Below are 141,465 nucleotides of genomic sequence, written 5' to 3'. Positions count from 1 at the left end.
CTGCAGCACTGATGGGTTCTCATTTGCACATCCCACAGTAAGTGAAAATTAAGTAAAAATTTCCTCTTCCCCATCGAAGTGCTTCAGCCCTGGCCCAGGCTGAGCTGCTCCATATGTGAGAGCACACTACAGTCCCTGCGGTGTGTTTGTCCCCAGCTCTGCCGCAGGATGGCAGGAGAAGGGACATTGCGTCAGGGAGATGCCTTTTCTACCAGAGCCGGGAATGAACTGCAAGAACATTATTTGCCAGTGCTGCCGTGTACACATCAGCATATGATAACTTTGGTCACCATCTTCGTTACCTGCTGAGCTGCTCATGTGAAAGGGGCTGTACAGGTGTCAATGGCCGTCTTCATGGATACGTGGAGCGGCAAGAATGAGTGAGAATGAAATTTCTGCAATCGTGAATTCATTTTTGCATGACCATAGCAAAAGGCAGGGCCATTTCAACAGCTTATGGGGTCTGTTTGGAGGGCCACATCCCAAAACACAGTTTGACAGTCTTTGTGCAGGCACAGTTTTGACTGCACGTTGGGGATGTTAACTCCATATTGGGGAAGATCTGGGAAGATTCCATTTACAGCTCTGGTATTTCATTTGCCAGGACCTTGCAAAAATGTTTCCTGGTTTTTATGTGTGAGAGAGGGTCTACTCTGGTTATCACTCAGCTGCAGAGTACAACGAGGCCCAAATCCAGAAGTTAAGCTTAGCTTAAACTGTCGTAATCAACTCATTTGTGTGTCTAAACCATCTGTTCCTGTCTCTGCTCAGTTTTCAGGGCAACACAAGAATGGGTCACAGGTACACGAATCTTTCAGCAGGGAGGTACTTGGTTTGGAGGCTATGACAGAGTGTGAAACCAGATTAGTTTCAAGTAATATCAAGTTTTCCTACTGGCATTTTCTATGAGTGTGTTTATCAGGGAAGCTGTGAAAAGCTGGAAAGCTGCTTGACAGGAACTTTGAAGCAGAGCTGAGGTCCAAGGTATTCCTCAATGCCATAGCTGGTACAAGAAATGGATGCCTGTTTGCCTCTGTATTTCACATGTATCTCTACATTCTCTCATGTGCAAGACCCAGTTATAATGTAACTTAGAGAAAAGTGTCAGGGATACTATATACTGTCTAGTAATATCTACATGCACTTCCATTGAAATCATTAAGGTATGCACAAAACTTGTTTATATTACATTTCACAAAATATGTTGAAATTGTTAATTCAAGCACTCAAAAACTAGGATAGTCAAGAATTAATGTTGTTACTTTAATGCAGCCTTTTTTTTTTTCCTATGCTTGATTCAGTTAAATCCTAATTGCATTATCCTGTACTGCTTCATCCACTGGATGCTCACTGGCTATTCAGGATTTTTATATCCTCTTTTAATATGTGGTCCCAGATGTTTTGTACTGCACATTATTCAAATGCTGCCGGAATATGAAAGTTAATTTACTTGTGTACATTTCCGTGGTGGTATCACCATCATATCTGAATGCTTCTCAGAATCAATTACTTCACCTTTGCATCAATGCTGCAATAGTCAATCATATTACTAGCCCCCTTTTACAACTAAGTAGAGAAGATAGCTGCTCAGCTTCCATGAGACTCCAATGAGTATTTGCAGACTAGCGTTTCTGAACTGCGTGAATTAGTCAGACACAGGCAAAGGTGTAGTCACACTAGGGACAGCAAAAGGTCCAGACACCATGCTGATTCTCACAACACCAAATGTCAAGCCCTTACTAAAAAGAAGGGAGGAGGCAAGAACTTCTCAGTGAAATGTGTGTGAGATATTGTTATTTTTACAGTATTTCTAAGTTTCAGAGACATCACCCAGGTGGGTCAGAATGTCAGGATCTAAATAGCAACACTTTGAGCTGCCTAATGTGATGAAAACCTTACACAGACCCTCTGCTTCTCCTCCTGTTTTGCCTCCTTGTATAGCGGGCTTGTGACCAGAAGAGCCTTAATTAGCTCTTGAACATGTCCTGAAACAGCAGGTGGAATTTATTCCCATCATTCTTTTGTGTATTCCTTTTTCCCTAAGCACAAAAGGAAACGTAGTGCTGTCTCGGAGGACTCCCCAGCTGGTGTTACTTGTGGATGATGCCCCATCTATTTTTGTTGCTGATGAAAACATGCAGGTCAGTGCTGACAAACACAGCTCGTACTCTGCTTTCTGCAATCCTAGGGAGGAGCTAGTCTGACTTTCTGGGTGAGATCTCTTTGCACTGCTCTGACTGGAGTATATTGCCGCTTGGGTGGCAGCCAGTTACACAGCACATCTGTGAAATCTGGGGGCTGCCTGGTTTGAAGCAGTGTCGCTATTATATCATGTCCAAACTATTTGTGAATGGGAACTGATGGCGATGCTTTCAGCAAAGAAATACCTTTTCTGAAGCTACATGCAATAGCTAGACTTGTAAATGTCTGGAGGCTATTTAAGAATTTCAGTACATATGTGACTTTATACGTGTGCATGAGTCTCTTAAGAGAGATTTCTGACTTTTCAAATAATGTTACCACTATACTATAGCATGCAAGTTGCACATAAATCAGCTACAATAAATCATAAAAATGAACATGTTAAGAGGCCTGTTAGATCATCTTCTCCTGCCAGTCTCTAAATGTTTCGTATAACGCTTTCTCCTATGTGATGGCTTACTACCATTCATGAGAGTATTAATACACTAGCTTACTACCATTCATGAGAGCATTAATACACTAATCAAGCATTAGCATTAATCAAAGAGATATTCAATCCTACTCTAAACATGTCTAGATGACAGAGGAGCCAAGATGCTGGCACATATATATGCTTTACTTGTAAAAGCATCATTACTTGTAGATCTTACACAGCAGTGGGGGAGGAATTATAAGAAAATAATTTTAAAACATATGAAGTTTAATAGAGCTGAGCAAAATGGACTGATAGCTGTCAAACTGAGCTACATGCCTCCCTTAAGCAAAGGAGCTTCTGCTTTCTGGCAACTCAGATCACTGTTTTTTTAAAAGATCATTTTATATATCTATTTTCCCCTCTTTTGCCTTTGTGACCTCTCATGGATGATACAGATTTTGAGAGAGATTTGAGACTTGCTGACATTGTGATGCTGGAAATGGAGGCAGTATTTTATCAGAGTTCCCTGCAAGCCCCAGACTTACCCTCCTAACTTAGACGTTTCTCAGGCACCTACAACTTGGCCGATAGAAAAGGGACTGTATTATTTTTAACTGAACTGCTATGGATATAATAATGTCTGCAGTAAATTAAATGAGAAGGAAGGACACCTGTGTTACCCCCTTGCTCGCTACAGGGCAGCGTTCGGAGGTGAGCACAGGCACGGGGAAACATTTACGGTGCTGGAACAAAGGCACGGTTGACCCCTGACATCATTTAAAGCTACTTGATGCCAAGGACTTCCTCACTTTTTACGGATATTGAAACAAATAAGTCATGGAAATGATGACTGACCCCAGCCATATGGGAGCGGAGAGATTAGCTGCTAATATGGAAAGTTACCTGGCCAGTGTTGAGATCAGTCACGAGGGAAGGGGAAGATCAGAGGGAGGGCTGCCGAAATCGTGAGGTAATGTGGCTGCTGGTGAAGAGGAGCTGGAGCTCGGGACAACTGGAGGAGAAGAGGAAAAGGTTTTTTCTCTGCTGAAGCCAAAAGTGTACGTCATAATGTGGCTGACTGACAGAGCCGCATTTTCTAAGATGTGCTTGATATTATGGGAATAACAAGCACGAGGAAGTTACTGTGAGGTGCATGGGAGGAAAGGCAGTAAATCAAGGACCAGCACAAGGCTGGAAAGCCTCTGCCCAGTCCTTAGCAAAATATAAGCAAGAACAAGGAGTTGGGGAACATGAAAAAGTCCACAGGGGCTCACTTGCAGGAGAGTTAGAGTTAGAGAGAAAAAACACAGAGCAGCACGGTGCAGGGATGCCTCTGCTGACAGGAGTACTGCTCAGATGCTTTTCTGGGAGAGACCGAGTTAAGGAACAACATCAAGCCGATCAAAAATGGAGAATATATAAATAAAAAAAAATCTTTGTAGCAACTTGATTGCATGGGTTAATTAGGTGATACCAGTCTTTATTTAGTCTTTATTTAGATACACATCCCACTGAAACCCAACAGGAAAACTTCACAGTGTGCTCTTGCAGCACACAGGGAGATGATACAGTCTCACTAAAGATTATTTTGGTCTGGAATTTCCACTTTCCCTGAGCATAAGATTTAAACCCTCACTAAAACTGCTTAAATCGATTACAAAGATGAGGTGTGTAGAACTTACTTACTTAATAAACAACAAAAAGAGGACAGGTTTTAAACCAAATTATGGATGTTTTATTGTAAAGAGAGTTAGCCAGTCCATATCTGAAACACGTAGACTTTAAATTTAGCAAATGACCATTGATATGAATTGCCTTGGAAAAGACTGAAATACAGTTGCTAGGAGGATCAAGGCTTGAGAGATCTATAGAACTGGAAAGGCAATAAAAATTGAGAGAAAGAAAACAAGAAGTCAGGCTGAAGTCAATTTTTTACCTTTCACACTTGGGATAATCATGATGTAATCCTGCTGAACCTGACCTGAGAAGAATATTCAACATGAGAAGATGTTTCTTGCTGAAAGGGAGCGAAGGAAACGTGCACATACTGGTGCACCAGTTGGGTTGTGGCACGCAGACTCAAATCCAGGAAATGAGGAACTAGCATGGAGCCATTCACATAAAAGATCAGAAAACATACTGTGTGGGATAATATACTGCGAGAGGTCATTCCTACACTTGTTATGAATTATTTTAAGACATAAAGAGACCATGTCTACATTTCTGTCTGTCTGTCTACCCATAGTGGAACTTCTGGTGAAATCAGATACCAGGTTTTTTATAGTCAGATTAAATGGAAGTTGAATTTCCTCTCCAAAAGATCATGAAAATTATTATTTTTGTTAGAATGAATCTGTACCTTAGGATTGCTTGAAAAACACTGTGTGGATCACTGTGCAGCGAACTATTTAGGTCCCATAAATTAGATCCATGGAGGAAATTTATAAAGGACAGAAGTGGAACTAAGACATTAAAGCTTTACCTCTCATTTTTTTCTTGTTTGTTTGCTATTCAGTCCTGATAATTCGTGGGGTTTTGGATAATTTTCTTTCTGAACACTGACTTACACAATTAGTATATCATGTATGCATTATGTTAGCTTATATTTTTGGTAATTACAGAAATCTGTTACCCTTAGAGCTGCCTTCTGCTTCCATTCTTGTCTCTGACTTCGGTGGCTGAAATTTCTTTCAGTGTCATAAAATTTAGGGTTGTAAAATTCATATTGTAACTTTAACAGCCACATCTGTTTTAAACATTTTTGTTTTAAGAACTCAATGTGAATTTAATGACAAGGCAATAAAAGTAAAAGTTGAAGGAAATTATCACAGATTTGTAAAGCCATAAGATATGCTTCTGCACTTCTGTGGGCCATCAAATTACAAAGAAACAACCCAAATGCTTTTATTGTAGCAATTCTGCTCCTAAAGCATTTCATAGTTTAATCTATTAGCAAGAATTAGCATTTCATTTACATCAGTATTAGTATTGACAATTATACCCAGGTGTAGGATATTGTCATTAGCATGCAGACACCCACACCATGTTCAGAAAAAAAAAAATTCTCTACAGTGCTGCCGCTGTGTTTGACAGTAATAAATGATAAATTATCAACCTATTTTGTGTGCCACCAAATCAATCTACAAAATCACGAATGTAACAAAAATCACTTTTGCCTTCAGTAGCTTGCTACAGATCCAGCCTTTCGGATGGTGTAAGTCAAGATGATGTGGCTGTTCATCGCTACTCGGACCCCATCTGTACAGCAGAATCACAGAAGTGCTGAGGGTGGAAGGGATCTCTGGAGATCCTCTAGTCCAGCCCCCTGCTCAAAACAGGGTCAGCCAGAGAAGGTTGCTCAAGGCCATGTCCAGTCGGGTTTTGAGTACCTTCACAACCTCTCTGGGCAACCTGGTCCAGTGTCTGACCACTCTCACCATAAAAAAGGTTTTTCATGTATTTAAATGGAATTTTTTGTGCTTGATTTTGTGCCCATTGCCTCTTGTCCTGCCACTGGATACCACTGAGCCATCTTCTCATCTGCCTCCTATCAGATATTTGTACACATTAATAAGGTCCCTCAGGAGGCTTCTCTTCTCCAGGCTGAACAGTCCCAGCTCTAAGCATCTCTTCATATGTTGGATGCTCCAGTCCCTTAATCATCTTTCTTGCCCTTTGCAGGACCCGCTCCAGTATGTCCATGTCTCTGTTGTACTGGGGAGCCCAGAAACCTTTAATAACAGCCCGTCAGAAATGATAAACTTAATCTGATGTTTGGTACCTCTGACACTAGATCTCCTGGTCCTTCTCTGCCTCTCCTTCTGGCCCTTTTCTGTCTGATCTCTGTCTCTGCTGATAAATGGAGACCAAATGGAAAGCTGTAAAATTCAGTCCTACAAATCCCTTAACGTTGCATGTAATGTTTATCAAATCAGAGTCACATAAACATTTATGTAAATCAATTAGGAGCGAGCAGCCAGGATTCAGGATTGCTTTCAGTATCACTTTCATACCTAAAACCCTTCTAGGCAGACCTGGTTAACCCAGTCAATATGTTACAAGCTGTCTCAGTGCCATCTTTTATATATGTTTGCAAAACTCATTACAGTAGGGGAAAGGAAGGGGTTTTAAAGACGAAATTCAATGACTAGAAGCATTTCAGCAACCTATCCTGCCAAATATAATTGCTACCGTGGCCTGACTTTTGGCATCTGGTTGTGGCTCAGTTGTTATGGCTGTGAGTTTGGAGAACTGTCAGTCTTCTACAGTATTTAATAAAGCCATTATAAAGAACTCTTTCTTCTATAAGATTTTGCAAAGAAACACAGGCTCTGTCTCACTGACAACTATTTCAGATAAAGTGATTTACTAAGTATTTACAAGTGAGTTGCTGCTCCTGGCATTCAGAGCTCACCACCGGTGCAATAGTTAAAAAGTTTGTTGAAAACAGGTCCACTCAGGACAGATTTAAAATTGCTTCATACAGTAGATCAAAGATAAGAAAAATGGTAGCACTGCAGGTTTAAAACGTAATTTGATTCTTGGAGGGGCAACACTGAGCTCAAAGGAGTTTCTGTTACACCAGTAAGTGATGCAGTAAGTTACCAAAATACAGGTTTAGCAAGCTCAGAGCTGTGGTGTTTTCTTGCTCTATCATTTTGAGATTATCATCATCTTCAATTCATAGACATGCCACAGAGCAAATGCCTAAGGAACGCATATTTCACCAGTTCTTTTTAATTGCTCAACATAACTTATGTATAGACAGGATATGGCTTTCCATTGGCAAACTGACATACGTTTGTGCAATTTGTCTGTTTTGTCTGCAAAATTCCATGGATTAAGTTAAAAGCATCTGCTGCAAATTTGATCCTAGTAGCCCTGCTTGGATAGAAAGGTGCTAATAACTTGCCAAAATTTATGGAGCCTAACACTGTACTCTCTGACAGACTCTGAAGTCTTGAGCTGATAAAAGCTTTCAAAATTGATTTTTTTATATTATAGACTTGATTTCTGTGTGATAATTTGTCTCATCTGTGTAAGTTCACTGATGGCACACAAAACAGATAATTACTTTTAATGCAAGAGTGCACCCAATTTGTCTGCTGTGTGCACAGGTTCCTATTTTGCTTGTGTGATAATAATTAAGCACATCTCACACAGGAACTTCACGTACTCATAATTTACTTTCTCTGTTATTTTTGGAAGATTTGGACTGGTAGACACTAAAAGAGCACAACTTATAATAGAAAATATTATCCCAATCCAACAACAACCTTAGTCTTTATTTTCTATGAAATCACAGGTCAAAATTTGCACAATTGCAGGTCAGCTGAATTGCAGGAGGAAAATTTAGGACAATGAGCTAAGTTTGTGCAAGATACTGGATCTACTCCATTTCTCAAGAAAAGTGTCCTGAGATCACAGTGGAGACAGTAATTTAGTTATATGACTTGTAGATACATAATTTTGTCATTCATAATGCAGCCATATCATATTTAGTAAAACTGAGAGTGCATTAAGTACTTTTGCCTGATTAGTACGTTATTTTTCAGCGTTTGCCATGAACAAAATAAAAGATGTACAGAAAACTTTCCTTTTTTCAATTATTTTTAGTGCTATTTTCTATCCTCAGAAAGCTTGGGATGATACGTGCTGCATTTTAGGGTTGAGAAAGTGAAAATGTGAATGCTGCTCTTTGATTTTAATGAAGCCTGGGGCATTCAAAATCATTATTTTTGATTTATTTGGTTGTAAAAGAAATACCCCAAAGGCCGTTCTTTCCTTCACTGGCACTCATATTTACCTCATGACTTCAATAGGTTTTATTACAGTTTGAACCTGAGATTGAATTTTTTTAATTTAAAACAAAAAAATCAGTCAGAATATTGCAGAAAGAAAAGAAAAACTTTGACATTTGTTCCATTTTTACCAGTGGCAGTAGGTTTCATGCAGTATTAATGAGAGAAGGATTTAGATCTAAAAATGTAATTTGGTTTCTTATTTCTCTTTTCTGTCACTTCCACTGAAGAAACAGACTTACAATACGTCTTTGCTTGCTTAATGCTATTGCTAATTGCCCAGATGGGACTCTGAGAGACCATTAAGTGTCTATTGATTGTAATCAGCTTGCCTATGACAGATGAAGTTGGCTCTGGTAAGTTTTTTCTTTTTTTTTTACCCTGTCTGGTGCTGTAAACTGAGGTCTTTATGCTCTTGCTGACCGTGACTTTCCTGCAGTGACTCTCATACCTTTTTCCAACTTTCCAGGTTACTTTTTGTTATTCAGACAGCCCAGCCTGTCGGATGGCAACGGTGCACCTAACCCTGTGACTATTTAACTCCTGAGCATCCGTGCTGTATGCTTGCTAGTATTTGCTGTTGCTGGGGTTCAACTGTTGAGAAATTGGATGTGTTGAAAATACAGTTTTGTAGGAGTGATGCCTGCCTGGGGCTCTGCACCTGTGCGTACCCACACCACCGTAACGGGATCCGGGGTCGGCTCCGATGGTCACTTTTTTCCTAGGTAAAATATGGCATATAAGGTTTTCCTCGAGAGTCATTACTGCTTTTGTGGATGAAGGTGTGCCAGTCCAGTTTGGTTGTTAGCTAACATGAATTTGAAGCTGCTTAGTGAGTCATCCATGTTTTGCTTGAAAAGTGTGTTGCATTATCACTACCCCCGAGGAAGGGTAAAAGGTCTGCTCAGCCTCCCTCTAGTTGGAAACCTAAATCTCTGGGCAGTGTTTAGTACCTCGTCCAACAGCTAATGAAATTGCTGTGTTAAAAATAAAAGCTGTCTGCAAATAAAAAGGAAGAAGGAGCTGGGGAAATGTATGGTTTCAAGAGCATAGGAGGTGGTAGGACTGAGTGGAAAAGAAAAACGAGAAACACTGTGTAGGAAGAACAGATGCTGGGGAAAAGATGAAGAGAAGATTATCCTGCGGAAATGAAAACAAAGGTAGTAACAAAATTGTCAGAAATAGAAAAGAAAGTCTAGAGTTATAAAATGAGTAAAAATAGGTATGATAATGGAGGTGGGGAAAAAGGTACCAGTTCCCAGTAGCCCTTGTGCCTCCTTTGGGCCGGCTGTACAGGCTTCCTGCAGCTGTCACTGGTTGGGATGGGACTTTGTGCAAGTGAAGGGAAGGAGTGGAGCCCAGTAGTACATGTGAAAACAAGGCTCCCTGGTTTGCAATGTGATAATTGTGGCATCTGCAGGAAATGCTGCTCTGTAATGACAGGTCAATGATATCGCCATAACTGCGCTGATCACTCATGCTCTGACCGTGGTCAGTTAACTGACTGGCATCAGGTTTTGTTGCTTCCCCCTATTCACAACTGTTACTTTTTGTTTTGGCCTGTTCAAATCCTCGTTTGGTGATCCTGAACGTGCCTCGTGTAGACCTCATCCTTTTCTGGCTATTTCCTCAAGAGAGACAACTGCTTGCCCCATAGCCCCCTTGTTTTCAAGGCTGTTGAAAAATTGTTGTAACACATTGAGCTGCGAGATCAGGTTTCATCCCAGTTCGGGGGCCTGCACGGGCTCTTGTGAGATGCCTCATTGATTCAAAGCACTTACAGTGACCTACTGGACTCTGTGTAATATAAGGTCTGTCTGTGTTGAGGAAATGTTCCATCTGTGTGCGCCATCCTGCAAACAGCTCGCCCGCACCAAGGTCAATGCCGGCAGCTCAGCCTGCAAAGCTGTTGCTCATGGGTCTCGTTGTACGATGCTGTCTCTGCAGTTGTACATGAAGTGGGCACAAATAGACACGCGTGGGTCTATGCAGAGAGCCTGAAGCACGTGTTAATCTCTAGCAGCCAAAGGGCAGGGAGAACTGGAGGCAGGCCTGCATTTTTACAGCTGAGTGATTCAAATTCTGCTCTTAACTCAAGGCCCATCCTTATCTTCACAGTGGCATGAACTTAGGGCTAAGTTTGGCCTCAGATGCTTGGTAAAGGGGAGTCCAGGATCTTTCGTCAAGTGTTGGGTTGGAAATATGTTATGCAAAAATAATGTCCGATTTCAGCAAGAATCCGGCGTGGCTGGGTGAGCCCCACTTTACGCATCAGTCAAGTCTGAGCCACGGACCTGCTGATTCCTGACAGAAGACACATTTCCCAGTGTCAGACACAAGTAGTTCCCTTAGGCTGCTCAGGGACCCAGTGCAAGGCGTGGGCTCTGCCTCCTGCAGCGAGCCAGCCCCGCTGACCCCTCTCCTAAATGCAGCTGCTGGGATACCCAGGTTTAGATGCAAACAGAAACTTTGTGCACTCCTCCTCTGCAATCCCCCAAAGGGCAGGAGCACATTTACCATCTGCGCAGCACAGGTGTGGGTCCCCGTGCAAACGCCCCGCACAACCTGGCAGAGCTCGCACACTGCCTCGATTGTTCTGCTGGGCTGCCCCGCTCCGGTGCACAGCTGCGGGGAGACGGCCATCTGCACGAGCAGAGCCGCTGCGGCGGGGTACGGGCAGACCTAAGGCTTAAGTAGCAGCCATTCAAGAGCTGACATGAACTAATTTATGAGAAATTGCTTTTAGCAGGTGCTAACCTGTCTTGACCACGGATAATGGGATAGCTGCTATTGGGAATCAAACCAAAGAGCCATAAAACCTGAATATCATTACGCAGTTTGCTAGAGAGCACAGCTGTTGCACTGTCATCATTTCTCTCTGTTGAAGGCGCACCAATTCCTGCTGAATTCTGGCCAACTAAATGCCAGGAATGAGAGCCACGCGATCACAGAGTAGCAATTGCCACTTCAATATTATTCAATTCTATCTGTGTGTGCGCGCATTTGTCTGGCTGCCACGTTGCCACATGCTCTTGACACCTACTGCAAATCTCTGTTCTTTGCTTACCCCCTCCCTTCTATTTCTCTGCTAGAGTTAAAACAAGAAGTGAGTATTTTTTCCCCGTCAGTCTCACCGTATACGTCACTAATAGGACTTTTCAAAACTTTGTCAGTCACCTTCCGTAACAGCCTGAGGAATACTGTAGGGACATCTCTAGTAGCTGGATACAGGATATTGTACTTCTTAGTTTGTCCAGCTGAGTAATTGCTTGGAGTAGCTTTGTGGACTTGCACAACTGTTACTTGGAAGGAAGAGAAAAGCCAGTTGGGGAATCAAAATATTTCTAGGGTGACTTACAGAAGAATCAGGTTAAAATCAACAGGTCAGGGTTTGATGTGAGATCATAAATTAGGTGCCTGGAGAGAATTTGCTGGGAGGAACAGTGTTCAGCATACTGAAATAATTTGAAAAAACACTCACTGTTTATTGATGCACCATTTTTCACCATTAAAATAAAATGTCGCTCCTGCTTTTTGCATTTAATGTATTTTAGCTGCAAGATACTGTTGAAGAAAAGGGTAAGAATCAAAACTATTAAACTCTCCCCCTGTTGTCTCTCTTATTCTGGAGAACGCATTCCTGGAGGTGATACTCTTTGATAGTACTATAGGGCTGGATCAGCGAGCTCCGTTCTCACCCTGGAAATCATCTGTCTGCATCAGGTAGCAGCAGGCAGCCGAGCCTGGAGAGGAGCTCATTTGGGCAGCAGCTTGCACGGTGAGCAGTGAACTCTGCTCGTCAGTCTGGCATCTTTAACTAACACCAAATTTGCTTTAAGGATAAAAAAATGAAGCCAGAATGTGGTTGAGAGTGAACATATGTTGGAAGTTCAGCTTAGGTAATACAATAAGATCTTCAAGAGTGGATTCTCTTTCTTCTCAATGTAAATAAATACTCATGATAGCCCCAGACATATTCATTTTCTTGCGATTCTCCCCCTTCCTTATCGGAGGTGGTGTCCTGTGCGTTATTGACGTGGGCTCATTTGCGAGACTGTGTCCATATACACAAGTCATTTAATAAGATGAGAAGCAATGTGTAAAATAACAAGAGTGTTGATGTAAAGTTCTCAGATGGCCAGCACTGGGATTAATAGTTAATGGCCTATTGACACAGAATATTTATTGATGAGCAACACAGGGTTCCAGTGACACCAATACAGCGTTGTTTTGGAAGGCTACATCCTTTTTAAAAAAAAAAAAAGATCATCATTTAATTAGTAAAATGCGTTTTATTGGTGCCTGTTACAGATTCTCTTATTCTGGTTGTGGGGAAGTGTTCACTTTGAAAGAAACAATTTGAGGTAAAGAAAGACCCTCTAAAATCACAGTAGATTTTTTGAAAGGCCTGATGATATTGTTAAAGCTAACAACTCTTTTAGAAATGCTTGATAAGATAATCAAGAGGAAAATCAAATTTTGTGCTTTGGGGTATAAATTGATCAAAAAACTCTTTCCCATACACAGCTGTCTAGTTAAGTATTCAAAATGCAAATGCATGTACATGTGAGTGAGTGTGATTTTCCCATCCTTGGAAACATTGGTAAGTGGGAGCCGCAGAGTGGGCCAACCCCATCCCCACCCCGTGTCACCAGGGGTGGGAGCAGCCCTGATCTAACGGAGGCAGTGGTCAGATGGAGCATCACCAGGCTGTGCTAAGGCTGTGCTGGTTGTTCAGAGGAGGAGAAGGGATTACCTCTGTCCTAGGTTCCTCCTGGTCTGTTGGAGTCTGGTCATTGGGAACATGAGGTGACCCAGTGCATGGGCTGTGGATCTCTGTTTCTCTCTTGGAATAGCTGGGAAGGGGTAAAAAGTCAGAATTTGACTCTAGTGAAAGGAAGCCAGCACCATGGCTGCTCTGCGCTTCTTTTCAAACTGGCTACTGTAAAGAGCGTAATTTTGAAACTGAAAAAGCAGACCTGCTGCAGTTGGAGAATCCCTACCCAAAGTTGCAGGAGACCTTAAAACATTGTGATAAATCAGTGGTGCTTCAGTGTGCCCAAATTCGAGTATGGACTAAGCGTGGCTTTGCTCAGGAAAAGAAACCAAAGAACTCTTTACCTCTACAGAACAGTGTCAGTTCAACATCAGATCTGCTCTTCTACTGGCAGTGGCACTGGCCTGTGCTCCCAATGCAGGCCTGTGGAGCCAGGGGCTTCACCTGCTCCAGACCTCTCAGCTCTCCTGAGCACCAGCACACCGGGATTACCGAGGACACTGTGTGCATTAGAAACAACTGAGCTTGACTCTCCACTCCCAAACTATGTTTTTGTGGTAACTGAGCAAATTTGACCCAGAAACAAGCTGGAGCAAATGGGTGATGTTTTATAATAACTCTTCCAAGGCCAACAATTCTTTCAGGAAACTGTTCCCCTAGACTAGTTTTTAATAGCAGTGCACTTTACACACCTCTTCACAGTAAAAATGCACCCAGGATAAATAGGCAGTGGAGTTACTGACTCCAGAACTCCCTCTGTGTAGCTAAGGGAGCTTGGGCTATATAAAGGCTTAGTGCTCTACAGACTGCAGAGGGCTGATGGAGAATGAGATGGGAAACCTCAGAGAAAAGTGAGCTCCCCTTCCCTGAATTACCCTGTGGGCGACGGTCAGGACTGCAGCAATGCGTACTTCATAGTCCCTTCCTGATCACTTCAGTAGATACAAACTCATTATCTTTACAGCTCATGTATCATATTTCCTGACTGATTCCTACAGGTTATGTGTGCTATTGTTTTAAGGAGAACAAAAATGAAAAAGATAGTGGAATAAGACAAACTCATTCACTGCAGTTAGAAGAGTGTGCTGGCATGCTCACATGGGCAGGAATGCCAGTATTGATATATACCTGCATGGATATATAAGCAAATATAACCTTATAGGTGTAGCTGCGCAAGTGCTAACATAAACACACCTACACATACACAGATTTTATAAATCAACAAACATGTATACATATACGTATGTGACGATCTGTATAAATCTGTGATAAATGCACACTCTTGCTCACAGGCAGAAAGGCAGGTACCCATGCTTTGGTACATGTGTGCACAGACATATACACAGATGCCACCCGTAATTTTAGACCAGCTAATGTGCACACGCACATCTGTTGGTGAGTGCTGGGCAATATATATATCAATGAACTGACCTCTAAGTCTGGGCAAGTGAATTGAAACCTAGAAGGAGCAAGGCTGGGGCTTTTAATGAAGTGAATGAGAAATGAAAAAAGAGAGATTGAAAGTGCCTGGTGCTGCGATACATAATTGATGAGACTCCAAGCAGGGCTTCAGTGTCTAATAAATTATTAAACACTGACTCATTAGGGAAAGATTTCATTATAGAATAATTTAATTAAACGACAGGCAAAAAGAAGAAAGAGCTTTAAGGGACTGAGTCCTTCTGGTTTTTCCACTGTGACACTGATGATTTAAAGAGAGAGGAGCCAAGAAATGATCCTGGGGACGGGGAAGTTGTCTACTGTGCATGAGAGGACCGATCCTCAGTTTCCTCGACGCTTAGATTTTCATTTACCTGTTGCAAAGTGGATGTGGGCTCTTGTTGTTCTGCTTTAAAGGCATTTTGCAGACACTTTTCCCTGGTGTCAAAGACTACCCTCATTGCAGGGCAGCTGAGAACTGGCCCGGTGATGCTGTCCCAACTGGTGACAGAAATGAGATTATTGGTTGTGGTTCCTGGAGAGTGCTGGGCTGGAACTGTGGCCGAGGCCAGGCTTCGCTCCCAGGGGCTCTGGTGGGGCCAGGACTGGGGTGACCCTGGTCCATCACTCAGCAACCCCTGCCAGCCACCCTGCTCCAGGGGACAGGATGGCACAAGAGGGCGTCCAATCCCAGTTTTCAATCTTGATGAGGCCAGAAGCCTTGAGCTGAGCTAGATCTCCATCCTGAGCAGGGCAGAGGGTCCGGGTGCCTCTGCCTTTGGCTGACCTCTGTGATTGCCCAGGGCACCTACCCGTTGTCTTTCAGAGGAAGTAAAGTCCCTCTTAATATCACTGGCCAAGTAAATATGGAAGGCAGTGTACAAGACAAGGACCACTCGTGGTGTAGCTCACAGGTGGATGGTGTCACCAGCCTGGAGAACAAGAGCAGAAGGAAGAGCCAGGACAACACTCCTCAGCAGCTCAGTTGTCTCTGGATCCAAGGGGCTTTTTTTTGATCCCCGTTAAAGCGAATGAAGATACCATTTAGATCCCTGAAGGCAGGTTGAAGGGACACTGAGTCCTCTGGCGAATATTTGGCAGCAGCGAGAGTGCTCTCCGAGGCAGGGCCAGGGTGCGCAGCCACAGCTCCCTCGGGTTCCCATGTTGTCTGGCCCGTGCAGAGAGGAGAGTTCCCAAAAATCACCCTACAGGCACTGCAGAGAGCAGGGGCAGGGAAAAGGGACCGAGTGCTTGACAACTTCCCATGATTGGAGGGGAGATAATGTTTTCATTTGACATTTTCATTGTCAGGACAGAAATTCGTACAAAGAGTGACTTTTTTCTTCTCTTTTCCTACAGGGTGTTTTTTTACCCAGATGAGTTTATCGCTCCATCCTGGTTAGGTAAGGACATCGGAAGGGGCAGCTGGGAGGAAGGAGACAGGGTGGTCAGGTCAGGGAGAGCCACGGGACAGCTGCGATAGTGAGCTGAGCAACCCAGAGGGATTTCCTTCTGCATCTGTTCTGGTGAAGGTTGGTGAACCTCACTAAGTTCTTTTCCACCCTCTTTTTGCTTAAACAATGCCCGAAACAAACATATCTACAAACTCGTTGGGTTATTGGATTGCTTTGCTCGGGACTGTGAGCGGGACGGTTGCCCAGCTGCTGTCTCTGCACAAGGAGGTTTTCAAGATGGAACAGACAAGGTCAGGTGCATCCAAACTGATAAATAAAACGACAAGAACTTGCAAGATGACAAGCATAGCAGAAGCAGAAAATCCTCATTTCCAAGCAGCTACATTCAGTATCTGTTTTACTTTGGAAAGATGCATGCAGCTGTCTAACATTTGCTCAAGCCCTCAGTTTTGGGCCCCCTTTCAATTCCTTCAGGCTTTCCTAGAACCAAAGTATATCTGCAAAGTGGGCTAAATTAAGACTGAAGTTTTCCAAACACTGCGAGGTTACTGCAAAACCAATAACACCTCATTTTATTAATCTTTTTTTGCACAATGCAAAGATAAAGAACACATGAAAACTATCTTTGACTGAAGGAATCTGTTCATGTCCTCACAGGGAAAACAAGAAGAGGGAAGGAACAACGAATGTATAGGTGATGAAGGCACATGGGCCAGTATTAATAAAAGCACAGCCAGCAGGTTGGAGAAAATGGTGATTCCTCTCTTGTTCCACAGCTGTGTGACCCCTCCTGGAGTGAAATGCTGGTTCTGGGCTCCCCAGTTCAAGATACTAATGAACTGGAGGGAGTCCAGTGAAGGGCCACTAAGATGGTCAGGAGGCTGGAGCAAGCAGCTGGGTGGGAGCTATGAAAGGCTAACAGGGATCTTAATTGCTTCTAATTGCCAGGCTCTTCATAGGGATTGTAACAGGTAATTTTATCCCTCCAAGGATATTTCTGGCTATCAGATTGTAATAAAATGCTCAGCTAGATGTCATTCTTAAATGTATAGTAAGTAGGAAAAATACCTCTGTCTTTTATCATGAGAAGAGAGTTCTTCATAAATATAAAATTGTACTTAACTGCAGTCATTTGCCAGCAGACTACCCACAGCTCCTCCCTATAAATGCTGATCTTTTGGGGTGCTTGTTTACTAGTTGTGACAGAAAAACAGGAAATGGCTGGGATTTTATGCTGGAATGCAACCCTGTGGTGAGTGTGGTCAGAAATTTGGGAAGTGCCCCAGAAACGCCAACTTTTTTATTATTATTCAGAAAAGAGAGAGCCAAGAAAAAAAAAAGCCTGTCAGACAAAGGAGGAATCTGACAACATCTGTCTCTTTAAGATCACCTATAAGTGCCTGAGAGAAAGGAAACCAGTCCAAAAAGTACTTATGTGCACTACGAGAAGAGATTATTCTGTCTGAGACTGACTGTGTCAGCTTTGGTTCAGAGTCTCATTAGATCCTGGCACAAAGCTGTGAATACGCATGAAAGAAAAAGACTTAGGAAAGGTCTTTTCTGCAGAGAAAGCCAAAACCAGGCTATTTCTTCTAAAAAAATTGCAAGAGATGATAGAAAGTATGAGTTCTTGGCTGTCTGGCTGAGCCTTTTCAGGTTAGCATGGAAGCTGCTGCTCTGCTAAGACAGGGAGGCTCTAGAAGACTTGTGGCAGCCATAAAGTCCATCAGATGTAATTGCTGGCTGGGCAGGATAAATGGAGTTCTGCAATCGTACCTGGACCTGTCTCACTGGTCAAAATTAAGGAACCTACGCTGGTAAGTCCCTTTAACTGATGACCTGGGAAATGGAGCTGGGATGCTTAAATTCAACAGATAAGCAAGTAAAAAACAATTAAGCAAAACCACAGTGGAACAGATAAAGCAGATCACAAAATTAACAGCAATTAACATATTCCAAGTCGTACTCTTGAACTATCTTGCAGCAGCCTGATGCATGCTCATTGCTTCCATTAGGGGCGGGTGTAGTTCTTTTGTGAACTTGCGGAGTTTGGTCCTAGGTGGTTGACACAGGACCAGTCTCCTTAGTCTCTGAAGAGCTCAATCTTTAGCGATATATTTTCTTCTTAAGTTCTCCCTAAATGAATTCAAAATTCCCCTTCTGCAAATATTCTTTGACAGATCTTAGTGTGTGAAGTAGAGAAGTCTCTTCCCCTTCCCTTATAAAAACCTTCACTTTGAGCATTTCTTGCTACTGTGCACAAAATGTCTGTGATAAGAATGTAGATAGATGCTGTGGTCACATCTTCCTTCCCCTGGCTGACAGTGAGCATCAACTATTTCATTTCAGAAAGGATGGCACATGCTCACATTCCTATCGATGTCAGAAGGATTACTTTCCTGATTACTCCTACTTATTCTCAAGGACAATTTTGGAAAGAAGACAGTCAATGAAGCTGAAGAAAACTGTCTTAATAATGCAAATTAATATTTTTGCATGACTGCCCAAATGCAGTGCTTGCTCTGTTCTAAGAATTCAGTAACAGCTATGAAGAACTCCTGAAATCTCCCAGTTTTATGCTGTGAGTTTTGAACTGCCAAAGATTTAGAAGTTTGGCTTGGTTTGCATAGATGCTCAGAAGATGATGCTCTCTTTGGTCTGCAGAGGGAGCAGATAATTTTGTAAGGAAAAGCGTTTCTGAGGAGAGTTTCAAGAAAATTTGAAATCATATGTGGATTTTCTGTCATCTGATGGATCAGGCTTTTCCTCTGGGATGAGGAAGAAAAGACGTATGAAATGGTTAAAGGGGGAAAGAGGTAAGGAGAAATACTTCCCCCATGTTACTCAGGTTTTGCATACATTCACTTCTGGCTGTACATGCACAAGACCAAGATTTTTCTCTCATTTATCCCAGAATAAGTCTGGAGTGACTACCAGTGTTCACAGGTACCTTCTTGCCTCCAAACCAGTCCCTCCTTGCTTTTTCGACCTTCTCCTCAGCTGAGGCTATCCTTGCAAGGCTTTGCACCACAGCTCAGTTAGGTCTTTAGCTACCGCTTCTGCAACTTCTAGTTACAGAAGAGCTAACATTCGTTCTGGCACTCCTTCCTAGGGCTCATCACTCCAGTGATGTTAGCATCACAGCTTGCAGACTACATTTTTCCTGGCCGTGCTGATGATAGGGGATTACTGCAGCAGAGCTGGACTTGGCACAAGCCTCCAGAGCCAGGCTGGCAGGAGCATTGCGGTCGCAGGCGGTCCTGGCAAGGGAGGTGTCACAGCTTCCAGGTCCACTAACCCCTCCTACCCTGTCACTGAACCGGGACTTGCATGAAGAAGGTTGTTTGGGAACCCTGTTCCCTGATGAAACTTGTTTCAGGTATAAATGTCCTTCTCTACTTTCTGTTAGCTGGAGTATTAGGATATTTCTTGATCCTTAATGGAGAAGGAGTAGAGAAGAGATTTCTCTAATGGAACAGGTAATTTGAAGAGCTTTAGTTATCTATGCCTAGTTCCTGGCACTCCTACAGTTTAGTTTGGTGATCTTTAGAAACCATGTAACCTCCTGCCTCAGTTTCTCCAAATATAAAATGTAGAGGTCTCCCAGATGTGCTGTGAAACTTAATGGTTGTCTAAGACTTGCCTGGGAATGAAAAGACTATACTTTGCACCCATGGTGTCTTTTGAGTTAAAGATCTCAAACTGCTTTGCAGACATCACATAGCCCCAAAGCCTGGAAGTCAGGCAAACAGGATTGATTCAAACGGTGTGAGGGTGGGACAGACAGACATCCATTTCAGCAGTACCATCATCTGAACTAGATGTTAAGTACTGGGGGCATGTTACTGGGATTAGCGTAGCCCTGGGGAGGGAGGGGTGGTGGGCTGCTAGGGCCTGTCCATGTGCTCTGAGAACAGCCCAGAGCCTCATCCTCCAGCTGGAGCCGTCTCACTGGCAAAGCTCTTCCAACTGCAGTGAGAAATGACCACACCAAGTTGTGGAGGTGCTTGTTGTTGATGTTCTTCCCCAGAGCCAGCTGCCCTGCACTGAGGTTCGATAAATAGATTCTGCAAAGCCTTCAGAAACTTTTTGGGTGGAAGTTGTGGCAGCAGAGTAGTCTTTAACATTATTATTCTTCTTTGTTATCATAATGATTGTTTTGAAAGATTTGACTTGCTGTTTTTCAAAGAGATTTTCTAGCTGATATGCAGAAAACCACCCCGAGGGGGAGGAAGAACCCTCTCCAGTGAAAGGCTCCCAGTTACAGCCCAGAGCAGAGACAAGCCCCTCTTTTATTTTGCCAGTCTACCCGCTTTACAGGCTGATGACTCAAAAGGATTTCAAACCTCTCTGTCTCTCTGTTTCAGAGGTGAAATATTGGGCTTGTTCTCTCGCTGTGACCTCCAGGAAGTTTGGCACATTCCTTAAGTAAGGTTGACCCCAGGTTCCTTTTTCTGATGTTTTTGGATTAAGGCAGACTTGGCATTCACGCGGGCTATGATACAGTCAGCATTCCCCGACTGTGATAGTTTGTCATGGGTCAGCACAAGTGAAAGTCTGTTCAGCAGAAGGTCGCAGTGCTGCAGCAGGGCTTCCTGCAGATTAGTACTGAAATGTGTTAAAGCAAGAGGAGGGGAGTGTGTCCGAGTAGGCTGAAACCCTGTGGGTGCCACAGATTAGCTCTGGTGTGCTGTGATACTCAAACATACTCAGAAATGTATTAAAAGCTGGTTTATAAACAGAGTATCTCTTTGGTATTTCAGGCTGCCTCACAGACTGCACAACTCCCCTGTTGTCCCACGCTGGATTGTGCAGAGTGTATTTCTGTGACACAGGCTGATGTTTCCAGAGGTGTTGCGGCCAGTTAGACACATCTTCCATTACTCATCTCAGTTCTCAAAATGCCAGCCATAGCTTCACTGGTAACTGAAACCAGACAGAGCTGGAAGTCTGGGAATAAATGCAGCCTGGAGTACAGCAGGAGGCACTGCTGTCTCATTGAGGGAAGATCTGAGGTTTGAGATCTCATCTCTTTATAGATGAACCAGATATATGGTCTGTGAGATCCCAAGGAATGCATTTGTGGCACTATATCAGGGTCAGATAGTAAGCTTAGATCCATGGCTCTTAAAGTTTCCTTGGAGAGTGCTTGATTCTGCTTAGACATGTATATATCTAATATAACATTGATAACTTCATAGCATCCTGCACTCCAGTTGACATTAAGTATGATTTGTACAGGTTATTGCTGAATGTGGTTGTATCTATGAGTACTTTTTTTTCTTTTCCCTTTTTACAGTTGATTAAGAAGGCTGCAAGAATATTCTGAGTTTAATTTATTTTCTGTCCATTGATATTTCTAAGTTAAGAAACACAAAACAATTGCAGGAACAGGCCTTTATAGCGTAATGGTTAGACTTGGGAATAGATTATTTTTTTAGAGCACTTGGAGTCCTTACATCTTATATGAGTGGTGAGGAGTGCTGGATCATTAATAAAGCAATTCTTTCTTCAGTCATCACTGGAATTACTGCTGTTTTGAAAATACAAAATTTAAAGTTTGGAAATTCTGAGTAGAAGTCTAATTTATGATATAGTTTCATGCCCCTTCAGTGTTGCCTCTTCTTCCTGAACCCTTCCAGCACCTCCCATCCCAAAAGCACCTCCAAAGTAGATATACTAGTGTTGGTGACTACTGAGTTATGTAGATCTGCTCTGGTCAGCACTGGATTGCAGAAGGTGAAGCACCCCAAGAGCTCATTTATTACAGTGTTTCAAGTGTGGTTACCACAAGTGGAAAATATTAAGTCTCTGGCATAGATACAGCAGCCTCATCTTGTCCCTGAGCAAAATCAAAAGCTCTGAACAGAGACTAAGGAGATGAGAACTGAGTTACCTTTCTTACAGGTTTGCTGAGGCTGTAGGCAGGTCTGACAGTAAGTAAAGCAGAAGCTCCGCATTGGATGGCTGGAAGGATTTGTGCATTTAAAGGCAGCATTAAGAGGAACCTTAAGCACCTACTTGCTGTGACCAAAATTAGAGTTAGCTCTCTCTGGGAGACTGTGCCCTTCCAGGAGCCCTTCCTTTACAGGCATCATCAGTAGCTTTCTTGCTGTGGCTCACTCTGTCTTAACCATTGCAAAGTGCCTTTTGTGAGTTTCTTTAGAGTTTTGATTTTTTAAAATAAATTTCCAGGATAGGCCATATTTCATACGAAAAAAACAGCAAAAAAAGGAGTGGAAGCAGTGGAGTGAGAAGAAAGCTCTAAAACTCCAGAGACTTTTCAGTTACTTTTAAGTGTCTTAAGAGGCATTATAAATAACTATCACAAGCCCAGTTTTTCACCCTTCATTAGGTATTCCAGTCCAGCTGTATTTATTGATGGTGAGTCCCCAGCTGAGCAAAACTTCACCATTTGTAGTACTTCAGAAAGTCAGTGAAAGACTAAATGCAGAGCTGAGGTTGGTAGACAGAGTACAGACCATAGCCAAGAAAGCTGCATTTCTGGCTCCAGATAATATTTTCCAACCCCCTCCATAGTCAGAGACTTGCCAGGTCGCCATTTAACTTCTTAAATTATTGTATGTAACACCTGAAATCAAATGTAGACATGACTTTGTCTTTAAGGAGGGAGTCAGGTTTAAAATTATGGCACCTAAGAGCCAAGGGAAATTTTCTAGGTGCTAAATTTGGCTCTGGAGCTGCCATTTCCCAGCACAGTAGAATAGTTCACCCCAATCCAAGAGGTCACAGCAAAGCATGACTGAAAGTGTTAATGTAAAACCCCAAATCCACAGACTTCTTGATTTATGGAGTTGACTTTGCTTTCTAGGAATGAAGAACAAGATTCATTAGAGATGAGGGTGGAAAAATAGCTTTCATGTTTTTCATGTCACAAGGCTTAGATTTGCCATTTGTTCCTGCCACTGATAGTTCAGGATGCCACAGAGAAGCTGTGTTTCGTGGTGGTTCGTGGAGCCTCCGTGGGTTGTGGCCCTGGCAGCACTGAAGGGGCTCTACCAGGCAGGGAGCAAGGAGAAAGAAGGACTAATGAGACTGTGAATATGTATATATGCTAATAGAGGCACATGGGCCTCTATGGAGCAAAAATAAATGGCATAAAATCCTGTTGTTGTTGACCTCCAGGACTAAACTGCTCCTGTTCTCAGCCTCCTCCTTTGCTGCAGAGGTGCAGGAGATATGTTTGTAGCTATGGCAGGGCAGGTGTACCTGCAGTTGTCGGGATCTCCAGCTTGTGAAAAACCTCAGGCGTGAATGTACTGAAAGGGAGGGTCAGTGCAGGGGGAAGGAGGGACAGTTAATGTCAGCTCCTCTTCTGCTTCCCACATTAGCATCACTCATGTGCTGGGTGCTTTATGTTACAGGATGGGAAGAAGTTGTACCACTCCAAGGTCTCTCCCCATCATCCCTGTTAAACCCATTGCAGTCTCCACCCCTGAAGGCCTTTACTTACTGAAAGGCTCTGCTGATCCTGAAATAAGACAGAGAAGTGGGAAAACACAGAGAAGAAAGCCTGCATTTGAATCATGGCGGAGTAGGTCAACGGGATATTTAAGCATGCCTGCTATTGCATAGGGATGAGTCCTCTGCATCACCCTGGATGGCACCATGATGCTGTGGAGCTGCTGTAACTGTGCGAACTCCTGAGGCTCTGACCTCAGCAACAATGAAATAAAAGCAATAGAAAGAGTTTTCCTCCAATAGATCCTCCTCTGCCCTTGGTATCCGTAAGCTACAGTGGGTGACCGCAGTGTGAAGGTAAACCTTGCATTGACATGGAGAGTGATGAATAGTTCTATCCTGAAATCCAATCTCTGAAATTGATTGCACCGTCACAGTAAATCCATTACTGGAGCAATCCATTTTGCCAATACCACATTTCAATAATTTATTTTAGAATAAAAGGCTTTTTAAAGTATCAGATGAAATTAAGACCAGTTCTTTGATATCTGTAAAAACTGGAAGCCCTGCTTCAGAGGGAAGTGTCATAGATACTTCCTGAAAGCAAAATTATATTTAATATAGATAACAGGCTAGAGAAGCAGGGAGGGCTAAGGGGAAGGGGAGGAATCTCATTAAATGTATGCGCTTCCCTGTTTGGGAATGGCCAGTTCTGTGGTCTTTATGTAGGCAGAATTGCTCAATGGCTTATATTTTGAAAATCTGCAGAACAGTAGTTAATAAATGCGGAGACCAACAGTTCTGTGAGTCATGTCTTTGCACCAATGTTCAGACAGGCCGGCGTGCTTTTATTCAGAACTAATTAGGTAGCAGATACAAACACCCAAAGCGGATCAGGCCATAAGTCCATCTAGCCTTGCACCCTGTCTTTACCAAGGGCTGGTAGTGGGTAAATGTCAGACAACAGGAGCAACCTCACATGTCCTGTCACAGCACCTGGCGAGCTATGCTGGAGGGACTTCCACTGAGGTGCGTGGTACCCCTTGGTAGACTTCTTTACTGCTTTTACATATAGTACTGTATGGAAATCAGAGCATTAAATAAGTGTTAAGTCACAAGAAAGACACATTGTTCGCAGTAGTTAGCAAGGACAACTAGCATTTTTTCCTAATTCTCCCCGTTAAGGTTTTGAGTTTGTAGTTATCTATAGACCTGGTTATGTAGCTCTAATGTTATCTGTGGGTAGCTCTTAGGAGTCTGGGTATTTCTCCTAAAGCGTCATCTACAGACCCACTAGATTTGCACAATCCAAAAGCCGCTTTCTGATACTATATGCATGTGTGTGTTTGTTGACTTGGATGGCGTAACTCATCCCACAACAGTGCTGAACAGCATCAAGTGATCTCAGACATCAGAGACAGAAGGGCTGGATAGTCCATTTTGGCTGTAAGTAAAGGCTGCCTCTGATGGTGTCTTTCAGGATTTTGTTCTTAGGTGGTACATCACTGAGTTACTGAGAACTGAAAAAGGTAAAAGTGAGACAGTATGCTTCATTACTGGGTCATTTTAATCTTCCTTTGGCCATTTTCAGAAGTAGTACTCTCTCTTAGTTGATGAAATGATGATTTGTAGAACTTTGTGAATTTTCCTGTGGGACTTATTTTACTTGAGATAACAAAACTGAAAGAAGCAGCAGCACCCATGCCCTGCCTGTGCACACACCTCCTGTCTATGGCTGCAAACACTACTACAAAATAAATCCACAGACTGCTCAAAATAGGCTCTTGCTTTTGATGAGACTGTCCTTTTTTAACCAATTGGTCTCTGATTATGACATGACACAATAATCAAATATTGTGTTTATAACCATGGCTATTCCCCCGCACTATGGCCGGACTCTGTATTGCATCCCTCCTCCAGGCAAAGCAGCCCTGACCTGTTGTAAAGCAGCCAGTGCCGGTTTTAAGGCAGTTGGAGGCTTCCGTGTTCACTGTGTGATGCTCTGCAGCTATCATCAGAGCACTGAGTAATGGGATCTGGGTTTAGGAAGCTGAAAGAAGGGAAAATGCAAAGCAGGGGTATATCCCCATATTTAATAAACATGTAACATTTTATCCTCCATCTTCTGCCTGTTTACAATACAAATAAAATGAGCTGCCCTTGGTGTGACATTCCTTGCATTTTTACATCAGCTTAACCCTGGAAAAGCTTAATCCTGGTTTAATGGTCTTTTAATAGAAGTGGTCAGTAGTTTGGTAAATGTTTAAGTGACAGGTTGACAGACGTGGAGTTAACACTTTAATCCTGGCTGCAGGCCAAATGGCTACCAAGCTGGTTTTCTTTAAACCTGAGAGTAGGGCATTTATTTCCGACTCAGCCTCAGGTTAGAAGTGGTGGCTTAGGCAGCAAAGTTTGCTCTGAATGTTTACAGGAGGAAAATGGCTGTTGCACTGGGTTATCAAGAGCTACCTTTGGGTGGTGTGAAGCATTTCTATCCTAAACCTTTGACAGACAATTTCCTTTTCCGCTGCAGCGTGCAATAACGTTATTACAGGTGGGTCTGAATGCTCTGTAGAAAGATTGTCTTTCTCTTAAATCCTATAGACTTTCTCTGTAAGTGATTCCTATAATACAGAATCATAGAATCATTTAGATTGGAAAAGACCCTTAAGATCATCGAGTCCAACCATAAACCTAACACTGCCAAGTCCACCACTAAACCATACTCCTAAGCACCACCTCTACACTATCAAGAATTCCAGAAGCAAAGTATTAGATGGAAATTTCTCAAAATAAGCAGGTACTTATAAATGTTGTAAATAACAGTATCTCTATGCACTGGGCATCTTGGATGAATTTCTCACAAAATCAAGCATGGGTTTAGAACTGAGCTTTTGTGGCAAATCTGGAGTACAGAGCTGATGCCCTTGTAATCCAGATGTGTTCAGCTCCCTGGATCATGTCGCCTCCTGAGCCAGCTCCTTCCCCAGCTCCGGCAGTGTACATCTGGTGCCTGTCCATATGCATCCCTCCCTGGTTGTGCCAGTGCAGGAAGAGCGCAGCACTGCTCAAGTAGCTAAGGACCAAAGTGAAACAAGAGTTAGAGAGACTGATGCCTCAGACCACCTTTGAATCCAGTGCAGTTCTCGGAAGAGCGTGCTGATGAGCTCAGGCTCCACAGAGACACAGAGCAGCCCTTTCCCTCTGCCGCGATGTCCAGACACCTATGAGAATGTGGCAGTAGCCCTGCAGTGACGCAGTTCCCAAAAGAAGAGGCAACTTCGGTTATGTTGGCACTGCCAAGGAAGGGCCACAGCACCGCCTGAGTGTAGCTGGGACAGGTTGCCTGCACAACTCTCCATGCCCTTCCCTCGCATGCACTGCTCCTCCTGCAACATGCTGGGGTCCTCTAAGCCTCAGATATGCCATCTTTTGATTTAATACATTTCTTATGTCAGTAGTTCTCTGAAAAGGACTGATATAATTTCTTTTATGTTCCAGACCATATTTTGCTTAGGTCAATCTGTTAAACAGTAAGTTTTAATTTTATGGGAATGGTCTTTCTTCCTTTACAGAGGAGGGGTGTAACAGATTCGTTACTTCCTACTAGCTTACATGGGAAGCAGCGAGTTAGTATGAACAGACAGCTTGAATATATTTCAACTAGTAAAAGAAACTTTATATTTTTTAAATTTACACACCATATTTTTAGCTATGCTTTATTTTCCCCTTCATTTTGGAATTTACTAAGATTTTTGTTATACGTTCAGCATGTGTGTGCATGTTTGAATATATGTCTGTATATAAAGTATATTCAGTTTGGAATGACCTATTCACAGAGGAATAGATTTGAAAAAAGTCTCTCCCAGTGATTGACAGTTGCACTCAGACCGTGGGGATTATGGGGGATCAATGAGGATTATCTCATTTACTTTCATTAACCCTTGAGTTTACTTTGCCAGTTTTCTTCCACATGCCACTCAACTGAATGTTAACAGTTTCTTTTAACAGTCAACTTTGCTGCCAAAGTCGAAGGCTGGTTTTTAAAGATATGTTTTAGTGCTCTAAAGTGGTTAGTGATAAAAAGAGATACTTAATGTTAAATGTCAGTAAGCATTGATGCTCTGTACTGGTATAAAAAACTTATGTCAGAATTTGTCCATTTTATCTAATTAACTCAGCTCAATGGAAACAGAAATTTAACTCCTATAGGCATTTTCTTTCTAACATCCCCTAATTTCTTTGTAGGAACTTTTGAGATAAAATTGAACAGAAAATTTAGTTCCCTTCCCCTATGGTGAGCAGTTCAATACCTGTCTACTTGAATTTGGTACTTTCACACATTACACGTTTTTAAAAATTCCTGTTGGTGTTGAAGCTACACATCTAATTCCTGCTGGTAAGAGATACCAGCCTGAGACCTTTGAGAAGCCAAAAGATAAAAACCAGGTAGAGGAGATGGTCCTTGGAGGACCCTGCTTTGTCCTCGGCCTTTTTGTAAGGTTGCTAACAGGTGCCACTTTGTACTGGCAAGGTGGTAGTTTTATTTATGTTGATACATATTCAGCATCTACAGGAGAGAAATCCTCCATTGTATCACCATTGCGAAAGCCAGGTCAACTTCTGGCAGTTTTAAAAGCATGGAAGGAGAAGGTTGGTGAAGGAGCTGGTTTTGCATTCAGAGTCCTGTTGGCAGGAAATAGTCCTTCACTCAGACTTGAAGGCGGAAGATTTATCAGATTTTTTCTGATTCCAAATGTATGGTACATGATAACCTCCCACTTCTGTTCCATCCATTCTCTCCCAAGGCCAAGAACAAAATAAAGACGATACATGAAATGTGAAACCTGGTATCTTGGAAGAAATTAGTTTCTTTGCTGACGATTGTGCAGCACAGTTGCTTATGTGACTGCATATTACATGTGTAATACTAATAACAAAACATGGAGAGAAAGCTACTTAATCCCACTTTTGCTCCCATGTGACTCTTCTAGGGGAACATGCAGTTTTCAAATATGTGGAACTAAATGCAGAATGGATATGTATATTCACGGAGGCTGAGCTCTGCCCAGAATCCCCTGGATTAAAGGCTGGATATAATTTTCATTGTTCATGCTTTGCACAACTGTCTACTGTATTTCAAATCCTGTGCTATTCACTTGCAGATCATGAGTGAAAGATATGGCTGGATGTGTCCAGACAGATGCTCCACTGAAAAAATGGCTTTGACACTTGAGGGTGAGGTTATAGGCTTGTTTTTTTTTTTTTTAACAAGCATGAAAAAAATCAGTTATGTATAAGTGAGCAGAAGCTCAACTTTAGATTTTGGTGTGCAAATTTACATAGTTCTAAAATGTTCTTATAAAGTACAAACAACATGTCAGTGATGCTAAGGGAAATGTGTATTAAAATTCACGTTAGTAAGTTATTTGATAAAATTAAAGATAAAGTTAATTAAAGATAAAACTAATATTACTGACTAATCTAAAATGATAAGGAATATGACCAGTAATTTTTTTTAACAGACTCTTATTAACTAACTTTCTAGGAAGGTCTTTCACAGAACCTCCTTCTATGTGGTCAGGATATGACTAGACCCCCAAGAATGAATTATGAATAGCAATTCTTAATGTCATGGAAGTTACTGAAGCCAATGAGATATCTTTGCTTGAAGTTAAACAAAGTAAGTAAATGTGTGCAGAATCATGGCACTGGGAATTATTCTGGTAAAACAGAGAAGATAATTCCAGGCACACACATTGTTTTGTAGTATTACACAGAATTGTTTCTAAAATGTGAATATATAATATGATCCTGTCAAATACACCTAAAAAAAATCATTGGAAAATCCTAGTTAGCCACTTCGTGTGTCCCCGCCAACACGGAGTCGTGCAGGCAGACGTGGAATTTCCAGGCTGTAGGAATTAGGGTGCACCAGACTAACCTTATTTTTAAAATCTACTTTCTATTTCCAAACTCATCTCCAGTCTTCTGATTTTTTTTTTTAATTATATTTGAAAGCAATTGCTTTCTTTGGTGTTTTCTTTGGTGTTTCAAACACTTCCAGCTGGAATTTGCAACTACCTTTATCTAAGAACTTAGCTGCAATCTGCTAGGGCATGTCCTTTGGTTAAACAAATAAACCCAGAAATGTTTGGGAATGAAGGAACGTCAGATGTCAAAGGCAGCTTCATGCTCTTGAGAAACTTTTTGCGAGGTGCCTTAAGAAGCTTAAAATAGTACTGTGTCCTGCCACTGGGAAGATGTTAGCAGAGGTCCTAATGAGCGCAGGTGCCTGCAACTCCCCTGTAGTTAGGAAATTAAGAAGCACAATAAAACCAAACCATTTTCTGCCTTAGCAACTCATCCCAAGTGCAAGAAGTAGAGATTTCCTTCAGGTTACACAGTTACTTACTCTCCAGTCAACCAATTAGTGCCAGACAAGGCAGTGACATCTGGATTTGGTTAGTAGAGCATTAGCTGTTCATTGGGATGTTTTGACTGGACTCTTCAATGGGATTTATTGTACTTTATAGTTGTTTATTTTCCAATCAGAGTCAGCCTTTAAGTCAAGATTGCTGCTTCAGCCCCTTCTGAGCAAAAGGAAACACAAAGAAAGAGTCTCCTCTGACTCTTAGGTAGAGAGGGTTTCTCAGCAATTATACATAGGCTTAAAACACTGCCAGGCAGACAAAGTCAACAGAGAGTGCTTACCGCATGCTGGTGAGCAGAGCGGAGGTGGCAAGAGGGTGAGGCATGGCGACAGCAAGGCAGGTATGTCTGAAAATACATCTGGCACTTCTTCTTGCTTTAAAAATAAAGGTTATTCATCTGAAGCTGGAAAAAAATGCAAGAATGGGATTTCCTGCATTTCAGTCTAGACTAGCAGAAGCAAGAGGAGCAAGTGCTTGCTGCCGTGCTTACATCTCGCTGACCTGCAGACCATGCACCTCTGAGAGCCGAACACAAGTATCTGCAAACCGCCTGTGTCTCATCTGCTGAGGTGGCTTCCAAGGAAGCATGCCTTGCTAGTGAGATGTTTTCATTGTGGGATTGGAATGAATTCTGAAAGGACGTTTTGCTTGCTAGGGCCAGTGACCGTCCAGGACCTGGAAACTGTGTGTAGTGATTACAAACACAGTCCAAATTCACTTGACCTGAAGGAAAAAGGCTCCCTCTAACTTTTCACCTCTGCCCAGCCACACGCTGGGGCATTTGTGGTAACAGCGTACAAAGCCATTGTGCGGAAATGCACCCAAATGTGACTGTGGAAGCACTTCTCAAAAGTACGTGTGTAGAGAGCAGCCTGATCATTCCTCATGTGTTGAAGCCTGAGTTTCACTGACAGTTTTAGGTGCCTAGCTTCAGAGCAGTTTGGGGAAAAAAGGTCATACACAGGCTCCGAGCCCAGTTAGAAGGTGGAAAGTGATGAAAATCTGCAGCTCCTGGCCCTGGGAGACAAATTCCATGCGGAGCTCTGCCCTCTTCCTCCTCCTCTGCGCTTGCTCCCTGCACCATCACACTGAAGCGTGTTGGTGGCATTTGGCTCAGCTGACCGGTCGGGCGAGCACTCCTGCTCTCCTGGGGACGCTGGTGGCAGGCGGAGGCCCACCCAGCCAGCCCGCCGGGCTGAGGGGCCTGAGCGCAGGAGGCTTTCCCGACTTGGAAATCGGTTTCTCCGACGCACACCTGGTATTCCTCAAAATCCCAGCCGTACCTCATTGCCTGGCCATAAAATAGCTATGTGCAACTGAGGAGGGATCGCACAGTGTCCTCCAGCCTACACAAACAGCCGTAACTCCGGTGCGCCCTGAGAAGATGTTGGTGCGCAGGTGAGGTGTCCCGTGCTGCTAATGGATCGAGCAGCAGGTCCTCCACAAAACTCCCACCGACTCGCCATGGCTGGCCTGCAGACCTCCACTGACGCTTCCCCTCTTTAAGCAAACCCCAGGAGCTGCGTCAGTCTCGTTCAGCGCCGTTTGGCAGACCTTCAGCCTCATTCATTAAACCTCCAGCCAAAAAACGTGCAGTTGCAGACTCACCACGGCTACCTCTTTTATTACCCAGCTCTACATAATCTGTAATTTTTTTTATATTATCTGGACTGAAGTCCAGCAAAAGTGCATGTTTCTATGCTGGCCGCATTTCAGTTCCTAATCCTCACTGTACAGAAAACTAGGATTGCTTTTTTCCCCCTCTTATTTTTCTTTATCAGTGTTTCCTTTGGGTCTGCGTTGAGCTGCTTCAGTGATATTCAGTCAAGATTAAATATTTTGCACTTAACATCATTTCTGCTACTTTTTTTCCTATTTATCCTAAGCAGAAGTGTAATTCACAGAGGCATACATCCTCAAATTATACTTCAGCAGCAGCCTAGCTGGCCTTTTTCTAAGTCTGTTCTGAAATGAAAATGACTTTGAGCTCACAAATGGAAAAACCCAACTCCATTTGAAAGCAGGTATTAAGACTTGACGCATTACCAAATATGTCAAAAAAATAACTGAGGACCGAGAGTCCTGGGGGCATCGCGTTGGCATTCGAAATTGGGTAATAGATAGGACGTTTGTTTTTCACTCGCCACTTCGCTGGTAATTGTTGGGTTTATACCACAAATTTGATCGTATGGAGCACACAGAATTTGACCTCTCCTTCCCTTACCTCCAACCACTTGCACATGCTGTTCCAGCGCGTTGGCATTTGGGACTGATTCTAAGAGAGACCACATGGAGTGTTTCAGATTATAGGCAAGGGAGGTGATCTTAATTTGTTCTGATGTGCTCGTGCTTTCTATGTGTGTCTGTAATGTCATCAAGAGCTTCTGAGGGAAACTGCTAACCTTGCAGCCTGTCGTTTTTAATGGAGGGAATAACAAGTAAAATCACCTAATTTGCTATGAACGTGAAGTGGCAAATTAAAAATGCCTGTGTCATCACATTTGTCTGGAGGTATTTCCTGACCAAACAAAGGCCCAACTAATAAAGCGTATTCCAGATTTTCACTAAATAATGTGGGTTGTTACATAATAAAGTCTCCATGCTCCTGGCCCCGCTAGAATCCGTGGGGAAACCTCTGTAGCTCAACTGTTTGGAGAGGCAGAAAGTATCTGGGCTTATTAGAGCTTCATGCATGGAGGGGGTGTACGTACAGTGCAAATTTTATAGATTTGTCTTGGCCAGACTTTTGCCGTTGCTGTGTCGTGCTCATGGCTGCCAAGGTTTGGAAATCAGCACAGTGCATGCTACAAGGAAAACTTTTGTCCCCTGGATTTCCACCCTCCCTGTATATAAGCCGAAAGTCTTTATATTTGAACTAAATATTTAAATGCTCTGTTATTCAGACAAATGAGAACATGATCTTGGGCCTGAGCTGTGGAATTAATGTCAATACACTGGAATATTTTAACTGACCTAATGTGTGTTCGTTGGGATTATGCCAATCCTCAGGTATGTTTGCACATATGAGAAAATTCTTTGCTTTCACCAGAGTGGCTTGGAAATCTGCTATTAAGACTACTAGAGGCTTTAACTGAGCCTCTGGTGGACTGTGGAGCTGACTTGGGGAGACCTGGTTCATTCTCAGTTGGACTTTGAAAAAGATGTGTGGGATTTCCTTTATCATGTCTTCCATGCTAATAATAATCAGACTAAATCCCACGAAGGTTATTGTGCTCATTGTATCATTCATTTTCATATTTTCTTCATAAAAGGCTCAGATTTTATAATTTATGTGAAACCATCCCACAGTTTTCTTCATGCCGTGTACCTGTGCTACCACATGGTGTGGACTTTGCCAAACGGAGAAGCAATTTACTGTAAGATAAAATAGATCTTTGCTCACAGCATGACCCCACCAGCAAAGGCTGCTTGTAAAGCCCCGATGCATGCTCAGCAGCGGCTTTTCAGCCAGCTCTGGCTGTCTGCAGACAGCAGCATGGTGCAGGAGGCAGAGCGAGATGACCTTTGAAGGCTGAAGGGAGCAATTGCAAAAGCATGTAAGTGAGGTAGGATTCTTCCTCAAAACTGACCTGAATCCACAGTGGAAAAAATTCCTTTTGAAAATAGGAGGTAGGCTCTGAAACCACAGAGGTGCCTTATAAAAATGCTACCCCAGAATGGTTTTTGCTTTTTGGTTATTTTTGCCTCTTATTTTCATTTCTGGAAAAGACTGTCAGCAGTCAATTTCTATTGATATATTTAAGGAAAAAGGTGTCAGAAAACACTAATGTGCCTGCATTTATTTTGGATGAAGTAACATACATGTCAGCTGCAGACTTCAGGCATCTGAACTCAGAGGTAACGTGAAGAATGAAGAGAGAAGCCAAACTGCCCCCACGGCAGAAAGGTGCCTGAATTATCTCCTGCACCCTTCTGCCGAGGTTCAGCATGGTTTGGTAACCCTGCAAAAATCCCAGGAGAAAAGGGTGTTAAGCAATTAGCATCTCAGTGCTTAGTGATGGGAACACGTGGAAAACATTGCAGCTCCCATGGCATTTTGAAGCCTTGATTCAGAAGGAGGCTTCCATGTAGACCCTGAAGGTGAAAGGCCTCCCTGCTTCGCCAAGGTACCACCATCAGTTTGGACAGTGATGGCTGCAGGAACAGCTGTGTGAAAATGGTGGATTTTAAGAGGAAGATCAGGAGGTTGGGAAAAAAAAGGCAAAACGAGATGGTGTCCTGGTTTCGGCTGGGACAGCGTTAATTTTCTTCTTAGTAGCTGGTACAGTGCTGTGTTTTGGATTTAGTGTGAGAATAATGTTGATAACATGCTGATGTTTTAGTTGTTGCTAAGTAGCGCTTATCCTAAGCTAAGGATTTTCAGTTTCCCATGCTCTGCCAGCAAGCAGGTGTGCAAGAAACTGGGAGGGAGCATGGTCAGGGCAGCTGACCTGAACTAGCCCAGGGGATATTCCATACCATAGAACATCATGCCCAGTATATAAACAGGGGGGAGTTGGCCAGGAGGGGCGGATCGCTGCTGGGGCATCGGTCAGCGGGTGGTGAGCAATTGCATTGTGCATCACCTGTCTTTTCTTGGGTTTTATTTCTCTCTTCCCCCCCCCCCCCGTTTTTTGTTATATTCCTTTTCATTATTATTATTATTATTATTATTATTATTATTATTGTTAGTATTATATTTTATTTTACTTTAGTTATTAAAGCATTCTTATCTCAACCCACGAGTTCCACTTTTTTTCGATTTTCCTGCCCATCCCACTGGGAGGGGGGAGGAGTGAGCGAGTGGCTGCGTGGTGCTTAGTTGTTGGCTGGGGTTAAACCACGACAGATGGTAAAATGGTAAAAGGCACAGAAGTTCTTACTAAAAGATGAGCTGCAGTATCTCTGTGCATCACTAGGGACTTTGGGCCACAGGGAAGTTCATTCGAGGGCACTCTGCACAGTGTGAGAGCTATTGCTAATGGCAGCTTCACAGTCGCTGGAGTTCATCCATTACCATCTGTCTTTATTTTGCACATCCTACTCAGGGAGACACCACAAATCAAAATGACTTGGTGCGTCATCCCCGCTCCTCCAGCCGGGCCGTGCGTTGTGTGTGGCTGGCAGAGCTGAGCAAACCGCTCGGAGACAGGCAGAGGGCAGGAGCGGGGGCTTCCCAAAGAGGATGGAGCCGTATTGTTTGCTCAGTATCAGCTCTACCGCTTTAAAGGTCACGGCGAATTGAGAATAGGAGCCCCAGTGAGTCAAGTTAGTTAGACAAAATATCTGGCTGTTCTTGCCCTTTTCTGTTTTTTTCTGTGGTCTGGCGCTGGGCTCCAAGTTGTGAACTTCAGAAAGCTGCTGCAGGTGCGGTGCCAGTGTCTCCTCCAAGCAGCTGATAAGGAGAGTCTTCCCCATCAGCTTGGCTGAAAAAATTCTCTTTCAAGTAAGTGATCTCTGATGGCCAAGGAAGTCTGGCATAAATTTTTCCCTTTGAAAAACAATTTTCATGCATAAAGTTGCCAGCATAAATCCTCTTAGTCAGCATTTCTCCCTCTATACATTAATTTTACTGTTCTGCAACATTGCTTTTCTTAAGATAACAAAATAAAAATGTTTAACAAGAGAAAGAAAAACGGTGTAAGGAAGGTAGTAGATGGTAAATAGGACAAGCAGATGTGATAGTACATAAAACAAATGCCATCTTCTCCGAATAGTTTGTTGATGCTTGATGGCTGTTTGCAGATTTAAGGCAAATGATTTTTGGGAGTTCTCACTCGTCTCTCTTCCCTGCAGCCACTTTTCAATAGTTGTATTAGGCTGATTTTATTATAGTTATAATTTCAATGTAGCTTTCCAATTTGTTGTAACATTTATCTGGGCAAGGGTCATAAAGATTCATGTTTTGATAGCCAGGAGGACTGACTGGTGGGGTTGAACTTGAATCTCTTGATGATGAAGGTGGGGAAATGCTGAGAATGAGGTTACTGATGGTGAAACCCTAGCTGTGAACCCAACTGATGCACACACATCTACGCAACCAGCAGCTCTACAGCCTCTTCAGGGTCTCAGTTCACTAACAGTGCTTTGTCTTTTCTCTAAAACCTTCATTTCATGAAACATAACTTGGGGAACAAGCCCAGCTGCTGCATGCCAGCCCTGGTCCCCTGTCGCAAAATAACAAAAAGACCCCCCCAAACTTAGAAGAATTCTTGTCCTGCTTCCTGGTTTCCTCTTTTATGGGCAGCAGGGTGGGAAAAAAGTGCTCTTTCTTGTGTTGAAAACAACACGGAAAGAATAATCTGCAGCCAGGTCCCAACAGGGAAGAGGGAACATGATGTTGAGCTCCTGGCTGCAGTGAAATGGCAAATTCCAGCCCAGAAGCTGGGGATGCCAGGCTGGACTGGGGAAAACGCCGAACCGTGAACAATCTGGGACCACAGACCCAGCGCGTACCTGGGGCCCCCATTACACAGGAATTTTCTGTTGGCAGAGGAAGCGTCCGCATGCTGCCGGGAACAGTGCTGGTGCGAGCTCCTGGGCCAGCCGTGTGGCATCGTGGGGAGCGGGCTGGTCCGTGGCCCACCCTGGACACCAGCAAATGGTGTCTTGAATGATGCCTGTGCTGTGCCACTGCTAACCCGTGGTCCTCAATGCGATAGGGTGCTCATGGGGAGCGTCTCCAGGCCTGTGTTTCAGTAACCATGTCTTAATACATAGGAAATTAAGAGATAAAGCAATTGTTCTAGCAAACCTGGAAATGTGAGTGGCTTAATAAATATCTGTTTTACTTCACTCCCAGATATCTACTAAGCCTTGTAAAATGGTTTCCTGAGTAGCCTGGATAATAACTATGGAATTTAGCTTTATCACAAATCTGACAATTGCTAGCTTGAGTTTCATTTTTTCTTTTTTTTCCTTGAGCCTTCTCACCTTCTTTCTTCCCGGGAGAGCTGAGTCTAGACGGTGAGCTGGGAACACCGGATAAAGCGAGGCAGAGAGAGTAGCTTCCTAGTACATCTGCTCCACCCTGTAGTCCAAGTTTTGCACATGTGCTTTATTCACAACTATTTCTAATTAGTTGTCACAATCTGAGGCCTCGTAGACTGAGAATCTAGGAGACTCTGTTGCCTGTATAGGAACAAAAATATCACATTTGTCTTTGCAATCAATGTTGCTTCATTTGAATGGTGCTATTGGCTGCTGCTCCTCTCCTGGGGTAGAAGAGTGGAGTCCCACGCAGAGCCAGGGGAACCTCCTGACCCTCACCTCTTCTCCTTACGTCCTCAAGCTCTTTTTTTCCTTTTACTCTTACATTTTACTAAAGTAGCAGGAGAGCACTTCTGGACAAGACTCCCAAATATTTGATTTACAAGAATTGAAAGACTCAGTAAACCACTTGGACCATCTCCTGAGGATGGAGCGGAGCTGTTCCTCAGGGCACGCTCCCTGGATCAGTCAATATGAGTACATACACGCATTGACATAAAGCAGAGAGAAAAATAAAAAGTATGTAATGACTGGGTCCCATTTTCTACTCTTGATGAAAACTGTGTTCAGCTGGCTGTCGTAGTTTAGACCCAGCCAGCAACAAAGCACCCCGCAGCCTCTTGTTCACTCCTCCCACCACCGGGATGGGGACGAGAAAATACAACAAAAAGGCTCATGAGTCGAGACAAGGACGGGGAGATCACTCACCAATTATGGTCACAGGCAAGACAGACTTGATTTGGGGAAAAAGAAATCAATTTAATTTGTTACCAATCAAATCAGAGTAGGATAATGAGAAATAGAACCATAGCTTAAAAGCACACCTTCCCCCCACCCCTCTCTTCTTCTTGGGCTTAACTTCACTCCTGATTTTCTCTACCTTCTCCCCCCAGTGGCACAGGGGGACGGGGAATGGGGGCTGCAGTCAGTTCATCACATGCTGTTTCTGCCGCTCCTTCCTCCTCGGGGGAGGACTCCTCACACTCTTCCCCTGCTCCAGTGTGGGGTCCCTCTCACAGGGGTCAGCCCTCCACAAGCCTCTCCAACTCAAGTCCTTTCCATCGGCTGCAGTCCTCCACGAACTGCTCCAGCGTGGGCTCTCCCATGGAGTCACGGCCTTCTCCGGGCCCAGCCACCCGCTCCGGCGTGGGGTCCTCCACGGGCTGCAGGGGAATCTCTGCTCCGCCGTTCACCTCCATGGGCTGCAGGGGGACAGCCTGCCCTCTCACCACGGGCTGCAGGGGAATCTCTGCTCCGGCCACCTCCTCCCTCTCCTTCTGCACTGACCTCGGTGTCTGCATGGCTGTTTCTCTCACGTCCCACTCCTCTCTTCGCTGTAGCTCCTCTTCTTCCCTTTTAGCAGTCTTTTCCCCTCCTTAAGTATGCTATCACAGAGGTGCTACCGCCGTCGCTGACGGGCTCGGCCTTGGCCAGAGGCAGGTCCGAGTTGGAGCTGGGGAAGCTTTGAGCAGCTTCGGGCAGCTTCTCACAGGAGCCACCCCTGTAGCTCCCACCCCTGCTACACAAACCCAGCACACTGGAGAAGAGCATCCAGCACTAATGTAAGTGTGTGAGTGTTACAGAATGGAGTAATTCTTCCCAAAAGAAAGTTTGCAAACTTGGAGAAGTCAGTACTGAAGTCAAAAGGCTTCTAAATGTGCCTAGGCAGGGAACAGTACCACAATGCCAGCAAAACAGCCTCCAGTTTGAAGTGATGCCATTCAAACATTGTGAAAGTAGAGCCAGCTCAAAATAATATTTTTAACCCAGATTAAATTGCACTGATCTCAGAAGCACATGGGGGGCTCCTGACACTGACGTCCCTGTGTGCTGAGGCTGTGTAGCACAAAGCAGGATCACATTGACCCATCTTCCTCTGGTTCTTATGCACAGCCTAAAGCAGCTTTGCTGGAGGGGGTTGTCCAGCTCTCTGACTGCATGAAGCTCTACAGCAATGGTATTTTTGTAGTAAGGACCAGTACAATTTGGGAAATCAAAAGAATCAGACAAAATGAACAGCAGCAATGGGCCAGGGGAATGCTTTCCTTTCCCTGTTTGAATTGCAAGGACCTTTTCCACCTGCATCAGTAACATGAAGGGACTTTGCAAAGGAGTTTATAAGGGTATTCTCTCTCCATCTCCAGTTTCAGCATCTTGGGGATATCGCTAGCCTCCAGCACTGGCCTCTCGTGGCAGAAACACGTGAACTCCGGAAGCTCTGCTCCAGGTCTCGGATAGGGAAGCTGAGTACTCGAGTCAACACTTCAAATTTATTGATGTCTTGCACAAATATTTATGGGCCCATTTCCTCCCCCAGTGGCAGGCAGAGAGCCAGCAAGCCCGCTAATTTATGGCATGGTATTTATTGACAGAAATGTATAAATGTTTTACATTTAAGGAGAAAACTGGGTGCAGCAGCATGGGGAGGGGATGTGTGAGCTGAGAGATCAGTGAGAGAGCGGGAGCCTGAGGGGCTTTTGCAGCAATATCCTAATACAGCAAATCAGGGGCACTGCACGATGTGCCAGCACTGGGACCCCTGGGAGCAGCCAGGTCCCCCGGCACTGGGCTCTGCTGTCATTCCTCTTCGTTGTCCTTCCTCCAGCAAACTTCACTGACTTTGAGAGGAGTTTGAGGAACAATTTCAGGATCCAGCTGGTAAGCCTGCAAAACTCCAACCGCATGGCATGGACACGTGCAGCGTCTCCCGGCCTTGCTGTCCAGGTTATTTGACAGAAATACCGATGTGTCCTGACAGTTGTGCCATACTGAATTTCTAAGATTTTGTATTCCCAGCCAAGGTCTCTCTACAATGAAAACTGATGGTGCTCAGCTCTGGAAATACATATTTAAAAAACAGAGGGACTGCATACTTGTAGGCTCCCAGCTCTGAAGCAGAGCCAGGGGGTTATCTCCCATTACAGCCTGTGCAGCTGCAACTGGGCTCCTTCCTGGCTCAATCCAGCACGACATCAAGCACAGGCTCAGTGTTAGCTGGAGTCTCACAGACCCAGTCCTCGGCCTCCCCATGGGGGCCACGAGGGAGTGAGCAAAAAAATATTGCTAGACCATTTCAAACTCAGTATGTGTAAACTAGAGGAAGCAAGAAGGCTTTGCCAGACAGACGACACAAGCACATTGAGGTTTCCTCCCGCCTTTGGCCCCAGGGTGAGAGGATGGGTTTTTTAAGCACAATGCGGCTGTGCTTTCTCCTTGGCAAAGCTTCCTCATGAGCCATATCACTGGCACAGGCTGGGAAGCGGAGCAGGGCAGTGGGCGAGTGAGGAACCTGGCTTGCTTTGCGGGGCTCCAGCAATGCAAATCCCAGCAGATTTCCACCAGGACGGTGCCAGCCCAGCATCCAGGAATGGATAGAAGGATGCAAAGGTGACCAAAAACCACGTTCATCCATCCTCCCCTTTCCCCTTCAATGACAGATCTCCCTGAAGCCTGGCATAGAGTCTAATCAAAGTGTTGCCCTTTCGTGTATGCCTAATCACACGGAAGAGAAAAGTCACTAAAACTGTATGTCCCATAATTCTATTATAAAAAATGCAATAAAGTAAAAGCATCCTTACAATGCCACAGTTGAAGTGGATTTTTAACTAGCTTTGTCACTGGCTTGTAAAAAATAAAATAAAAAAGCACAGGCATTAATTTAAAACAGAAACGATATTATGGTAACTCTGTGTATAGTGAGAGTTTCAATTTTAATTTTAGTTCATTATCTTTTTCCTTATTAAGAAAGGTAAATCTGTTTTGTGTTTTCATTATTTCATTAGCTCAAGAAACCTCATCAGTAACCATGAAAGCTGCCAGCATAAATAGCACAATTTTCATATGTGAGATGGAATAATTTGCTTAACCACCTATTCAGCAGAGGCTGGAGCTAACAATTAGAGAAAGCAGCGTGATTCAAAAATAAGTTACAATTGATTGTGTTTCAGTGGAAATGAAGTTTGGAATGTGCTAATTGGATTTCACATACACATCTGAGCCACAGTAAGTCGACATGAGACTTGGGACACCTCGTGAAAGAAGACTCTTCTTAGGAAATCTACAAAAAATTGTTTAATGTGATATTTAAAATACAATTAAAGCAACATGCTAATGACACCCTCACTTCTCAGAACTGACTGGTGACATCTTCTTCTGGAATTTACACCCAGATGGAAAATTTAAGGTGTGCTCTGCAGGCCGATGCATGAGACATCATGTGCCCTGGAAGTGTTTATGAACTGATTCACTTTGGAGCAAATGTTTTAGAACATTCATAATTTCAGTATTTTTTTGGCTAAAATGTCCCATTCCAACAATGATCCTTGTGGCCTAATTAACAATTAAAGCCAAGAGAGGTAGAGTAATCTTTGATAGTCTATACAGTGAACTAGAATCAGTTAATTTTTACCCAGTTAATTTTTACTCTTCAAAGAACTATGGAGGCAGGAAAGAAAGTTTCAAGAGGACAGTTGGTCATTCAGCTGAATTTTCGAAAGCCACGTGAAAGGCAACATTTCTTTGTGGAAACGCAGAACAACACTGCTTGGTGTATCTTTGCCCTGTCTTCTCATCACTGGTGATCCCTGTTCACATACAGAAAAGTCCGGGCTGTATCCAGGCGTGCGGTGGATTTGGGGGATGCTGTGGCCATTTGTTGGCCATGCAGCTGGGAGCACGTGTGGGTTAAAGCCTCCTCCCTGCCTCCCGGCTCTCCCTGGCAGGTGTGAGCCTTCATAGGCAGGCAGCTCCACTTCCTCCAGAAGCCTGTCATCTGCTTGATTTTTTAAGCTTTTGCAAAATATCTTTCATTATATTCTCTTTAATGTGTAATTATGGTCCGAAAAGTGATATGGCACAGCCAGCTCCTGGATCTGGAGATGATCGACTCTTTATGAGTTGGCCAGAGGTGATCTATTCAAGCCATCACACTATTAGGTAAGAGCTATAAAACAGCAGTGCTGTCTCAGGGGATTAGCAGAACTTCAGCACCAAACTCTTTGTTACCCTTTGCACTGTCTATTGATTTTTTTCTGGTGTAGATGTGTCCGTACAGCAGTAACAGCAGAGCTGGCAGCGTAATGTAGGCAGTTAACCATGCAGACGCTGGTAGCGGTCTAGCTAGCCCAACAGAGATCTCAGTGGAGGTTAATTTAGCCTGGGTTTCAGGTTATCTATCAGCCCATAGTGTGCACAGTGCTGGTGATGGCCACCCCGTTGCTGAAACCTGAGCTCGCTCGCTCAAAGGGAGCAGGTATCCCTGCACGATCCGGCCATCTGGTGCATAGACACCGCCTTCGCGTGCCTTAGACCACGTTAGCTAATCTCTCCTCAGAGTACACCTTTACATCTTAATTGCTCCCAACTCCTTCCCTGTTCCCAGGGTGTCTGCCAGAGGGATCAAGGGCAAAATAATTGATGGTAACGGATTACTGCGCTCCTGGTCGTGGTGCCAGCTGTGCATCTGCTCCTTCTGGCTGGGCTGCGTGCATCCCCTCAGCCTTTATTGCCTTAGCACTCTATTTTTCCCTTTTTGAAGGATGCAGTTTGGTTCTTCCCACTCACAGGGCAGGCTCTGGACTCAGGACCCCAAATTTTTACTTTCTTCTATGACTACCTTTGCTGCTGGTGGGTCTTCCCTCTCAGATCCTGGGACCAAGAGTCACAGTGGCTTCCTTAAAACTGATAGTCTCCCGTGGCTGCAGGTCTTTCCTCATCCTGACCCTGTCACTTAACAGCTCCCACATGTTTGCTGAAAAGTGACATATCCTGAGCCGTACTTTTGTTTAATTTTTAGTTTCTCCAAAAGTCCATATTAAACTTAATGTATGCATACATCACTCCTCATCCCAAAAGTCAATTAGTATATGGTGTTCTTAAATTACTGGGCTGCTCCTGACAGTCATAACACTTGTGAGAAGGCTTTGAGTTAACACTTTGATTAACAAGGTGGGGAAGGCAAACTTCAGATTCCCTACAGGTGTGGGAAGAAAAGGGTACATTGGGTACACACCTTCAGGGTGTGGTTCCACGATGCAATTTCTGCGGGTGCCGATCTGGTTTAAAAGGTTTCTGACCTTCCTGGCAGTGCTTTCCCTGTCTCAATTCTTTGTGCTTCTCTCCATCTCAGTGTACTTTATGTAACTGTTCCTTGGGCCACACTCCAAATCAGAAGAGCAACACTGTTCAGGTTAAGCTGAAACTGGGAAGTTTGAGGTGATATTTCATGGCCTTTTTGAAAGAAACCTTAGACTGAAGAGGCTCTGTGCTGCATCTGTGGTCAAAGCTGGTAAGTCAAGCAGGCAACATCCAACTGGCTGTATGGGTGTCTCCATGTATCTAAGGAAAAGGAGTTTTAACTACCTTTTCCACCCTACCTATTCTGATTTGGCTTCACCTGGAAGACATAATGTCATGTGAGAGCAGAGGGTGGGTCAGTTTTTGTTTGTTATTTTATGCTGATAAATGTCTACAAGTAGCTCCATTTTGAGTGAAAATGTTATTAGACCTATCAGACCTGCCTAGGTAGGATTGCACACTCTGTGCAGCAAAGATATATGAACTGCTAATCTGTAGGCAGTGAATCCTCTGTGCACTAACTCCTCTTCCTATGCAGAGACTACTGAGACAAAAACAAGGAGGTGTTTGTTACTAATAGCTATATGTGCACTGTAGAAACCCATCTGCTAACCAGAAGACCACCCACAGATCATTGTTTTGGACACTTAAACTGTAATTTTCTTTTATAGATGTCCTGCAGTACAGACTCCACCAGGATTCTGGTCTCTGGCACATACATATGTATTGAGCACACTGACAGAAACCTAATGACTTGCATGGCTCAACCATTAAGAAAATATTTCAGAGGTTTTTAAAGGAGAAATCCTGAATTGTTTATGGAAACCTCCTTGGATCTCCTTTTCCAGGAATTCATTATCTATTGTGCTGGTACCACAAAGGGGTAGAGAAGGCATATACCCTGAGGACGAGAGGCTAAGCTCCCTGTTGCCTCTACTGTCGTAACAAAGCGCAAGGGCCTGGTTCTGATCTTATTCATGTCGGTGTAAATCATGAGCAGTGTAGGCTGTGGACACGTGTTCTCTTCTTGCTTAAGTGGTGCCAGCGCAGAAGTTGGTTCTTTGCTGCTTTCTTGCTACAGGTTCCTACTTTGCCAGCCACAGGGCACTGTCCCAATGCCACGCTCCCGGCAATAAGGTGACCTGGCCAGGTGCTGTGAGCTACTCTTTCCTTCTGCACCCCCCCGGTGCCCACTTTCCCCAAGAGGTGCACAGAGAAGGAAGCCAGGAGCATGTACCTGTGAAACACATTCATTTTGCCAAGCCAGGTGTGGAGGTTCACTTTAAATAGGAGACTTGGGGCTCAAGCCTCCAAAACAGCTTTGAAAATCTGGCTGTACTCAAAAATATTCATAGGATAGGGATCCATTTGGCATGCCCATCAATGAATGATCCCATTGATGATCCCATCTGTGTGTACAACTGCTCCAGCCACCTTTCCCCTCTACTTGCTCTTTGCTGTCTTGTTGCCCCTGTCTGTTCTTGCTGGCAGACTAGTTCTTCCTCAAAAAGATGCAGGGAGCCTGACTTTTTGATAGCTGTCAGCAACATGGGCTGGCTGGGTGTATTCGCCTCCAGGGAGGCAGCTTGGCCTCGGGAAGGGCAAGTAGTTGTAGTAGGACTGACTTGAAGGAGGCAAGCCTTCTCTAGTCCATCCTTGACTTGCTGTGTTACCAGAGAAATGTCTCAGACTGGATTGCAAGATCTTTGTGTTGGGGTGGTCTGTGATTATGGATCTTTACTGCAAGCAGGGGTGTGTTTTAACACATTTATTATTGTTTATTCTTTCTAAGGTTTCTATGCAATGTATTTGAATGGCATCTAGCACGAAGTGGGGCATTTGTGGTCTGGATGTGAGGTGAGAATGCAGAGTAATAGAAATGTTCAATGGTAAATACATGAGAGAATGACAAATCTGTCCTTATTCTTTTCTGCCTGAAACAAGTAGGGTTGTTTCCTGTTGGTATTATGCCCAGTAAGACCAGGTGGGCATTTAATCCTTACTGGCAAGGGGTTCTTCAGGAAAGAGATGGCCATTTCAGTCATAAGCTCATTAGTATTACTGGTCTGTTAAAACGTAATATTGCAGAGCTCTTAAGCTGCACAGAGACATGGATGGGCATAGAGGGAAAATGGTGTCAAGTCGCGTGACAGGTGTGTCCCCAAACATGCTGAGTCCAGTGACAGGAGAGAGGGTGCTGAATTAAGTTGCTGCCTGGGACAGAAATTTTAGCAGTGTGGTACCCTGCTCTATGGCAGCTCTCCTGAGCACCTCCCTGCAACTGGTGCATGACCAGATGTGCTGTCACTGGTGTCCCAGCAAAAGAGACAGCAGTGGCAGCACACCATGAATATGCACAATGGGTTTGCTCAGGTGGATGAGGAGGAGGCCATGGCCAAGGGAAAGAGTTGCATGCTCAGAGTGTGAGCCTCAGCAGGTCTGCGTGCCGGGGGTGGGAGCGGTGCATAGCAGGAATGTGTGCAAGGTGGTATCGCTCTCCCAAAACCACCCTCTGGGGCCAGAAATTGTATTTCAGTCTCAGAAGCACTGCTGAGGCTATAAACTGGCCGCTTGCTTCATTTCACTGCTTTCTGGCTGCCTGGGTTATAAATTGCCATTATTTCTGCATTAGATTTATATTAAGGGACTGCAAGGAACTTCAGTCAAGGGGTCTAGCTCATTTCTTCTACATTTCTGATCCAGGGACAGGATTTTAGCAGGACAGACAGAAACATTAGCAATGCCTTGCAGTTTATGGGGTGAATTTGAGCTTGTAGGAAATCCTGTCATTCTTCCAGCATGTGCATTCATTAGAACTAAGGGCAACTATACAGATGTTGGGATGGAGGAGGTCACCTCATAATGTCTATCACAGGGCATCCTTTTTCAGTGGGTGTAGCTCTAACTCAGCAGAAGGCTGAGGGTTTAATTGGACTGTGACACTACAGAGTCATGGAGATTAAAGGGCGTTTGACTTCATTTTTTTTTTTGCATGGTATTTTGTTTTTAAAATGTCATTGCTAAGTACTTTAGGGCTCTGTTTCGTCACTACATTATTTCTATTCTATGCCAGTGTCACCTCATTGATTTCTGGATGTAAGGCTGGAGGGTTCAATGCACCATGGAATTTCTGAGGTTGGCTTTGAAATGAAATCTGGGATTCAGCTCATTTGTTGTCTTGGGGAGTTTCCAGGCTGTGGTCACACTGTGTGTGTTCGCATATGCAGAGAATGAAAATTCTGCCAGTTCGAGGTTTCTTCCTGGACTAATGACAAATATCACTGCTGAGCCAATGGTCCCGTGGCTCGTCTAATGTCAGGTGCCTTCAGGATTAGCCAGGCCAGATGTGGGTTGTTAGGAAAAATGACTACTTTCATTAATATTACTTTAAAAATTATGTTTTTCCCAATTGTTTTGTGAAAAAGAACCGTTTCTGGCATCTTCAGTAGAAAACACATAAAAATAAGAAAAATTATTTTGAAATTATGGTTTTGGTTCTGCTTTTGGTTGGTTTTGTCTCCTTTCTTTCCTGCTATCTTGTTCTTCTACTTCCTCATGGTTTTGCACTGAAGAGGTGAGGGAAGGCAGAGGAGAGGGTAGAGCATGCATCACACTTGGAGTGAAAACAATACATTTTAATTTTGAAATCTGAGATTTTTTTTAAAAAAATTAAGTTTCTCTAAAAAATGTTAGGAAAATGGCTTTCTCGGAAAGAAAAGTTTAGAAAACTTCTAGCCAGCTCAGCTGGAAATAAATGCTTGGAAAGTTCACAATACAACATCACTAGGTTATGCTGGATTGATATATCCAAATTATCATTAAGTGTTGTGTAGAGAACCATATATCATAGGAAGTGGAGATTCCTCCTGTGGAGAAGCTTGGAAAGGCAGGGACCATCCAGACATCACGAACACGGCTTGGGGCTGCTCTCTTTCCTTCGACTGCCTCCAGCCCAGGGACAGGGCACGTTCTGCATCCTGGGATGCACAGTGCTTTCCAGGCTGGCACAGTCTTACACTGCTCCCAGCTGCTCCAGCACTGCCTTGCCTTCCCTCCAGCAGTAGGGCAAGGGATTGCATTATTTTTATTCTTATGCACTGCAAAGAGTTCCCGCAACTGAAATGAGAGGCAGGAAAGCAAAGACAAACTTTATTACTATTATTACTGTCTGCTTTGTGATGTGCACAAGAGCAGACCATGAGGATATCTCATTTAAATCCAGATGGTGTTACTCAGTGGCCCAAATGTTTTACAGCTCGGAGTAAGGGACACTGCAACTGCTGCTGGGATGCCAGAAATTCCGAGGCCAGGACCAGTAAAGAGAAAAGGAAAATAAACCTGTTGGTTTCAAATACGTACTTTGTGGGTATGAACCACATGCATACCATATGTCCATGTGCTGTATCTGAGTGCATGTATTTATGTGTAACCCATGTGCTTGCATTTAGCATATCTCTGAGTGCTTGTGTGCAGGGTGTGAGTGTGCAGGTGTTGTACACGTACTTTTGTCCTGGGTTTGTGTGGGTGTTTATGAGGTTATGGCTGTGTGCACTCTAAGTACATAGTGCAAGTATATGGTTCTCTTTGCGGCTGCGGTGGACAGATGGGAATGTCCAATCTGTATGGCTGGGAGGACATAAAAAATACTTGCAAAGAATTCTGATAATTCCTCAGTTCAGCCTTCATTCTGGCTTCAATTTCTGAATTTGGTTTGGGAGATTATTCTTCATAGCATGTTAAGAAGGAAAAGATGTAGTAGCTAATCCATATATGCCTGCAGATCTTAAGCAAAGACAAAATATTCCTCCTCGTCAGTTCTCCCTGTTCTCGATTGGGTATCGTTTTAAAGAAGCAAAAGATTTGACATTTTTGTAAGCGATATTCTGACTTATCCCTGTGTTTTCTCTGGAGAGCCACTGAGAGGACCACCGCTACAGGGACACTAGCAATATAAAGTCTGATTTGTAGCTTCTACATGGTCAGACTGCTCTTCACATCTTTAAAGCACAGGAATAGTTTTACACACAACAGTCTTGTGAAAACTATGTCTTTTTGAAAAAAACACAAGCTGATGAACTGTGTGTTTTTCCCCCCCTAGATAACGTGAACCGCTGTCTGAAGCTATCTAATAAGAAGATTAAAGATAAAGGTTCTGAATTCAATTCAAAGTGTCAATATATAACTTTGTAACAAATGAAACATTTTTCAATTACTGGTAATATGAAACAAAATAGTGGGAAATAGAAATGGCGATCTTTTTAGGTAACCTGAAGGCCATTTCCAAGAGGCACTATGCATTAACTAAGCGGTGAAAATTTTTACATCACTATTTTCCCCTGTGCCCATAATAGCATAAAATAAAAAGATTTTAGATAAGATTTCATTCAGTGAATCAATTGCAAAACCACACAGAGCCTTAGTGGGCATTCAGTCCTCAATCTAATGGAAATTTTTACGAGGATGTCAATGCTAAGTTGATTCCTATAGTGGAAAGCACATACAAAGGATCCGATTACAGATGGAAACCTTTTGCTTTCTAAGAGACTTTATTAACCCCTAAAGCACTGAATATGCAAAGGGTTAGTGAAAAGTTTGCTGATTAACTGGATGATGGTTTATATCTGATTGCTTCCCCTCCCATCAGCTCCTCTTCTTTTTTTCCTTCTGTGAATAGAAAATAATACTCTGCACTTGTGCTAATTAACAGTTATACTGAAGCATGCAGTGAATGTATTGGATCCTAGAGGAAAGTCACAAGCTGGTTACATTAACTGTAGGAAGTAGCTACCTAACAGATTTTAACCTTAAAAAGATATCATGCCATAAAATGGTAAGCAAGGAATAAAGTCTTTGTTAGACCTTCTGCCAGGGAGTCTTCAATGGCTGGGAAATTTGTAATGCAGGAATAGGACCAGCAGCAGCAAAAAGTCAGGGGGAGAAAGAAGGGTCATAGCATCACCTCCTGAAACCGTTGCCAAAACACCATTGGGCTCTCTGGGCTCCCCATGGTTCAGGAGACAGTACGTTGGTATTCTGAGCTCAGCATTTCACAGTGGTTTAGTGGCAGATTGGGGAGCATCCTCCAGTTCAGGTTCTCCCCTCCATGGTGTCTGAGTAGCAGAAAAGCTTTACAGTAATTTTTAAAGCAATATGCTTGGAGCCAGGATGTGCAGGTTTGGAGTTCTACTATTACAAGCCCATAGGCAGCTTTTCTTAATTTATGTTAAAATGTTTATTACTTCATTGACAGCACAGAAGCACTTTGCCTGGTGAAATCTCAAATGTATGACTCCTGCCTACTCTGAGTGACAAGCAAAGCTCAGGAGCTGAATTTTCAGTGAGGAGCTCATGAGTGAGAACATTTCAAGGCGGATGGGTGTAGGCTTGTAAGAGGCAGTGGAGTCTGCAGTGTGTGCTTGCTGTGCTGGTGATGATCATTTAGCAGAAGAGGCAGATGAATTTTTACATCCACTTTTGAGCACTTTCTGTTTGTATGCTTCTGCTGAGTCCTTGTCCTGCTTAATTTTACCTCCTCCTACCATTGCACTGCCATGATTTATCCCAGGACTGTGTGCACCATGTACGTACGTATGAACCACTGTCCCTAACTGTGTATTTTACCCAGAAATGAAAAAGCAAAAAGGTATGGCTGGTTATATGAGTAAACTCTGTTCTATTCCCACTTGTGGTCAGGTCTAACTTAATTTCATAGCAGTAACTCCTGATTCATGGTGGAGTAAAGCAGAAAAAGGCCGTGGCAGAAGTGTTTATGAACCGAACTCCTAACTGAAACTCTAGAGATGGAAGTCCAACCACAAGCTTCAGATCTGGATCCAGATTTCAAATGCCCCAAAGTTTCAGCGGGTTGGGCTCCAGGCTTTTGTTCTGGGCCCGTAAGAACCCAGTGAAAAGTCAAGCGTGGTGTTTGTTCAACATTCCTGACAGTGGTTATTCACTGCTCTGCTGAGACTGCAGATATGAAAACAAGCACAATGTGCCCTGAGCAGCCTGGCCAGGCTCCAGGGTGGGAGTTTCTTCCCCCTGGAAGAGATGAAAAAAGGGCCTGAGCCAGGGTGCTGGGCGAGCGCGTGTGCCTGCGGGCGTGCATGGGGGAATTCTGGCAGCTTTTTTTGCAATGAAAGGCAAGAAGAATATAGGGTCAAAGTTCTTTTAATCTCCACTGATTTTGTTTGTGTTTAAGCTGTGGACATTTGAGACATGTGGGAATGTCAAAAATGTCTTGTGCAAGCCAAACTTTCTCACTTATCCCTTGCATATTTTGAAAGACTTTTATCTTTGTCCCCCAAGTCCAACCATGGTCTCAGATGATGGGTAGTGAAATAGCTTAGTGTTTATCCTTGCAGGGTGAGCTCTGTAGATAACTTGGTACTAAGGGATCCCTCTAGTTATTAGTGAAAGATAGGGATCCTCTAAGGACAGAAGCTTTATATATTTATGTTTGTGTAGCGGGAGAGAAAGGGAGGCTGCTGGGAAGGAACATGTTGCTCAGACCCTAGTTGCCCCAGGCTGTGGGATGCTGGCAAACACCACTGTTTTTTCCCTGAAGGAAGATGGATCAGTCTCCTGCTGTTGTGTTGTGACTTCCCAAACCAACAGATACCCCGAGAATTTCTTATGAATAACATTTGTGTCTAAAAATAGGACAAGTCAGAATGCAGCTCTAGGGTTGGCTTTGTCCCCACCACCCACTGCACTGGAGAGGAAGGGAGGCTCATAGGGGAGCTGATTTGCTTCCATGGGGACTTGCCTAGATCTTCTTTCCTAGCCCTGTATTTCTCTGCCTTGTCTATCCGAATCATGCATTTCAGGTCAGCTTGTGCTCTTGTGATTGAGATGAATGTAATACAATCTTAAGTGTAACATGTACCTGTGAACCTAATTTTTCTGTTCAAAATGACTTGATGAGATTTTATGTCGAGCCACTCATCCAGCTTTATTTGGGCCAACTTATATGGCCCAGCTTTGCTGTTTTAAGCTTAAACAGTTCAAACAGTGCTGTCTTTACTTGGGTGTACCAGCAGCATCAAAGTCTCTGTCAACACTCAATAAATAAGATAGCACACAGGCTGTAACTTTTAATGATAAATACTGCCAGTATCCTGTGATATGCTTTTTGGGGGGAGTGATGAAGCATATTGCCATTGTATACAAGGAGAGAATATCCTGCAACTAAAAGCAGCTATATTTAGAAGACTGACAACTGCAGCAGGCAATGGGGAGTGCTGAGGTGGCTGTAACTGATACCCCAAAATGGAGGTCAGTAATTTGACCTTTCTGCTTGGCAGCCAAGAAGCTGAGCCTTGTTCTTGTCTTTTTGGACAAATTACAAGAGCAGAAGAGCTGCTGCCTGTTCAGAAATGCTCTAATCAAATTGCTATAAATTACTAAAAAAAGTATTTACAACAAATTTGGTAAGTTCATCACATGCTAGGCAGACTTCAGAGTTTCTGCTGAAGGGGCAGGCACGGCTGTATTTCCCCACAACATGAAAATAAGCACAAACTTTGAAAATCTTTATTGTGGGAAAACACTAAAAATAGACATTTCCAAGCAAATCTTGTCTTTCAAATGTTCTTTGAATATTCTTTGTAATACCATGAAACAATCTATTTTAATCAAAACATATTTTATGAAGATAAACTGTTTTGATTTTTCTGCCCAGCTTTAAATTGAGAGATTGGACACATTTGTCAGAATTAGCTTTTCAAGCTAAACAACAGAAGTAGTTTTGGTGGTAATAATAATTAATAATAGGAAAACATCCTTCTAACATGGCCCAGTCCCAAAAGTTCTCCAAGTGATCGGAAGGGTCCTTGGGCCAACAACAGACATAAAGAGCAGTAAAATATCCTTAGCAAGCCTCTCGCTGAGGATGGCCTGCAGCTGCACAGCCCAGGGACTACCAGAGCCACAGCTCGTGCCGGCAAAGCCGAAATGGGAGAACAGTCACCCAGTGCTTGTGCCCAGTATGGTCCACTCATCACTGAGGTGGCATGGTTGTTCATTCAGTGTGCTTGCAACAGAAAGGCAGGGATATATCTGAAATAATATTATTTAGCTTTTGTACGCATCTGAATAACTCCATTGCTGCAGTTTTCATCATGTAACTTTGAGAGTATTGTAGAAGACCTGTTTTTGAGGACAAGGGGTCCTCATACTTAGCTGTTCCATCCTGCACCATTCCCAGCCTTTAACTAACATGATTCAGATACATGCAGATATTAAAGGAATCACCACTTAGTCAAACATTTAAAAAAATAAGGGTGACAGGTGTGCAAGGACCATGCATAGGTTCTCAGAAGATGTATCTTCTCCGCTTCCATTGCATGCCTAGCGTGTTGACTTTTCGCATATACACCGCTGCTGGATTTTTTTTACTGGCCTTGTCTCTCCTGTGCTTTGAATGAACTTCAGCTCTAATTTCTTACAGTGCTCCTTATGCTGCAGCTAATGCCACTTCCCTGTCATTAATTGCCTTGTTCATGAGCCCTACATGAGTGTCACTTTGTTGAGCTGCCAAGGTATGTAGGATATAACGCATCTAGCTTGTTTTCTTTTCCTACCCTCCTGGCACTGAGCCAAAGAAATGCCATCACCTCATCACCTGCAGCTCTCCCTTCTAATATCTCTCATTTTAAATTAAATCTCACGTTTTATTTCTCAGGCACGGTAAGAATTTTACAGCACTAGCGCTTTAAAGAGGTGACTTTGACCATGCTATGCAAGGACATGTCTCTCCAGACATCCATGGTCTCTTTGCTTCCTTTCTGCTGCATGTGCATAGGTGGACAAGCTGATTCCATGTGGATTTTGCAGGGGTAAATATTGGGATAGGAGAAACTGTATAGGGCAGTAGACTGAACTGGCTAACCTGACTGGTGTCTGGCTCCAGGGGGGACGAACAAGTCACACTTTCTGTACAATTTCAGCATGTCTTCAGTGTGATCTGACAAACGCTATTTAAGAGAACTTTAGGATATTTTTCTCTGATTCAAGGACTGCTGTGATCCTGGGGTGGGTAGAGTTGGTGGCACAGCTCAGCACTTCTCTTGCGTATGCACACTGGCTGCTCTCTGGACATTTTACCTTCCTACTTGATAATCCAAGGAAAAGACTTGCAGTGAACTGAAGAGTAGACTACTGGTGGCTGAGTTGCGTTGTTAAATTTTTAATGCAGAGATCCAGGACTGGGCTAGACTGAACTTGGGTTTGGAAAGTTTTTTCTGTACCATGCTGGGCAGATATATGTTTGGATTCTCTTCTTGTTTATGTATTTTTCTTGGCCCCTGCAACTGCGTCTGCGTTGTGATTAAAAAGTATTTAATTAACATACAAAAATAAAATTAAAAAGTGTAATAGTTTTTGTAAAAATAAAACTGTACCAAACCACTCAGGCAAACAGCACCCTGGGGAGTTGGTAAGCTTGGAAAAGCTGGAAAAATACAACTACAACTGTAACAACTTCTCCCGAGAGGGGTACAACAGGCTAGAAATATAAAACCCACCATCTACTGCAGCCAACAACCACCCTGAGGGCACCAAGGCAAGGAAAACAAAATGCACACCCAAAGCTAAAGCAAGAAAAGTGCCTTTCCCCATACTTGCTCCCAAGACTGGGAGTGTGACCAGCCAGCAAATCCAACCCAGCTTTTCCTGGGATTGCAGCGTTAGGAGATGCAGAGGTGGAGTTACGGCCCTTCGAGCTGCGAAGCACATGCCGCTTGAGAGCCAGCTGCTTCTGTCAATGTTGTGTTGTCCCTGGTTCAATGTCTTGGCATCAGCCAGTTTTTCTCAGTTCCTCTTGTCTTGAGGTATGGTGTAGCCAGCCCCTTTGCTGCAGCATTGAGGAGCACTGCTGTGGCGTGACAGCCCCTGCAAGCAGCAGAAATGTAGTGCCCCAAATTCTTGCAGTCTGCCAGCAAATCTTTGTCAGCAGGGAGCGGTGTCTGACAGTGTTGTAACAGATGTGTGACACTGGAAGGCAGCTTGAACAGTCGTGGTGTTGAACCCACACTGCAGAGAGGGGCAGCATCTCTCCCAGGTACATGAGGGCAACATGGGGAGTCCAGGTCAGGGGCCCTGAGACCCTCTAAAACCAGAGATCACAGCTCTTGCACACCAGCAGCTCTTCCCTCACTGCGTTCTTGTATTTTTACTAGCTTTATTTCCAAATAGTAAGAACTTACTTTTCTGTCCTGGTAGTAGGTGGGATTAAAATGCTTGAACAGAATTAGCAAGTGAATATGAGAAACAGAGAAGGGCTTAGAGTGGGAAACCCAGGTCAGGGAGATGGGCTTTGCAATTAGTCTTGCATGCTGTGAGGCTGGGGATTGTCATTATCTCTCAAAGACCCCGTCTTATCTTGAGCCCTTTGAAAGCGCTTTTCTTCCTGGGCCTCCCCCTCCTGGATGTTTCCGTTGGCCAAAGGCTCCTGGTCATCCCGGGGGACCACAACAGTGCTGGGCAAGGGACCTCCCTGGCGCTGAGAGAGGGTGGGTGATGCAAGGGGCTGCTCAAGGGGAGCTGGGGGATCTAAGCGTGGGTCGTGAGGGGCCCCAACCAGCCACATGTGGGGTGAAAGGGACATGGGGGGAGTTGGGAGGATGCTTTGAAAGTGGGGTGTGATAAGCTGGAGTCCACCACGCAGCTAAGTCAGGGACTCCTTTTGAGGGCAGAGCAAGCGTCAAAGTACACTCTGCCCAGAAATGCTTGTGTCGTATAATTTCTTCTGGCTCTTTGCGTTGCCTGAAAGCTCACTAATGCACCAATGCATCTTTCTTAACTGGCTGATTTAAACCTCTCTAAGGCCTGAATACATAAACTCTTCTAAATTGCTATAGCCACATTTTTACTCCCTTTAAAAAACAAGTGTAAATTCCTCATGGCCAGCCACTTTTTATGGATCCCTTCAGTGCTTTTGTGAATTGCAAGGTCCTTGGGCCCCAGCCATGAATATCAGGTTTGCAGCAACTGAATTATTTTCATGATTAAAGATAGTAAAGGGTTTACAGGCTTTTTTTCATAGAAATCTCTCTTGGTTGCAGTTGTCCTGAGCTCTGTTGTATTTCACAGAAAATGAGATGGGAATTCATGCCAAAGCAAAAGGTTCATTTCAAAACCACAGTAGAATTGTGAATATAATGGCATAAGATTAGGCTTTATTTTTCTGCTGGTAGCTCTGGAAGCGGAGTCCCTGTCTTCTGTGCTCAGAAACTCACCTTAAAATGAACAATGAGAAAACACCTCTCCTTCTTCTGCCAGGGGAATTAAAATTAATATGTCTTTCCCCTACAAAAAGGGACATCACCTGTCTATGCCCAACCATCTTTTCTCCACCACATGCACTGGAAATTATGTTATATTTTGCATGTTCTTTCCCTACAGCCTTTGGACAGACCTTGTGCTATTAGTTTATTTTACAAACTTTTCTGCAGGCTGGGATGGTATTATTGAAAGGCTCAAGGAGGCAGCTGCACGATGGCTGAGTACAGAACAAGTTGGGATGGGTGAATCAGCATTGATAAAATAAGAACCAGCCTGGACTGCTGACCAAAACAAATCAGTTGTTTGATGTGACAAAACCGTTTGGTGGTTAATGTTGTCCCTGTCAGCATTTATCCCTGCAGCCTTGGGCATTTCCTGGTGCTGGTCCAGGCTGGAAGGTGATGTACCAGGTGCTGCAAAGCTCATGTAGAAGTAGCCAAAGGCCTGTTGTCCCCTGGGGCTTGACATCACCCTGCGGGGATTGAGCTGGTTCTGGGAAGCTCTGGAAAAGCATCCTTCAGATGACATTGCATCCTTTCCAGACAGGTGCTAAATTTGGCCTTCCTACTATATGCTACTAGAAAGCAGAGATTTATGAGCCGACTCCATGATATATAGCATTTGATCCTAGTCCTGATGGCTTGCAAGATCTTGGACCTTGAATTGTTTCTGATCCCTTGGCCTAGCAATGCTGCGCTGGCACGGCTCCAGGGCAGAATTTAGCAAGTCCTGCAGCTCAGGCCAGTAAAACTTTTTAACTACTGACAAATGTGATCTTCCTTTGCTCCTTACCCTTGATTTGCCTCCATTTATATTCCTGTCACTGAAATACCTCATTACTCCCAGTTCAAGCTGTTCACGAACCTTGCTGAATTTCTGCAGCCATTTTTTTTTTTTTCTTCAGGCTGAAACTTTGGTCTGGCCTTATAATTACAGTATTATTAATGTATTTTTATCATTGTTAATTATTTTTACATGCTGAAATTGATTCAATATGCCTGGAGCTGCCATGCTGGAACATGTCTTGATTCTCTTCCAAGCTGGAGCCCTTGTGCACCAAACGTGGAGAGTTCCAATGACTTTAAATCACTATAAACCTCACTGAGTGATTTAAGTTATTGGAGTGTATTCAAGTTTTTATAAGCCCTCGAATGTGAACCCTGCTCGGATTCTGGGTATGTACAGTGCAGCAGGATCTAAAATTATTGGAGTGCTCGACATATTTTCTAAGCCCCCAGCCGACTGGGGAATAATCAGGCTTGTCGGGCAGTGCACTGTGCAGGGACTTTGTATGATGGGAACTGTCACATTTTAAAGATGCTTCTAATTCCTTTAAATTGAAACATTCCTACTTCGTTTAAGGGACTTTGGGTAGAGCTTTCTGTGTGGCTTGGAGGATCGGCGGTACGATGAAGTGCGTTTCATCCCAGGCTTGATGGATTGACTCCTGCACAAGGTCAGTCTCAAGGCAAGCCATCACCACCAGATCTCTGGTGACAGCCCAGTGGAGTTGTGATCTGTGCCAGAACCCCAGGTGTTGGGTGAGCAGAGGGCTGAACCCTCCTCTGATCTGCAGATCAGGTCCTAAGTCTGAGTTAGCTGGTGTCCATCCTGATCCTTGTTTAGCGATGTCCGTGCACCAGAACAAGCAGTCCCTCGGGAATATTTCTAATCAGGAAGGCAGCAGGGACATCAGAGGCTGACATGCTGAAAATTTTCAGCTCCTTCTTATTTTAAACGGTCCCAGGTCAGGCAAAAGTTGTAAGAATGTAAGTGAGAGGCCATGAAGTGGAGGGAGGAGGCCAACGTGGGTGTGAGAGGGAGCGTGGCAGAAGGGCTCCCTCTCACCCTGGCTCTCATCAATATTGCTCAGTGTATTGGGTTTGCGTGGCAAGGTTTTGGTAGCGAGGGGACTACAGGGGTGTCTTCTGTGAGAAGCTGCCAGAAGCTTCCCCTGTGTCCAACAGAGCCAATGCCAGCTGGCTCCAAGACGGACCCACCACTGGCCAAGGCCGAGCCCATCAGTGACAGTGGTAGCGCCTCTGGGATAACAGATTTAAGAAAGGGAAAAGAAGTTACTGAACAGTAGCAATTGCAGCCAGAGAGAGGAGTGAGAATATGCAAGAGAAACAGCTCTGCAGACACCAACGTCAGTGAAGAAGGAGGGGGAGGAGGTGCTCCAGGCACCAGAGCAGAGATTCCCCTGCAGCCCGTAGGGAAGACCATGGTGAGGCAGGCTGTCCCCCTGCAGCCCATGGAGGTCCACGAGGGAGCAGATATCCACCTGCAGCCCGTGGAGGACCCCACGCCAGAGCAGGGGGATGCCCGAAGGAGGCTGTGACCCCGTGGGAAGCCCGCGCTGGAGCAGGCTCCTGGCAGGAGCTGTGGCCCCGTGGAGAGAGGAGCCCACACTGGAGCAGGTTTGCTGGCAGGACTTGTGACCCCACGGGGGACCCACGCTGAAGCAGTCTGTTCCTGAAGGACTGCACCCCATGGGAGGGACCCACGCTGGAGCAGTTCATGGAGGACTGCAGCTTGTGGGAAGGTCTCACGTTGGAGAAGTTCGTGGAGGACTGTCTCCCGTGAGAGGGACCCCACGCTGGAGCAGGGGAAGAGCGTGAGGAGTCCTCCCCCCAAGGAGGAAGGAGCAGCAGAAACAACATGGGATGAACTGACCACAGCCCCCATTCCCTGTCCCCCTGCGCCACTGGGGGGGAGGAGGTAGAGAATTTGGGAGTAAAGTTAAGCCCGAGAAGAAGAGAGGGGTGGGGGGAAGGTGTTTTTAAGATTTGGTTTTATTTCTCATTATCCTGCTCTGATTTGACTAGTAATAAATTAAATTAATTTTTTCCCCAAGTCGAGTCTGTTTTGCCCATGACGGTAAATTGGTGAGTGATCTCCCTGTCCTTATCTCGACCCACAAGCCTTTCGTTATATTTTTTTCTCCCCTGTCCAGTTGAGGAGGGGGAGTGATAGAGTGGCTTTGTTGGGCACCTGGTGTCCAGCCAGGGTCAACCCACCACACTCAGCAGTACTTACCATATTAAACTTTCTTGGGACACTATCATTGGGGCCACCAAGTGCAGCATCCTGAGATACCTGAACTCTTTAAGCAGAAGCTGCAGCCTCAAACTGTGCCTGGCATGGTTTGTGATGCCGCCATCCACGGCAGGAGCATGGCCCAGGGAGAGCTGCAGGTTCAGGGACGCTCAGCTGCAGTTCCAGCAGGCACAAAACCAAGTGCAAATGCGAAAATCTTCTGAAAGCTAAAAAATGGTCTTGGAGTAGAGGTATCGCTGGAGAGCAATAGGAGTCACAGCTCTGAGATGCTGACTTCAAGGCCGGGTGGATTGGAGACAGCAGAGAATCCACAGTCCTGCAAAATATTTACTCGTTTCAGATTTCAGTTTTTATGGACAACTGCATAACATCTCCACTATAATTCCTTGACTTTGCAATCAAATAGCAAGCTTTTTTTATATTCACAAGTGCAGCTGCTGAACACATTGCTGTAGTTTGGAGTTTTGCCTTGATGAATTGTTTAATTTGGTTTGATATCATTAGGTATGTATTGTGTGTATGTGAACGCGTGCAGTAAAACATCTAAGGTTGGTACCCATAAGACTAATTCCTGCTGCTCCTACTCAGTAAATAATGACAGCCTTGAGACCTGTGAGTGCTGAGGACCTTAGAAAATTCAGGTGCTTTTAGTTATGTGCCTATATGGATTTAATAGTCTCAGTTTATTAAAAAGGTAGTTTTTTAAACCTAATGAACTAAATTCTGCCCTGAATTACTAAAATGTAAACCCAAAGTAACTTTAAATAAAACATAAAACCTGAGTTTACCCACCTATCAGTAAGGGCAGAATTAGGCCCTTTATACTGCTCAAATCACATTTTAATAGCAAGAGATAGTTTTATTAGTCATCTTAATGACAGTGCAAACCCCAAACTACTGTACATTCAAGGAACAGGTTCTTATATTTTAAACAACATGTAATTCTCCTTAAAACCTCTTTTATTAAAAAGTTTTAAGAATAATATTAAATACATAAACAGCCATGTTAATTAGATTATATAGTTAATGTACATTGGAACTATGACTTATTGCAGAGTTACTGACCATGAAAGCACATTTTGATCATTCCAGGCTGTAATCCCCACTTAATCCATCCCCAGTCTGTCAATCAGTGGAATACAATCAGGATATTTATGATCACATCAGACCAGAGATCTGGAAGAATTTAGCAGCTTTGCAGAGCTGAATCCAGAAAAGAAGGGGGAAAAATGTTTCCACTGGCAAAATGAACCGTTGCCAGGAAAAACATTATTGTTGACTTGGCCCATGTAATTGAATTTTCTACTCAGAAGTAACTTACAAACCAGCAACTAGGAGAAATTATCAATACTGGGAACTCTCATAATAACAAAGCAGAGGAGTTTTACCTGGCACAGCACTTTTTTAAATCATGTTTTTCTTTTTTTAACGTAGTGCTGTGGTTTTTTCCTCTCCCAGTTTTTGCCATCGTGAAATAATTCAAATCACTACAGCAGCAGGAAAAAGCATCCCTTTTTCGGGCCCCCTACCTCCTGACATCCACCACAGCCCCTGTTCCAGTGATTGCAAGCGCCTCCCAGCAAAAGCCGTGTCTCTGTGGACCCGGGGGACCTGAACATTGTTGGGGTACTCAATCCCCTGCCCAGGTTAAGGTACGCTTTAGGATCCACACTACTTTTAAACACCTGATTCATGTCTCAGTATTTCTGTAAGGGATGTGCAATTCGATAGTAAAATACATGACAGTAGTGAAGGTGTCCTATGGGTACGTGATACCTCTTGTAACAGAAGAGACATGGGAATGGTCGTCTTTTGGGGACTGCAATGGTTGTCTCGTGGGTTATTTCAATACTCTCCAGCTTTGAAAATATTTTCCATGGAAAGAAATGAAGAAACAGAGACTGTTAGGAAGAAAGATGTACGAGAAAGGAGGGAGAGGACCCTGGGAAACCAGATGATGAACCATCACTGTTCAGCTTGGAGTGGGGGAAACTGAATGGAGCTTTACAGATGGGGCATACGTGCCCTCTCCATGCTTTCCATTAAACCCAGGATAATCCTCCTGTATCTAGCCATGATCCTACCTCTCAGTGACAGGATATAGTAAATAACTTCCATTATGGACATGTTATTCTCTCACTTTCAAACAGCGCGAGAAACTGAGGTAGGAGGCTGTGCTATCACCTTCCTGGCAGCTGTTCATAGCTATACATGGGGCGTGATTTTCATGTCTGTTTACACAACCAAATCTGGTATTTGGTTACTCAAAGCAGCATATAAGAGCTTGATCTGGACATTTCTGCCCTAAGTAATGTGAAGCAATATTATGAAGACTTTTGCCCGCTAGCTGATGCGCAGCCCCTGTGATCAAGCTCAACCAGTAAGTGGCTTTTTTCTCCCAAGCCTGAATGAATGTAAGCACATGTTTCACACTTGTCATTTGGTTGTGATTTGGTCCTTTGGATGGCAAAGGGCTGGATTCCAAAAAATGTTTCTTTGGTGAGCTTCAATGACTGGAGCTGTGCTGAGCTTGGGTAGGCAGTCCTGTGATGAACTTTCCAAGTTCCAGTTGGCTTTTTAACAAACTCCCCCTCTTTAAGCTCAGAAGGCCATTGGAGATCGTGCTCAAAGAATGAGCTTGCTGGGCTCTTGATGTTGACTCCTCCAAGCCATATTTTTCTCAGTTGCTACTTTATCACCTCTGACTTAGAACAATCTCAATAACATTCTCAATACGAGAAGTGGACAAATATTTCTTGGGGGCGGGGTTGTTATTAAAGAGAGAAATACAAAATAGAAAACAGCAGGATAATCAATAGTCCCTATGGTTTGCCAGGATCCATCTGATAAAGAGATTCAATCAACACCCTTTCCCTGCTCTGATAGCAATGAAGTCCTTGGAATGGAGCATTGTCAGGGGATTAGTCTTCTGCTTGTAAAAGAAATGCCTTAGCAGTTAGTTAGCAGCATGATGCCATTATCTTGTTGACAGTGCTCTGTGTCACTGATACTGTCTCTGATGCAGCTTCTGTTCAGCCACGATTTGTTTTCATTAAGCTTTCATCCAAGCTCTCCCTTTTATAAGACGTTTTCCTTCATTTTCTTACAGGTACTAGAGCATCTCTTGATAACTGTGTAAACTGAAACTGCGCTGAGAGTGTTTAATGTTAAGTGAGCATTAAAAAGAAGTAACCAACAGCTCTGGACCCTTTGCTGCCCATAGCACAACATGACTGCTTGCTTGAGAACTTGAAATATGTCAGTTGTAGTTTGTTTCTATCAGAGTAATGTGGTAGTTGTATATATGCCACTTTCCCAGGAATGTAAATGCTTCGTTAGTTCTGTCCCTGTCCTGAAAAATCTAATATGGCACAAATAAAGTGCGGTAAATGGCTTCATGGAAAGCAGATGTGAGTGGAAGCCTAGACTCCTACCAAGGCTTTAGGGGACTTCAAAGACTGAAAGAAAGAGCCGAACAAAATATTCAACTGTGCCAAATTTTCACTGTTCTTGATGAAAGAGAAAAAGTGAGGAAAAAAAAAGAAGAAAATCTGGCTCCTTGTTTTAATTTTCTACTAGCCTAGGGCAAGACTTTTAGAAGGAATAAATTACAAGCAAACAGGGAGAGAGGCTGAATGGAGCAACTGCTGAACAAAGGGCATTCTTGGAAGGGTCTGGTTTTAGAGAACCTAGAAGTTGTCAGCTCAGTTATCAGGAGGCCGTCTCCCTCCCGACTTGCGAGCCCGCTGCTTTTGAGCAACGCCACAGCTCCCCATGAGCTGACTGCATGCAAATGCTGTCGCTGCACAGCGGTGAAGCTTGGAAAGTGTCCTCTGCAGAAGTGTTTTGTAGGACAGCCAAATGGAGAATGCTTTGAAAATTTGGCAGCACATGTGAATGCAATATAAATGATTGCAACCTTTAAAGTTGTTTTCCAGAACAAGCCATTTGGGCTGGACTTGGAAATGATGTAGAATATAGATGATGGTATTCAAGAGGGTAAAACATGCCAACTCTAAAAACTAGAATAATTTATTCCTGTTGTTTTGGGTATCATGTACTACATAAAGATAAAAAAAAACCCATGCACAGAACAATCAGAGATTTCTTTCTTTCTTCCTCATATACTGTATGGGAGTAAAGGCTGTGACTTAACAAGAGCCGGTCAGAAAATGGAGGAGAAATATAAGAAACGGAGCCATGCTGCTTGTGGCAGTTTTACAAAATGATGCTTCATCTCTTTAAGATCTCTTTCATCTCTAATCCCTTCCAAACTGCCCCGTAGGCTCCATCCCTCGTGATGATTTGGCTGGCACAGCCTCGCTGGTGGGAGCTGTGAAGCTTTGACTGTCTTCTCCACCAGCAAGCACCTCCGTTGTAGGTGCAATTTATGCTGCTCAGCTCTGCGTTCCCCTCGCTCCATGTGGGAGTAAACTGCTGGAGAGTCCTTATCTACATGGCCAAGGAAGTATGATTTGAGCTATGCTATCTGAGACAAATACTATTCTTCGCACTTTTCCTGCTTTCTCGTACTTCCTTCTCCAGCTCCTAAAAGGGAGATACCTTTTAAGTAATATTAATCCACTCTTGCACAATTCAAAGCTTAATTCATATAGGTGCTTATTGTGACTGCACATGACAATGAGCTAATGGTTTGCAGAAATCATTTTGTGGATGGACACATACTCGTAAATTAGCTGCGGGACCTCAAGGCGCATTTACCAAATACAATTGTGTTGCTATGCCTGAAAATAATTACGTTTGCTTGAGTTTGAGCCAGGCTGCCTAAAGATTCTCCACACTGTAATGAGCTGTTGGTGACTTGGCCTGTGATTGAGGTGTAACTATGGGGGTTTTTTAATTTTTATGGTATTTTTTTGTAGTGGTCATGTAGCACAGGAAAACAAAAAAAAAATAGGGCAGCTGCAGTGGATGAGCAGTGATAAAGGAGAAGAAAAACCTGGTACTTACCAACTGCTTAGCTGATTTACCACTCATTTTTCTGCAGTAGCCCAAATACCAGGCTGTATTTGTTTGCTGCTGCCTGCTGAAGCCTTCGACCTCAGCCTGCCCTTCTCTCCCTCAGTGCTGACAGTAAGTGAAGAAATGCTAAATTCATTCATCTGCCCAAGATCCCTTTGAAGTCCACCACTAAAAGCTCTATTGTTTTATTAGCTGTTAATGCAGCACGGGGGAATTCAGCTGTGCACAGCGGAGCTGGGGTGCGAGGGGAGCCCTTCCTGGTAATTTGTCACTCTTTAGAAGTATGACACGCTTTGCTCTGCAAACACGCTGGCAAGCTGGAGTGCTCAGGACTGAGGCTGGAGCTGCTCGGTGCAGGCAGCTCCCACCGCCGTCAGCAGGAGTCCCGGGGCCGGAGTGGTTGAGGGATTAGGATGGGCTGAGGTCACACACCTTGATCTCTGCTGGACGTTATGCAGGCCAAGGTCAATGCTAAATTACAGATTGTGGGCTTCTGCGAAGAGCCAGCCATGCTGGCTACAGGCTGGATACCGACTGTAGAGAGCCCGCTCTGACAAATTGGGGGCAGGTTCTCAGAGGGGAGGTGGCTGCAGACGCCGGGATCAGGGGTATGTTGCCCCTTCCCTTTGCTGGATTAAGATGGTTTGGTAATGAATGCTTGAATGCAGCTAATCTAAATCCTTTTCCTGCCTTTTCTCTGATATTTGGCTTGTGGAGCTGCAAAGCACGTGGAGCTGTGAGGTGGTACCTGCCTCCTGGAGACTCTTCTAGCACCAGCGGTTCTCAGTGTTGGCATCACGGGCCAGGGAGACTGGCTGGTGGCTTTTAGAGGTGATCCAAAGCCTGAACAGCAACACGGCTTCCTAACTAAATGCAAGCACGTGCTGGGAATGCTGCTAAGCTGCAAGATGAGGCTTGTCTTTCTCCGCATGCACCCTGCACAGGCAAATGGTCAGTGATCCACAGGTAATTGATAAAGCACCCGTTGCCGCCTTCTTTTGGCTTTCAGCTCTTTGTATCTCACCTCTCTCCCGAGATGGAGGGAGCTGCAGGAACTTGCTGGTGTGCAATTGTCTGGACACACGTACACTTTGCAACGCTTTGCAACTGCAAGCTGGCTCCTGTGTATGATCTGAAAGCTGGGCACAGCCCACTTAAGTGTTAAGGAAAAGAAGTGGATGCTGCCTCAGGCTGTTTATTGCTCAGCCCTGGTTGGCAGGTACAAAGGATCTCCGCAGAAGCCATCCATCACTGGAGTTGCTGCTCCCTGCAAGCACAATGCAGTTAATGGCAGGAGATATGTCCTGGTAAACACAAACAGGAAGGCAAGCCAGCCTCCTGGCCGAGGCTGCCTGCAGGCAGCCTTCTTATTTGCTTTGCTTTGGTCTGATTGTTTCTCACTAACTCAGCTTGATCAGTCTATCACCAGAGCCTTTCTTTCCATCCGTTCTTCCCAGTGCCTTCTGTGGCACTAAAACTAAGTCAATAGAAATGCAAAACTTCTGTCTTATTTCCTCAGTCTGATGAATCTTGAGAACTTTGCCGGGCTAGCTTGGTGGTTTGCATAACTGCTTAACTATACTGCAAGGTGTAGCCTATGTGACGAAGCATACTCATTAATAGAATGTTTTCCTGTGATGTAAAACTGCTGCTGTTTGTTCCTGCAAACAGGGGGAAATGAGTCTCCCAACATTTTCCCATGGCAGAAAGGCGAGGGGTCACGAGGAGCTTGTTCGCTAACATCCATAGCATGGGAGTGTGCAATCGATTTGATCTGCTGTGCCCTCACTCTGGGCTCGGACACAGGCAGGCAGGGCAGCACTGGAGCAGAGGGGACGAGCACGTCTGTGGTGAGATCAGCATTCATTTTCAGTAGGGTCATTTAAAATTCAATGCCTTACAAAAGCACTACGCAGTGGTGGAAAATAGCTCCCACTTTAAGGTCCTGATTCAGCAAATCACTTGCAAGACTTCTGCGTGTGTTCTGCATAACACACATCCCTCGCTGCACTGGAGCCATCGGGTTTGAAATGTATATCTACGCTGAAGCCTTTTTAAGGTTTATTGTTACTGATCACAGTTTTGCTGAGAAATAACCTTGCAAGGCAGTTATTGTAGAACTAAACTCAATGCACAGTGCACATTAAGCTGCTCTTAAGTAGTTTAAAAAACAGTGGCCTTTACAGGCTTTCTCCTAACATTGCTAGTGGGTTTGACATTCTTATCAAAATCTTTGCAACCACTTTGGTCCAATGTAAGTATTTGTAAACAGCAAAAAATACAATAATAATGAAATAATAATTAGTCAACAATTTATGATGCTAGAGAGTTTTTCTCCTTTGTAAAAAATGGTGGTACCAATTAATCAACAAAGTACATGCATAATTGCGTTACCAACTTTTGCACGCGGTCGCAGCTACTGCACATGCAGACTGGGTAGCTGGCACAGGTAGGGAAAGCACCCGATGTACACCTGCAACTGCTGTGACCCCCTCTGTAAATCCCAGCCCCCTTTGGAGCAGGTAACTACAAACTGGTGGTGAGGGAGACTCATCGCTGTCGCTCATTTAGTAATTAATGTCTTCCAAGCTGCTGTGGGGCACCATGCACTGCTCCAGTGCACTTCTGGGTTTGTAAAGCAAGCCTGGGATACGCTGTTTTACATCAGGAGGAAAGTGTACCCTCTACTGATCAAATTCACTGTATTTCCAAATCCCAGCTCTTGGCCTGATGGTTAGATGGGAATTAGGGGTGCAGCATGCTCCCATGCTCCCCAATCGCTTAATTAGGGAAGCTTTAAGATAACAGCTTTCCCCTCGGAGATGAAGAGTGTCAGTCAGCTTTGTAAAGAAGTTATTCCGGGACAAATCCCTGCGGGCAGTATGCATATGCCTTTCAGGTGGCCACACTGGGTTTCAGGGCTTTTATCAGAGCAAACATGGGTGCTCTGTTTCCCAGTCAGCAGGTAATTTGCTCACGTGGGTGCTGGCTCCCAGCAGCCCCAGCTTGGCCACTGCAAAGCCCCCCTGAGCCACGAACTGGAGCATCTCTGCAGCAGCACAATAGATTGCTTCCTCACCACTCGCTTTCCAGAAGTTTGAGAGAGATTTGAACTCTATCCCAAATTTCTCTGCTATAGTGCTTGGAAAATGCATTTAAAGGAGGCATATACTCAAAATGTTACTCGACAGAAATGGTTCTTTCATCACATTCCCATTAACCTTAGAATGCTTTTAAGCACTTTCTCTTCCGTGGGAATGAAACTGGGGAATATTTCCAGCTACTCAGAATTTTTTATTTCAACTCATGGGAATCGGTCAAACCCAAGATATCAGAGTCCAAACCTGACTGGCCTTTTGTCTTCCGAAAACACCCTCCGCCCCATTGTTATGTCTCTGCCTTCGGAGCCCTATTTCTGAATATAAAGTAGGGATTTTGTGAAGCTCACCAGCACTTCTAGTGCCAGCGTGGTGCATAGTGTCTCACTGCTGCATTAGAAAGGCAGGTTTGTGCTTACCACGTTACTTCAAAACATGATAAGAAAGACACTTTTAGAAAGCGGTTTGGTACTTCATGCATCTGGCTTCCAGTGGAAAAATGGTGTCATGTCCTGGGTGACTTGTACCTCCGGAGCTGGGTAAATGCCACCGCAGGGTCCTGGCTTTCTCTTAGAAAACAACCAGTGCATGTGCTGGGTTTTTCTCTCTCCTTTTTTTCTCTGTCTTTAATCTTACAGCTACTGTTTAGGGGTTGTGAAGTAAATTGAAGGTGAGGCCAAGGGGAAGGTTGGGTATTTCCTGCATGTAGCTCAAGCTGTAATTACACCAGAAGGGTCCCTGTACGGTTTCTCCGCAGACCTTGGTGTTGGCCTGTGTGTTAAAGCAGAAGGTGAAGACTGGAACAGATTCCAGATTCCCTGATTTCTTTCAAAGCATTTGCAGCAAATCAAAGCATAATGTTAAAAGTGGCCTGTGGTTGTAGGGGATGCAAAGAGGCAGATTTTAGAGGGGTGGTAAAAGCATGATGCCCAAGGCCAGTATTTACACATGCTTCTCCTGAGTTAGTTTTAGACTTTAGAAATGGAGGTAAGGAGTGAGGAAGTTCCCATTATCTAATTGTTGGCATCCAGCTAGGCTGCCTGACACAGGGTCCATGCTCCCTCTGTTGTCACACAGGAGAGAGCAGCTCCTTCCACGGGCACTTTGCAATGCTGCTGAGAGCCAGCTCGCTCCATAGGGGGTTGACGGCTGGGACTCATGAGCAGCCCTTCAGCATCAAGTCCCACGGGGTTGCCAGGGGTTTATACCCACAAAATTCTTCTCTGTTTCAGTGGGAGGTTTGACAAGTTCGAGCCAAGCAGAGACTTTTCCATCCTTAAGCCGTGAAGCTGTCGCGGTTGCAGCCAGCCGTATTTCCAGATGGGTAAAATTCCAGAGAAACGATGATGGATTTGACGCACCTCAAATGATGACAGCGGAGGTGTTGACTCCCCCTTTAATTCCTTCCCTTAACAGACAAGGTCCTTGAACCTGGCCCACTTCACCGACATGTGCAGCGCTTGTTTCTCTCGCGCTGCATGTCTGGTTGGCTTTGCCTTCCTCCCCCGACTCATAACTCCCAGCTCCTTTCCTGCGGGAAAGATTAGGAAGGATAGGAAGTCATCTGTGCAAAAAGCATCCCCAGCCAAAGTAAATACAGGTCACAAGATTAGGCTTCATCAGAACTTTAAACCTGGCCCAAGCTAAACAAATGAGCTGTCATGCTTTGGTAAAAGCTCCAGTATAAGTGAACTGGCATGACTGCAAGAACGGTAAAGCAGCTGATAGATTTTGCAATATGGAAGCTTTAAGTTTTGGTTTTTAATGCTGCATTCCTGACAGTCAAGACTCGCACTGAAATTCAAATGCCATTGATTTTGTGTGTTGGCCTCGCTTGCTGCTATGCAAACACACTTCCCAAAGCATAGCAATAGCAGCAAAACAGCACGATGAGGCTGGTCCGCCCCGGAGAGCCCTTACAGCACAGAGGAACAACACAGGACGGTAAGAAACACCCTGTTGCAGCTTGAACTCTGGATTTCTTGGCTGTTGACACTCTGAGACTGAATCTTTGAATGAATTACAGATCTGCTTTGAACAAACCTCTAGCTGTTCAAATATCTAACTCTTTGATGTCCAAATATCTAACTTTTTGATGTCCAAATATCTACATAAAAAACACCAACAGAGCCATGGTGAGGGACAGCATAGTCCAGGCATAGTCCATAGCCGTTAGGTAGTTGTTCACAAAAAAGGTTAATTGAACCAGTAAATGGGTGCAATCTCTCAAGTTTCCCTGTAAATAATAAGAGGGTAATTTGCACTAAGAGAGAACCAGGAATATTTTCTCTTGCAATGAGCAGAGTCCATGGACACGGGACTCAGGCGTTGTCCGCTGGCTGTGGCACTGCCCTGTTAGCATCTCTGGTGACATTAATCCCCCCGAGCGCGTTGGTTCCCACACCTGCACGGTGGGGACGGCAACGATGGGACAGCCGCTGTGCTGGGAGAAGTATTGATGCTGTAAACCACACAGAGCTGCAAAGATCTGCAGCGCTCTGATATGTTCAATAATTACTGGTCCTAACCATTATAAGAAAAAAAAAAACCCAACCAACAAGCATTAAAAGTCTTTGTGGAACAAAAGCCAAGCTTTTAATATTGTTTTAATGTACTTGACAAAGCTTTAGTTTAGAGCTAAGGCCAGCATCTTTTAAGTGTGCAAGGGCTGAGACAATTTAAAAACCAAAATATTTCTCCCAGTAGAGACCTTGCAGCTTATTAGGTAACTGCAGGCTGTATTTCGGCCATTTTTAACTGGGCATTAAAAGTCTTTTTGACACTTGCTTTATTCCCCTACAATAGACCCTAACAGCCCCTCCGAGGCCTTCTACAGCCCGATGTGTAAAATGTAATGGGGATTGGTTTAAAGAGTGGAATTTGACCTGAGAGAGATGTGAGTATTCGGGGACTACTTAGTCCTCAGTAGCACTTGGGGGCTTTTTAGTTTGTGGGGCACTTTATTACTCATTAGTGCCTGGGGATGCTGCACTGTACTTGTTAGCATGCTGTCCGGTGGCTTTCTCCGTTTAAGCATTGCTGTGTTGTGGCAGAGCATATAGACCCTTTCTCCTCCTCCTCCTCCTCTTCCTCCTCCTGCTCATGGAAGGAGCAGCTGGGCCTGGGGCTGCTGGGTGAGATCAGGGTGTCCCCAAGGGTGTTTGTCAGCAGAAAAGGACTGGGGAGTCCCGTTGGCCACAAACACAACACCCATGGGAGCGGGAGAACCTCTGGTGTTCACACAACTGTAAATATATGGACAAGAGATCAAAGCATGCCCACAGGGAAGCCGTTCATGCTGGTGGGACTCCTGCATAATTCCAGTTCAAAGCTACTTACCAATGCAGGCAAGAGAGGTCCTCGTTTCAGCCTTGTCCTTCTGCTTCTCCTCACCCTTGCAGAAAAACCAGGAGCAAAGAGCAAGGTGGCTGCCCAAGTCAAGCCCCTCTGCTCCCTGCCACTGGCTGCAACCCCGAGAGAGCCCAGCCTACAGCAGCCACCACCGAAAGCGGAGGTGGATGCCGTCTTGCCGGCAGACTCTCCGTTAGTTTCTGCTTCTGTGAAACAAGCCTGGATGAAACTGCCAAAAGTCTTGCCCTGCCCTGTGCTGCCGCTTTCTTGCTTTACAGCATTGGCCAGTTGTGGAGATGTGGTCGTTCATCTTGTATGACCACAGATGTCCTCCCAGGCAGGGCTGCATGGTGAAGGGAACAAGATGGGCTCAGGGATGGTGGTAGTCTTTCTCACTTTTACTTTTCCCCTTAGCTTAAATTATTCCCAGACGTGTGAACTCTGCAAACAAGGATCAAGTTTTCTCCACAAGGCAAGGTTTACTCCAGGCCTGGAATAGTGCCTGAGCTTCCCAGCGGTCAGGAAAAAGCTTGCAGGGAGCAGATGAGCGATTCCTTTTGTATTTTCCATCCATCAGGAAAAGCTGCATCTGAAAAAATAATAGCTGAACTGGAAAATAAAATTAGACAAGTCTGAACAAATATGGAAACCATCCCTGACCTGGTATTGGAAAAGTCTCAAATGCTAGAAAGGAGAGAAGCAGAGAGAGGGAATGGATAAGTTTTGGCCTCTGTCAGGAATACGGAAGGAATTATGTCATTCTTTTTCCCTATCTATTTGTTCTCTATATGGCACTCTGTGTGGTTAACCCTCTCTCTTTGTCATAAATATATGTGGCAGAGACAAGTTTTTTCAGAGGTCCCAACCAAACCATCTGTTTTGCATCTGTGGTTTTGCATATGTAAATATTATTATTAATAGTAGCAAAAGCAATCATAATGGCAGCAGGAATAGAAACACTATTAATAGCCATAGTACTGACATTTTTATTTGTATTGCTGCAGGAGGTCACATCATGCACCAGGACTCAGCTGCGAGTTTGAGTGAGAACAAAAGGACGGTTGTTACCCCCAAGAGCTGTCGGTGAGCACAGATACAGCCATGGGTGCGGTGCCAGGACTGTCACGGTGGGACCACGGCGCCCAAGCACGGCGATTTCCCCCAGACTCTCGCAGAGGACCTTTCCAAGGGGAAATGGCTCTTGACAACTGCCAGCTCCTTGCAGCTCCTGCCATCGTGGCAAGGAGAAAACGATTCCCAGTGGGGACAGCTCAGCTCAGCAGCTCCAAAGTACCTGGAAACAGCTGGAAAAACTCTCCAGTAAAGGTAATTATGTGATTCCTGCTTATCCAGAGGCTGAATTTGTCCCAGTAGGTCCAGGGGCAGAGCGGTGGTTTCTGCATTGCCCAGTACTGCGCCTGAGGTCTGACTCCGGAGCCCAGCCCAAGGTGTCTTGTCTCCATATGGACAACAGGCTTTTCTGGGCGGGTGACCTGTCAAAGCAACTCATTCTGCAAATCGTTAGCATCCTGGTGGTTGGGGGAGACCTTATTTTTCTGTCCCTGCTTTACTCCTATGATTAAAAGTGACAGCAACTCTCCTTCTACTAATTCAATAAGCAGAGGGAAGACCTCAGGGCTGGGGGAGCTGAGGCCAGAGGCAGAAGCAGTACCAAGAAGGCCAGGTAGAGCAGGAAGGACAAGGACGCAGGCCATAGACACCAAATGTGGGGAGCTTGGAGGTGCTTGTGCTGGAAGGAGCACTTCGGAGAGGACAGGAGAGATGCAGTGAAAAGAGGAAGCCCCTAGGCTTGGGTCTGATCCACGTAGTGCCTGGAGACACACAAGCTAATAAAACACATCTCAACACACCCTTCTCCTTCCAGGTTCTCCCCGGGTTGAGCCAGTATCTTTGTTCCTATATGAGGAATGTTTTTTGTTCGGCTCTGGTTGTTTTGCTGGATCTGTAGTGCATTAAACAGCCCATCTTCTGGTTTGTATTTTTTCCAGTTATCGTATTTCATGTATCCTGGTTCCTTTCATCCAGCCCTGTATCCCCCCGAGCAGACACTAAGCGGGATCCAGTCCTTGAGCTTGCTGCCCTCACATGCACAAGAGGGACGTGGACCCCCATCCCGCATTTCTCTGCTGAGTTGTGGGAGTATTTGCAGCAGGGACTGATACTTTCCTCTGTTTTCAGTCTGTCACCTAGATCACATTACCACAGCTGGAGCTCAAGGACTTGGCGATGGTACGTGCTGCCCCTCAAACTTTACATCGCCTGTGTACAAGCTGGTTTCTGAAGTCAGTCTGGACCAGCAGTAATAAGCCAAGGTTTGTACTTATTTCTTACATCATTCAGATTTTGACTATGGCATGCTACAGGAGCACATTGGGGGCCTGGGGGGAGCTTGTCAGTGCTTTTTAAAAGTCCACCCTGACAGTGCACTGTAACTTTACTTAAAACCTCCTGCAATTCAGTGCTGAGTGCCCCTGACCTTGCCACCTCCCAGCTCGTCCCTGTGCAGGTCTGCAGACCCTAGGATAGATAAAATGCTTCTCTATCTCTCTTGCAAATCTTTGCAGACAGGCATTTAAAACACAAGAAAATAATTCTAATCAGATAAAAAAGATAAACATCTAGTTCACTTCCCTCTCTGGCTCTGGCATAGTATTGACCCCATAGTACAGACCCCAGGGCAGTGGCTTTTGCAGCTATTTCCTTTGCAGCAGAGAGGCGATGGGGACCTGGGGGAGCACCAGGAGGGGTGTGGGGCTGCTGCAGGGTGCAGGGGGTGCAGGGCTGCCAGGACAGGCACCCTGTGGGGAAGGGGCAGCAGAGGTCCCCAAATTGGGCACCCCGCCCCCTCTGAGGGGCTCTCTGTGAGCTGGCTAATAATCAGGGTTAGCCCCTCACTGTCCTCCCTATCTGACCAAAAGAAGAGCTGGAATAACAGAGATAAGAGGATAAGGATCATCTATGAACTCGAGATGTGCATTGCCCCACTTGCTATATCCCAGCCTCCCTGCCAACAACAAAGTCTTCCCTGGGCACAAAACACAACTTTGAGGAAATTCAAGCTTTGAGCCTCTCCAGGATTAGCTTCTGGTTGTGTCCCAGATGCCTTCAGATCTGATAGCTGCTCAAAAGTGTCGTTCTCCCTTTGTTGGCAAGGCCTGAGAGCAGGTTTCCATTTGAGCAGGTTGATTTACGTGGTCCCCAGGGCCGAGCCCTGTTTCACAATTTCATGCAAGTTGTCGAAAGCAATGGTCTTCACACCCACCGTGCGACTCTTGCTGTGTATGCCTGAGGAAGGGGGCACAGCACAGAACCACTCTGTTCAACCCCGTGCAATCCCCCCCGTCCTGGCTGTGCTCCTCTTACCCACAGCCACCTCCCCTGGGACACCGGGCTTTGCAGTGTCCTTGTCCCCAGCTCAAATCCTCCTGAAGGCTCTCCCCTTCCATTTTTCCAAGAGATGCTCAGCTAATCTTTTCCTGCCCACTTAGAGAAGCAAGTGGTGTCTGTGGGTGGGCTGGGGCTGGCAGGGCTCTCCCGACCGGCAGCAATTATCCAGCAGCTCCTTGGGGGGGGGGGGTGTGTGTGCAGGGAAGCCACTGCCTAATCCGTCCCCGAGCTGGATGGGTGCCTGGATCATTTCAGCGCGGCTCGGCACGTTCAGACGATGCGCACGCTCTGCAGCGCAACCCACCTCCTCGGAAAGCTCATGGCACAGGCATCTGTCACCGAAACCTGTCTGCATGAAAGGCTGTCTGCACAACCGGGGGAAAAAAGAAAGGCATGACAGCACAATTAGTGAGAGCAAATGAAAGGCTGTTTGAAGAGGAGGAGGGAGGAAAGGGGAGAGCTGCAGAAATCCCTGGTGGGGTTTTGGGCTTGACATCAAAACCCCTTAACAGTGTATTACTTCAGCCCCCAATGTGGACAGATGTTGAGCTGTGGCTCAAAGGAAGTCAGAAATCTTTCCTTAGAAAAAATTTGGCTAGGAAACTAAAGAAAATATTGTGAAAGAAAAGGAAATAAAAGCCCACTAAAGAAGATTTATCACTGCCTCAAGCATTTCTGTATCCTCTAGTCTTATGAGGTCTCAGCCTCACGGGGGGAGAAAAAGAGAAACAGCCTGTTGCTGCACTAATGGGTCACAAATTTAGAGCAGGGACACGTTTGTCCACTTAGATGATGATGGAGGGAGCTAGCTCACCGGGCCGAGGACTCCTCCAATCTACGCTAACCCCGGACGGCTTCCAGTGGCCTCTGGCACCAGCCTGCAGCTTTCCCTGGCACATCCATCCCAGCTGCCCTTTTTGGCAACTCAGGTTTGCAAGGTCCTTCTGGAGCCCTTTGTCATTGACAAAACAGTTTATTTCCCAAAAGAGCTTAGCATCATCCACAAACCTGGAGATTTTGCTGTCCATTCCCTTCCCAACACCATAAATGAAGGTGCTGAATAAAACCAGACCCAGCAGAGATTCTTGGGCAACCCCATTGCTGAATCTCATTTGTCCTCAAAAACTATCTGTTAAACCCTGCTCTTTGCTACCTACGAGAGAGGAATATCTTTTAACTAGGTTTCAGTCCATAAAAGGACCTTTGTTTCAACCCCATGGCAATGTAAATTTTTAAAAATAATTTTGCCAAAATCTTTTTTGAAAATGTCCATCTGTTCTGTCTGTTGGGTTCTCCCTATCCATGTGCGTACCGATATTTTCCTAGAGTCCCAGCATGCTGGCAAGGCAGCCTTTGCCTCTTCAGCAGCCGTGTCTGCTGGCTCTTTCCCACCTGCCTGTCTGCCCATGTGCTCTCTGCTGGTGCAGACCTGACCACCCCAGCAGGGATGGAGGTGACACTTGCCTCTAGCTCGCAGGGTCCCCTTCCAGAGCTTGGTTTGTAGGTGGGAGCTACTTTAGCAACCTGCCAGTCCTCTGGTAGAGTAGCCCTTTGTAAAGTCACATTGATCTAATTCCTCTAACTTCCAGGCTACAAAGAATGTACTGGGTGTGAGGATATCCCAAATACCCGCAGCAGTGAAGACCACCACAAAGTCGTACCTGAGCTGCCTTGTCCTGCCTTATTCTCCCCAGTACTCTGTTGCACCTTTGTATTGAGCAGTGGCTCCCTAGCCAGCTTCTTACTTCTGATGTATTTAAAGAAACTTTTTAAAAAAATCTTTGCAAGGAAGTCTTCATGCTCTTTTTTAGCTCTCTTAATTTTCTGTCTACACTTTACTCGCTATGTTTTATGGTTTTTCCTTTTCTCCTCATGTGGGAAACCTTTCCACTTTTAAAACGCTGACCTTCTCCCTGTGATACCTCCTTAACCTTAGCAGTGAGTCAGACAGGGTGTTTTTTAGGACCTCTTAGTTCTTTTTGAGTTGTGGCACATGTTTTACTCGGGCTTTAATAGAGCATTTTTTAATCGCCTCCAGACTGCTTGCAGGCTCCTTGCTTTCTGTCTGTTCCTTTTCGTTTTGTTGTTATTGACTAATCACCTTATTTTTTCATAGTTCCCTTTCTTGAAATTGCAGAGCCACACGCTGGATTTATTTGGTGTGCTCTCTCCCACTACAGCATTAAATTGGTTGTTTTGTAGTCACTAGCAGAGAGCAGCTCTCCCACAAACACCTTGTGAAAGCAGGTCCTGTGCATCGCTCCCCACTGAACCCAGAGCAGCAGCCCTCCTCGCCGCTTCCAGCACTCCTTGTTCCAGGAGACTCAATATTGTATCCAAAAATATTTTTTTTTCTCCCTGATGGATCACTGAGCTGACTAGCTTCTCTAATCTCATTTTATATTTGCTGATCATTACCTTTATCCTGATCAGGGGTCAGTAACACTGTCCTGGCTCTACATTTTTCCTATTGGAATCTGGGATTTCCCATCTCAAGAAATCTCTAGCGATACTGGGTTTGTCTTTCGGGGCAATGGGAAAGCCTGGCATTATCTTTTTTTTTTTTTTTAAGCTTCTAGTATAGGGACAGAAGCACCTCTAAGTTTTGCCCTTGCTTTGTTGCTTAGTAATATTCCTGTGGGTCTGCCAGCACTACACACAGTCAAACTCACCTTATTTATTGCAGCTGCACCATTTATTTCCCCACTGCTCTTCCCCTGGATACTGGCCACATCCTCCTCACAAGAGGTGCAAGTCTGAACTTCTACATCCACTGACTTTCCTTCAGCTTCTCATTTAAACAATTCTCTATGGCCTTTTCCCTTTTCAGTTTCACCAGCCCGGCTCTGCTGCGATGGAGGTGCAGGACCCGGTGACACCGGCTGGCAGGTTCAGAGCGGTTTCCCCCCAGGAAGCCCTTCCCTGGTGCGAACACCCCCTCATCACAAGGGCTACAAGAGCGGAGGTGGGACTCTGCTCTGCAGCATCCCCCAGGCTCTCCTAGCACCTCCTCTCCCATCGTCTTGCACTCTGTGCAAGCACAGACACCCGAACACGGTGCGCTCTGTCTGATGAGCTGGGCAGCCCCCTGCAGATTCCTCCTGCCTCATGGGCTGAAGCTGTCAGCTTTGGAAAGTTGCATCATGTTTTTCTGAAGAAAGCAGGAAAGACATCCCTCTTACCCTGGGCTTGTTAAGCCCCCTTACCACAGGCTAACTTACAGCTCTCTATACCATCAGCCACAGAGCCTGGCAATGTCAGTGGCCCTGCTTGCTGCCCCCAGAGCTAACTTGCCCCCCTCAACCCAACCAGCCCTGCTGGCTGCCCCAGCAGCCAGCCCCCTGACCTGGGCCCGCTCCACCCTCTCATGAGGCTCAAGGGTCCCCATCCCCTCCCCTTCCCCTCGCTCCCCAGGGCAGCCCCAGCCGCCTGCCCACCCCCATGCAGGGGTGCCCCTGAATTCCCATTCCCATCTCCCTCCTTTCCGGGGGCTCTGCCAAGCCCAGGGGCAGCCGCACCCCTGCTCTGTGGGGCAGGGGGGTCCCTCTGGCTCAGGCGCTGTGCCCGAGGGGTGAGGTGGGCTGACGTTTTGGTCATGGGGGGTGTGTGTGTGTCTCCCCGTGTGTCCGTCCATCCGTCCCCCCGTCCCCAGGGTGACACACCAGTGCCGGGGTGGCCTCGCAGCAAGGGGTGCAGCAGGGGCGGGAGCAGAGCTGGCTGTTGCGGGGCCGGGGAAGGGACGGTGCCGCGGTGCCGGGGTGTCCCCTCGCGGCAGGCCCGGCGCGGTGCACCCTCGGCCCGGGGCTGGCCGGGCGGGGCGGGGGGCTGGGTCCCCCCCGGCGCTGCTGGGTCAGGCGGCAGATGGTCACAGAAAAAAAGAAAAACTGCTCTTGAGCTCTCCTGCTCCTTCGCGGTACCCTCCCTCCAACCAAATATACACAGGGTTGCATGCAAGCATCCCCCCTCCGCCCCCCATCCCTCTTGGCCAGGGATCCCCCGGTGAATATACGACCCTGTTACCAACGGCTACAGTCTGCAGCTGTAATCTGGAGGCTGACTTTAACTCCTAGGACAGCACCGACACTTTTTTCCCCAGTAAATCAGAGTCACCCCTCCTACAGCTCAGTATTCATGGGCTTTTTTGCAGGAAGAGAGCATCCGTTTTCTGTTTTACAGGTGTCCTTGTGTGCCTTGAGGTGACAGCATCTGCAGTGCATGAGGGACTTCAGAAACACCAAATTCCAGCTGCAGCAGACATGTGGCGGGGAGGCTGATGCAGAAGTGGGTGAGGAAGACTGTGGGTGACCCCCATTGCTCAGTGGGAAGAGAAAAGCACGTCCCGAAAGTGATTCAGGCAGACACCTGACAGCCACAGACTGAATTACAGCCAAGCACAGATCATTTTCCAGTGGTTTTGTGGCTTCTCTTTGAGACAGGGGTTTGGGTGACATGGCCACATCTTGTGTGTTTGTCCCTGTAGTGCCAACCATGTGGCCCAGTGTAGCAGTCACTGGTCCCCAAGGAGCTGCATTTTCAGGGGAAAACCCTAAGCTTTGGGACTTGGTTCCTTTGGGGATTCAAAAGAGGCAAGGCTGGCTGTTCAGCAGGATACCAGCTCCTCCTCTCTCACAAGGTTTTGGGAGTGAGTGTGGTGTTAGTAGGGTGATTTTTTATAATGTATATGTGTCAGGGGGAGGGGCGAATTAATAAAAAAATGTGCAACTGTAAGAGGTGGAAACCTTGTCAAAGGTACCAGAATATTGCATGCATTTTTGTACATGCAAACCCTGGTCATGAATGCAAAGCAGCCAAACACACATGTGAGATGTACTTCTACACTCGTTTAGCACGGGCCTTGGGTGATCAGGCAGGTGAGCTGCTGGGCCTTGACACTGGGGGAAATAGCAGCCTGTGAGCTGGCACTCGTTCTGCCTCCACTGGAACAGGGCGTTTATCTGCATTAGCTCCCATCTCAGACTCCAGGCTTCTACAAAAGGTGACAATATTAATGTATGCTGCTGAGTGCTTGACACATTCCTCCTGCACTGCTGTCCCCTCTGTAAAGCATCAATTATTTCAAAGCACTAGAAAATAATACACCTTGCTCACAAATGAACTGCACGGATGGAAAACATTGTCAGCAAAAGTTGTGCTTTAATTCCTGCGTACAAAATCATTAATCTCTTAAATGATAGGAGATACAAACCATGAAAAATAAAAGGTATCAAAGGAAGGACATGTTCCCGGCCTGCAATCCTCCAAGGACCCAAAGGACAGCTATCGGCATGTCCCCAGATCTAAGGCACTGCAGGGAGAACTGTCTCTGAGCAGAGGTCACCAGTTAAAGGCCATGGAAAAGAACTGTGCAGACAGCACAGCCTGCTCCTCTTCTCAGGGCAATGCTGCGGGCATGTCACTGGTTTCATGTGCTGCTGGCGTGCTCCACTCTCCGGTACTGCGCGTGTGTGCAGCTCCCTCCTCTTCTACGTCTCTGCTTAAACACGTTTCCTTCCCACACCCTGCCGGGCAATGGCGAAGGTCAGCTGCAGCAGCTGCTGCTCACAGGGAGCCGGGAGCCAGGCAGGGGTTTACAGCAGTTAGCCCTCCCGGCCACCCCCCCGTGGGGTGTGCGCTCCCTCCCCTTGGCATCGTGGCCACGCGGCTGCACAACCTCCCTCTGCTCCAGCGATGCTTGCCCTGCTGCCTCCTTCACAACCAGAATTGCACAAACATCTCTTGATCTTCCCTAGCCCATTACAGGCTTTGCATGGAAATTACTGGGTGAGAGCCTGTGGCCTGTGTTACACCAGGAGACGATCTGCCCCAGACGAGAAGGATCAGTCCAGGATTACTCTAAGGACCTCACTGTCCTGACCTGCCTGTGCCATGCTCTGGTCCTGCTCTCCTCTCCTCACCCACAAGCCCTGGTTTTCAGCCCTTTTCCTCCCTAGTGTCACTAGTGCCCTCCAGCAGCACGGCCGCCAGGCTCAGGGCGGTGACCTGCTGATGAACCACGCTGCAGCTCTCACCCTGTCCCACAGGCCTGCACAAATCTGAGATATTCTTAGCAGCATTGACCAGACTTTGCAACAGCCCTGAGCTGCCCAGTGCCATAGACCTCAGGGACTGCTGGTGGGAAGCACCCAAAGCCAGCACTCACACTGGTATAACAGCACACATACCGTTTCCTGGAGAACTGCTGGTCTATCTCCTCTAAAGACTGTCCTTTTGTTTCCGGAACAAAAAGGTAAATGAATATAACAGCCATCACCCCCATCACTCCATAGAGAAGAAACATCCAAGAGAAACCAATGGCATCTGCAGAGAGATTCAAGTGCACGAAGGGTCCGTTGGAGGTAGGTCATATCATGGGATACAAAGAAAGCTGGTCCCTTACTGCGAGGTGGTCATTGGTGCCGGACAGGGGCATCTTATTTTCAGAAGCCCTCAAAAGGGCAGGGAAGCTCCTTATCTGCAAGGCCTGGACCAGGAATCAGCAAGGGAGAAGGATGGTTCATGCCAGGCTTTGCCAGCAGCACCACACAAGGAAGGAGAAGGCAGCTGAGCTCCAGGGCCCAGCAGTGCCCGCTGAGTGCCTTCATCGAGAGCTCTGCTAGAAAGAAATGTTGTAAAGCTATCGGCATGGAAGCTGCAAGCTCCGTGGTTTCCTGATACTGCAGTACTATAGTACAGCCCAGTGGGCGATGGATGATTTTTGTGAAACAGCTGGCGGAGGGGCTCAGACCAGTGTTGCTGGTGCCTGGTTTTTCTGCTCTCAGAGGCATCAGGGTCACACCTATTCCACCGCCAAGTCCCCAGGGTTCAAAATGCCACTTAATCCCCAAATGGCTTGTGGTGACCACCTTCCCTAACCAGCTGTGGGAGATGGAGGGATGGGGGACGGCCACTTACCAATAAGGTCCAGGAAGGAGAGGCTGATCAGTAAATTAGCAGCCCAGTTAAAGCTGTTACAGAAGGCAAAGGCTCTTCCTCTTATTCCAGCAGGGTAGATCTCACTGAGGACCAGCCAGGTCACTGCATGGATTAGAGAGATCAGAAAGACAGTGTGTAGGGGTTAAGCAATTTATTTGGGAAATGGGCAAGGGAGATTTCAGCAGGGGTTTTAAACTCTGGCTTCACCCAGCACCTGCTGCTGGTGGTGTCAAACATTCATCAATCTCAGAGTCAGGTCACAGCAGAACACTTCAAAACTCCCACATTCAGCACTCCACGGAGGAATGAAATACCAATAAATAGGTCCAAGGAGTAAAGAAGAAAGCAGGGGAGTTGGTCATTCCATTCAGGGGAGATGGAAAAGACGTGGCATACCTGCTGTCAGGATGTGCTCTTTGTAAAGAAATGAGAAAGGGGTAGGATTAGGGAGACAATGCTGCATTTGGGCTAAAATCAGAGCTAAAGCAATATATATCTTAAAGTAGTCTCTCCTATCCCAGGCTTATTTTGCTTGAAACAACTTACAGGGTCACTGTCAAACCCATGAGACTTGCTGTGCACTTCTGTTTTTCCTTGAGTGCACTTCTGGTTTTCCTTGAGTTAGGTGCTGTTTTCTCCCATCAAAGCATTTAAAGCAATAAATGCTAGAAAACACTAGAGCTCTCATGGAAGCACGGACTAATCTGTATTCTCATCTGATGAATAAATAATGATTTCAGAAAGAGACCAACTGATATTGAGAAACTTCTGAGGAGGTTCCACTTCCAGTTCTGCCACTGACTTTATCATACAGCAGAAGCCTCTCTGTCCTCAGCCCTCTATTTTCCTCCTCATCAGGGTGCTAGGAAGATCAGGTAGTGCTTGTGGGATGCTCTGATTTTGCAATGAGCTTGACAGAAAAAAAACATTAGTAGTGATAGCATGGAAGAGAAAGTTATTCTAGTGCTGTACCAGCCCTATAGCTGGCAGAGCTGCAATGCTAGAAAATTATTCAGTGGGCTGAAGGGGATAAATTTCCAGTTCCCAGACACTGAGCTGCTTGGTAAAGCAGACACATAATGAACATTTCAAGCAGACTTGCTTGAAAGATCAGCCCGAGTTTTATTCTCTGGGTTAGTGCAAGGATATATAAACACCATACTTACTTGGTCCAAATCCAATTGAGAAGGCGCTCACGAAAGCCATCATGCTCAGCAGCGTAATCCAATTTAAAACCATATGTTCTGCCCAGGGAGCACCACCAAAAGGAGGGCCAGTGCTTCCCACCATCTCTTCTTTGGCCTGACCTACCAGGCCCCTTTTCTGAGCGAGGGAAGAATGGGGAACAACCTCTCTGCTTTGAGTACTGGCAAAAGCTTTTGTAAGGCTCCTTGTGGCAGAAAACCCAGGGCCTGCCTGACTTTTGCCAGCACCCAATGCTGGCGGGATGGGTGACACAGCAGGCTGGGAGGATATGGGTGTCAGGGGGTGCTGGGTGAGGCTGTGGGATGCATTGGGGTCTGCGGCTGCTTTGCAGTCCCTGGCCATGGCCAGCGGAGCAATGCGGCTGGTGAGGCCAATGGTGGTGACGGAGATGGCCATCACCACACAGCCAGCCACGAGTAGCACCCTCCTGCCAGCCTTGTCTGCAAAGGCCATTGCGATGAGCGTGGCCACCACCTTTATCGCCCCCAGCCCAACAGAGGCCAGGATCGCTGAGGAGTTGCTCTGGAACCCCACTGAGTGGAAGATTTTGGAGGCATAGCCCAGCACATTGGGCTGCCCAGTGAACTGCTGGAAGAGCACCAGTCCCAGGCCCACCAGAGTCCGCCTTCTCATGTTGTCTCTGGTCCTGAAAAGGTCAAGAAATGAGTAATGCTTCTCCTTATACGGCTCCTGCTTTGCTGTTGCTCTGTCCTCAGTGTCCTGCAATTGAATGAGGCCCTTCTGGCAGTCTGAGTCCCACGAGCTTAATTTAACAGGGTTCACTGGGAGAAAGAGGATGCTGAGGAACTGCATGGCCGTCGGGGCAATGGCCAGTCCAAACATGTACCTCCATCCCTCATCCACATCCGCAAAGATGTAATTCAGCGCATAGGACAGTAGGATGCCTATGGTGATGCCTGCTTCGTAGAGAGACACCAGCAGCCCTCGCTGATGAGCAGCCACCATTTCTGAGACGTAGATGCAGCAGGCCATGGATGAGACAGAGATGGCAAAGCCCACGGTCATGCGCCCAATGACCAGCCCAATAAATGACCTCGCCAGTGTGAGAATAAGGCTGCCAACCAACAGGACCAAGTTGCTGACCAGGATTGCTCTCCTTCGTCCATGGCGGTCAATGAGGATCCCCCCAACCAGAGAGGCGAGGAGAGCTCCGATAAGGAGGGCGCTCACGAGAACTTCTTGCTTGAAGCAGCTGAGGTGAAAGTCTATCTGCAACTGCAGCAGTGCACCGGAGATAATCCCCAGCTCGTATCCAAATATCAGACCACCCAGGAGAGAGACAGTTGCAGACAAGAGGAGGACCAGCAGTGCACGACCTGGAAAACAAGCAAGCAATGCTAGGTTCAGTTTTCTGGTGCTAGCAGGCAAGCTATCAGCATGCACAAGCTGGAAAAAGCTCTGCCAGGACACCCACAGTTTTCCATCCACAAAGCCACAATGCTGAATTTCCCCACAGGTCACTAGGTCATGTGTAGAGAGGCACTTGCAGATAGTCACACAACCTACCAGGCCTGCACACACTTCCACTAACTGCAGGGGCACTCATTTGGGGTGCCGAACTGTGAAAACCGGACTTTGTTAACAAAGTTAAGACTTGTATTTAAGTGGAGGACAGTGATTTCTAGTGCCTGGAGTTGTCCGGGGGGATCCTCTGTGGTCTCCCTTGATTCTAATTACAAAACCTCTTCTGGGCAAGAAACTCAGCTTCTGCTTTCTGGTTCTGAATTGTTCTGCATTACCATTTTCATGTTTCAGTGCATATGGCACCATCAGCTCTCACTGCAGGCTCTGCATTCTCACTCCCTACCTTGTCATTAAAAACACTGCTCGCAAAAGTTTATTTCTCCTAGTTAATCTTGCACTCTCAGCATGACTTCGTGGGGGTGGCGCTGATTTCTTCATCTCTCCTTCTACAGCACACAGCGCCCAGGATCCCCGAGCCAGGCACAACCTTCTCAGGCTGGTCCAGGACTACAGGGCAAACTTCATCATGAGCTGAAAAGCTCACTTGCCTGCCCCAAATACAAGAAGCGATTCTTTGACCTTGCCCTTCCCATATAGCTGAGCATGCAAGTTTACTAAGTATGTAAGTTTAGCTAAAATAAGAAAAAAACAACAGCAAAAGCAAACCAAACCCAAACCCACCCACCCCAAACAACCCTACAAAACCAAGGTGCTTGCTGCACACGCTTCTCGCCCTGGGGAGAGAATGAAAGAGTGACCACGTGTGAACCATTAGTCACGTTACGGCAGGGGGGATTGCACATGGTGTGAGAGCCAGCGCTGATGTAGGGACCTCTGGGAACAGCAGTGACAGTGACCCCCCCCAGTTAGAATTTTGAAGGCACAGGTAAAGTGCATTAGCTTAGAAGCTTGTGCTGGTTTCCAGCATATAATACTATCTGTATTCTCACATTGGCTTTGTTTAATTAGAAATGCTCACAGTTTCGGTAGACTGTATGTGGAAAAAATGTGGACACAACCACCAGACCATGGAAAACTTTCCTCACCCTGCCTAAGGGCTTTTTTCCCCTCACAAGCTGTGTTTAGTAGGAAGTGTCTCTATTCGGCCTTTAATTACAGCTAGCAATAAAGGTTATTTCTCAGTGATGGCTATATTTATATTTGTATTTATTCTGTAAATGCATTTACATCTCAGAAATGGTTGCTGCTCATCAGCAAGGGCTACTGGTGTCTCTACGAAGTAGGCATCACCACAGGCATCCTACTGTCCTACGCACTGAATTACATCTTTGCGGACTCTGTGTTTCATTTGTGTTACTTATGCCATCCCAGCTACATGCCAGTCCCTCCCACCATGCTCTGTGTGACGCTGTGCTTTTATCACTCCTTGTATACATGTTATGCAGATAATTAAAAAAAATATTTGCTTACTGAGAACAAAAGGCTTTGCATAAAGCGGGCATGCCATTAGTTTCAAGCCACAAACTCAGTTAGATAGAGATAGCCCCACTGTAAATACCACAGCTGATTCCATCAAATTTTGCTGTATTTCTGTTAACTTAATGAGCAGTAATAGTTTATGAACTTTGATTGAAATCCAGCTTTGTATATAGTCTATTCTGATGTAGTTGGGGAACTCAAGGACTCTTCAGATCTTCACATGAGGACAGAAAGTTTGGTGGGTCTCCCAAGGGGCTGTACCAGGCGATTCCCTGCCTAGGGCAAACTCTGGTCGGAGGGCCGTGCTCCAGGACTGGGCAGTAACCAGTGCTGCTGACCTGGCTGAGACTGGGCTGACTTTTGAACTGCTGCAGTCCCTCTTTGCACACAGCAAATGCCAAGAGGCGCCGCGCCGCTACCTCTAGCAAAACTGTAGTGCTCGCTGCACATTCCCTGTGGCTCTCCCCCGCAGGCAGCCCCCTCTTCCCCGGCTACGCTCCGGGGATGGCCCTAGGGGCTGCGCCACGGGAAATTACTTGTCTCTTTACGGTTGCTATGTTTGCTGCTGGAAGTGCTAAAAAAAAATAGAAAGAAGGGGGGGGGGAGGGGGGAAGCAGCCCCAGCCTTTAGGAAAAGTTGAAAACTTTTTAAAAAAAAGAAAAAAACAACTTTTTCCTGGGGCCGACGCGCCCGTTCCCAGCCCGGCTGCCCCGTGCCGAGCGGGGCTCGCCGCCTCCCCCCCGGGGCGCCCCCCGCGCCGCAGCGGCCCCCCCCCAGCGCCGCCCCGCCCCGGCCGGCACTCACCCATGGCGCGGCGGGGCAGAGCCCCCGGCGCGGCGCGGCGGCGGGCGCCGATCGGGGCCGAACGGCTCGGGGCCCGGCGGCCGGAGCGGGGCCGCGCAGCGCCACGTCGCTCCCGCCCTGCCTCCCGGCCGGGCAGCCTGGGGCTTGTAGTCGCCCTGCCCGCCCCGCGGGGAGCCGGCGGCGGGGGGGTCCCGGGCGGGCCGCCCTCGCTGGGACGTGCTGCTCGGGGTGCCGGTTGCCCGGCCGCCTCCGGGCTGGCACCGCCCCGGGGAGCTGATGCGAAGGGCCCGGGAGAAGGAGCGTGACTCCCGGGGTGATGAATGAGTCGGGCGGGACGCGCTCCCGCTCGCCGCACCGTAACCCGGGGCTGGGCGTGTGACCGCTCCGTGCAGCCCGGGTTTGCCCGCGCAGGGTGGCTGGGGACATTTCACCGGGGGTGTATTGCTGAGTGGTCTAGAAACGAGGATGTGGCAGGGCATGGCTTTGGTTGCTGGAACGACAGCTCTGTCCCCCGTCTCGCTCACTTGAGCCAGGAACAGGAATCTCCTCGCTGACTGCAGACCCTCTCTGGTGCAGAGCTTCACTCCTCTAGGCTAGAAAGCCTCTAGAAAGCCCACAAGAGATTGACAGTTTATTATAGTTTTTAGGTAGCTCGGCTGGAAAGCCAAAGGAAAAGGAAAGCCTGCTAGGAAAGGAGTAACCATTTCAAAGCTAAAAAAAAAAAAAAAAGAGCAGCATGACTGAGTTTGCACTCTTAACTTTCTCTGCCGTGGGAAAGAAAGGATCAGTCTCTCGAGCTTATCTCCTTCCCCTTGCACAGTGCTCCATTAGGCAAAGCATTTCAGCATTCAACTTCCCTTGCAATTAACATTCTTTTTCTGCTGAGTGGAACAGAAGCCTTCCTGCTGGCTACTGCATAAAAGACACTGGGACTTGCACATGGATGCAAGATTTTTTTCTGAGTCTGAGGCTAAATTCATGTACCCGAAAGCTCAGTTTGTAAAACAAGGATTTTACAAAACTTGATATGCCTAGAAGTGCTTTCAAAACTCTTTAACACAGTGCAAACATTCTCCCTTGGTGCTGTTCGTGCAAACTGCAGTTGCTGGGCGGGTTGCACCATGGTGGAGTACACGCAATGTTCAGAAGTTTGCTGTAACCCAGCTGGAGTGGGGACCAGCGCAGGGAAGATGTGCTGTCACGGGCTTGGGGGTGGGCTTGCACAGCCTTCCCAGAGCCGTGCAACAGGGACTGCCGCTGAGGGGTAAGTGCAAATGACCATAAACCTGCATTGCGAGCTGGGATGTGACTGCAGGTAATATTTCATTTAATCCCATGTTGATAACAACACAAGCTCCAGCCCAGCGCTCTGTGGAGCCTGTGCTGGTAAAGCTTTTTGCTACAGTACAGGGTTGAGTTGGGGAAGGTCTGCATCAGTGACCATCGTGCCTGTGGTGCAGGCACACCGCTGACACAGGCAAAAGTGAACAGGTTGGGTGAAGAATGAGGAACAAGTGATATTTTTTTGAAAGAGCTTTTTCAGTCATTCCACATGTTAACTTAATGAGGCATTTAAGAGAAATATGTAAAGAATCATTATTCTTCTAAGTAGGGGGATACATGTCATGTCTCTGCTCTGGAGACCAGTGATGCCAACTCTTTTTTTGCTCCAACTCATAGTTTTGGGATGCTTGAGATGGGCAATACTGGATCATGCATATCCTTTCAGCTTTAGTGTGTTGGATACCTGGCCCACAAAATGGGCAGCAGTTGATCAAAGGTTTTGGGTTTTTTTCTTCTCAAAGTCATAGTGAATATTAAAAGAGTTTCAAATCATCTACCTGGTTTATAGATTAAATAAACGCTTCCCACTCATATGGTCTAATTTCAATGGAAATACCGTATGTAAAAAGACCTGTTCTAAAACCTTGTATCTGAAACAAACTGACAGCTGCACAGGGGTCACACATTTGGGGAAGAATGGCTTCAAACATGAACACCAGCCAACAGAAACCAATGGTGTTCATGGAAGGAGCTTTTCAATAGGATTTGCAATTCATATTAAAGTAGTTTAAATAGCTCTGAAATCACGACCAGCTCTCATGACATCCAGAGGGAGAAATGACTGCAATTTTCCCTTTTCCCCAAGACCCTGCATATGAGGCCAGTTTGCGGTGGGCAGCAGGCACTACGGCTCTGTGTCTGGGCTCATATTCCAAATTTTGGGAACACAGGGGGATGCTGGGGATGCAGCGTGATTTTGCCCGTGATCTCTGGCCCCTGCAGCTTCTCTCCGGAGCTCAAGCCTATACATTTTGGGTACACTGTGTTATGAACTGGGGGAGGTGTCGCCCATGCATGATTCCCCACCACACCAGGCAGAGAGCCAGAGGGGAGCTACAGTCATCCGCAGCCACTGGGCAAACCCACTCTTGGCTATGTGATCTGCAATTCGCCTGAACAATTCCTTCCTTCTCAAATTATTTCACTGTAAGAAGGAAGAAATGATACTTTTCTCCATGGTCACTCAGCATTCGTTTATGCCCACCATTTTCTGGAAGCTTCCTGTTCTCTGGCAGGGCAATAAACATTATTAGCACAGACAGCAAGGAGGCGAGGTCCTGGGGAGTACAGGCAGAGCCTTATGGTGTGTTTACAAAAGGCGGCCAAAAAGATGACATCAGTATGTACAGAAATGCAGCCCCTGCGCCGGCGCTGCGCATGGCTGGGGGTTATGGTCCTCTGAAAAAAATGTGAAAACCTGCTATGATGTACAGCAGGGATAATTCTTCCTTTGCAGGTTTTTTTTTTTTTCCTTTGCAGGAAAAAATCTTCCTCTGCGGTTTTTAAAGTACATCTTTCTTATCATGCCCTTTGTAGTTAATGGGCATTCTGGGCCTGCTGAAGTCAGGAGCTTTGTCCCTAAGCTCTGCATGAGAGTGTCTGGAGGGGTTGGGTCCGCCAGGACTGGCTCATGCTTCACATCTGCCAGCACGTTTCTAGCCTTGCTCCCTCCTGCGATGCTTCCCTCCTCCTCTCGAGACCGTGTGTCTTGGCAGTGCCATTTCCCCATCTGATCCTTATCCCGCTCTTGGCTGTTGGACTTGTGGGGTGCGAGGGTGCGTTCCTGCTTCGTGGCCGAACAACATGCCTCCAGGGCTGAGCTGCAGGAATGTGCTTCCTGAAGAGCCTGATGTTTGAAAAGGCAGTTTGTGTTTGGTAACACAACCCGGCTGTGATTACTGAAAATGTTACTTTCTACCTCAGGGCGGGAGCAGCTAAAAGAGGGTTTAAAAATCACAAATTAAAATATAAATACAAGAGGAGAAAGAAGTCCATCCTGGAAAAAGGAAGACATGGTGTTCAGCAACGCTCATCACACACTCAAGCACATTTTCTCTAATTACGATTGACCCTTAGGAAGGGATTCAGCGGACTAAACTGACCAAGCTCAATTCAGTTGTTGATGAAAATTATAATCCATGAGCCGGCACCAGTGTTACAGCTGGCTGGGATGGATCCAGCTCACCAGGCACCTGCATTTACTGCATGCTTATTTACAGCCCAGAGAGCTTTCTCCTTATGACGCCAGGCTGCACGCGTTTTCTTTTATGTTATCCTAACTCTGGGGGGGTTCGCTGACAATGCCGGTGAGTACTGGTGGTCGCCCCATGGGTCCCGTTTCCTGCACATTTTAGGGATGCCTCCAGCGTGGCAGCCTGCGGCAACCCAGGGTGCTCCCCTGCGTCCCCACGTCCCTCTGTTGGGTGACTGCTCCCTACAGCCTTCCCTGCCCGTAGCATCTTCGTGCTGGAGGAATTGGCCAAGGTCCATAATTCTGAGCTGCGATGGGAGTCAGAGCTGTGAATTCACACACAGGAGGGTTCATCCCTGTGCCCACACTTCGCAGGTTGAGGACACAACCTCAGAGCCAACAAGTGCCTTAGCTGGGCACAAGGAGCCACCTGAGCCCTGATGTAGCCCAAATTCAGCCCTTTTCCAGTCTGCCCAGCTCTGAGGATGGCAGCCTGCATCCTTAAATAAGCTGGGGGGTGAGGGGAGAGCTGCCCGCAGTGCTGCAGCCTGCCCGATGCCGAGGGATCGGCAGGACATCGGGGAGGAGCCCATGGCATCTGCCTTGGTTTCCATTAGCTTGGTTTGCTGCGCTGCAATTTTTAACTCAATTACATTGTTTGTAAAAGGAGAGTTTATAAATGCTTGTCACCAGGAGAACAAAGTTACATAATTAAACAATTTACCAGAGAGTCTGTGGCTTCAGTGCAGTTCTCTGGGGTGATTCAATATTCCAATAAAAATACTGGGTGATACCATAAATATTGTAAATGGCTCTAGATGGTTTCCAAGGGCTATGTCAACTGTTTATTGTATTCAAAGAGAAAAGAATAAGTGAAATCACAGGGAAGATAAAATTTAAATAAATAGAACAATGGGAAAAATAAAGCAAAAATATTTTCTTTTGTATTTTGAAAGCTCTGGAGGATGTTTTTGGCCAGCATGAGAGAAGACCATCGTATTTACCACAATAATGAACCGAGGGCATCTGTGTGCACTTGCTTATAGGCTATATATGTATGTCTGTGCGGGCTGTGCACGGATGCTTAGATAAAATCTGCCCACAACACGGGGAAAACCTCTTTGTTTATTTGATTGTTTGTGGCATTTGCAAATTCCAGCTACAGAGCCCAGGAATGCATCTCTTTCCCTGGCCAAGCTGTCAGGCTCCTGCAGCCCTGCCACAGCAAGGGCAGCCGAAGGAGGATGCCACAGGTGGGCAGAATTGTGGGATGGATTACCCGTATCATTGAAAACTTGGGAAGGTTGTTTAAAAGTTGTTACTGAAGCGAGATAAATATTTGCCAGGCATGATCCCACCATGCAATGACAAGTAAGCTGTATGGAATGTGTTAATAAAATATGAGTGTTCTGAAAAGGAAACAAATGTTGCGGATGAGAAAACAAGGACAAAATGGACTTGTGGCACCTCCAAAGGCAACAATTGAAAACATATTTACATGGACTAGGCTGAAGTCTCTTGTATCTTCTGAGGAACATAAATTGCAGCATGTGCAGATCACCCAGTAGAGTAGTGGGTTTTCAGGGTGCCATAAAAACCCAAATACCAAATCCAAGATAATGAGGTTTGTCCATCTTTTACTCATGCGGAGATGTGGGGCTTGGCTGCTCGAGGAAGGAGTCACCCGACTCACCACACGAGTGGCCTGTGCCAGCATCCAGGGCAGAAGCTCTGGTGCTGCCCAGCACGGGGACCCGAGGTCACACCATGCCCTGTTGCAGGCTGGCGATCCCCTGTAGCCTGTGGGCAAACCCCTTCTCCTCCCCAGCCACGAACTGGGCAGCCGCAGTGGATCTGCATGGGCTCCAGCGAAGGCTTTTGGCACATCAAGCGCCAAGAGCCGGTGGTGGAGCCCTGGTGGTGATGTCCTGGTGGTGATGCCCCAGTGGTGGAGTCCCCATGGTGATGCCCCAGTGGTGCTGCCCTGGTGGTGATGCCCCAGTGGTGGAGCATCCTAGTGGTGATGCCCCGGGGGTGGTGTCCCAGGGTTGATGCCCTGGTAGGCGGCTCCGAGGTGGTGCTGGGAGCACCTCGGGGAGACCACAAGACCCCACTTGCCGCCTTGGGAAGATGCACATCCAGCAGCTCACTTGCAGGCCCTGGGGCAGCTGCAGGTCTCACTCTTGCACTGGCAGAAACACAGGAAAACGCCCCAGCTGGGGAAGGCTCAGGCACAAGTCCTACCATCCTGCAGCTTCTCAGTGTCCCCCAGCACGGCAGAGGTAGGCAGAGGGCAGCAGGACTTATGGGGGGAAGCACAAAGAGGGGTTTTGGAAAAGGCAGCACCAGGAACAAGAAGAACGAGAAGGTGGGGCGCGGGGCGCGCTACAGCGAGGGCGCCGGGAGCGGTACAACCGGGGAGGGAGGTGGAGCTTCGGGAGTTCGTCTGTTTCCGGCAAGGGCTACCGAAGATTGCCGAAGCGGAGGCGGGACGCGCATGCGCTCCGTTGTGGCGGGTCCCTGTGATGGCGGCGGCCGAGGCGGAGGCGGTCGGTGTGCGCTCTGGCATGGCCGGGGCCGCGGGCCCTGCGATGGACGAGGCGGGGGCCGCGGGCCCTGCGGTCGGCGAGGCGGGGGCCGCGGGCTCTGCGATGGACGAGGCGGGGGCCGGGGCCCTGCGATCGGCGAGGCGGGGGCCGGGGGCCCTGCGATCGGCGAGGCGGGGGCCGCGGGCCCTGCGATCGGCGAGCCTGAGGCCGAGGCGGGCGCCGCGGGCCCTGTGGTGGCCGAGGCGCCGCCGCCGCCGCCGCCGCTGCCGGGGCTGCAGCTGGTGCAGCAGGGCGCCGAGGCGAGCGTTTACCGGGGGCTCTTCCTCGGGCGGGCGGCGGTGGCCAAGCTCCGCATCCCGAAGCGGTACCGCCACCCGGCGCTGGAGGAGCGGCTGAGCCGGCGGCGCACGGCGCAGGAGGCGCGGTCGCTGCTGCGGTGCCGGCGGGCAGGTGGGCCCGGGGGCGGCGGGGCTGGGGCGGCGTGAGGCGAGGCTGCCCTGACAGGACAGACCCCCCCTGAGCGCCGGGTGCCTCCGTGCTCGCCGGCAGCCCCCCGGCTCGGCACGTCGCTCAGAGCAAGTAACAGACGCTTGACGGTCTTCCTGCTGCATCCTGAAGGATGCAGGTGGTTTCTTCTCATCGCAGGGCGACCCGCTCTGCTTTTTCAGAGTGCCCCCCTAAAACGCAGCTTGTCCTCGGCCAGAAAGCCCATATGCCTCTTTTGCCGGGGAGTCTCACCCCCGGAGGGGCTGATCCTGCTACCAAGCTCGAGCTGCCAACTAGTTTTAAGGCTGGAGGCTAGTGCAGCATGGGTTGGAAACTGGGAGTTGGCGGGGGGCATTCCTAGATGTGGGTTATCAGTGGCCAGAGGTGATCTCAACTGGCATTTCTGCTTAATGCTTGTGTTGGTTGTGTTTTGTTGTTAAAATGAAGTTGGCAAATCGTGGAAATTCACCTCTAGCATTTCATTTGTTCCTCTTTTAAATAGGGATTTCAGCTCCAGTGGTCTACTTTGTGGATTATGTCACCAATTCCATATATCTTGAAGATATTGTAGACTCAATTACTGTTCAAGATCATATTAATTCTGTACAACAGAGTGGAAATGATACCAGTAGCCTCCTTACCTTGGCAGAGAAGATGGGTGAGCTGTTAGCAAGAATGCACGATGAAGATCTTATACATGGGGATCTTACAACTTCCAATATACTTCTGCGGCCACCCACGGAGAAGCTGGACTTGGTGCTGATAGACTTTGGACTCAGTTTTATTTCAGGTCTTCCAGAGGATAAAGGAGTTGATTTGTATGTTCTGGAAAAAGCCTTCCTTAGCACTCATCCAGATACTGAAACTATGTTTAAAGCTTTGCTAAAGACCTATGCAGCTGCATCTAAAAAATCTGGTCCAGTGATCAAAAGGCTGGATGAAGTACGACTAAGGGGAAGGAAGAGATCCATGATTGGGTAGAAGAGAGCAGGCTTAGGGATGGAGAAATGTTACTACTTAGGTTCTGCAAATATGGTTATTTATATTTCCAGTTGGTTTTATTTCACAGATCACTATTTTGATAACTGTGTCTTCAAATAAATAAATAAATTTGAATGAGTTTGAGTGTCATAAAGTAACCAAAGTAGTTGTGAGATGGGAGCACAGACGAGAGAAACAAGTAAAGGTCCCTTCTTTCCTAAATGTTAAATACTACTTCTAAAAAGTAGTTTACGGTGTCATTGTGCTCGCCCTCTTCTTTGTGTGGTTAGAACAGAGTGATCTTTCTCTGCCTGTGGATCATGGACTTGTGGGAGGTAGGAGGGGCCTGGGCATACCAGAGCATCTACAAAAGGTAATTGAGAAAAACAAATGTGTTATTTTTCTCAGAAGACTTTACAACAAAGCATTTAAATCCATTATAAATGGCTCTACGCATCCTGAAAATTTTTAGGAGGACCGAATTCCAGGACACAGGCAATGCTGAAATACAGCGCTAAACATAAGATGGGTTCATTTTCTTCCAGTAGTAATTTTGGCTTTTTTAACTTTCAGTCGATAGTATTTCCTTAAGCAAATATAAAAATTGTTAATCAAGAACAGTTTTCTGCTGAGAAACTTCCACTTTAAGCAAGAAGTCTGCTGTAAATTTCCATTTGTGGAGCTTTGTAAGAGGGACTGCTTGTATTGCGAGTGCCTGCCTAGGCAGGCAATTGGCAGAGGTAGGCAGTAATACTGTTTTATTGGTAACGCTTTCTCTCTGTTACTTGATTGCCTCGATTACTGTATCTAATAGCGTGAACGTAAGATGGCCCAGAGGAAAAACTGACAAAGCCCACAGCAGATGGGTTAGAAGATAATCAGTCCTCTGCGTTATAAGCAGGCTGGGATGTGAGCTGTGTGCTGGGTGAGTGCGTGAGCTTTATCATTTACTTCAGATAATGACTTAAGAGTGAACTTCTCCCTGAGCGATTTGTGTTGGGCAGCCTCTTTGTCCGTCGGGGAAGATCCTCTGTTCCTTTATGCTGTCACTCGTCCTCTGTCTGAAAATGCTTGTGCAAAAGAGGGGGCAAACCCTGCAGGAACCCGCTTCCGCACGGCAGCGTTCCTCACCTCTTCACAGCCGCGGACATGTCCCTTCCAGCCGGCTCCTGCCAGCCGGAGGGGAAAAAGCAGCTGTGAAAAGCGGCGCTGGGGTTATGGCGGGCACAACTCTGCCTGGCAGGGGAGGTGGGGACGGAGGGCTGCGTCCTCCGCGCTTAAAGCAAAGCAACCTGAGCAAACCCCTGCCCGGGGACACGCTAGGAGGGGACGGGACAAGCGGGAGCCCTCTCGCTGGGCACCGGGGCCCCAGCCCGCAGGGGTGCTGGCAGCGAGAGGAGCGAGGCACCGGCCCGGGGCTGCCTTTTGGGAGCGGAGGGGCGGCCGGGCGGCGCCGAGAACCACAAGGCGCTGCCGCGGGAAGGCGCTCACTCCGTGCGGTGGCGCCGCCGCAGCGCTGCCGCCGCCGAGCCGTGAGACGGGCGGTTCGCGCCCGCGCAAGTGTCCTAGCGCTGCGGGCTGCCCGTGCCCGGCGCGCATTCACCTCTTGCCAGAGGAGCCGCCTGGGCGAGTGCCCGGCCTCGGCGTGGGGCCCCGGGTTCCACCGCCCAGCCACAGCTTTGGCTGCGGGGCCCGAGGACCCCCTGGTCTCCGCCAGACCAGCGCCGTGTGCCCCTGGTGGGTGTCTTTTCTTTTTATTGCTTGGGTGCCCCAGCCGTGCTCACCCCTCGTGGAGCGTGCCGCAGCCTGGGCTGGGGGCAAGAAGAAGGAGCCGTGTTGCCGTGCAGGGAGCAGGGGGGCTTTAGGAGCTGCTGCTGCTGCTGCACGCTCTCCTGCCTGCTTGGAGAGCGAATGCAACAGCCCAAGCAGCACACGGTCACTTAAAATGGTGTTCCCCAGGTGGCACAGGGTGGCCTGCGGGCTGCTGGAGTGGGGGCCTCGTGGCGTGGTGGGAGCAGGTGGATGTGAGCTAACGAGTCCCCTAACGAGGCCTGATATGAGCCCCGAATCACAGACCCACTGAGGGGAGGCAGCACGCCTAACCTCCCTGCCCGCCGTCCCCCATCTGTACAAACACCACTTTTACTGTCTCCTGGTGATGCCAGGATTGAGTTATGTTTGTAAAGCCCTTTGAGGAAGTCTGTTTCTAACTATCATTATGTTTATTAAAATGCAGCTCTCCCTGCAGGACAGCGGAGTAGAAACAAAGCCGATCAACTGCAAGTTTTTATGGCTGGCGCGGTGCTCTGAGATGAAGCCCCGCAGTGGAGCTGGGGTCAGCAGCCTGCGGCGAGGCCAGCCCTCTCGGGGTGCTGGTGCGTGGGACTGGCCTTCTAGCAGGGACTCCTGAATTGGCCTCTGCTGAAATCTGCTCTGTGATGGAGCTTCAAAACAAAGCAGAACATTACTGGTAATGAAAAGCAAAATGTTTTGCTTTTTCACTGCATGATAAAACTCCTCCTCGTTATGTAAGTGTTACTTCTTGCACATCTGTGTTACAGCTTGCTGTTATTTCCTTTTGATCAGCCTGATGTGTGTATATGGATTGCTGTAGTGAATGCTGAGCTATTGCTATTGGAGGGTGGAAAAATCACAGCAGGTGCATGTCCAGCAAAGAGGACACTCCGGACCTGCAAAGTATCCACCTCACATCTTCTTGCAGCCTCAGCTGTATCACTGGTTGTGCCTGTGGGAGCAGCGCCTTGGATGAAAACCACTGATTCCCCAGCTGGTTCGCAAGGCAGGTGGAGTTTCCAGTCTTGGTTTGACTGAGGACAGCTTGGCTTGCTGCTGTGTTACCTTTCAGTGCATGGTCATAAGCAACACCAGAATTATTATTATTATTGATATAATTTGCCATTGCATTATTAATACTCAGGCTTTATCTGTCCCCTTAGTGTTGGGTGACACTTCAGCATGCATTCATTCTCATAAGGAAAATAGGACTCCTGTTTTCTTTTTATATTTTTTTTACATGAATAGTTTATCCACTGCAAATACAGTTCCAAGCCACCAATATTCTTTCAGAGTTTGGTCTGACTTTTTACAAAGTCCTAAAAATATTTTGCAACCAAGTTTAGCTCAATTGAGTTTAAAAGGAAAACCAATAAAATAAAAAATATGCTTTTAGGTGAAATTGAAACAATTGTCTTTGGAAAGAGGTAAATGATCTTTTTGGCTAGGAACCCAAACTTCTTTTTAACTCAGAGCGACTGTCTTTCTTGTTTTGTATTATTTCCACTGCTGGCCAAAGCAGCCCAGCAGTCAGTCCCACCCTCTTCAGAGTATGGGTCCGGACACTGAGGATGGTCACAGCTCCGTGTGACACCGGGAGGAGCGGTGATGTCCTGCCCCGGCTTACCCAGAGGGGCTGTTCTCACCGGCCCCAAAGGCTGTGTTGGCCTTCATCCCCCCCAAACCCTCCCGCCTGCCTCCCGGGGGGCACCGAGTGGCGGTGGGATGTGAAGGGTGATGGCTTAAGGTGCCCCCAGCCACTGGGGTCTCTCTGCCACCATCGCTAGCACGAGAAAAATCTTTACATTTGGGAAAAATGTTCCTTCAACAGAAAATGTTTATAACTGTGTGCTGGATGGGCAGTTGATCACTCTGGGTCTTTCTACTGCTTGAATCTTCCTACTGTTAAGAATGAATTGTTGTCTCAGGGGACCAACTCCAGGCCTGCCAGGAACAGCTTCACTTCCAGGGGCTTCCGGGCACCTGCCCGATCTTGCTCCACGCCTGGGTGTCACCCAAGTGCCATGAACACAAGGAGTGTGCAAATAAGCTGCAGAAAGAGAAATAAAAGGAAAGAGGGAAAGACAAATGAAATAGAGGCATTTCATCAGCAGAATGTGCAGCGTTAGGATTTCTGAGGGAATTGCTGGTTATTGATGGAGTTGCCTTTTTTGTTTATTTTGGTGTCTGACCATCATCAGTGACTTCTCTCGTGGGAGTGGGGAGCCAGCTTGCGAGCTCGGGGTTACCAGCCTGTCTTTAGTTTGCAGTAATAATGACAGGTTCTATTTTGCCCGCTGATGCCATAAGCACAGAACTGAAATAAGGGGATTTTTGGAGATAATGTGAGTTGTGGACCTATAGGAGCACTAAGAGGAAAAACCGATGTGAAAGAAAACACATATGAGTATGGCAAGAAACAGAAATAAAAATACGGTTGCATAATCTGGGTATGCTGTTACTATGACTTTTGGACAGTGGCTGCTCCGTGCCAGCAGTTACTGTGTGTATATGTAAAAACTGTGCATACAAGCTATACGGTGTAGTTTTTTTGAGTGAACTTGTTTTAGTCTAGGCCTTGATGTCTGCAGGAAATTGATATTTTCCAGTTTTGCAAGATGCAAAACACTGATAACCTTTTGCAACCCTCCTCTCCCATCAGTGCTGATAGGAAACCAAGTTAGTGCAGTAAAAGCATAAAAGCTCAGAGTTCACTATGTGAGGGTCACTACAGACAAATAAAGCCTCTCCCTGGCCCAAGCGCAAGCTCTGTCGCACAGCGGTCCCTTTGGGCACTACGCAGCACCTCTTTCTTTTGCAATAAGCTAAACTTACTCTGTAAGTGACGGAGAGTAATGGCCCAGAAGTGGAGAGAGGTCTGATCCCAGTGACGGCCATGGAGCGCAGGGAAGGCACAGCAAGGGCAGCTGCGGCTGCTGCTGGCACTGGAAATGGGGGTGGTAGAGGTGGAGTTTACAAGGAAACAAATTATTTAAACATTAATTCCCAGCTAAAGTCCTGGAAGGCCAAGTGAACCAGCATGTAGCCCCGGCACAATGCGCTTGGCTGGGAAGCGCTGAAGGCTGAGCCCAGCATCCTCCCTGCTGAGCCGGGAGGGGCCGGGTGGGATCAGAGAAGGGGTTGTCCGGGCAGTGACGTGACTCACGTCTCGGAGGGGCAATGTGCTCCTGTTCCCCTCGCCCTCCGCACTGGCAGAAGTCTGTATCTTCGTAAGAGAAAGAACAGACTGTGGCATTGACAGCTTATTATTCTTTTGAAGGTTTTTTTAACTTACAAGGTTGATTTTGAGAGAAAAAGCTTTGTAGAGCTCCTTTGGTCCAGCATGTGGCATACACTCATATACGTGCTCCCAGCCTCTGGCTGATGGGTATATTGGGTAAGCTGGACTTGTTTTAAGCAGTTGCGTTGTTTTGATGGCCTGAATTTTGCTTTCAGGTCTTCAGTCATCCATCTGCCCCTCCTCTCCATCATGCACCGCTACCCGAGTGATAAAGCAGCTTATGCTACCATAGCCCACTGTGGTGGCAATAAGGTGGCACAGGAACCTCCTACTCATTTTTTTTTATCACGATAACTTTTTATTCATGTTGTTTAGCAGTTAAAGAAAAGCAAGGTATAAATCCCCATCGGTTTCTCTCAGCCAGCTCTGTGCTTTCTTTTGGGCCCCAAGAGAAGGTGCATTTTGCCAGCAGGACTGGGCAGCCGCGGGGCTGGGCGCCAGGCGGATGCCGGATTCTCACTTTGCCAGCGGCCCCCGGCAGTGCCCGGCAAAAGCTTTTGTGTCCATTCTGCTGTTTGAAAAGAGCCGCGGTGGTGATGCCGTCACCCTTTAGCCTGTGCCCGGGATGGCTGTGGGGATTAACTGATTTGTTACTATTTGTGCAAAATTATATATATGCCGTTAAGGAGAGGGAGGGGAAGAGAGGAGGTGGATCCAGACCTGGAGCAGAGTCCGTTCAGACGGGGGTACAGTCCTGTCTCTAATGATTGTATCACCACACTCTTCCTCTCTAGTTTTGTGTTCCTTCTGTGCCAGTGATTCATGGTTTTTACAAGCTGGAGAGAGCTTTCCTCAGTGGGGTCTGCTTTTTTATCCAATGCATTTGACTCCAACTTCTTTGATGCTCTAGGAGTGACCTGTCTGGCGGTAGTAATTCTCCAGAGAGCTGATTAATTGTGAAAAGGGAAAGGTTTCTTCACTGAACATGATTTTCATACATCTTTCATATATATGGGGCCAACTCACTCAGGTTTTGAATATGTTTCAAAGCACTCAAAGGATGCTGGTGAAGTACTAAGTCAGGGCATTATTTTGCTTTCTCTTTTTTCTCCACTACTCAGCTTCATTTAGCCTCCAATTGTGAGAATCCAGGCGATGCAAAAAGCAGAGAGAAAATCTAGCTCCCTTGACTTTGATCTCTTGCTCATCTTGATAGTGCATCAGCTCAGTCTCCTGTGATGTGTGCCTCTCACTTGGGCTCCCTGCAGTCAGATGGAGACCGGCAACCTCTGCAGCACTTGTTGAGATTTACCTTGGTCCAGGGGAGGGGATCCTGTCCTGCCCCACATACTCTCCCATTTTCTTTCTGATGACCCTGATGCAGGGCACAGCTGGCAGGAAAATCTGCCCTCAAGAGTTAGAACTGGGCAGCTTTTGTGTTTTCTTTTTGACTCATGATTGAAGCATCCTTAGCTGCGTGGGTCTGGCCTGATTAAGGGCAGCCAGGGTATAGTCATATGCTACTTGCTTGCTGAGGCTCACACTTGTGTGAGCCAAGACTTTGCCTCCTGCTTTTGTGGTATTTCCCATGGCTCTACCCCGCTCCGCACCACTGGCCTTTTGTTTGGTTGTGTTCACTTATTTTTAACCAAAAAAAAAAGTGTTTCACATGGCATTGCAAACAACTTGTCAAACCTCTGAGTCACTGGTTAAGTTGAATTGTCAAAAGCAATCGCAGCTCCCCATTTTCCTCATGCTTTTGAGTTTTTAATGATGTGCGTTTGTGTACTGTTTCTGTCCATGGTGGGGAAATGTTTGAGAACTAAACCAGGTATTTAAACTGCTGGATTTGGGTGGGTTTTTTCTCTAGCAATCACTTGTACTCACTATTTCTTTATAGTTCGATGTATTGAGCCTGAGTTATTAGCGCAACCAGATGCTATTCGATGGCCTGCAACACACAGATGGTCAAACTGAACGCGCTCTCGTGCTGCCAGAGTTTTTGAACCAGTTTTGAAACGCCTCCGCTGCCGAACCCCTCTGGCTGCAAAAGCTGCGCGGCCGAAGCTGCGAAAATGGTGAGATGGGGGGGGAGGGGGGGCGATACAAGCGGCCAGTATAGGGGACGGGGGGCTGTATAGCAGGATGGCAGGGCGGTATAGGGGGGCGAAGTGCGGTATGGCGGGGCGGGGCGGTATAGCGGGGCGGGGCGGTATAGCGGGGCCCCTCCCGGCGGGCGGGGCGGCCGCGCTCCGCTCCCGCGGGATAAAGCGGGGGCGCGGGCGCGGAGGGGGGGGGGCGCGGGATGGCGGCGCTGGGGGCGCTGGTGAAGAAGGCGTGGAGCGTCCGGCGGTTCGTGGTGCTGCTGTGCGCGCCGCTGGCGCTGGTGCCCGTGCTGCTCAGCCTGCCCCCCAAGGTACCCGCGCCCCGGCACCGGCGGGGGTGGGGGGGCGCTGGTGGCGGGCACGGAGCGGAGGCGCGGACGGAGACCCCCGGCCGTGGAGCGTGGACAGGCGCGCCAGCTGGGGCTGCCGCCCAGGGTTGCAGATTGGGGAGACCCGCTGCGGGGCACGGAGCAGGGGACACCGACTGGGGTGCCCTGGCCAGGGACACGGGGGGGGGGGGCTGCAGCTAGGGACACGGACTGGGGGCACCAACTAGGGGGCATCAGCTGAGGCCGTGGACCAGGAGCACAAACTGGGGACACTGACTTGGGGGATGGACCGAGTGTGTGGATCAGCGTTACAGACTGGGGTCGTGAACTGTGGGGCACAGCCCTGGGACACGGACCGAGGACGTGGACCAGGGACATAGCCTTGGTGCTCCGTCCCGCCTTGCTGCTCACCTCCTGCCTCAGCCCCAGTGGTATTTGGCCCTCACGAGGGTCACCCTGCTGCCTGCCAGGGTTTCCCCATGGAGGGAGGGGACCACCAAAGCCTGCAGTCTGCCACAGCTGCTCACCCTTCTGCAGCGCACCTGAGTGCGAATGGAGGGGACATCCTGGGGTTATTTTAACTTTTTAGGGGGAAGAAGGGATAGATGATAGTGTGAACTGTATTTATGTTGCTTATATAGACATTGGGAGGTGTAAGGAACCTATGGTTCAGAATCAGCTTGAACTAAGTGGCACTAAGTAGTACTTGCTGATACCTAGCTGCCTTATTCTAGTTTTTATCAGTAGCGCTCAAAGGAGAGCTGGGGAAACTGAGGCAAAGCAGGTCCACGGCTAGCATCACCCAGCAAGGTGTTTGTAGAGCTGGGGTGGCAGGCAAGTGCCCAGGGCTCTGAGACTGCCTGGTGTTGCTGTCCCATCCCCTTTGCTATGGGAATCGCACTGGGCAGCGGTGTGGGCAGGGAGAGAGGGATGCCGCAGAGCTGGAGGTGGCCGTGCAGCGGGGTTTGTGCTGCAGGGCTGGGAAGTGCAGAGGAGCTGCAAGTGCCGCCTGCACCGCCGCAGGCGATTCTCGGGGGCGACCTTTGGTGCTGTATCCGAAAAGGCTTTGCAAGTGTGGTATTTGTGGTGTTCTGTAGACGTGGAAAAACTGGTCTCCTGGTAAGGTTTGGCCTCTGGCATGTGTGTTAGGCTGCACATTAAGCAATCTGTGGCAAAATTTTGGAGACTGGAGGATTTTTGCAGCTGTCCGGTGTACGCAGCTCTTGTGCACCAGGAGGTCCGAGCCTTAGGTGGAAGTCCACGGGGCAGTGAAGTCACTGGGAAATTTTGTGCCATTGACTTCAGTATGGGCAGGATTTCACTCTTACATTCTGACTCAGATCCATTTGACAATGACTTTGTTTACATCAGAAAATAAGTAATGTTTGTACTTTGATTATAGAGTGATTCAGATACTGTAAGGACACGAAGGTGGCATTTACTTCTGCCTGTATAGTACTTGTCAGGTGAAACCTTTACATTCAAGATAGCAAATAAATCTACCAAATTAAAAAAAAAAAAAAAGAATTACCATTGCTTTATTTAATGACACAATATGTTAAAAGAGAAAATTCTTTGGATTTAATCTCCCTTTTTTCTATTTTGCATTATTGGGTGAGTTCTTAGTAGGAATATACTAAATGTCTACCTCAAAGAGCAGAAAGCTCATTGCACAACAGGTACTTAATTCCTTTGCAGATTCATAAGTAGATAATTATATTTGTACATTCATTTACAGTAGCTGAACAAGTGACTTCAATTATATTTAATAGTATCTTGTTTGACTTTGGCACCTGTAAAATTGTGAGATACGGTTAGAGGGTGAGGAGACGCGCTGTACGCTCAGCGCAAGCTTGTGCCTGACCCACACAGTGGTTAGTTGTGAGAATAAATCACAGATGAACCTGGTGCTGTGCTGCGGGAAGGCCCTCGATCTAGATGCTCTGTGTACTGATAGAAGCGTATAGTGTTACACAGGCTGTGTAAAGATTTGCGTGTTCAGGAAAGGGATTTCTCCACATGTACAGAAGAAAAAAACTCTCTGCTGGTGTAATGGTGCTGTTCACACCCACTCCACTCTTGCAGCGTGCTGGTAGCCTGCTCCTGGGTGCTACCCACAGAGGACCTCATGCACAGTCCAGTCTGATCAACGCTGTTTTATTAAAGAAAAACTGATGATGGGAAAGTGGAAGTGTTTGCAGCTGAGAGGGTGAAGAAGCAGTGGGACAGCTGTGGGTAGGGAAGGAGAGGCCCTGGCAGAGCTGACTGGTCTGCCCGCTCACCTTAGCGATCTGTTCTTCATTTGCCATGGGTGCTAAATGCATTACAGTTGGTAGCAGTGAGGCTGGCTGGTACCTGCACTGGTCACTGTCAAAACTCTGATGGTCATGTGGCTGTTAACCAGTGCAATGTTTCAAGCAAGTCCAACTGAAGCTTCACCAAGTTCTCCCCGAGTTTGGCATAGGGGTGAACCTGTAGCTGTGAGCTACCATACAGAATTGTATCTGTTCATGTTCAGAAGTCAGTGATTCATCTACAGTTTCAACACAAAATTCTCGCACTTCTTCAGCAAGAAAGGAAACTTGCTGTTGCATCAACAGGGGATTAAGTTCTGACGTCTGGAGCTTGCTTGAACCGCGCTCTGCAGCCTGAGCCGCAGGGGGCTGCAGGAGTGGAAGGGAGCAGGCTATGCTTTTAACCATGGTGTAAAAACACCAAGAGGGGGGAACAGGCGAGGGCTCAGCAGGCGGGGGATCTGGGGTGGAAGAGTTTGGAAGTTATCCTGGCGCGTGATGGAAAATATGTGCCCTCAGCTGCACTGCTCGGGTCGGATGGTTTATCCTAACACAGGACTCGAGTCCAGCCTTGTGCTCTCCTGGGCAGCCAGGTCACAAGAGCTGCTGCAGGTGTTCAGTAAGCTCTGTCTCGGAAGGAATTCAACTGACTGGGCTGCTGCTGGTGTTACTGGGAGGCTGTCCCAGGCAGGGCACCCACGGAAAGCAGGCTGGGGCAGGAGGAGCTCCTGGGTGTGGTGCAGTCATTGTAGTAACCTTGATGCTATGAAGTACATGCTCCCATCTAGAGCATGGGAGAGTTGGATGGGCTGGAGAACCCCATGTTCCTGCTGGGATGGTCGGTGTGCTGCCTCGCAGGGTTATAGAAGCTGGTAGGAGATGAGAAGCAGTGAGGCTCAGCCCTTGCGAGTCTCAGGATGAGGTTTCTCTTGTGAGAAGGTGTCTTACAGGCAGCTCTGCAGTACTTTCCTGCTCTGGGGATGCTAAAATCTGTTCCCACATCATGTCACCATTTACCTTCTCCCCACTGGGATGCTCAGCAATTTTAATCTCTCAAGGGACTGGAGCCATAAAAAGCCACCTGAGCTTTGGCTTCAAGGGCAGTGTTTCACTTGGATCTGGAGACCAAGAAATCATAACCTAAAGTTGATGTAACAGAGAACCACAAATAGGATGTGGCTTCTTGGATTAGTGTGTACTTCTGAGTGACACCCTGTGGACTGGGTGAAATGGGTTTTCCAGTGAAACCTGCACCTCAGTGACATCTCCCTGGTGACAAAATCCTTTGAGAAAAATCATCCAGCAAGTCTGGCCTTGCTTATTGCTGATGAACTCCAGCACCCATATCTGCAAGCTCCTATCAAAGCTTTTGTCAGCTGTTGCCCTGCAGTGGTTGTTCTCCAGATCTCTGTGTGAGTCCCTTCACAGAGGGACGATGTCAGGGCTGGCACTGGTGCTGGCATTACACTGATAGCCCTTGTTTTGATTTGATGCCCTTTGTAGGTTGCAGTCGTGGAGAGGGAGACTTGCATAAGTGGTTTTGTCTGCAATCTCCTTTCTCTTAAATAGAGAAATGAAATTTCTGCTTTGTGGGTGAGTTTGCTGAGACCTCAGGGTGTGCTCCCCAAACTGTGACTGGAACAGTGACTTGTGTCCACCACATAAAACAGCAGAAGGAAATGTTCTGTGTGGAGCTGCTTCCCAGAAACCAGTTCTCTGCACAAGGGTCTGTGTGTCACTTCCCACTCTGGTTGGTGCTGAAATGGCTGAATATTTGTCCCGTGAGTGGAAGTGCCTGCGACCCCCCTGCTCGGAGGGCTGTGAATGATTGCAAAGAGCTCGGGCAGGGCAGGAGGGGCTGGAGGAACTGTTCTGCTGGAAGGGGCATGGGGGACACTTTTAATGAGCTGTGCAAAGAGGTTGTTCCAACAGCTTCTAATGAACTCAATGTCTACAGCCTCTTGGCTTGGTAACAGCTGAGGCAGCCAAATCTGCTAAAAGGAGCTCTGAGCAGGCAAATAGGGCCCAATGCCTTCAGAAAACAGACTTGACTTCCTCGGTGGCCATAGAGCAATTTAAAATTAACTTGGACGTAATGAGTCCTCCCGATTAGAACAAGGAGACTTTAAGAACTTCGAGAAGAAAAATGACATTGCTTGCACTCAAGCAAAGAACATGAATGAAGGCATTGTGGGGAAAGGGGGTGATGCCAGTGTAGGCGAGTGGGGTGGTGGGCTGGGAGCGGGGTGTCCTGTCCTGGGAGGTGGAGGGGAGCTGGATCCTGGGCTGGAGAGCACAGCAGGAGCATGGGCAGGCAAAGAGGTAGCAGTCAGGAGGGCAGCCTGGCAGGTGAAATAAGTGATTGCAGCCTGATTATACATTTCATGCACAAAGTCCATCTCTGCTATGTACGTGCTTGGTGATTTAGAAAGGCCAGTTTCACGAAACTGGAAGCATTGGCCAGTTAGATGAGAGGAAGAACTTCAGTGAGGAAAGAGGGGTGATAATTGGAAGTCGGGTGACTACATTTTACCACGTGCACTGTGAGCTTCAGTCTGGAGAGAGGACAAGCCTGGCGAAGAGCAAGCTGGCACAGAGGAAGCAAAAGCAGCAATACTTGGACGAAAAAGGAAGTTGAGAAGAGTCAATAGTAATTGGAAGCTAAGAACCATAGAAAATATGAAAAGGGATGTGAAAGATTTGAGGAAGAAATCCCTGAGCAGAGTGTTGAGGGTGATGAGCGGTGTTTCGAGTGTGTGGCACAGAAGAAATCTGACCCATGGTATTCTGTTGCCAGATGGACAATGCAGAAAAGCCATATTCAGTGAAGCATTTTTGTTCTGTATTCAGGAAAGTGGTTGTAGTACAGTCCTATATAATAAGAAGTTGTCTGATAATGAAATATTTTTATTGTGACAGTAACTAAAGGGAGATTAAAATACCCTGGCTACTTTAAAATCTACAGGCTTAGGCAACTTCCATACAAGAATTTTATAAGAGCTGCCTGAGGAGTTTTGTGAACCAATAAACTGGGTGTATTTCTACAAGCCCCAGGGTAGATGGAGATCACCAGGAACGCTGGCTGCAGGTCAGGCAGATCTGGAGTCCCTCTTGGGAAGCAGATTCCAAAAAAGGGCTTGAGATGGCAATATGTAATTAGCTGAACATGGCTGCCAGACTGGCTACCCACAACCAAGAGGGTTAATGTGATATTTGTGTGTACGGACATGTGAAAGTTGAGCAAGACCAGGGAGGATCTACCAGGCTGCTATTTGCTGAGGTTGTGGCTTTCACCAGAACGTCCTTCCAGTCTGGCTTCCACAGCTCAGAAATGGCTTTGACAAATTGGACGAGTCTCAGAATGAGTAAAGGACTGGAAAACAGGCCATGTGATGAAAGGCTGTAGGAGCTCAACCAATTTCTTTCAAAGAATAAAAAGGCAAGGAGTAACTTGATCATTACCTTGAAGGCACATCCATCACGAGCAGAGTTTGGATAAGGGTGGCCCAGGCTAAGGCATAAAGGAGGAGCATGTAAGAAGATGCAGAGGGTTGAAGCTGGCAGATTCAGATTATCACAACATAATTTTAACAATGAGGTTAATTAATCATAGGAACGGCTTACTAAACTTGGGGTGGGTTCACCGTCACTGAAAATGTTTGTTTGTTTGTTTGTTTGTTTCCTCTAATCAAATGTAGTGGATCTATCTTAAAAACAAAACCAAACCCTGATGCTGAAATGGAGATTCAAAAGGGGAGCCCTGTTAACCTCACACAGGGTATCAAATCATCACACTGTGTTGTTTTAGCTTCACAGTCCATGAATGTTTGAAGATGTAGGATCTATTGCTGCCTCCAAGAGAAGGTGTGAGCCTCAGACCTCTGAGCCAGGGAAGATTTTTCTCCAAGATGCCTGTTTCATTTTTGTCATTAGTTTCTTACATGATCTTGGTCAGTCTGACCACTTTCTCTGAGCTTCAGCCATCCCATTTGTAAAACAGAGAAAACGATTCTGTTTTTCTGCCAAGTACAAAATACTTCAAGAAGTTTAAATAAAAGTGTTTAATAAGCTTTATGTCTTTTTAGCATAACTCCAGAGCAAAATATCTTCCCTGGAGCTCTTACAACTTGTGCCCGTGTTACTGGCCCCTTTCTAGCCACGCTGCAAATACCCAGTGGGAGCAAAACAACTCTGCTGGCAGGAAGGCTGGTAAACAGGGCTTGGTTTATGTCCAGATTACATAATGTTTGCAAGAGCTGCGTTAGTAGAAATCAGATTCACATATCCATCCCACTGGAGAACAGGCAGTGTGAGCGAGACGGCCAGTAGCACAGTCACAGCTGCAAAGTGAGAACAGTTTGCGAGCGAGATGCTAAAAGCCTCTGGTACTTTTTTGTACTGAGTAGTTCTGAGTATTGCAGGCAGGATGTTCCTTTGTGATAGTAGTGGGATAAAAGGGCTTGAAAAGCTCTGGTTCACCCAAAATATCTCTTGGTATTGGGATCAAGGTCCTGGAGGAGCCCTGTCACCTGTATGCCCCTAGTTTGCCTGGTCATAGAGTGGAAGGGTGATGAGGGAGCTTGTGTGGGGATGATGAGGCTGTGATGACCATGTAACATGCAAAGGTTGATGGAGAAAAACCAAAGCTTGGCAGTGCTAAGGTAGGGCTTCTTCGAGCGCTGGGTCTGTCCGGTGGGGAGGCTGTCAGCACTGGGCAGGCGGCACTGGGCTGCCCTGGAGCCGCCTGGGGCTGGTGGAGAACAAGGTCCAGCTGAAGCTCCTGATGTCCCCTTTCAGGTCAGCGGTGGGGACTGATGGCTCGTGCATGCCCATGCCTCGGTGCTATGCCTGGGCGAGCCGGTTTGCCTTATCTGACCCACATTCCCTGTCAGCACCTCCTTTCCATGGGGCACCTCATCTGCCCTTCCAGGAGACCTCCTGCTCCCTCCAGCTCTCCTGCCCACAGGAGACTACCTCGTGGCTTGGCTTCCTCTGCTGTAGCTGAGCAGGTCTCCCAGTGTGGAAAATTCCCGGTGCTTTCAGTGCAGCGAAGACAGGATCTGTGCCTGGAGGGGCAGAGGTCGTTCCCAAGGCTCTTGAGCAACAGGAAGGAGAGCTGCTGCAGTCCAGAGCCACCGAGCACTTTCCTGGAAATCATTAAATGGTTATAAAATTAACCCAATCACAAGACCCATCTTAAAGTTTGTATGTGCTACCATTTTTCCCTCTGAACTTTGATAGACTTATTTTGAAAAAAATAAAAACAAAGCTGCAGGGAGGTGAGAGAAGCAGGAGGAGTCTGACAGTGACACAGCAGAGGGATCGAAGGATAAAGATCGTGTGGGGGTGATGGTGCCGCACAGGACAGCGGGTGCAGCCCAGACCGTCCCTGGACAGCCGTGGCCATCTCCCTAAAAGACCATTCTTCTGACATTTGTTAGCATTTATTGTTTGCATACTAACCAAACTTGCTGGGCACTGGGAGCATTAATTAATTAACATTTGCAAGATATCTTGAAACCAAAAACCTTTCCATTTTATGTAGAGTTTGGTTCAATTTTATTAATGGTTTTAATTTTTTTTTTATTCTGGGGAGTGCTTGCTCTAAATCTCAGTCATTCTGAAGTGGTCTTGTTCCTTTTTTTGTTCAATGATGGTCCTATCTTAAGTGAAAAACTTGTTTAATATAGTTGCGATTTGTCCTCTTTTGGCATAGAATAAATTGGATAAACAATACTAGAGCTTGCTTTTTCAAGTGGTTTGCTGTTGATCCATACAGGTTTCAAAATTGCAGGAAAACCCTCCATATAGCAGGTTTTTCTGCCCTGTTGCAGTTTTACCCCTTGGCTTTTGATCTTGCAAGGAAGATTAGTTATTAGATTCATGCTGTGTTTCATTGCAATGTTTTCCAGAACATTCTCCATACACCAGAGAATAAATATCCCTTACTTTATAATTAGTTTTTTAAATTGTACTTCATCTATTTCATCAAGTCAATTAAAGCCTTCACTGATATGCTCTTATATCAAGGTGGTGTTAAATATTTTCAGTTCCTCTACCCTTGTAAGAGGCAAAGTGTCTTTATTTTGAAGTTGACTTTGGTGCAGCTTTCCTTACAGAAAACTGAGGAATACTTTGCCAGTGGGAGGAAAAAAATGATTTATATGGCCTTTAGAGATCAAATGGAAAAGGGCTTGATGAGAGCAAAGCTATTTCTTTGGTGTATAAAAAGAACCAGAGTGAAGACAAATTATCAGTTGCCACAGGAATGAAATCACTAATCTAGTGTGCAATCATTTTAAAACATGATTCTTTATTTTTGCAAAATGTAGCACTGCCGGGTTTGTTGCTCTGGTGCTGCTGGTTTGGAGGAAGTGAAGCCATGGGGAGCTCATGGGATCTGCCAGGTGCCAGGGCTGAGCCCCTGTGAAGGGTTTACTTCACATTACCTCATGCGTCATTTTACTGGGATCTAAAATTAGGACTGGAAGTGGTCTTTACATCCAGATCTTGGGAACTTCACATGAAGTGTTGGTTCTGCTGCGAATAATGTGTTAAAAAAAATCAAAGCAAATTACTCTCAGTTCTGTGGTATTTGCATTTCCACGTGCACTGAAGCACTGGAGCTTTACTTAGCAGAACTGCTTGTGAAATGCAAAGCCTGAGTGCTAAAAGCAAATCAGAAATGCTCTCATCTTGCAACTTTTCAAACACTCACTACAGATGTATTGAACGATAAACCCATATTGGTTTCAATTCACTTGGTTTCAATTGGTTTCACGTGGTTTCAAACATACTGGTTTCAATGCACCCAGCAGGGTGTCAGGGTAGATTCTGCTCTTTGGCTTTCTCAATAACCGTGGTTACTTTTTATCCCCAGTTTGTGGGTGTGTTACTGGGCTAGTGTCTGCTCTAGGAGCTTGGGGGTGACCACATTCAGCTAAGGCCTGGAGTGAATTTTTTGCAGGTGGCCAGGCAAGTTGTGGCTCTGCTGTACCTGCTCTGGTGCCTTGCTGCACGCTCAAATGCTGCAGCTGAGACCACGTTATCCCCAAAACGCAGCTCCACACAGTTCCCAGCCCATGCTGTTCCCGACCCAGCCACGCCAGGGAGCGGAGCCGTCATCTCCCTTGCAAAAGCCCCAGCAAGCCCAGCCCCGGGCACAGGAGAGGAAGGTCCAAGCGGAGGGACAGAGGTGCCTTTGAGTAACAATTCAACCTGTTCAAGGAGCTGGAAAAGAGTGGTAAAATAAATAGCTCTGTGGCTTCCAAATGACTCTCAGCTGTTATTTGTAGCGCTGCGGGCACTCTGCCCCGCAGTCACTGACAATATCCCCGTTCAGCCCTGCCGTGACCGAGCCCAGCTCCGTGCTGGGCTCCCCCCCTGCCCCCCGGGGCTCTCCCCTCCTGGGCTTGGAGCCGTTCTCCTGACTTCTTTCCGTCGCTCATTATTTCGGCCGTGGCTGTCATGACGAATGGCTTTGGTCTAGTTTGTGCCTCCTGGGCGAATGAATGAATTCACGCTGCAGTGTGGGGGCACTGGGTTTCTGCCAGCCTTGGCCGAGGCTGGGGCGATGCTGGGCATGGGCGAGCTCCCTGCCCTCAGGAAGCGGTGTGACACCAGGGCATTTGACTTATTGATTTCCGTAGGGACTGGGATGGGTTGCCATGGAATGGTTTCTCACAGATCTCTTGGGAGACTCTGATCCAAGAAAAGAAACCTTTCTGTGTGCCTCCTGTTGCAAATGTGGGGACTCGATACATCTATCTCTCAAAGCTGTTTTTCCATAGCCATGCAAAGCACAGTCTGTGGAAGTTGGAGAGAAAACACAAACATTGTGTAGCAGGATCAGATATTGGGACACCTATGGGTGTTAGCAGCAGTGCCTGCTGAGGATTAGCACCCTAATTCAACACGTTGGGACAGTTCCTACTCTCCAGAGCTTCCTTGGTTGATGCCCCAGTGCACTGCCACCCTGCAGCACATAGGAAGCTCAGGCAGTCGAGGAGGATTTGGGTTTTGCTGTAGTCTCAGAGGATCAGTGTAAGTCCTGAACCCCTACACAATGTAGGGGGGAAGATGTTGCACTTGATGGAAATGATTTGGGAGAAATACTGTATCCTTGAAGGAGTAATGGGTGTATCTTGCTTGTCTAAGTGTCTCCAGGTGAAAAGATGTCTCTGTAATGCCACATGTCTTACTTTTCCTCTCTCCTCCTTTTGCAGGAAGGAAGATGTCTCTATGTGATCCTGCTGATGGCCCTGTATTGGTGCACGGAGGCGCTGCCCTTGGCCGTGACGGCTCTGCTCCCCATTGTCCTCTTTCCCTTCCTGGGGATCCTCCCATCTAACAAAGTTTGCCCACAATATTTTTTAGACACCAACTTCCTCTTCCTCAGTGGTTTAATCATGGCCTCGGCCATTGAGGAGTGGAATTTACACCGCAGGATCGCGCTCCGGGTCCTCATGTTGGTGGGAGTCCAGCCAGCCAGGTGACTACGGGAGCAGGGGGGGTCTCCATGGGGGACATGAGCTGCAGGCGCTCGGGAAGTGGCTCTGCTGCGGTGGGCCGTGAGGCGAGTGTCTCCCACACCAGGGGGCTGTCCACATCCCCTTTTTCCAGCTTATTGAATTTATTCAGCTGTTTGCCTTCGCTCAGAGGCCAGTGGAGCATGAGGAGAATCATTTGGTTCAGCCCCATAATTGTGCTTCATCCAGTTACAGGATAGTCACGGAAGCCCTTTTTGCTATTAGTTTTGTTATCCCTGCACATGAGCTTTTCTTCCTATAGCTATAATATATCAGAGAACTTGCCAAACTGAAGAAATTCAGCTTTTCCTTTTTTTCTCTCTTCCAGACTAATTTTAGGGATGATGTTGACAACGTCTTTCCTGTCCATGTGGTTAAGTAATACTGCCTCCACTGCTATGATGCTTCCAATCGCAAATGCAATTTTAAAAAGCCTCTTTGGGGAGAAAGACACATCTAAGGATATGAACAGGGAAAACGAAGAAAACCAAGGTAATTGAGACAGGGCAGTAGTATAAGCCAGCTGAGGTCTGCCCTGCTGCTGTCGAATATGCCCATTTTATTGACTTCACTGGCACAAGTACCAGGTTTCTTAGCTGCAGCTTGATCTCAGTGCTGGTCCCATTTTAATACACACTTTAGTGCCGTGGTGGAAGAGTATTGGCATAAAACTCCCTTTTATCCTGCCCCTTCCTCATGTCATGCAGGAGGCAATGCTTATGAGTTGTCTGGAAAAACCAAGGAAGTGGTGATGCCCAGCCAACCTGCTCCATAAACCTGCTGCTGGCACAAGTTAAAGTCCAGCTCTGTGGGCATAGTGGTGATGGGATTCGTAGGGATGCCTCGCTGCGGGGATAGCCAGAGCCAGGGAGGCTGTAGGTAGTAATAGCTGGGCAGATGAGTGCTACATAATGGTGCGTTGCTGCAGGGACAGGCAAGGGACTGGCCAGGCAGCGAGAGCAGGGCAAGGGTGAGGACAACGGCCCCTCCATGGCAGCACCCAGGGCTGCCATGTGCTCGTGGACCGGTGGGTTCTCCTCTCGTTTTCCTGTTTGTTGCCCCATGAAACTGGAGCCTGAGCTGGAGGAGAAAGGAAGGACAAAAGGGAAGGCTGGCAGGGTAAATACCTATTTATAAAGTGCTTTGTGGTTTCCCAGCTTGATGCCACTGCTTGGTGGTGTTTCTGAGCAGGTCGTGGACAGGCTGGGTCAGGGGTATGCAGTCAGATAAGGTCTTTCTCCAGCCCTCTCTTCACAAGTCATTTACCAGGAGTTTGGGCTTCTGGCAGACGGTGATGAGAAACAGCAAAACAGAAATGAAGTCATGAAGTCCCCTTTGCAGCTATTACTGATAGTTGGAGCAGTAGTCATGGCTTCTCTTTCTTGTACTAATTAGTAATTCTTCTGCCCCTGTGATTTAAAAGCAATGGCTTTGTGGTTCCCACTGAGTCCTAAGGCAGAGAAATGAGTCCCCAGAAGAAGACTCAAACATGTGCATACTCTAATAAAGATATAACTAATCATTCATTATTAATGTCTAGCAATCATTAGATATTTGCACTCGAGATTGCTTTGTCACATTTGCTTTATGAATTTTTGGCTGTTCACATCTATTAAAATCAACCCCACTGACCTTCTTGCTATAATTTCTTATTCTGTAGAAGCATTGTGTTTTGTCAGTCTGCTTTTAACCTTCTCGACCCCATCCTCTGAAATGATTTGACTGTGTAGTTGTGACTGTAAATACAGTAGAGTTTGGAAACACATAAAATCAAGACCCCCATTGTCCTAGACATTGGCAAGCACAAAATTAACGTCCTTGGCTCATAACGCTTACCGTGGTGAGAGAAGCCAAAAAAGGCAAAGGGAGAGGCATGCAAGTAGAAGAATGAATAAAGTGATGCTTTGCAAATATCATGTGATGGCGTGATGATGTATTTTTCTTTCGAGGTAGAGACTTATAAAAGTAATAAATACAAGTGAAGGAGAAGTCATCTGTAAAATGTATGACATCAAAATGCAGGTTTTCTTGTAGACCTTTTATTTGCACTTTAGTGTCCCAAGGTAGACTCATCCTTTTCTGTAATCTTTCTGAATGGATGAGAAAAGCTGAGTTCCTTGAAGGAAGCCCTAATCCTGAAGTCAGTCAAAAGCGACAAACCTGACGTTACACCTAGGAGCGGAGACGTGAAGGTGAGCTTTCTGCAGGGGGTTCCTGTCTGTCGGGTGTCATCTGCGGTCAGGGCTGGTTGCACATCTCCAATGGGGCTGTTGCCGTTAGTTTTTTCACAGACCTGATGAAACCTGACTGAATGTAAGGAACGTGCATTTGAGAACAAGGTATACTCATTTCATAGTTTACTTAATTCTTATAATCTAACTGAATTGTAATCTGTGTTCCAAAGAAGACAGGCAGATTTATTTGCAAAGGGAACTGTATGTGGAAGCAAACTTTTACAATGGCATATGATAAGGCCAGTTTGTAAATCTGCTTGGATATGCTTTAATAACACTGTAGTAGTGTCCAGGAGGCTGAAAAATACTTGTGTGGCTAAAAAAAAAAATTAAAAATATATGAAAGAATATGTAGCATGTACAAGCATTTGGTTTTCTGAAAAAATCTCAACAAGTGTATGAAACCAGCTTTGTGAAGGGCTTTGCTTACACACAGTGCCAGAATTAAAGTGATGTCTCTCATCAGTTGGTCACACTTTTTTGCTGATGAGAGAACCTCAAGGTTGCAATCGCCTATGTCCGTGCTCAGCCATGTGGACAACATGTTATAGATCAGTAAATATTTGCATGCTTGTGTCGGTGGTAGCTAAAATTTGGTGTGGTGTTTTGTTCATTTTGATGCTGTTGGCTACTGATGCAAGAATGCAGTTAGATGAGCTTTGGCGGCTGAAGTCCCAGCTGGTTCTGGTTGATCGAAGCAGGGTTATAGACTGAACACCAACAAGCTTTTTTCGACTTCTGGAATTTTTCTTTTGGAGGTGGGTTATAGATTCCCTACAATTCTGCCTGACATCTCCAGCGATAGGTGTGTGACAAGCTGGAAACCGCTGTGCTAGTGAGCCTGACCATCTCTCCTGCCCTCTGCCCACTAACCCATCATTGGCAATATTTCATTTCTCTGAGCAGCTTAAATATCTCCAGGTAAAAATCACAAGAAAATATTTCCATCCTTTTTTTCCTGCGTAGAGAACATCTTCTGCAAATTCAAGATAAACTGCAGTCAGTGCTTGAGGTGTTTCGTTGGGTCGCAGACCTGGAAATGATGTCTCTAAAGGGGCAGGTGGGAAATGTGCATTTTTGGACACTGCTGCCTGGTTTGGCTGCCTAACCCCAGCCCGTGCTGGCAGGGTACGGCCCCAGCGCTGCTGCCTGCACCCCTTGGTGGGTGGAAATATTCCTTCTCAGGCCTCTTCAACTTTTTAGAAACAACAAAAATGTCATTAAAGCCAAACTTTTCTAGGACAAGCCTTTCTGCCTCTAAGGTATACGAGGTATTTGGGTGAAATGGCCACTGAATCCTCCTTGTAGTGCTCCATGAGAGTTGTGTACAGCTAGGTCCTACCTCAGTGGTCTTTGGCCTCTTCTGACTTACGGACCTTTAACAATTTTCAACTCCTTTTTTACAAGTTTCATAGGAAAAGTTTGCTCTGCAGCAACTCTGGCTTTCCTTTGCACAGTTGCCTTTTGCAGACCTTCCTTGAGAGGTAACTCACGGGTGGTCCTGGCAAGATGGGATGGGAGTTTGGGCTTAGCAGGGAAAAAAATTGAAAAATGTTAAGAGGTGGAATGAAATATATGTTTTTGCAGAGCCAGCACTAGGCTTGAGTGGGACGGCCTTGAGGCTAAATGTGTTGGGGGATCAACAGTTAGCCATGGGTTAATGTTCGTCCTTCTAATTACATCCCTCCATCGTGTCATCGGTGGGATGAAAGCTCAGCATGTGTGCGTCCAAGCCAATTAACTCCAATTCGGTAAATTAGCAATGTGTAAGACATGACTTTGCAAAACTCCTTGGTTCACTGAGCTGGAACGAGCTTGGTGTTTTTGGCACACACATGAGCAAGTCCAGAGACTTTGACCACTGGCCCCTTTCAGTGTACTGCTTTCGGTCTCCAGTGCATATATGGGTAGAAGAGGATGGTGTTTCAGCCTGAGGAGGGGTGCAAGGAAATTTGGGGGCTGCTGGGGTGGTGTGGTGGTGGCAGGAATTGGGCTCTGCACACAGTGGTTTGCAGAGCCCAGGGAGGCGCAGGGACCCAAAAAGTTAAAAAGAGCCCTAGGAAAGGCAGCGGAGCCAGCAGTGGTGGGGAAAGGCCACATGGACTGAAGGTGGATAAAACTCACATGTGCTCCAGTCCTGAGGAGGAATATGGAAAATGGGGTTTAATAGCACACCTCTGCTCCCAACCTCAGGCTTACCTCTTGAGCCATGAGCCAGGACTACAAAAGCCACAAGCCTTAGTGTGGGATCTGGTAAAAAAGAGTGATTGTATTGCATTTCTGTCTTTTAATTTCTGAATTCTCCCATATGTATGTGTGTGCTAGAGTGGTGTGCACCTCCCAATTTACTGCCAAAGGGAGCATTGGTCATTCTGGTCAAAATACACCCTTTCCCCAAGTGCTCCTGAGTCCTGCTTGTGTTCCCTGTGGTGGATGATAAGGAGGACAGTGAGGCAGAGCCTGTGTGAAACATGCAGGAGGGTACCTGGGAACTGGGTATGCAACAGAGTCCTCCCGGGGTGACCCTAAACGTGTGTCAGAGACCAGTCACTCAGCCTGCGGGGTCTGTCATTTACGGAGGGGATGATGGACTTGGGAAATGGTCCTTGCTGTCGGGGTGGGTTTCAGAGGACCTGGTATGAAGCCTAATCCTCAAACGTGCCCCACTCTTGTCTTTAAAGAGGGAATTACAGCTTTATGGTGACTTTGCACTAGGTGTCTGCAGGGGGTAAAATTCTCATCCCTTGGGAATGGAGCTCTGTGGCAGGGAGTGCTCCTGCTGTACTTTGGGGAACGTGCCTTACAAATACATCAGGTCCAACAATTTTTCTTCCTAAGAATGAGCTATGGTTAACCCTCCCCTAAAAAATCCACCCCAAACTCATGACTTGATAAGGGACAACCTGGAACTCCTGGTCACGTTAGAAGATCCCAGAGCCTGACTAGTGGCAGAAGTAGTAAAACAACCAAGCGCCTCTGGGTGTTGGAGGAGAAGCTGGGTGCTGCAGTGGGACTGGAGCGGTGGCAGGAGGAGACGGGCTCGTTCATCCCCGCTGGGCGCTCCCAACCCCGTCCCCGTGGCTTGAGCTCACCCTTTGTTTGCACAGCCCTTCCTCTGTAAATGGCAGTGGTTTCCTCCGTTCCTCTGTTTGGTTCAAGGAGAATTTTCTAGATGCTTTGAACTGTTTTAAAGTCCTCATCTTTCTTTTTCAGCATCTTTACAGCAGAATAAACTTTACACTGTACCAACTGAGATGCAGTTTCTGGCAAGTACTGAGGAGTAAGTTAACTATAAAGTTTGTATTAGAGAGTTGAGAGAGAGAATTTTCCCCTGAGCTAGACCAAGTTTTAGGAATTTGAAATTCAATCATTGAAATGTTTTGATTATACCAAACATCCCAATCACTAGCAGCCTGATGATAGAAACCCTCCTCTGTGTGTCCAGCATCCCTCTGCATGTCCAAATCATTGCAGAGATTTTCCAGCCACTCTGAAATGGTAGCCAGAGTTGTCTCCTGCTGGGGAATTGTGCCTTGGTTTTCTCAGGAACATCAAACGTGTGAAGCCGGTGATGTAAAACCCACCAGGATTTACACACGGGTGATGGTCCTGCTTTGATAACAGCAATGGGAAGGAAGCATCTTTTCAGGAACAGATGTTTCTTTCCGCTCGGTGCTACCAAATTTTTTTTTTTTTTTCTTTTTAGCAGTCCTGTGGACTTTATGCTAAGTGTTACAAGTTGCTGAGGGGCTGGGCAAGGCACGTGCACCCTCAGCTCCTACAGATGGGTGCTGAGGGTGCTCTGCCCTCTGCAAAGCAGCTGGTCCTGCGTGGCAGTTCACCGGGCAGACCCCTCTGCTGCACTGAGCTGCTTAGGTGTCCTTGAGGACAGTGTTAGCTTGGATTTCTAAAAACTGGGAATTTTCCTTCTGTCAAGGCTCTGAAGTGGTTGCGCTGTATTTAAACCAGGGCTTTCACCAGTTTCTCTTTTGGACTATTTTAAAGCAAAGATCTGACAGAGGAGAAGGAGATTGCCAGCGATGCTCTCTCAGACTTAAAGAAGGAGGAGGAATACAAAACAAATATATGGAAAGGTTTCCTCATCTCAATCCCATACGCAGCCAGCATCGGAGGTACAGCAACGCTGACAGGAACTGCACCAAACCTCATCCTTCTGGGACAGCTGAAGAGGTATGGGAGGTATTGTAAATCCTGGAAAACAGAGACGTGTTCTCCGTCCCTGTAGGAGATTCCCTTCTGTGCTGAGACCTGGTTTGGAAAATTCATGCCCTTCCAGAAGATTTTGGGAAACTTTGTGAGCAGATGAAAGCAGAGAGTGGTTGCATCAGCCTTAGCTGTAATAAGCAGGTTTCCAGCGTACCCAGCCAGGCTGTCAGCCAAACTGGTGTATATGTGCTTCACCTCACTGATGCTCTTAATCCCATTGAATTTAATGGGACTTGACTACACACTTACAATTAATCTGGTAACTGTTTTGATGAAACAGGCTGTGTAGTGTTTTGTGAGCCGTTATATCTACCACTGTATGGTAAAAAGGAAAATAAGGAACCCACTACTTCTGGCTTGTTTTCTTAGTCATAAAAGATGCCTCCTATGTGCATAGGAACAGAGATTTGTGCCATCCTAAGTGCCTGCAGGTATTTCTTTGCTGGCCTCTACAAGTAGTATGTTCAGTCTCTCCTAGGCGTGTACAGCATCCCTATGAGGTTCATGTTCAGATGCTCCAGCAATTATTATAGCAGGGTTTAATCCTGGGTGTTCAGGAGTATCACTGTGTGAGAGCACCAGCCCATCTGGAGAGAGATTTTCAGATCTTCCCTTGCAGGCTTGCACAGCTGGGCTGGGTGAGCTGTGGCTGGCAGGATGGTCTGGGGGAGGGGGTTGTCCCAACATAATGCTCCCCAAATCTCCTAGTGCCCAGATAGCTGCTAATGCACACAGAGGAGTAGTTTTTAAATGCATACTGGCGAGTTTGTGGGATATTTTGCTGCTGATTTGAGATGTTTGTTTGCCCTTAAATTGAAGGGTTGTTTCCCCTTCTTGCATTAACTTGATTTTTCCCGTTTGCTTAGTTATTTTCCAGAATGTGATGTGGTGAACTTTGGTTCTTGGTTTATGTTTGCGTTTCCTTTAATGCTGATTTTTCTTATCCTGGGATGGCTATGGATCTCCATCCTGTATGGAGGAATTAACCTGAGGTACGTTTATATTCAGTATACATATACATAGTCTGGTTATACTGGCATTGTGAAATACATGTTCATCATGATTCTCATACTAAATCTACTGATATCACCCAGGATCATCTCCTGGACAGTGGGGGGTTTCATAACTAACTTCAGGATGCTCATGCTATAACAAGTCATCTATTTTTAAGAGCTGATGTGCAACCAGAAGGTTTTAAAGATACCTCATAGTTACATATACTTTCTCTAACTGAAACACATGTGTGTACAGAGTATGTATTATATATTCATTCAGTTAAACATACAATTTTTAAAGGTTGTTTTACTGCCTGACCTGGGCCTGTGGAGGTCAGTAGCAGATTTTCATTAACAGAAGAGAAAGCAGGATCAAACTTTGAAGACCACCATGAAATCTTGGTTCCCTTAGAATTAGTAGCAAAAATCTCCTAGAACATAAAAGAGCCAGGATTTGTTCCTGGGGCAGAAACTTGGGTTTGGAACAGATTACTTCACAACAAGGCTTAATTTTACAACAACTTGTTAATCTGTAACTGAGAATAACATGTTTTTCCGGTAAATCTTTGCTGAATACATGCAACCTCTAGTGTACACTACTTAAAATGGTTGCAGCGTTGCCATGCTGGGTCATTTGAAGCTCTTCCTCCCCCTACACACTCTCATATGTGATAGTAACAAACTCACAGTCCTGCTTCCTCCAGGGACTATACAGAACTTCTAATATTTAGAAAATTCTTTAATTGTTATTTTGAGTTAAAAATGCAAATAGAAGAAGGGGGGGGGGAAGAGAACAGGTGTCCAAATATTTACATTGTCTCAGAGACAGGAAAAAATCAATGGGAAAGTTTTTCAATCCAGAAAATGCCAAACGCCGGTCCTTAAATTGCTCGTGGGGCTTCACAGGAGGCTCTGCATGCTGCTGTGGGATGCTCTGCCAGCTCGCAGCCGCTTAGACCTGCACCGCTCTGCATCGCGTGCCTGGGGCTTGTGCCATGCGGAGCCCGAATTCCTGTGTCCTACAGCGAGGGTTGAGGTGCGGCCCCGGCATCCTGCCGGCACGGCCTCGGACAGTCGGGTGAGGGAAGAGGTAGCTGTGCTGGCCAAAGCCCCTGGCGGAATGCAAAATTGCTCTTGTGCTTGGAGAACGTGATGCTTTTTGTTTGGTTTGGCTCGTCTCTGTCAGCACAAAGCGTGGCTTTATTGGTATAGCTGGGCCAGCGCAGATACCAGTATTCCCCAGTGGCGAGGTGCCTCGGAAGAGACAGCGCAAAGCTGCACAAGTACAACCGAGTGTCTGCAGGAGTTTGTTGGGCTGCTTTGACTGTAACGACCCAGGGATAGTGGCTGGACTTTCTATGTGGGCAAGTCCTTGGTGTCTGCAGCACAGTACAGGCAGATGGACATCGCTCCAATAGCAGGTCAGCTTTGCTTGAATCCAGAAGACGTTAAAAGGCTTAGGTATAGGCTGCCTGAGCTGAGATGCTGCTGCTGTCAATAACACCCCCCCTAAAAAATAAGAAATTAAAGGGCCAAGTATATCTATTTGAGGTTCAGGAATTTCTGAATGATCAACCATTCATCCACATAGAAGATCCAGCCACGATATCCCTCTGCAATGCTGAATGAATTAAGGAAGCACAGGCACCGCGGGGCCAGATGGATGCGTCTGATGCAGAAAGTTGGGTTTAATCAAGGTCACAGGCAGGGTTAGAAACCGGGTTCAGCGGCATGGGATGTGATGGGAGATGAGGTGCGAGATATGAATATATCATTTGTATGCACATACTACAAAGGATCAAACAGTGTTTGCAGTCAGAGTGGCCGGGCTAAGAGGCTTAGCCAGGAGCACATTAACATTCCCGGCCAGTTAGAAATTCCTCACATTTTTGTTGATCCTCAGCAGCATCCTGGGATCACCCAGGAAATTGCAAGTGACTTGAGAAGTGAAGGGACAGATTTGTTTTCCATGTCACCCTCTTCCTAGTTGTTCTGCCCACGTAGGTATCTGCTAGAGATGAGGAAATCCTGCAATATTGGGACTTTCTTTTGGCAGTCACAGTCCATGCTGGAGGAAACAGTTCAGAATATAAACGAGAGGAAAGTTCCGAACCTCTGCAGCGTCTCCTTTGTATGAATGCAGAGAGAAAGGATATATAAAATAGGGCCTTATTGCTTGTATCTGCACCAGAGACCTTCATCATCAGTCCTCATGATAAAGCAAACTGAGCCACCAGAGATGTGCAGCTCTTTGAAACTTGCAGAGCAGGCACTGAAGGAGTGCATTGTGTGTGCATATGCTGCAGGAGTAACTGCAGCATTTGCTGTGTGTCAGTTATGTTAGAGGCATGTAAAGATATAACTGTGTTTCTTGGCAGGGGCTGGAGAACAAGAAAGTCAAATATAAGAGTGGATGCAGAAGCCCGAGCCAGAGAAGTGATAAAGGAGGACTATCAGAAACTGGGTCCAACAAAGTGAGTCATAAAGTCGGGACTGAAATGAAAAAGAAATCAAGTGGGTTGGAAATGTCCTGTGTTAAGAGTGGAGAACTGGGGGAAATGGAGTTTTTTAGAAGAAAATGAAATAGGTGTTTCCACTCAGTGTTTGTAACCTGCTGAAGTTTGCTTTTTGCACACTCCAGCCTCTCCACCTTCACTAACAGGAATAATTGCAAATAGCAGCTTGTACTCAAATCTTCTCAAGAAGAAAGTTCATATTATAGAGTGAATTCATGCTGGGTTGTTTAATTACTGTTTGTAATATTTCTGCTCCAGGGACAAAAACAATCCTGTGTGCATTATGTACTAACCAACACAGGCTGAATTTTGAAGGTTTGTGCATACCTGTTGTGCGAAGCAGGAAGCATTTGCTGAGAAGGCTGATGAGTCATATGATAGATATGAATCATATGGATTGTGGATATACTTTAAGAAAGCTTAATAGCTGCTCAAAGAAAGTATATGGAAAGAAGTCAGATCCATGTCATCGAATATATTATTTCTTCTGAATAACTCCTGTATTCAACTGTATTAGGTGAAGAAAGAACAAGACTCTTAGCTTCTTATAGTAGTTTCTCAAAGGTCTTGTCTTCTGGAAAAAGCTTGGTGCAAATTGCAATGATGGGGATCCTATTTTGGAGAAAAGAAACAGCAGAAAGAAACACGAGTTTTAGACTTATGAGAAGTGCCAAAAAAGGGGAAAACAGGAAAAGTTGAGTGTCTCCAAGAATCAAACCGTAGGTATGTCCAACCAGCCATGGATATTCTGGGCAACCAGGGCTAGTGAAGGTTTTTGAAACTGTAGGTCTTAATCTTAAATGGTCTGTGTTTCTCCATCTGTAAAATAATATTTTCATACTCACTGCAATGCTGTGAAGATTCAGTGATGTTTGTGTCATGCTATCGACATTGTAATTGTTGCTGTTGTGTGGAAAATGGAGTGGTTCTTCAAAGACAGTTGTCTGTGCCTGTGCTGTAAATGAAAGAAATTGGTTTATTTGTTCCATTCAGTACATTATCGAGCAGCCTGCAAAATGTCTCTGAAAGAATCAAAGTCCCACTTTGAGGTCTAGGAGTGAGAAAGTCCATTAAGCTGTGCTCTACCAATTTGATTAGCAACCTCGTAACTTAAAATCAATGCAAGTGGCCTCTTCCCAAGGGTTTAAATGCCCTTCCTTGTGCTCGGAGAGATTTTCAACAGTGTTTTGAGGCATTGTCTTGGTTAAATCTTGGCTCCGCTAGCTACTTAGTGAATGATATCGCCATTTATCCTGCTGTTTGTCATGTGTCTAAGGGATACTGTTTAGGTTTTGACCTTGAAGAAGTTTGTTCCTGCTGTCTCATATATGATTTGAATCTCAGCCATCCTTTTACATTGCTTGAACTGGAGTGAAACCATCCCTAGCTGACCGTGCCTTAGGGACATCCCAGAGGGCAGCGGTAAGAGGAATGACCATGAGAAGCTGCTTGGCCCCTCCTCTCTGCCGCACCCAGAGGGTCAACCTTGCGTATGCCTGTTGTGACATCTGGGCATTCCCGATGCCCATCTTGGCTCTCCTTCATGTCTTCCAATAAGAGATAATTGCTGGCAAATACCAATGTTTGCAAATAGATTTACAATCTGTTTCATCTTTATAATCTACTCCAGTGTTTCACTGTAGTTATTTTTTAGAAAACCACCCAAGCTGCTGCAGCCTGAGCTCAGTACTTGTCCTAGCTTGGATCCACCCCTTTAGCCCATCAGCATTTTAACTGCATTTCTTTTCATTTTAGGTTTGCAGAACAGGCAATTTTCTTCTTCTTCTGCATGTTTGCGATCATGCTTTTCTCCAGGGATCCCAAATTCATTCCAGGTTGGGCAAGCTTGTTTGCACCAGGGTAAGGTTTTATTTTCATTCCACTGTCACATTTTTCAATAGCATTTCCAAGTCGTTGAGATTCCTGGGTTTCTGATTGTATTGCTTAACACTATTACTCAGGTTTCCTGGAATAAATTAAAGTGAGCTTCAAGTAGCAGAGCCAGCTTTACTGTTTCTGTCTCCCGGAGGAGGTACATGAAGCCTGGTGGGAAGTTGGTGTGTGCCTATCTGAGGCCATCCCTAGGGTTTTAATGTTGGGAACGCTGTTTATAGGTACATTTACAGTGAAATACTGAATTCTTTATGCAATCCGCTGATTTCACTGGAGGCCTGGAGACTGAAGAGAGACAGCAGGAGCTGATTCCAAATGCTATCCTATCTGTTTGGCAAGTTTGTCTTCCCTGTGACATCCGTACCTTGGGAAGGTGAACGGATATAGCAGTTGGGGAATGCTAAAGCTCAGAGAGGGTGTTTTTATTTCTTAACAGAAGAGACCTTCATAGTTCTTTTTAAATAAAGCCCAAGCTTAATAAATGATTCCTTAATACAACAAAGTAGTTATGGACTTTTTCCTCATCAGTTAATAGCTCCTTACAATCAAACACACGCTTAAGGTCTTTACTGGATGGAGCCTGCATTTCACCTTAGAGTCTGAGCATTTTGCAAAGAGCTCATATAAATAAGATGGTCTGGGCTCTGCCTCTCTTCCTCCCTCCCATGAGCTGAGGAAACTTGTCCTCACAACCCCTCATGGACTGACCACGACTCTGCAATCAGAACAGCCAGAGCATCAGTGTGGTGGGGATTAGATCTTGGTTTTTACATTTGTAGGGCAGCTTTTCTAGGGGGTTCACAGCCCATCGTAGAAATGTAGCTCGACAGGGAATTAAAAAGAAAAGAACTGTGAACAACGAGCGTTGTTCAAACCTGATGGAAACTTGTAATCTTCTTTGGTAAATCCCTGTTCTCATAAACTTTATAATTCTACAGGCTTGTGCTTCTTACAAGTGTTTCTGCTGCTTTTGGACAGGTTTATTTCAGATGCGGTTACGGGAATCACCATTGTGATTATACTGTTCTTCTTCCCTTCGCAAAAACCTTCCTTCAGGTGGTGGTTTGACTTGAAAGGTGAGTAGGAGACCCCTCCGGGCAGGGACTCTGCCCTTCCCTGTGCTCTGGCAGGGCAGGCATGGAGCAAGAGCCAAGACTGTCCCACCTTGGACCTGCACTAGCCCACAGCCGCTGTGCTGGCCATCTGGAGCAGCGTGGTTTGAGGGTCCAATTTGATCCTACAGAAGCTTTTTTTTCTGAAGTGCCAGAAGAGGTTTAGCAGTCACTGCCCTGCTGCTGATTGCAGGAATGACTCAGTTGCTCATGTAGCTGTCAGAGATAACGCCATGGTGGGTTGAAGCGAACTGAAATCGGTGTTGATTTACCGTAGCAGACCTGGTTGTGAAACAGAGGTTTGGTTGCTGACTCCGAAACAGCTTCTGTCCCTCAGGGGGAGCACGAACCTCTGAGAGGGCAGAGCTGGGCGAGTTGTCCGTACTCAAAAATAGGGGCCCTTCCTCTGTTCCCAGAATAATTTAGAATTTAAACTCCTAAAGCTGAAACTCTTCAGCAGGTTTTGGTACCAGGAATCTTTTGAGATCTTGGGTCTGTCCTCTTGAGTAGCAATGAGATACAAATTTTAGTTCATAAGCCACTTGGAATAAGAGGTGGTCTTAATGTGTAGATGCAGCTGATGAAGGCCCTTTGTGGATGGTGCAGCACTACCTGGGGTCTATGGGAACAAAATACCAGCTGCTCTGAGTCATGCACACTTGTTGTGCTGTCCATAAACAGAAAGATGTTTAATCAGGCCTCCTCTGGATAAAATATGTGTGCCCTTGTTCAACAGAAAATTACAGTCCCATTAGTGCATCCTTCCATATGAGAGAGCTCACTTTGTCATGTATTAAGAGATGGCCTTTAGGGGAGATGAGCTCTTTGCTATAAAACTCGCTGGCTTTTGAACAGGAAGTGGAAAATTAATAACAACTTCATAATTCAAATGGTAGAAAATTTCCTCCTTCCATGGACTCCCATTTGTTGAGGACAATATTTATGTCTGTTAGAGAGAGAAAATTAACCTGATATTAAATGTTCCCTCAAGAAAGCCTCAAAGAAAACTTGAAGTGCTAGAATTTATTTTCTTTTCCTTTTTTTAAGATCTGATATTAAATTAAATGATCTTTTAATTGTCTAGCTTAAGAGACTCCATATGTGTATTTTATCAGCAACTCATGGTTAGTGAGCTTCAGCACTGATGTCAGGCTGATGATATCATTCTGTCAGATGATGACTGACATGCTCCTCTTTGGGTGGGTGTTTGACATGGGGTTTTTCTCTTCATCTAGCACCAAACACTGAGACGCCGCCCTTGCTGACTTGGAGGAAGGCCCAAGAGACGGTGCCCTGGAACATCATCTTGCTGCTTGGAGGAGGCTTTGCCATGGCGAAGGGCTGTGAGGTGAGGCCTGCCACAGATGCCAGGTTGCAGTCATCCTGCCCAACAGAGTTGGATTTTATCAGGGTGTCACTTGGGGTTCTCATTTGGCTCTGGGAAATTTGCATCTGTGGAGTCACAACACTTGAAGGACATGTTTCTCAACTCCAAGTGACAACAGTGCGCAGCAGATAACTAAGGAGGTTAAGAGATGTTGCAACTCCTTTCAAACTGCTTGCTGTTAAATAAGCTTGTGTAGGCCAGTGAAGGTCATATGTAATTTGCAGTTCTAGGAGAGGATCAGTTCACCTGCAGGGACACAGGAGGTCCACTCTCCAGCTTGTTTGCTGTCCCCTTCTGCAGGAGTCTGGTTTGTCTGTCTGGATAGGAGGCCGTCTGCATCCCTTGGAGGGCGTACCACCACCCGTGGCTGTCATCCTCATCACGATTGTCATCGCCTTATTCACAGAGTTTGCCAGCAACACAGCCACTATTATCATCTTTCTGCCTGTCTTGGCAGAGCTGGTAAGGTAGTCCCATGGCAAGACCAGCTGCTCCTCTGCTCCCCTCCTAGCCCTGACCCCTGGATGGGCAGGTTTGTGTTGTGTCTGTGCCGGGACAGGCACCATGCGGTTCTCCTGCTCGTGGGCTTCAGGCACTTTGAAATCCTTGGTAGCAACAAAGCAAGTGCCTGTAGCATAACGTGGACACTGCAGGATAATAATCCTTCAGATGTTGTTGGTGAGATACGTGATTATTTATCACATATCAGAGTGTGGGATAGGGCTCTGCACGGTGCACTAGCTGTTTGCATTCTTTGATATATCTGCCTATGACTTCGAATCCCCAAGGTGCAATTTCTGTTCCTTTCTGTTTTCCAAGGCCATTCGTCTGAAAGTAAATCCCCTCTATTTAATGATACCAGGAACTATAGGATGCTCCTACGCATTCATGCTGCCAGTCTCAACACCTCCTAACTCAATTGCATTTTCTTCTGGACACTTGATGGTCAAGGATATGGTAAGTTCTTTTAGATACAGAAGATGCTGAAAACCATCAGCCTGAGTGGAATGTTTAAAAAAGGAATCTTCTGGATTGTTACTAGTTCACTATGTAGTAAACTGAAAAGACAGAAGTCTGATACTGTTCTCAGCAGTGTTTGAAGGCACAGGGATACAGAAGGAGCCTGTATGAAGTCTGGCCCTGTGAAATTTGGAGCCACCGTGGCTCTAAATGGTGACAAAGATGGTCTTGAATGTGCTCAGCATCTCCCAGACCGTGCTCCTGTTCCTGCTAGTGTCAGCAGCTCAACTTTCATAGGTTTCTGGATGCAGGAAGAGTTCCCTAGCTCAGTGAAATAAAGCTTATGAGTAAAATTAGGCTCAGTCCGAGTCCCTGCTCACATTCCTGAGGCTGAACAGATGTTAATGTTTTTGATGGATCAAAGCTTGGTAAGCATCTGCAGAATGGCCTTTGTGGCTTAAGAAAGCCTGCTTAAGATGTTGCTAATATTAATGGCAATTAAGCCTTCCATTTTTATAGTGTTTATATTCAAATAGCTTCATGCTTCACATGCTGTAGATGTCCAGTCTAAACTCAACAGTTGTCTTTGTATTTCTTTTGTAGGCAAGAACTGGGTTGCTCATGAATCTTATGGGAGTTCTGCTTCTTAGTTTGGCTATGAACACATGGGCCAAGAGCATCTTCCAGCTGGGGACCTTCCCTGCATGGGCCAACATCCATGCAGAAAATGCCACCTCACTCTTAACAGCTGTAGAAAATGTCACTTTAAGTGCACTAAATAAAATATGAGCAAAGCCACCCCTGGGGAAGGACTCACTCACTTAGGACTTGGGCACTGGAATCGTCAGAGTATGCACAGGAGGAAAGCCATGTGGCTGCTCACACTGTATGGGACCCTCTGGTTTAATTTTATTTTTAGAAATACTGGTCAGTGTCACAACATCCATTTGTTATTTTCTCTGAAGATCTTTCCCCACCTTCCACAGGTACCAATCAGACTCTCCCAGAGTCCATCTGTCGTAGGTGGTTGTTAACTGGACAACCCTGTAAGTGGCGAGCATCTTTGGGTAGATGCCTCTCCCCCCATGAAAGCTAGTGAGCTTTGCTGCTCTAGCTTCTGATACCCTACCTCGTTTTGGAGAATAGCCCTGGGAACAGGGTGGAGGCAACTGGATTATTTATGTCCAACCCAATGTGAGTGAGTGTATCAGAATCTGGCTGGGGGGAACGCCGTGTGGCCAGGTGCTTCTAGCAGGATGTGAAGGATGGGGTCTCATTACCATCTCATAAGTAATTCTCTCGTGGAGGATGAAGACTATTTCTTCAGGTTTGTGCATGAAGGGATGATTCAGGAGATGTGTCGGTAGGACTTGGTGCATTACTCCACGCTTTGGAAACAGGAAGGCAACAGTTTGTTTCCAAACATGTTCAATGTTTTGAAAACCTGGGACAGTAATTGCTGCCTGGTTCTTTGCACTGAGTACACAGATGGGGGTTTGGCACCAAATTAATTTCTGATGTAACTTTGGACGTCGGTGGTGTTTCACCATTGGTGAATGTGGCCAGTCTTAGGTTTGTTAGATTGACTCACTCATGAGCGACCCACTGAGTCACAGGTCAGTGGACAAGTTGCATTGGAAAGTTATTGACATTACTGAAAAATAGGATTTGATTCTTAGCATCTTTTTAAATCAGACTGCTTGGGTACTTTCAATGAAAGCATTGCAAATTGACTGTGATTTTAATCACCATTTTATCTGATTTTTTAAAAAATTTTCTGTAAGGATCTAAAATATTTAATTTAAAAGATCAGTCATTGAAATAGATGGACTGAATGATAAAGGATCTGATTCTTGTTTTAGGGAAGGTGCATGACTGGATCCCTGTGCTGGGACAGATTTCTCTGACGATGTAAAGTGGTGGATCTGGCAAGGCAGACTGGCCCAGGGTAGGGATCCAGCGCATCCCCCCTGCTCCTGTACTGCTGATCAACCCCAGGCCCAGGTGGGAGGGCTGGCAGGGCGATGCTCACCAGCCCCAGCTGCTGCTGCGGGGGATTACCCTAGGGTCACATGGTAGGTGGGGACTCGTGGGGGATGAACTGAAACCGCCAAAACCAATTGAATGTGGAACTTTGATCAGTCAAGTTCAAAAAAAATCCTTAATGTTCAACAAAATCCTTAAGTCCAACAAAATCCTTAATGATTGTGGAAAACTTACAATAAAGCACATTTGTTAGCACGCCACATCGTCCTGTTTACTCTGTAGATTGAGGGGAGAAAAGCAAAGCCTGAGCCTCCCCTTCCCCTAGCTGCACCCCCTGATTTGGGCAGTGGTTCCCCAGGAGGAGAAGGAGGGCAGTGAGGTCTCCCTCCTCGTCTGAGCAAAATGGAGCCGTGTTAAGCAGTGGAGCAATGGGAAAGCTCCTAGCCCAGCATTTCAGGGCTACTGTGCTAAAGAGGTGCAGCCCCGGCAGCCACCTTTGTGGGGATACCCCATATCGGTGTCCCGCTTTCCCAGGGCAGCTCTATGCCGGCTGCACGCTGGGTTTGGGCACTGTTGTTCTGCATGGATGCTCCTCGTCATGCCTTAGCGAGGATGGGCTGGATGGGGAAGAGAAAATTCCCTTTCCCAGCCGGCTCTCCCATGAACAGCACGGCATGGCTGTCCCGGGGCCAGGGAACGGGCTGTACCCTGCGTGGCCGGCGCTGCAGGAAGGAGCCCTGCTGTCCCGCTGCCCTGCTGCGGCTAGAGCTGCTGCTGCAGAGGATCCGAGTCGGTCACTGGAACAGAGCTGCCTCTGTCCCTGCAGCTTGGAGGACAGGCAGTGAGGGCCTTTGGATCATCTAATTTCAAGGCTCAAAGGGTAACATCCAGTCCAGCTCCGTTGCAGATGTAGGGGTCGCAGGTTTACTTCTGGTCTCAGCTCTGGCTTGGTGCATTCTAGTTGAATTCAGGAGGATGGTTTTACTTGGGCATGAAAGCAGAACTGAGACCACAAAGTTTGTGTAGAAGTCTCCAAAAATCACTCCCAACGTCCTGGCATGTCTGTGGCACTGTCTGTCCAGAGATCAGAAGGTATTTCACAAATGCAGCCAGGGAAGGTTTATTATCTCTGTGCTGACATGAGAAACTGAGGCAGAGAGGGGGACCAGTGACTTACCCAAGGTCACACAACGGGGCCTTGGCAGACCTGGGAAAGGTGTGAGGAGCACCTGGATCCTAAACCTCTACTTTAGTCAAAGACCTGGCTTCTGCCAGCTCTATCAGCAGCCTCTGCATTTCCCAGGGCTCCCCAGAGGATCTGGTTTAACGCATGTGGACGACAGCATTACCTAATTCTGCTTTTTCATATCCAGGCATCTGTGAGAGCAGGACTAGCCTGGCATGCTTGATTTTTAATTTTTTTTTTTTTTTAAACAGAGATTTTAAGATTTAGTATTTCTGGGGTTCAAGGGTGAACTGGCCTGCGTGAATAATTTCTGATTCCATTTGCTGCTGCTAGTACTAAAATTTGCCAAAAGCAGCTTTTAATGGTAAGTCAACCCCATGATTCTTGAAGGGTCTGTGGCATGAGTAGAGATATGAAAATTCCCAGGAAAGGACATTTCAAGGGCTGTACTAACCTTCTATAACTTCGACTGTGTTATTTTAAAGGAACTTTGCCTGCCTATGCACCGTTTCTCTAGGAATGTAAAAATCCAACAACCATCACAAAAGCCATTCACATTAGCAGCCTGCTTGTGAATTTTAATTAACAGGAAATGCCACTCACGCATTGAAATTCAACATCCAGAATATCTCTGCTTTACTCCTTTGATGTTCCCCATGCAATCGCGGACCAACATCCACATGTTCTTCTGAGACACTTGGAGGAAAATCATTCTGGTTTATTTACAGTAGGAAAGCATTTTGTAGTATCTTTTATCCCAGAAGCATTCAAGTTGCTTTACAAACTGTTCACACAGAAGAGCTGCTATGTGGATCTTTACAGCGGTGAGTGATTCTGGGGCTGTGCTCAGCCGATTTGCACCTGGCAGCGATGCTGGAAGTTCAGGAGAGAAAGGGAAAGATTCCTGAAACAAATGAAAGCCTGGCATGATAGGGGAAATTCAGCTATTGCAGGCTAGATAGCTTTGGTTCCCTTATCACATTTATCCCTCATCAGTCACTGAAAGGATATTGCTGGGATTTTTCTATATTTCTATAGTAGAAACCTAAGAAGACATGACCTGGCTCTGTATCACCAGAAGTTGTTCATTTGCATGTGATTCTAACAAGCAAAGAATCACCACTAATGGGCTAATCTTTCCCACACCCTCAATTTCTTGAATTGCCAGAATAATGTGATCAACAGGTGCTGATGATATTGCCATGGAGAAATATCTTCAGCCTTAAATTACCCTATTTTTACCCCTCCACTCACGTTCTTTATCCAATCACTTTCTTAAGCTGTATAGTTCATGTACCGCACGCTCTACCTGTGATACAGCTGCTCCTTTACATTGCACCCCCTCCCATCATTGTCACACCACGGGGTTACCCTGTCACTACAGGTTGAACTTGCAGGTGTCTTGGCATGAGGCTCTTGTTCAGACTGCCCTGAGACCCACTCTGTGAGCCCTGCAGTCTGCAAAGCAGAAATGGATTTAAAATCTCTGTCCTGGTGGGTACAAGCTCAGTCACCATTCCTAATCAGAGCAAAGCGAGGCTATGCTTCCTGGCTACGATACAAACCCTCTGTTGTCTTCTTATGGTTACAGCAAGCTAGTTGCAGGCATGTGGGTCTCTTCTTTGTCTCCTACTGTAGTGCTAAAAAGTCTAAATCAGGGATGTTAGAAAATTTTAGAGCTTGAGCTCTGCAGAGGCTGGAGCTTGTCAAGAAAGCAAAGCCCCTTTATACCACCTGGGAGCTGGGCCACAAGGTTCCCAGTGACACAGGGTGGGAAAAGGCACCTCGGAACATCCCGAGGGGACACAGCGTATGCATCCCCAACGCCGGCTCGCCAGCCTCCCGTTTCTCCTTCACTTCCTCAGTTTTCCTTAAAACTCTCCCACTCACAGACTTCTTTAGTTTCTGAGCTGAAATGAAGACAGACCTTGAGGTACTTTAGCAGGATGTGACCGCAAGATGTCACAGTTGCTTCGCTGAGATGCGTGGTCCTGCCCGTGTCCTGCTCCCCAGCCTTTGCCCGCGGTTCTCCGTCTATCTGTATGGACACACACATTTTTAATTGATTTTTTTTTTTTTTTTTTTGGCAAAGCAAGCTTGTTAATTGTGTCCTGGGGAAAGTTAGACATTCTAGCTCATTTAGAGATTATCAGTTCAGGGTATAAAATACCCCAGATTTAGGATAGTCCAGCCTGCAGACATCAATTTTGAGTTGAGCCAGAGGAAAATCTAGGTTTGACTTTGCATACAAACACTTCGTGGTGCTGCCTGGAGTTACTGGTCAAGCACAGTTCCCACACAGACTTCAGCTCCCCTTTGCCAGATGATGCAGCAGGCTCAGAAAACACTCATCACTATGTTGTGGACTTCAGGTTTTTTTGTTCTTTATTGCTAACTGCTTTATTGCTAAGCTGCCTGCTTAGCCTGGATGGGTCCCGGGGGCTGATGAAATCAGTTAGCTCAGAAATACAGTGAGAAAGAAGTTTAATCTCAGAATAACAACTAAGGAGAACCTGATGAGTTCTGCAGAACACAGCTATGGGCCTTTTGGGGTGGTCCTTTATAGTCTGCAAATTGAATTCAAGACCTCATTCATGGCCTGTGCAAGCAATTGCTATGGATGCTCCAAACAAATGGCACTTTCTTTCACGCCCGCCTGGCTGGTGCCTCTTCCCGGCTGGAGCCAGTCAGAGTTTCTCATTTGGTGTCTGTGCTCCAGGGCACCAGGAGGAAACCTTTGCTCTACCAGCCATGTGGGAAAAAGAAAAACTCCAGCAATAAAGCAGAGTTGTTGAGTGGAGCAGCAAGGGCGGAAAGGACCTTGTCTGGTGCCTGCAGGAAGGGCTGAGGAAGCAGGCAGAGGTTTGCTCTGCCCGCTTGTGCTCATGATTGCTCGTCCTCCAACAACTGCCGCTGCCGTGGGGTCCGGCCATGTCCCCTGGGGAAGGTGCTGCTCTCCCACCGCTCGCCGGAGAGCAGAGCCCCATGTGCTCTGTCCCCAGGGGCGGCCGGGACAGGGCTGACCTCCAGCCCTTTGCCCTCTCCTGCGCAGGGGAGCATGAGAACATCCTGGGGGCCCGGCAGTTCCCACCCGGCGGGAGGGCTTGGCTCGGCTCGGCACGGGACAGCGGGTCCCCGTAAGGAGTGGGCTCAGCGGCGGCTGGGTGAGCTGTGTCGCCTTTGCCCACAAGTGGTGGCTTAGTGTGAAAGCGTCTGGCAAAGGGGCAGGTTTGGTGGGAGCCAGGGAAGGCTCCCGTAACCCATGAGCTCTGTGCAAGGGGGTAGGCAGCGGTGGTACACGATTCTTGTGTGCCAGCTGATCAGAGGAGGGGGAATCCTCTTCTTTGGAAACATAATTGAAGAGCAAACACCACGGGCTGGTCCTCATCTCCCGGCGAGTGGGTTTGGTGGCTGGAGCTCTGCGCCCTGCACATCGCAGGGGTCGGGCGAGTTGGTCCCATGGGGACCACACGTCCTGGCTTGCACATTTAGGAGTTTCTCAGCGCTTTGGGAATCCTGCCTGTGGCAGGGCTTTCTTTGCAGTGGATTTGCTGGCTATAGGGAATTGGGAAAGGTTCAAGTTTGAAGCTTCATCTTCCTCTGCTAGGACTATGAGATGAGTCTGTAAGCAGTTTGTGTACCCTGCACACGAGCTCACGGTTTCGGCACGGAGCAGCAGCCTGCCAGAAAAGATGAACAATTACCAGCACATGGTTTGCTGGATCCTACCATGGCCGTTGTGCCATGACTGATGTCTGAAAGAGGAAAAGCTCCCCTTCTCTCTGAGAGAAGTCCCAACCTTGCTGCTCGCTGCTGGGCAGTGGGAGGAGAAGTCAGCTGGGAGGAGAAGTCAGCTGGGATGAGACAGCTGATTTCCACACAAGGGATGGTGATACCCCACGTTCCATGTGATGCTAGTTCCATCTTCGTCAGTCCATATGTCATTGACTCATTTTTTTCAGCTATGTGTCATGCAAATAAGCCTTCTCTGCAACAACAGTAAGATCAGAAGTGTAAAGCCCAAGCAGTGCTGTGCATCCCAGCTCTGTCCTGTAGTGGGGTTGTTCCCCGGGCTTCACACACCAGGTTTGCCCACTCACTTCAGGAGTTGTCAGCATTGCTGATCTGAATTGCCTTAAAATGTCTTTTTTTTTTTGAGTCCTGGCTCTCTGGTGCCAGCTGCCTTGGTTTCCTATCCTGTGTCTCCCAGCAGCTGCATCCAGGATCCTCTCTCAGAGCAATAAGGCACTGGAGCATGGAAAGTTTTCGAGCAAGACTGGGGCACCTCTCTGCTGCTGGGTATGTAGTGTCTGCTTTAATCCCTCTCCTTCCCTCTGTCTTGATAGCTGTTGAATGGCCTTTTTCCACTGAAAAACCTCCTTTGCTAGTCAAAATTGTCCCTCAAAGGGTAACTGAGGCTGCTGTCAGGTGGGGGAAGAAGGGGATCGCCTGGCTATGTTTAATCCTGGGGAGAGGCTCCTTCTCCCCACCAGGTTTTCTGGTCTCTGGAGAGTCACTCCAGATGTGAGGCCTGAGAAATGATATTCCTTCCCAAACGTTTGTTTTCATTAGACATTTAAATAGCTTTATGGGACAGTTCATCCTGTCTGCAGTGGCCAAATTCTTATCCTTGGAGATTTCCTCTGGCACTAGAGCTTTAGTGTGAAACTGTTTTCTCTGATCAGTTCTGTATGTGTCACGCTTAAACCTGCAGATTTTTGTTTGGTCTCCCCTTAAGAGGCAGGGAGAGCAGAAACTCCCATTCAGCTGCCTCTTATTCATTGAATACCTTGTAATTACAGAGCTGGTCTAACAATTTCCACAGCAGCCAGGAGCCTCCTCTTTCTCCCTCCAGCATCCTCTAAATAACCACTAAAGCCGCTCTTAGCCACTGCCAACGAGTTGACCCCTCTGAAAGACTTTATTATGATTTTTATAGAATAATACAATGCTTTCCTGTGCTTGCATTAGAGGAGGAGCAGTCGCATTGTACTTGGTATTTGATCTTTCAAGAAATGCCTTGAACTTCCCTGTCCTGCATGCTTCCAGGGAAGATCTCAGTCCCAGCTACTCAGGTTAGCAGAGAAGTAGAGAAGAGTGAGACCAGTGGCACTCAGAGAAGGACATTACAAAGATCCATGAGTGATCATCTCGCAAAAGCCCCCTAATTAGTGCATTTCCATACTTCCTCTGCTAACACCCAGGTACTTGTTCTTTTTACAGGATGAGAGCCCGTGTCTACTGTGAAGACTTTCTGTTCCCAAAGGTATGCAGGACCGCAGCAGACCTATGGTCAGTTTACTCCAAGCCTGTCCCAGCAAACAGCAGAGAGCTGTGGACCCTGTTTCTGCAGTGTTCCTGTGTTACAGCGGTGATAGGAGGCCTCTTTTACAACTGGATGTTTGCTTCCCTGGAGTACTCCTGGCATCTCTCCATTGCAATGGCCATCTCCTTCAGTCTGCTCCTTCTCCTGACCCTTTTCTTGGTGCATCCTGCCCGTTGTGTCTTCAGTATGATCATGCCTACGTTAGGTACCAAACAAGGCCGGAAGCTTCTCTTGTCAACCTGCGTCATGATAGTAGTGGTTAACGTAACACCAAACATTATAAGCAACATTAAAACCATACTGCAGGTTATTAAGTGCATCTGCAAGAATTCCTCTGAGAGTCTTTTGAACTCAACTGCTCTGCTAGAGACAGCTTCCTGGGAGTTTGGGGATGCAATCCAAGAAACCGTTCATTCCATTAATATTTATAGGCCTATGAATGGACATTTTCAGTTTTCATTGCTTAAGAACAGCTCCTTGATTTACCAACAAATGCACCTTGCTGGTGAGAAAATCGGGAGGGACTTTTTGGCTGTTGAGATACTGGTCAAAGACTCTGTACGAGTAGGCAACAAGCTGGTTGCTGGATTCTCCATGCTCTATCTCTGTTTTGAGTCCACCTGGTATTTGAAAAATTATCTCACCAACCTCCGCTTTGACAATTTTTACATCACCAAGAAGCTGGAGTGTTTAGCTGTGGACAGAAAAACAGCTCATCTGCTGGTGGGCTCATCCAAAAACCTCATTCGACCAACAGGCTTGAAGTTGTCCCGGGAAGAAGTGATGCTGTGCCTTGTGCAGGCCATGCTCCTCACTGTGGCCCTGATGCTGATGCTGGTGGTCGTGGCGATGGACCACTTCGCGTTCAGTGTGGCAGACACCGCAGTGAGAAAGGCAGCTCAGTTCTCCATGGTGCCCGTCGCTCTTGGCATCAAATACAGGGTAAGTAAGTGCTGGGGTCCCCTGTCCTTCCCTGCGCGGGGACCCCACTGTGTATCACATCATAGGAGGCAGCGGTGGAGATTGCAGTCTTTGTAGCCTTATTTACATGATCCTTACTTCCCTCCCCAGCAGCCAGCTGGACAAGCAACGTAACAGGCTTGGGGAGGAGGCGGTAGAGGCACAACCTCAGTTGCTCCTTCCAGTGCATCAAATAGCATATACCCGCTCCAAATTACAGCCCCTTGGGAGCAAGGAGGGGAGCAAATAGTGCCTCACGCTGCAAAAACACTGCTAGCACGTGGCAGTCAGACATCCCCATACCTCCAGGTCCCTTCCCTAGGCAGGGTGAACGAACAGGCATCCGTGTGGCACTGTCCCCCCGCCACAGTGTGGGTGCAAGCACAAAAGGAAGGGGGAAGCAGATGAATACACGTCTCGGCTGTCAGGATGTCTCTTCGTCTTATTGCACTGGCAGTTCTTTAAGGAGAAAGCCCTGCTCACTGGCTTTGTTGTCACCCTGTGCAATCCTTTTCACAAACCTCCCCAGTTTCTATTTTAGTATCCTTTATCTGAACTAGTTCTGGTTTAGTTTTTTAGCTTTCCTCTTCTACCGTGCAGCCTGCCTCCCTCCCCAGCCCCAGAGTTCCTTAGCAAAGATACCTGCTTATGATGAATATACAGTATCAGGGCTTTAAAAAACCCTCTAATATTGAAATATGCAACCACTAATACTGCTGTCTGGGTTATGTCTTTCACTGTAAATCTCACACAGCGAATACCTGTTATGATCTCTATAACAGCAGCTAAAGATGACAGGACTGGGTCTCACCGTGCGAAGTACTCAGTGCCTACACATCATGCTGTTATTCTCGCTCAGCCTGAAGTGTATATGCACTTCAGTGTCCTTCTCTTAATGCACCCAAACAAGCTGTAATGGTGATTACACACCCCCAGGCTGATGTTTTTGTAGTAACGAGTTGATTTTTGTTTGTTCATACCCCATTTAACTTTTAACTCTCTTTATTTCAGGCTAAAATAGGGTTCCTGCCCTTTCTTTTGAAACTTTTACAGCGTCCTTATGAAGAACTACCACTTCAGGACTTTGAAAGAAGCTACCACCATTATCTGACCTTCAGCTCTGCCCACTGCAGGATCAGCCCCCCAATGCCTCCCAACCCCTCTGTGCTGCTCGTTGTGGGGCTGCTCTTCTGCATCCTCTACGCCACTGTATTCCTGGAAACCTATGCACACCGCCTGTGCAGAAAAATCGCAGGCTCCTTCTTTGAGAGCTGGGAGGAGAAGCGAGCACTTTACCTCTACAAGAAGCTGTCCAGGAAGCACAAGGAGGAGCAAAACTGTGTGAGAAACTAAGGGTACTTTTGGAAATACAGGGGATGCCTAAGACCTGTGGCAGTGGCTGGGCACAGGCTTCTGCAATGGGATCACGCATTTAATTTTCCAGAGTCAGAGAAGTGTTTGGAGTCTGGGGAAAAATATTTGCCAAAAAAAAAAAAAGGTGAAATGTCACATTTTGCATTAATTTGAGAAAAATGGGCTAAATTTACTTCCCTTTTTTTTTTCTTTTTTTTTTTAATCTAGAAGGTCTGGAGTCAGCTGTTCCCAGAATGGTGGGAGGTAGCTCATATGACTTGGAGGATATCCACAGCATTAAGCAAGACTAACTGGGAGATATGTGGGCGTTGGGGTGGGGGAAGAGCTCATTTACCTACCCCACCACATCCATGCTAGAAGAAGTACATGCTTCCTTTCTTTCTCCAGTTACCCCTTCAGGCAGCAAGAAAGGAAACTCATTTGAGTTGATTAATTTAATTTTCAGGGCGTTTTTCTTTCAGGTTTCATGCACAGAAACCCAGGTAGACTGGATAAATATTAGCCTTTAGAAGACAGTTTATTCACCTAAGAAAGTGTCATTTCAGCCCACTGAAATAAATTCAAGACCAATATGGCCATGAGATGCACATCCTGGGCACGGGTGGTGGTGGAAATCAGCACATGAGGACTTTATGAAATCACTTCACAATGGCTCTTCAAAATAAAAGATAAATAAAATAGCTGAAGGACCTCAGAAGAGGATGAGACCAGCCAATCTGGGTGTCGATCTCTTTTCCCAAGTAACAAGTGATAGAATGAGAAGAAATAGCCTCAAGTTGCACCAGGGGAGGTTTAGATAGGATATTAGGAAAAATTTCTTCACTAACCCCTTCTGAAAGGGTTATCAAGCATTGGAACAGGCTGCACAGGGAAGTGGTGGAGTCACCATCCCTGGAGGTATTTAAAAGGTGTAGATGTGGCACTTAAGGACATGGTTTAGTGGTGGACTTGGCAGTGTTAGGTTTACAGTTGGACTCGATGATCTTAAAGGTCTTTTCCAACCTAAATGATTCTATGATTCTTTGATTCTAATTTAGACCAACATCCTGGAGGACTTCAAAAGTGGTAGACAGAAACTTGACATTTGAGTCAGTGCTCTGCAGGGAACAGGGAAGTAGCAGTACTTGGAGGGCTGGACTTGCCTGAACCGAGAGCTGGTTTTACACATTGGGTTGTTTCAAACTCAGAAACTATGGTACTGTATCCAAGATTCAAAAATCCATCACTGGGGCAGCATCTGAAACGTTACTTTTGAAAGACAGGCAGATTGGATACCTCTGTAAGGGCAAGAGCCAGAGGAGGGCGAGCTAAATCAGTGCCAGGTTAAAAACAAAGCAACTTCGCAGCTTCGTTTCTTCAAAGCATCTCTATTATTTTCCTCCCTTCTCCCATTAGAGTCTTCATTAAGGTAATTATTTGACTTAATGCACCTCAATGAGATTAAATTACAGAAGTGAAGTGGCAGCTACAGCTAGATGCACTGAATTCTCTCAGCTTCTGAGGCGCTTGAAACAAAGTAGGTCTGTTGTTTTTTTTTTTAAGCATCTATCTGACAAAACCCTGGTGCATTCATCTCCCCAGGTTTCTTAGTTCCCTGCTGTTCTGACTAATCCAAGCACCTTTCTGCCTCTACAGCAACTCGGGGTCTTTTTCACGAGGTTTCTGTAGAAAATGCCCTGTGCTGTTCTATTTGGGGAAAGCAAAAAGATTTCCACGTGCCCACTGAGTAGTCAAAATTATCTAGAGCCAGGGATTAAAATAGCTGGGCAGAGAACAGAGGAGTCCCTTCAGCCAGCAAACCATCCCAGCAGCATGTTGCTGTCCAATAAGCACATCTTTTAAAAAAGTTTTTCCTTGGGAAGACTTCTCTTTTTGGCAAGAGATGCGCATTAATCTTTAAGAAATAATTTTTTTATGGACAGCAGCATTTGGGGACACCCCCACCCCCGAGCAACATCCAGTTCTTCTCCCTGCCTTCTGAGGGAGGTCTTCAGAGGAGATTGGGGCACAAGGAGAGGAGGCTGAAATGGTGACATGCCGGGGACAAGCATGGGGATGGGCTTTGTTTTAGAGATGGGCCCTCCAGGTTCAGATGGGGGTTCGGAGTGGATGAGACCAGAGATAGACTAAGAGGACTAAGTACCACCCTGAGTGTCCCATTGCATCCTTCAGGCAGGCACTGCCCAGCTCCCAGCCAGGGCAGCTGAGCAGCATGTGAGGCAGCTCCTGAAACACCCCTTTTCAGCCTCAAAAATCATATTTATTAGGAAAAACTGACCCCAGTCCAGAGGAGTTCTTCCTGTCTTCTCTAGAGTTTCTTTCAGCTCCCACTAAATTTTAACCACTAAAGACTAATCCTGGGAACTTTGCACTGCTAGACTGTAAAATTCAGCATCAGACAAGCCTTGATTAGCGTAATTACATCTGCTTCAAAGGATAATAATCAGTGCTGAGGTACGGCCGCTCTGCTTCTGCCCCCAGAGTCACAGCCTTCATAAACCCTTCATGAGGCAGAGATGTGGTCCCATTTCCATTTTGCAGAAGAGACTAAGGACGAGGTTTTATAAAGTTCTTTGGTGGGTAGCACACGGGTTTCAGCGGGTTCATTGACAGAGAACCATGGGCAGCAGAGCCCTTGTTGCCTGCCTGCATCTGGACATCTGCCATAGGAGGCAATGGATTGTGCCCCAGGTGCCATCCATCTCCTCGGCCTTGTGACCCTCACACAGGGCTTTTAGCTTTGATAGCCATGTAGAAATCAGCAAGGGAAGAATTTGGATTTGGAAGGTGAACGCCTTGCAAAGCACTGGTGAGGAGGTGAGGGATGGGCAGTAGCCGAAAAACTGGCTTTTGTCATGGCGATGCTGAGGTTTGTTACTTAGAAAGGAGGGTAATGAACGTTGTGAAGCGTTACACTGTGCTGTGAAGTGTCATCTCGCTAGTGTTAGAAGGGTTTTTTTTTTAACTGTAGGAAGGAAAATGTCACTTTGATACCCATTATGGTTATTTTGGAGGTGAAGTTGTACTGATGTTAAAACGTGTGCATGCTGAAGGCTGATATACTTGAATATCACTGAGAAATCAATGCCCATGAAAAGGTGTTAACACAAGAGTACTGTTGCTTGAGTTGATGTCATCAAATATAGATATGTATCATATGTAGCTAAGTGATGAATCTGTTCTGAGGAGAAAGGGGATGTTGAAAGCTGGCTCTTTGCCATTATGCCACTTAAAACCCAGAGCCCAGATTTTCATGTGAGAAACTAAACCCAGGGAACCGTGGCAAACGTGACACTTGAGTGGGAGACTCAGGGAAGAGCTCTGAGTGGTTTCCAGTCTGAGGGACCAGCGAGGAGAGTCATGGGGAAACCACAGGTATGGAGTTAACCCTGAAGAGAAGTGTGTGGCAGAGGTGAGACCCAGGGCAGCCTGTGTGGGGTGAGCCGTGGGGACCTGCCAACATGGCTGGAAGGAGCTTAATCCCTGCAGTAACCTCCTTTTTCACCTCCCTGGGGGGTGTCAGCAGGACCCCAGGAACAGAAATGGGAAGGGAGGCCCTGAGGAGTGGAGGATGCTCTGACGGTCCCTGCTTCAGCAGGAACAGCTTGTGCAGCCCATCAGCCATGTTGTCCCTGGTGCCGAATTGGGCTGCGGTGCTTTCCCTGGGCGGGGGGGCTGGTGGGAGGCAGAGCTGCTGGAAATTGCTTTGCTCTCCTGCGAGGTGTTGTTCCTCAGCAAGATAAAGGCATGACAAACTAGAAAATGTTACCCATTACAGAGTCCTACGATGTGCTCGAGAGGTAAGCTGCCTTGCCAGAGTTTGCTTAATGGTGCAACAGAGAAATACTGAACAGATTTAACTAGCAGGCAAAGTTAATTTATTCATATATTTTTATTAAGTAGGACTAATTTACAAACCTTGTTATTTGCTAAGAGATTTTCATCCCTCAGAGCCCCTCCAAACTCCCACCCTCACTTCTGCTCATCGCGGCTCTCGTTGCCTTCGTTTTCCCTCAGCACCACCCTCCTGTCTCACAGGCAGGAGGAAGCAGGGAGCGAGGCTTTGCTTCCACCCGCAAGCCCCCCACGCTGTGCCTGGAGCCCACGGGGCTCGTCCTGCATAGCCACCTCCTCCACGGGGGAAATACCTGCGGGGCAACGCTTCTCCTACACTAGCACAGTGGTTTATTTACTGTCTCTAACTGCTTTCTGCAGGGAAGGATTTAATCATATCTAGTGTCTAGGCTTGGAAATCCGTGAAGTTGAAAGTTCAGGGTCAGACATTTGTGTGCAATGAGTCAGAGGCAGGTCTGGGGTGCTCTGGGGGGGCTGGGGTGATGGGTACCAAACTTCCTTGCTGTTGCTCCTTAGTGGCAATGCCAGCTCACATCTTTGCTGATGCCAGCCTTGACCCTGTTGTCATGGCTTGTCATTATAACTCAA

The 141,465-nt window shown here is 46.5% G+C and overlaps 4 protein-coding genes and 1 long non-coding RNA gene across 7 annotated transcripts; 4 read left to right on the top strand and 1 right to left on the bottom strand.

Moving 5' to 3' along the window:
* The first annotated feature begins 43,005 nt into the window (after positions 1-43,005).
* LOC127023437 (uncharacterized) lies at positions 43,006-72,075 on the top strand. The gene is made up of 3 exons (XR_007767441.1): positions 43,006-43,182; positions 70,753-71,074; positions 71,948-72,075. It is a non-coding gene; the product is annotated as an uncharacterized LOC127023437 (long non-coding RNA).
* A 6,221-nt stretch (positions 72,076-78,296) lies between these two features.
* SLC2A10 (solute carrier family 2 member 10) lies at positions 78,297-85,068 on the bottom strand. 2 transcript variants are annotated; one of them, XM_050907373.1, is made up of 5 exons: positions 85,025-85,068; positions 81,256-82,632; positions 80,069-80,191; positions 79,339-79,474; positions 78,297-78,675 (listed from the first exon to the last, which is right to left on the bottom strand). In XM_050907373.1, the coding sequence occupies exons 1-5, from the start codon at positions 85,026-85,028 to the stop codon at positions 78,579-78,581; spliced, it is 1,737 nt and encodes a 578-aa protein (XP_050763330.1). In that variant the 5' UTR covers positions 85,029-85,068; the 3' UTR covers positions 78,297-78,578. The 2 variants fall into 2 exon arrangements, with proteins under 2 accessions (XP_050763330.1, XP_050763329.1); XM_050907372.1 differs by lacking the exon at positions 78,297-78,675 and having other exon boundaries at positions 79,104-79,474.
* Positions 85,069-91,084: 6,016 nt separating this feature from the next.
* On the top strand, positions 91,085-92,714 carry TP53RK (TP53 regulating kinase). The gene is made up of 3 exons (XM_050907390.1): positions 91,085-91,219; positions 91,315-91,558; positions 92,097-92,714. The coding sequence occupies exons 1-3, from the start codon at positions 91,085-91,087 to the stop codon at positions 92,573-92,575; spliced, it is 858 nt and encodes a 285-aa protein (XP_050763347.1). The 3' UTR covers positions 92,576-92,714.
* Positions 92,715-99,950: 7,236 nt separating this feature from the next.
* SLC13A3 (solute carrier family 13 member 3) lies at positions 99,951-127,383 on the top strand. 2 transcript variants are annotated; one of them, XM_050907138.1, is made up of 13 exons: positions 99,951-100,026; positions 110,564-110,829; positions 111,195-111,358; positions 116,314-116,380; positions 117,106-117,291; positions 118,194-118,319; positions 120,701-120,796; positions 122,594-122,698; positions 123,710-123,807; positions 125,079-125,191; positions 125,531-125,692; positions 126,050-126,187; positions 126,794-127,383. In XM_050907138.1, the coding sequence occupies exons 2-13, from the start codon at positions 110,594-110,596 to the stop codon at positions 126,977-126,979; spliced, it is 1,677 nt and encodes a 558-aa protein (XP_050763095.1). In that variant the 5' UTR covers positions 99,951-100,026; positions 110,564-110,593; the 3' UTR covers positions 126,980-127,383. The 2 variants fall into 2 exon arrangements, with proteins under 2 accessions (XP_050763095.1, XP_050763096.1); XM_050907139.1 differs by lacking the exons at positions 99,951-100,026; positions 116,314-116,380 and having other exon boundaries at positions 110,773-110,829; positions 117,111-117,291.
* Positions 127,384-133,617: 6,234 nt separating this feature from the next.
* On the top strand, positions 133,618-137,001 carry OCSTAMP (osteoclast stimulatory transmembrane protein). The gene is made up of 3 exons (XM_050907633.1): positions 133,618-133,661; positions 134,586-135,630; positions 136,660-137,001. Exons 1-3 carry the CDS (start codon positions 133,618-133,620, stop codon positions 136,999-137,001), a joined length of 1,431 nt encoding a protein of 476 aa, XP_050763590.1.
* Positions 137,002-141,465: the final 4,464 nt, after the last annotated feature.

Source organism: Gymnogyps californianus, chromosome 17 (genome assembly GCF_018139145.2).
Source record: "Gymnogyps californianus isolate 813 chromosome 17, ASM1813914v2, whole genome shotgun sequence".
Taxonomy (NCBI): Eukaryota; Metazoa; Chordata; class Aves; order Accipitriformes; family Cathartidae; genus Gymnogyps; species Gymnogyps californianus.
The sequence above is the reverse complement of the archived record's forward strand: the minus strand, read 5'-3'. Positions and strand labels throughout refer to the sequence as shown.

What these genes read in the sequence shown, in the direction of transcription:
- SLC2A10 (XM_050907372.1), bottom strand. An exon ending in CTCAATTGGATTTGGACCAA is followed by an intron (nt 80,192 to 81,255) that starts GTAAGTATGGTG and finishes TAATCCATGCAG; the next exon opens with TGACCTGGCTGGTCCTCAGT. An exon ending in CTCCTTCCTGGACCTTATTG is followed by an intron (nt 79,475 to 80,068) that starts GTAAGTGGCCGT and finishes ATCTCTCTGCAG; the next exon opens with ATGCCATTGGTTTCTCTTGG.
- SLC13A3 (XM_050907138.1), top strand. Translation starts at nt 110,594, where the DNA reads ATGGCCCTGTATTGGTGCACGGAGGCGCTGCCCTTGGCCGTGACGGCT. An exon ending in TTTCTGGCAAGTACTGAGGA is followed by an intron (nt 116,381 to 117,105) that starts GTAAGTTAACTA and finishes ACTATTTTAAAG; the next exon opens with CAAAGATCTGACAGAGGAGA. An exon ending in CAGAAACTGGGTCCAACAAA is followed by an intron (nt 120,797 to 122,593) that starts GTGAGTCATAAA and finishes TTTTCATTTTAG; the next exon opens with GTTTGCAGAACAGGCAATTT.
- OCSTAMP (XM_050907633.1), top strand. Translation starts at nt 133,618, where the DNA reads ATGGAAAGTTTTCGAGCAAGACTGGGGCACCTCTCTGCTGCTGG. An exon ending in GGGCACCTCTCTGCTGCTGG is followed by an intron (nt 133,662 to 134,585) that starts GTATGTAGTGTC and finishes TTCTTTTTACAG; the next exon opens with GATGAGAGCCCGTGTCTACT. An exon ending in CTCTTGGCATCAAATACAGG is followed by an intron (nt 135,631 to 136,659) that starts GTAAGTAAGTGC and finishes TCTTTATTTCAG; the next exon opens with GCTAAAATAGGGTTCCTGCC.
- TP53RK (XM_050907390.1), top strand. Translation starts at nt 91,085, where the DNA reads ATGGCGGCGGCCGAGGCGGAGGCGGTCGGTGTGCGCTCTGGCATGGCC. An exon ending in CGGGCTCTGCGATGGACGAG is followed by an intron (nt 91,220 to 91,314) that starts GCGGGGGCCGGG and finishes GGCGAGCCTGAG; the next exon opens with GCCGAGGCGGGCGCCGCGGG. An exon ending in GCTGCGGTGCCGGCGGGCAG is followed by an intron (nt 91,559 to 92,096) that starts GTGGGCCCGGGG and finishes TCTTTTAAATAG; the next exon opens with GGATTTCAGCTCCAGTGGTC.